The following is a 143529-nucleotide window of genomic DNA, read 5'->3' on the forward strand; positions in this document are numbered from 1 at the left end:
TTTGAACCCACCAGAGATCATGACCAGATCTGAAGTCAGATGACAGAATGTCCTCAGGGGCATGTATCCTTTTCACTCAGGTTTATTTGCAAATACATGTGATGTTAAAAGCACATTCATGTACCTGAGAACATATTTTGTGATTTTCAGGTTTACAAAAATGGTTATCTTCTTGGGCATTTCGTTCTGCAAATTTTTTTTTTCTTGGCTGGGTCAACAGCCTTCATAGGTATTGCCAAATTGCTCTCCACAGATTTTCACTTATTTCAGGGACATATGAATCCCACCTTTTGCCAATACTTACCTTGCTTACTTAGAGCAGTGAACACCTCTTCTTGTCCTTTGCTTTTAAAGAATAAATCTGAGAGACAAAGAGGGCAGCCTTCACCTGCCAGTTGATGTGGCCAAGTCAGGCCAGGGCCCCAGCTGTTTCCTGGGGCAGGTGGGACAGCCCTAAAATCTGTCTGGCCCTTGGCTGGGCCCCCCAGATGGCAGCTCCCCTTACCTCTGCTTTACCTGTGCAGTGACCAGGCCTGGGTCCGGGCCTTAGGGGATTCTTCCCTCCTCTTGTAGCCTTAGAAGAGGCAGAGGGTCCCTAGTACTCCAGGTCCTAATAGACAGGTATCTGCCCCCATCTGCAATCCATCTAGATCCATCTCCTAGTACAAAGCCTGTGTTCCTAAAGCCCAACGTGCTTCATGTAGAGGTAGAACAGACTGGGGCAAGGGAAGGGCTTGGTCAAGAACACATAGCTAGGCATAGGTTAAGTTGAGGACATATCCAAGGGGCTCCTGACCTGGGAGAGGTGTTCAAACTTAGAGAGTCTGGACAAGCTCCTGTTTGCTGCTGCAAACACCCGGAGGATGGATTGGTGGTGGGAACCAGAGATAGTAATGGGTGGCCTCAGACTCCTAGATCCTCACTCGGCCTGTATACCCTCCCTCCCCCTTCGCAGCCAGAGTGAGAAGCAAGTGGTGGGAAGGGTGGGAGGTCATTCCTTGGGGAAAGGAACTTTGCCTTAGGCTGTATAGGGGGGTCCCCAGTGAAAAATTGACAAAGTCCAGGGGCATCTGTGTAGCTTAGTTAAGTGTCTGAATCTTGGTCTCAGCTCAGGTCATGGTCTCACGGTTTTGTGGGTTCAAGCCCCACATTGGGCACTGTGCTGACGGCATGGAGCCTGCCTGGGATTCTTTCTCCTCTCTCTCTGGCCCTCCCCCACTTGTGCGCACGTGCTCGCGCTCTCTCTCTAGCTCTCTCTCTCTCTCAATATAAGTAAACATGAAAAAAAAATGTTTAAAAAAAATTGACAGTGGCGCCGGGTGGCTCCGTCGGTTGAGCGTCCGACTTCGGCTCAGGTCATGATCTTGCAGTTTGTGAGTTCAAGCCCCGCGTCAGGCTCTGTGCTGACAGCTCGGAGCCTGGAGCCTGCTTCAGATTCTGTGTCTCCATCCCTCTGCCCCTTCCCCACTCACGCTCTGTCTCTCTGTCTCTTGAAAATAAATAAACGTTAAAAAATGTTTTTAAAAAATTGACAAAGTCCTTTGGCTCCTCAGAGACTTCATTTGCCCATCTGTGAATCAGGAGAGTGGGTACTCACAGTTGAACTCCTAGGAGCCCAGAGCAACAGATGCTGGTTGTTGGGAGACCAGAACCTACCCCTGGACTGGAGCCCCTCATGTAGAGAAAGATGAGGATCTCCCTTTGCATCCAGGACTCCAGGGAGGAGAGGCATGCTGCAGACTTCCCAGGCAACACCTGGTGGGCTGCAGAAGCTAGAGGAAGGACTATTTGGAGGAGCTTGGGGCATCGGTGAAAGGGGTTGGATGATTAAGCTGAACAACACGAAAAGTTTTCAAGGGCGGTCAGGCTGGGGCAGGGCCCCAAAGCCACACTCCTGGCCCCTAATGGAGGCAGCCAGAAGACAGGCACTGGGAGAGGTAAGAGGAGGTGGGGAAGAAAAAGGGCCTCTGGGAGCATGTGTCTGCACGGTGCATTGCACGAGGCTCCGGAATCCTAATGCCAATCTTGTATGGACAGGGCGTAACCCCTGGTGCAGACTTTCGGTGGGGGCAGGCCGGGTCTCTGGCTTTCACCACTTTATAGCTTCCTTTGGCTTAGTTTCCATCAGGGCACCACCATTCATTACTTCTTGTCTTGTGAAGCAGCCAGAAGGGGCTCTCACAGAAGATCAAGTTGGGTGATCTCAAAAGGCGGGGAATCGTGGGCCCCCTGAGCTCACACGTGATTTTGTTTGGCCCATCTCGCATCTATTTGTTCTCAATTGTGGTAACATACACGTAACATAAAATTTGCCATCTTAACCATTTCGGTAGCACTACGTGTATTCACGTTGTTGCGCAACCGATCTCCGCAACATTTGCATCTTGCAAAACTAAACTTTTGTGACCGGTAAACAACTCCCTTTTCTGTCCACCGTCCGGTCCCTGGCAACCACCACTCAATTTCCTGTCTCTGTGGTTTTGGCCATATTTCATGTAAGTGGACTCATACAGAACTTATCTTTCTTGTTGACTGGGTTACTATATTTTGCATAATGTCCTCAAGCTTCATCCACGCCGTAGCCTGTGTCAGAATCTCCTCCCTCGCGAAGGTGGGATAACACTCCGTTGGATGGATACGCCACATTCTACTTATCCATTCGCCAGGCGGTGGGCGCTTGTGTGAATTCCGCCTCTTGGCTGTGGTGGACAAAATGCTGTGAACGTGGCTGTACACATCTCTTTGAGCTGATACTTTCAATTCTTTCAGGCTTATACCCAGAAGTAAAATTGCTGGATGATATGACGATGGGACATGTAATTTTTTTGAGGGACCTCCATACTGTTGTCCTCAGCAGCTACACCCATCTCACAATCCCACTGACCGTGTCCAAGGGCTCCAATTTCTGCACATTCTCGCCCACGCTTTTTTTTTTTTTTTTTTAAGTAGTCGTCTTGATGGTTGGGCGTTTCGAGTATTTCTTTTGGTTAAACCCACATTTCACAAGCGGGAGGTTTCACACCCAAAAAGTGCATAGTTTCTACATAAAAAATTCTCAGCAGGTGCTTCTGATGACTTAGCCCCATGTGGGACCATTGGCAGGTTGAGGCACCCTCCCAAGCCCCCTGGATGGCCCAAGCCGCATCTTCAGACACATTGTCAGGAGGTGCTTCTAATACGGTCTGAGAAAACGGGAAGCAGTCAGCAGAACTGGTCGTCACTGCCTGTCTTCAGGTGGGGTCTGTGTCTTCCACTTGGCCAGACCGCCCTGCCTGGCCTGGTGCCCATGCACATCTGTGTTAGAGACCCCTGGTCTCGTCCCTCCTCATCCGCCTTCCATGCATGCCCAGTTTGTAATGGGGAACTGGATTGGCTTTGTATTGTGTCCAACTGGGCTAGGCCGAACTACATTTCCCACAATTCCCTTCTCTGTGTGTTTCCTGTAGGGTGGGCCGCAAGGTGGATTCTGGCCAGATTTGGAAGGAAGCCATCGTTGTGGTTGCCGATCTGCTGATTTACCTCCTTGGTGTGAGGCAGCACCAATGACGACTTTCCTTGGATTCTCCTTCGGTCTTGCTGACTCAGGGGTGTGCATGGTTAACTCTGACAAAGCGTCTTAGCTTCCACAGGGTACCGTCATCGCCAAGGTCAGAGGCACCGGGAACCAACACAAGTTGGTCTGTCCTGGCGTTCCAGCTTGTGAGGATTCAGCCTGCTCGTGAGCTTCCCCTCCTGCCTGGGCACCTCCGGCTCCAGCCTCTGTCACGGTGATCCAGCCTCCTGGAAACTGTTTCATCGGCCCCGCAAGTGTGCAAGCCAGTTCCCTGTAACCGATCCGGTGTATGGGTGTGTCAGTGCTACTAGCCCTCCGGTTCTGCTTCCCCACCGAACTCTGACTGAGCGGGGACCCTGAAGCCCTGCTGACTCCTGCCTCATGCCTGTCAGTGTACCTGCTGCTTTCACCGTTCCCCAGACTCAGGAGCTTTTGTCACACTGGGAGCCTGTGTCATTGCTGCTCCCGCCTGGACTGTCGATCCCCCATTGTTGCCGGTTTGTATGTCCTGTGCATCCTCCTCAAGAACAGGAAGCAGATCCCTGCCTCCTCAGCCAGTGTGTCCTCAATGAGTGACCATGGACTAGGCCATACGAAAGACCCCAGGGCCTCTTTGTTGCCTCAGGACTAATGGAGCTGCTAGTACAACTAATGGGCCCTCTGGCTGTATCACCCAAAGTCTGATGCCTGGGACAGAGGGATAGCAGCACCCCCCCGCCATCCCCGACCTTGTGCTGAGTGCTCAAGCCCCTCACCCCCATCAGGTTCTGTGCTCAGTACTAAGCCTTGCCCTGGCAGAGGGACAGATTCAGCTAGGTTGTTCAGTCAGTGGAGACCCCATCCTGTGGTCACTAAGGCCTGCACTGCCTGCAAAGGGGCCTTTCCAGTGTCTTCAAGGCTGTCCTGGGCCCAGGGAGAAGTTGCATCTAGGGACCCAGAAGGCAGACCTGAGTACCACCCCCTCCGCCTGAGGATATCAAAGGGAGGCAGGTCCCAGCCCCATGAGAGGAAGAAGACAGGGAAATCCTGGAGACCCCGGCCATAGGCAGTGTGTTTGGACCCCCTGGTTAACAGATAGGTGAGTAAAAGAAATCTTTCTTGGTTCCATTTAGACACGAGGAAACTGAGGAATGGGGAGAACAGTCTTGCCCAGAACAAAAGACATGGTGGACAAGATCCAGAAAGCTGGCCTCAGCCTCCAGGGACCTGGTCCCACCCAACCCCCATCCCTATCAAAGGGTGCAGAGAGGAGACCAGGCTGGGGCCATTGCTAAGCCCGTATTTTGCAGATAAGCAAATACACCTGGTCCCTTGCTTCCTCACTGCACCAGGGTCACTTGCCCCAGGAAGCTCTCCTCCAGAGCCTCCCAGTGTCATGAGCCTCCAACGTTCACCTGGAATTGGGAATCTTTGAAGTGAGGTCTAAAAGACACAGTAGGTAAATGCTGGGTCCCGGGCTCCTCAGTCCCGTGCAGGAGCTGAGTGTGGTGTCAGGGCAGGAAATACAGCCTTCCCAGTCTCAGCTCCAAACCCACACGACGAGCTTTTAAACACTCCCCTTGCTGGGGCTGTCACAGGGCTGAGAGGAGACCTGTGCAGCTTGCCTTAGTGCTGGCCACATACAGAGTGTTCACATGGGGCTGCTTACGGCCATCCATTCTTCAACTTGGGGTGCAGGTCAGAGATGTGGGCCCCACCCCAAGGTGCAGCTCAGCTTGAAGGGGCTGAGTGAGCACCCCGAGAAGAGAGGAGGGGGAGGGCCTGTGGGTAGACGGTGGGACACTGGGAAAGTCCTTTCAGAAGAACAATTTAAAGGGATGACAAGGTGTCCAGGATGTGAGCATGGGAGGGTAAAGTGGGTCAAAGGAGTGAGAGACCAGATTGCAAGTGACAAAAAAAAACAATTCAAATGCGCTTACGTAGAAAGCAATGTATCAGTTCACGTGGCAGTCAGATCTAACTAGCTTCAGGCATGGCTGGATCCAGAGGCTCCGTTAATGTCCTCAGATTATCTATCTCCATCTTGTGGTTCCAACTTTCTCAGTTGGGGTTCCTTTGTCACATGGGCTCTCCCTCCCTGTATACTGACAAAAATGGCTACTGGTAACTCTGGCCTCCTGTCCCTACCTGGGGGAGGGAGCACCTCTTTTTCAGTAGCTCCGGGAAGAGTGCCAGGATTGACACTCATTCAACTCACTGCCTTCAAGAACCTATTTCTGACCCATTGGCTGTGGCAAAGTGAACAATGGAATGCTCTTCATTGGCCAGGTCCTCAGCCACATGACCCTCATGGAGAAATCCAGAGCCATGTGGCCTGAAAGTAGGGGGGTTTGGGTCACCAGAAAAATATTACAATGTCCTTTAATAGAGTGGGAGGCCTGCCCCGTGGAGGGCTGGTCCATGGGCTATAAGGCAGGCCTTAGGATGGAGAGGACAGCCAGGGGCCCAAGTGTTCATGGAATGGAGACAGGAGACAGGACAGAGGTGGGGCAGCAGCATCAAAGCAGGAGGCCACTGGGGGAGCCAGATGGTATGAACAAGAGGGTGGGTTTGGGTGGGAAACACGGAAAGGAGGGTTCGAATAAAATGGACCTGAAGGGCATTTTGGGGCCCTGGAGCTCCCGTGATGTCTGCAAAGGATAGACGGTTGGGGGTGGGGGGGGCTTTGGTTAGGAAGGACTCAGAAGGGATGGAGCTCAGTGTGAATTGTTGCATGGGAAGGTACAGTGTCCCCCTGCCCGTGGCCCCTGTAGCAGCCCTTCTGAACCGTCTCAGAACCTGTTACCTGGGAGCTGATCGAAAAGCTAAGTCCCAGGCCCCTGGCCTCAGACTGATACTTGGACAACTGGGGTGAGGCCAGGTGGGATCTGGGCTTGGGTTTCTGGTTTAGGGAATGGGTGTGGAATCAGAGATCACATTCAGCTGGTCAGGAGAACCATCCCCCACCCCCCCCCCACCCCCCCCAGAATCCTGGGTAGGCCGGGGCCTGTCCTGGCCTCTAGCTGCTGGCAGCCTCTCAGGTGGCCCTGCAGGCAGTATGGGACAGGAGCTGGGCTGGCTCAATGATCCTGTAGCAAGGCACTGGCCGTGCCACCCCCCAGTCAAAGATGCAAAATGGATGAAGCCATTACTGAAAGGCAAGTGGCCAGGGCATGGGCTGGCAGGGTGAATGGTCAGCCCTGGCCCACCATACCCACAGTCTCCAACCCAGGCCTCCTTCCTGCCTCCTGGACACCCCCAGTTCCCCAGAATCAGAACAGTCACAGCCAGGCTAGTAGGTGGAGGGGCACCTTGTCCTCAAACCTTCTGCCTAGAGAGCAATGATGTGCCAAGGGACGTGTCTGGGACTTGTCCCTGAGGCAGGAGGCAGCAGGGAGGAGCCCCCACTGACTTTAAGACACTGAAAGAGCAAGTGGAGTGGCCACTCGCCCTGTGTGGAAGGATCTGCAGGGTGACAGATGGCTGAAGTGTTTGCTCTGTGACCCCCACTCTGTGTGCAGGGGGAGGGTAGTGGCTGCCAGGCCCTGCTCTGGGATACCAGCAGGCCAGGGGCGCTTCTCCAGTGATGCTCCCTCCCCTCTCCTAGTCTCTAACACTAACACAGAGATCATCTCCATCTTTCACCTACCCCCAGCCCAGGCTTACCCAGTTTGGTACATGTACACACGCACTGTTCTAGAACATTCCCTAGCTTCCAGAGCCCTCCTTTTGCAGGGTTGTCCTCATAGGAACATCTGTCAAAGGCTCAAACGGCCTTAAGTACAACTATTCCATATGCTGGACACCAGAGTGTCCCAGGGCTCAGGTTCACACTTTCCAACTTGTCCAGGAATCCTCCGGGGTCCCGCGTGTGCACTCCAGATGAACAAACAAGCTGAGGATCCGTGCCTTGCTCAAGCCACACCTCGGGTTGTGCTCAGTGTGCCAGAGCCCGAGGCCTCCACATCCCTCTCACATCAACACAAAGTCTCAGTGAATTCGGAATAACTAACCTCTGCCAAGGCTCATCCTGGAGGGACCTCGTACGTGCTGAGGGGCACTGACCAGTAAGCCCAAAAAGCCATGGCTGTCCCCTCCCCCTCTCCCCACCCCCTGTCGGGGACCGGAGCAGCCTATCTCCAGCATGTTTCCACCTCCGCACACTAGAGATCGGTCCCTTGAGGCTCCTTCCGGCATCAGCCAGGCGCCCCCTCCCCGCAGTTTCCACCCCTCACGGGGAACTCCAGGCCTACCTAGCTAACATCCGGGGTACCCAAGACCCTTGGGACCCACCATCCAACCCAAGCTGCTCGCCGACCGCACCCATCCCTACTCCACTCGGAAGAAAACGAGAGCGGTTCAAAGGTTTAAACAATTTATTGTGCCCCAAAAACGGGAGGAAAGGAAGGCCGCGCGGCCCCGCGCCCCAAGCGATTGTTTGTCGCGCACCCAAAGGCGGAGAGTGGGGAGTGGGGAAGGGCGGCGCGGCGGCGGCGGCGTCTCAGCGCACCAGGGCCCGGCCAACCGGCGGCCCCCGCCCTGGCAGGCAGGCGCGGCCTCGGCCATTGGCGCCTAGGGGCCGGTTACCATGGAGACAGCCGTTGCCAAGGGCGAGAGCCAATAGGGGCGTCGCCTGGCCGTTTCAAAAATCTAAAGCAAAAACAACAACAAAAAACCGCTACGGCGGCGGGGGAGGGGGGGGCAGGAAAGGGGATGGAGGGAGCCCCGGGCCCTCCGTGCGGCTCAGAGCAGGGGCGGCGGTGGCCTGGCCGGGCAACCGTACAAAAACCTACATACACTTGGGGTAGAAAAACCGAACACCGGAAAGACCCGGCAGGCCGGCGAGCTCACTTGCGGCCCTTGGGCACCTTGGGGACGCTGGGCTTGGCCGCCTTCTTCACCTTCTTGCCCCCGGCAGCCGCCGCCTTCTTAGCCTTGCTGCCTTTGTCCTTCTTGGAGGCGGCGCCCTTCTTGTGCGAACGCTTCTCGGGCTTCTGGCCCTTGGCCGGCTTCTTGTCCGCGCGCCGGGGGCCGGCCGCGCCCGGGGCCGCCTTCTTGGCCTTGTGCGCGGCGGGCGCCGGGGCGGTGGCGGCCGCTGTGGCTCCGCGCCGCTCGCCGCCGCCCTCCAGCTTCTTGCGGTTGAGCTTGAAGGAGCCGTTGGCGCCGGTGCCCTTCACCTGCAGGAGCGTGTCGTTCTGCACCAGCGCCTTGATGGAGTACTTGAGGTAGGTGCGCCCGTTCTGCTGGTCGAACCACGCCACCTTCTTGGCCTCCGTGTAGATCTTGGCCAGCGACGAGCCGTTGCGCTCGCCCAGCCTGCGGATGGTCTCCACCACCAGCTGGCTGTACTTGCCCGGCTGGTTCTTCTTCTTGTTGTTCTTCTTCTTCTTGGACGGGGACAGCGCTGCCGAGCCGCCAGCCTTGGCCGCCTTCTTGGCCGCCCCCTCGGCGGTCGTCAGCGGCAGGGCCTCCTCGAGCTCCACAGACATGGTGGCGAGCGGGTTGGTGGCGGGCGGGGCGCGGAAGCCCGGGGGCCGCGCCGGGAAGAGGAAGGCGAGAGGCCGAGGGGGCGCCGGGGGACTGGGGGCGCGCGGCGGCTCCAGGCGGGAGCGGCCGCGGCCGGGCCTGGGGCCGGGCGGCAGGGCTGGGGTGGGGGCCGGGCCGGCCGGATCCGGGGTCCTGGGCCGGGGCCGGGGCCGGAGCCGGAGCCGGAGCGGAGGGGCCGGAGCGGAGGGGCCGGAGCGGAGGGCGCCGGAGCCGGGACCCTGCAGGAGCGAGGAAATCGGCCGAGGGAAGCGCCGCTGCTGCCGCTACCACCGTTGCCGCCGGAGCTCGCTGGGCGTGCGCGCTGCGCTCTGGTGAGGAGGGCGCTCCGCTCCGCCTTTATAGCTCCGTGGCGGACCACGTTGAGAACAACAACAGCCTGGTCTGGAGCCAGCGCCAACTTGTGCTTCTTGGAGCCCCTTCCTCGGCCTCTGGCTTCCCGGGCAGCGCCTCCCGGGCGCCACCGAGCCCACCGCCGAGCGCCCCGGACAGGGCCCGAGCCTGCGGCGCAGCGGAGAAGCGGCCTGCGCCCAGGAAGGGCTCGACAAAGGGGAACGGAGGGGTGCACCCTAGGCTGCGGGAGCGCGAGTGGAGGGGGGCACCCGGTTTGGAGACGAATAGCTCGGGCCCCGGGGGAGGCCGCGCGGCGCGGAGCTTTGCGGCCGGCAGCCAAGAGTGCGCCACGGCCACCTAAGCCCCGAGCGCGTCCAGGGGGCCCCAGGCCTGCCCGCAGGACAAGCTTTAATTTGTCCGAACTAACACAGGGCACGCCCTCACGTGGTCGGCTGGGGCAATGTGAAGTGTGCTAGGACATCTTCGAGGGGGGTCTCCACCCGAGTCCGAGGGGATGGCGGCTGGAGGCGCCCTCCAGCTGTGCGCCCGGGGTCTTGTTAGGCCTAAGGGGCCCGGGCACCGCCCGAGAGGACGTGGGGGACGACCGCAAGTGTCTCTCTGAGGACATTTCTTAGCCCCCCACCCCCACTGGCGCTGATGCTCTAAGTGCCCCATTTTGTGGTGCGCGAGTAGCCGCCACGGTCCCCCCCCCCCCCCCCAAAGCCAAATGTCGGCTCCACGGTGAAGCAGGTTGAGCGAAATGTCGGGGTGCGACCCCCGAAGGAGTTCTCGGACAGGATGGGGGAGGGGAGTTGCTCCGGCCACACCCCTCCCATTCTCGTCGGGAGAGTGCGATTGAGAGCGGGTCCTGGAGACCGCTCGCCCGGCTCCTTTCTCCTGGTACCAGGCGAAGTCCTCCGCAGAGGATCGTGCAAGTCTGGCGGCCCTGAGCTGGGCGGGGTCCAGTGTCGCGGGTGCGGAGGAGGCGCCGGACGGTCTTTCTTGAAGCCAAAGAAGCCTCTGCTTGGGGAAGCTGAGACCATGGGGAGACACCCAGAGAGGAGAGCTGATCCCTTTGGGGTAAGTGATTTTAGGCCTGAGCATGGAGGGGTGGGTGGGACGGGACGTAGAAAATTGGGGTTTCAGGGTGGAGAGAGCTGGAGGCCTTCAAGTCCGGAAAAGCAGAGTGGGGGTGTTCTGGGCCTTCTACCCCAAGAGTCCCCTCTTGTCGGCGCGCACCCCCAAGCACAGACCCCATTTGCCCTCTGACAAGCTAGTGAATAAGGTCCAGGAGAGGAAGAAATTGAAGCTAGGAAAAGGTGAGACGGGGAGTGGTTTTGAGGGGGGCGGGGGGGGGTGTCAGTCGCTGGGAGCCAGGAAGGGCTTCACTCCCAGGGCGGTGAGTACGGCCCATAGGGGAGGGGAGATAATCACAGGTCCCGTCCTGGCAAAGAAGGCCAAGCCCCTCTTCCAGGAATGAGGACCCCCCTGAGTGGACTGTCTGTCAAGGGCCAGGAAAACCTTGGGGCCTGAGACCTCAGCCAAAGTGAGAAAAGACCGCCAGGAATTTCCTGACTGAGAGGGGTTTCTGAAAGTGCCACAGAGCTGAGCCCTGGGGGCGGCCCTGGGGAGCAGAAAGGTCTTGCTGGGGTGGTCTTGCAAAGGTCTTGCAGAAACTGCACGTGACTTGAGCACAAAAACCACAGGTTCCGGAAATGCAAAGTGTGTGCAGGCTGGGCTGCTTGGAGGATGCAGTGCAGTGACCGAGAAGCAGGAAGACGGAGCTGCTGCAGCCCCCTGAGGAGTGTCTGTCTGTCCAGGAACAGGAGCCATCCAAGAATGAGCAGAGGGCACGCCGGGGGAGGTGGGCATGGCGGCCCTACCCGGTGGCCCAGGGTACATGATGGGGCAGGAACAGGGACACCGGAAAGAGAGCCGGCCCAAGGAAATCAGGTGGAGGGGGTAGCCAGGTGCCTGGCCTAGAGAGGCTAGAGCTTGGGGCTCTAAAGGTCAGAGCAAGAGCAGAGGGTGATGCCCCTGGGGGAACCCTGGCATGGGCCGCAGGGACATCCTCAGACTGAAATTTGCCCAGCCATTCCGGGAGAGAAGGTCGCTGGAAATGTGAATCTGGAGCAGGCTGGGTCAGGGGTGTCTTCCCTGGGGTCATCGCGCAGGGAAAAGGAGGACGTGGAAATGGTAGAAAAGGGAGGGGTGCTCCACTGGAGACAGAGGAAGAACGGTCAGAGAGGGAGGAGGAAACCAGGCGTGGCAGGTGTCACGGAAGCTAAGGAAGAGAGAGTTTCAAGAAACAAGGGCTGGTCGGTCACCGTGCAGCCCCTTCAGAAAGTGGATCAGAATGGACCGGCGAGCTTCCGGCCCTCGAGACCCCCTGGCTGGAATCTGCCCGGTTTGCCCCGTGGGTTTTAAAACAACAGGATTAAAAAAATCAGGTGATTTCGGGTAAAAATGTGTCCAGACTTCAGCTTTCCCTTCAAAAAATCTGAGGACTCACCCTGGGTGGGGGCAGAAAGAACAGGGCCTGAGTTAACAGTTTTTCTGCTAGATGGGCTAGACCCCCAACACCTGGTCAGTTTAGGGAGTGTGGCCAGTGTGGGGCAGAGGGAAGGTTCTCCAGCCCTGGGGGAGGCCTGGCCAGGGTTGGAGGGGAGAAGGAACCAGCGGAGGGAGTGAATACGTACAGGCAGGGCAGTGTGGCCCAGGCGGTGGGGAGGGTGCAGAAGACGCGGCTCAGAGTCCACACCGGCCCTAGTGGGCTCCTTGGCCTGCTGGTGGAGCAGGTGCTTGTGGGGGGAGGGGAGCGCTGCCTGTGGACCTGTAGACCAGGGCTCTGGGAGACTAATAATTCTAGGGCTTTGGGAACTGCCAGAGACGCAAGAGGTTTCATCCCACTGGCCTCGTTGTACAGATGAGGAAACTGAGGCCTGGGGCTACCTGGATGTCCAGTTAGCCAGGATTCTAGGCCTGGGGTGCTGCCAGCCTTCAGGGATGCTTCTCAAACCCCATACCTCCCAAACAGCTCCCCACCCCCATCACCCCTCTATGGAAACGTAGGTGGGGAAGGCCTCAAGCAAACCAATGAAACATGACAAAATTTGGAAAAAGAAACATATGGAAGTGGCCAGGGCGTCTCTCTCTCTCTCTCTCTCTCTCTCTCTCTCTCTCTCTCTCTCTCCCTAGTTGAGCTCATCCAATCCTGGAGCTCCAAACACCATCCATACCCTGCTGACCCCCGTTTCTATCAGCCCTCATTTCTGTCTCTCTCCTGACCAAAGGACTCTGGCATCCAGCCGCCTGTTGTGGCCTCCACTGGGATGTCCAGACACATCTCATCTGCGTCCTGGCTAAAACAGAACTTGGTTTTTTTCTCTTGCAAACCTGCTCCTCTCCCCAAGGTTCCCAGGCAGTCCTAGCCCCAAAGCATAGACTCGCCCTGTTTTTTTTTTTTCCCTCTACCCTCTCATTCACCCCATAGTTTCCTGTCACAGCTACCCCCAAACAGGTTCCTCCCCAAGCCCACCCCCACACTCTCCACAGTCCTCTCCATTCAGCAGCAGGCAGAGCAGCTGATGTGAAGTCTGATCCCCTGCTTCCCACCTCTGTTGAGAAGGCCTCCAGTGGCTTTTCATCAGACTTAAGAGGAGTCTGCACTCAGCCACACTGGCCTTTTTTTTTTTTTTTTTTTTTTTTTTAATGTTTATTTTTTTGAGAGAGACAGTGTGAGCCAGGGAGGGGCAGAGAGAGAGGGAGGGAGACACAGAATCTGAAGCAGGCTCCAGTCTCTGAGCTGTCAGCACAAAGCCTGACGTGGGGCTCGAACTCACAAACTGGGAGATCATGACCTGAGCTGAAGTCGGATGCTTAACCCACTGAGCCACCCAGGCGCCCCTACGCTGGCCTTTGTGTTCCTCACACAGACCCAGGGGACTCCCACCTCAGGGCCTTTGCACTTGCTGTACCGCTGACTGCCTTTATTTCGATTGCAATCCATGAATACCTACCTCTTCAGGGCAGCCTCCATGCCAGCCTGGCTGAAGTACCTGTATCACATCATCCTCTGATCATGTGCTTACCATCATCATCTGACCCTATTCTGTCTATTTGCTTGTGTAAAACTGTAAGAACAGAGTGGGGCCTGCCTTGCTCCCTGCCAGATCCCAGCCCTGGCCACACCCTGCCTGCTGGGTACCCCTGTTCATTGCTGTCTGTACTGCAGCAACAGGGAGATGGACCCGGAGCCATGAGCTCCTGGTTTGACCTCGACCCTGGCCACTCCCCCAGACCTCTTGTGCCACCCACCGCCCCCCACCCCCCACTGCTCTGCCTCGGTTCCCCAGTTTGTGAAAAAGGGATGTGTGCAGTTTGAACGACCCTCCTCCAGCTTTGGCAGTCTGAGTCTGGACAGCCAAACCGAGATGTCCTCAAGAGAAGGGAGGACTGGGAAGAACACAGCCTGCCTGGAGGATGGGACATAAAACAGAGATCTTGGTGTCAGCAGAGGAGTCTGCTGGGCCTGATGGCAAGTCTGGGTCTAGGATGCAAAACCCCGGGCTCTGGGCAGGTTCCCTCCTGTGCTTCTGTCAGCCTCAGTGTCATCTGTAAAAGGGGTACACACACTAGAGCTCGAATGGAGGCACCTTCCCCTGGGAGGGTTTCAGAAGACCTGCGTGGGAGTCACCAGCCTCAGGGATGGGGTTCAGAGACCCTGCCCCCTGAGGGTCCTTCACCCGGAAAGGCCTCATTGGCTTGAGCCGGCTGCAGAGAGTTGAAGGCCAAAGAATCGGTCTCCCCAAAAGGGGTTTTAAACTGAGAGGTTGGCTCCAGCCTAGGCCTGGGCTGGGAGGGAGGGTGGCTGGGCCCAGTTTGGGATTTTAAATGTAAATAGAGAGGCATTAAGTACTTTTCAGCATTTAAGTGGAGACAAAGGGAAATTCACCAGGCGAGACGGTGGGGAAGGTTGCCTTTAAGATGCAAATGTATATTGTGAAACCCTGAATGGGGACGTTGTTCGGGGCCCTGGCCCCTAGCCCCTTGTGGCCGGGCAGTGGGCTCCGAGGGGTCCGTGGGTCAGACGAACCCGGGCAGAGCGGCCAGAGATCAAAGGAGGGGCCAAGTCGCTGCTGAGGCTGAAAGGGTGCGAAACGTGGGGACCGAGAGAGCTCGGAGTTCCCGGAGGCCCCGCTTGCAGGGAGCCTGCTGGCCCCCCAGGCCCGAGCGGGGCGTAAAGGAAGAGCCGGGTGGAATGGGATAGGCCAGGGGGCAGGCTCTGAAGTGCAGGTGGCCCATGCTTAGGGCACCGGCAAAGCGTGAGCCCCGCGAAGGGTTCTAATACAGTACGCATTGTTTTAAGAATGGAGGTAAGTAGTTCTCGTGGAAGAAACCAGACCTTCGTGGAACTTCACACAGCTTCCTGCCGTTTTCATTGGGAATGGCATTAAGGGAGAAGGGATGGCAGGACCGCGTGCACACGTCTGCATTTGGCCTTTAGGGGAGCCTTCACCCCAGGCACCTGCGGACCATGGGTATCGAGTAAGAATCCCCAACCACTAGAGATAAGGCCGCGAGGGTGAAAGAATTGAGGGTGATGGGAGATTTGAACCTGTCTCCAGGAGCCAGCCGCCCCCCTCCGTCCGTCCTCCAAAAGTCCGTCCTCCAAAAGTCGGAAGGCTGCGGGACCCAGCAGCGGGCACAGGAGGAAAGGGGGGTGGGGGCCCAGCCTGCCCCGGCGCTGCCAGCAATCTCGCTGCCCTTCCCCAGGCCGCCTTGCCCCTCCCCCCAATTCTTTAAAAGCTCGTTAGTTTTTTCTCAATAAAGTTGTTCGTGGTATAAAACCCAACGGTGTAGAAGGAAGGATGCGGAGGGAAAACCAAGTCCCCGCCCCTCGCCCCCACCGCCTGGCCTCGGCCCAGCTCTTGGCAGGCGCCCGCGGCTGAACGGGGGCCCTCGTGTCACCGCTCCCTGTCGCACACGCAGTTGTGCTTCCCGCTCTGTTGAACAGGACGTTTCCACTGACACATCCAGGTGTAACTTGGCCTTCAGAACAGGGCCTGGGTGTTTTCCACCAGCCCTGTGGGTGGATGTGTGGCGCAAGCCGGGACTAGCCTTCCTTGCTATCCTGGAAAGATCTAGAGGATTCGTCCTGTAAATGGGGTTCCTCTGTCCAAGAGATTTGCTAACTCTTGGTGACCTGAGACCAGGTTGCCCTCAAGAGCATGTCCCCCCCCCCCCCCCCCCCCACCATTTCCTACTGCTGTGCTGTGCTGTGTCCCCACCTGGGGCCTTTTTCCACGCATGAGTGCCACCCCACAGGGAGAGCGCTGGGCCCTCAGGATTCGTTTTTCTTCCTTTTCAGGTTTTGTAACCCCCAGCTGGTGTGCACGTGCCCTCCCTTGGGCTCCCACCTCAGGTGCTGCCATCACTCCTCAGGGCCTCTGTCCCCCCACCCCGCCACCCCCACTGCCCTCTCTTCTGGGCTGTGGCGGAGACTGGCTGTGGTCTGCCTCCTGCCTGCTTTTCTAAGTTCATATCCCATTCTTCATTCCTGTTAGTGGCCTCAGCCGTCCGCCTGGCTGCTCTGGGCTCACCCTACACTTGACTGCACCTCCCCCTGCCCCCAAGCAGCATCCCCAGCCCCGGGGATCCTGAGGCTTGGAACTGGGGTCTCTGTCCAGCCCTCCCGTCCGTGTGTGTGTCACAGGGCCTGCATGTGGGCCGCTCAGAGAGCCTGGACCAGGGGTGAGGATTTGAAGGAGGGAGTGAGCAGTGGAAACTAGAAAATGGCTTCTCCAGGCTCCGCCCTTGAGTAACTGTCCCCTCCCAGGCTCACCCTTGGGTGGGGACCAAGGAGAGCAGCTGAGAGGAGCTGGGTGGTTAACGTTAGGGAGGAAAGGCCCCGTGAGGAGAGGGTAGCTCCCAGCCCAAAGCCTTCTGGGGATTCCCTTTCCTTGGGGGGCAGGGGTCTTCTGGGTACATTCCCGGTCCGTCCCCCCCCCCCCCGCTTCTTCCCCCCACCCAAGGGTCAGTTTACAGGCTCCGAGAGGGAGCTCTGGCCTGGCTCGGGCTCCGGGACCTGCGGCCTCGCCTCTGCCCCTGCAGGGCTTGGTTTCCTTAGAGGGGAGTGTGGAGTTGGGGGGGAGGGAGCTGGGGGACATCTCTTCCCCAGAACTTCGGTTTGAGGCCCAAGGAGCTAGGACAGGATCGAGAAACCATTCTGGAGAGGGATCCAGAAGACGAGGACAAAAGCCGACAGGCAGAAACCACCTGCCTGTGTCTCCTTGGGCCACCAGCCCCAGTGGCCTGCTTTGGCCACCCCTACAGCGCAATCCCTGTTGGCTGAGGTGCAGGCAAGGGAAACTTGGCTTTATCTCCCTTTGTCACAACCAACCTCAGTTAGTGGACACTTTCTTCCTGGGGAAGAACTGAAAGCCCTAAACAGGTGCGGGGGCGGCGGGGAGAGCAGCCTGCAGCCCCATGCTCAGCAGCTGGGAGCCTGGGCACCACGCTTTCCTGGAATATCGTTTCCAGGGGGTGGTGGGTGCATGTCCCTCCACTGTCCAGATGAGGAAACTGAGGCTTCAGAAAGGTTGGGCAATGCCCCAATGACATCTGGCCAGAAAAAGATGGCAAGGCATTTGCTGTTTACCCCATTGCAAGTAGCCCCCGCTCCCCTACCCCCAGACACTTGATGTACTTTGTTTTATAGCACTTATCACTTTCTGAGATTATCCTGTCTCCTGCCTGTTCCCACTAGAGCAGGAGCCCTGTCTAACTCACTGCTGCATAGGGCCTGGCACATAGTAGGCCCTCAGTAAATATTTGTTGAATGAATGAGATGGGATTCAAACCGGGTCTGGCTTCCTGTCCCAGCACTGACCTTACATGGGTCACAACTCGAAGTATCTGTGCACTGAGCCCACTGGGCTGCCTGGCAGAGCAGGCAGGGACCCCACAGAATTGTGACACCTTTGAAGACCCTAGTGGAAAGCCTACTGCGACCTTTGCAAGGCACAGAATTTTATTTCATCGTTGCTTGTCCCATTTGGGGACCTTGAACTTTTCTACTAGTCAAGTATGTGTTAACTGCCCCTTTCTTCCCGTGATGAGGCACAGCCTCACACCAGACTGCTCCCTAATTGCCATTATCTGAGGGGGGCCTGAAGGGTGGGGACATTACGGCTGCACCGGGTAGCTGGCAGCAAAGGCGTCCCGCTTGGATGGCCACCATACATACACCTGGCCCTGCCATGGTCCCCCTCCTCGGCCAAATTCAATCCAGTTCTTCCTCTACTTACGAGGCAGCCAGAGGAGCTTTTAAAAGGCAAACCAGAGCTTGTGACTGTCCTGCTGGGACCCTCCAGTGCCCCACCCCCCACCCCGACTCCGCCAGGCCCCGCTGACCTCTTCGAATTTATCTGCCGGCGCTCCCTCCCTCCCTGCGGGCTCCTTCTCCTGGCGGGCACACCCCTGCAGACATGCCGGCTGTGGCGCCAGGCATCCTGCTAGCCTGCCCCCTCCCCACCCCCGACTGCCGCCCCCATCCACAGTGGCTCCCTCCATCCTGTCATCCTGATTCCTTTTCTCTTAAGGTTTCTCCAGCTGCGTGAGCTTTTATTTACTTGCTTCCTATCTGTCCGCCTGCCTCCAAGACCTTGGCTGTCTTGTGTAGCATCGAATGATGAGAATCTAGAAACGAATCTAACTCTTGGCCCTAAGTCAGGTTCAGAAATATATTTAAAGATGGGGGAAAAAATACCCAACCAAACCAACGTGTAATCTGGAGCCTGACATCAGTAGCTCTCAAAAAATATGCTCCCTTCCTTTTCTCCCCCCCCTCCTCAGGTAATCTTTCTTGAAAGAAGTGGGCTTTGAATAATGCTTTTGAGACCATCAAGGGATTGAATGGGAGGATTCTTAGCCCACATCTTGTCCCATCTGCCCTGTCCCCCCCCCCCGCCCCGCCCCATTTTACATGACGAAGCTGAGGTCCAGAGAAGAGGCAGGACTCACTTGGGGCATGCGGATTCTACTCCAAGTCTAATTACCAGTCCAGTACCCTTGCCCCATCTGTCCAGTTGGCTGGGCGTGGGGAGGGGAGAGCAGGGCCACAGGATGAGGGCGGGCATCAGGCTGTGAGCCACCCTTGTCTGGGTGTGAAAGACAACCATAAAGGCTGTTCATCTGGGCCCCAGGCCCCAGAACCATGCCTCACTGGAAACAGCTGAAGGGGGTGTTTGACCTCGAGAAGAATACCAAGAGGGACTGAGCTCTCTCTGACGCTAAACTGTATTCTGGACCTGCCTGCCTTGCACCCCCTGCCCCAAGACATTGAGAAAGCCTCAAAGTGGGTCTCCCTGTTGCCAGATCTTCACAGAGGCCAAGTTTTCCCCAAAGCCCCTGTGGGATCTTGCCCACCCCTGCCGAAACATGTGGACAGCTTCCCATCACACTCGGAGTAAAATCCAAACGTCTCCCCACAGCCTGGAAGGCCAGATGTGGTCCTGTCCCCTGCTGGTCTCCTGTTTTTACCCTGGCTCCCCTTCATTGCTGGCTTTTCTGTCCATGCCTTGGACATCCAAGCCGCAGGCCACCGCAGTGCCTTTGTGCTGTTTCCAGTCTTCAATTTGAAGACTTTCACGGCAATTGCCCCTTTTTGTGACAAGTTAATGTCACCTTCTCCGGGAAACCCTCCTTAAACACCCCATCTGAAGTAGGGTTACCCACGCCCCCCCTTCCTCCACACTTTCCCATGTTTTTCGTCATAGCACGTCTCACTATTGGGGAGTTTGTGCGTTTCTAATCCTCATTTCTCTGCCCCACCCTAAAGTCAGCTTATCTGTCTTGTGTATCACGGAATCCTCTGTACGTGGCACACAATAGATGCTCAATAAATATTTGTTTGAATAAATGAAGGAAAAAAAAAAGGGCCCCTCCGGGGTACAGAGATTTGGCCTGGTCTTTTCTGTCCCAAGTATTACACCAGGTGTCTGGAGAGCCTGGGGGGGGCGGGGGGGGGGGTGAAGGCCAAGACAGCATCTTTCCCGGAGCCCCCCATCTCAGGTCAGGATTGCCACGAGGTGGCCGTTCACCCCAGCCGGAGGCAGAACGGGCCCACCTGGGGCAACTTTGTGTCCAGGGAATGGGAGGGTTTCAAAGCCAGGGTTGAAAACGAACCGGGAGGATGTGGCGTAGTTCGGGTAAGCGACGGCCGAGGTCAGGGTCAACGGGGAGACCTTTGGGGGACATAAGATAAAGGGTTCCGGCGACACACCGGCAAGGTGTTGGTGCTGGCCCCCAAGCGGACGTGCCCTTCTCTACTCTAGGGGGTTTAGCAGTGGTGGGTGCCTAGCTATTGCCTCAGTCGGTGCCTCTCCAGAGAGGGGGTGCAATAGTGCCCCCTCCGCCCCTCCGTTTCACGGGGGCCCGAGCACTCGGGTAGGGGGGGCGCGGCCCTCGACGGCCTTTGCCGAAGAGGCGGCGCGGGACCCTGCGCTCCTGTCTCGCCGCCGCCTGCAGGCGCCCTTCCCTCCCTCGCCCCACCCGCCCCACCGCCGCACCGCCCCACCGCCCCCAGAGGTCCGAGCCGCCGGGCCAGGCCCGCCCCCGGAGCGGGAGCGGGCGGGAATGGCAGCGGCGAGACGGCCCCGGGCCACTGGGTTCGGCTCAGCCGTTAGGCGTTGGGCGCGCGCCCCGCCCCCGACGTCCCAGCCGTCGCGGGCCAGCCCCGCCCCTCGTCTCCACGGAGACCGGCACGCTGCACCGCGCCCGCCTCTCAAAGGCCGTCCTGCGGCGGCGCGTGCCTGCCCTGCGCGCCTTCTCTGGGCACCGCGAGCCTTGTCTCCCAGACGCTTATTGACATGCAGACTCCCAGACTCCTTCCCTGAAGAGTCAGTCAATAGGTTCAGGGAGGGGCGTGGGAATCTCCTTTAGCAAGGCGATTCTTATGATGGATCATGATGATCGGCAGGCTTGGGAAGGGAATTGACCCCAAAGCCTAGAGAGTTTAGACCCTTGGGTATATGGACCCTTGGGTATATGCTAGAATACAATGACTCCCAGCTCCTTTCCTAGTTTTGTATGGGGCCTTGAGCCAAAAGCTTCTGCTGACTTATCACCCCCCAGAAGTGTGGTTCTCAATCCTGGCTACACACTCAAATCACCTGGTAAGCTTTAAAAAATACAGTGCTTTCTTTCATACCAATTGAATTGAAAGCACTGATGGTAGGGCCCCGACATGAGGATATATTTTATTTTGAAAATGTTTGTTTACTTATTTTGAGAGAGACAGAGAGAGAGAGAGGGAGAGAGAAAGCTCACGGAGTAGGGAAGGGGCAGAGAGGGAGAGAGAACTGTGAGATCATCACCTGAGCTGGTATCAAGTCAGATGCTTAGGGGCACCCGGGAGGCTCAGTCGGTTGGCATCCAACTTCAGCTCAGGCAGTGATCTTGCGGTTCGTGAGTTCGAGCCCTGCACTGGGTTCTGTGCTGACAGCTCAGAGCCTGAAGCCTGCTTCAGATTCTGTTTCCATCTCTCTCTGCTCCTCCCCAGCTCACGCTCTCTCAAAAATAAACATTAAAAAGAGAAAAAAAAAAATGAGATGCTTAAACACCTGAGCCACCCAGGCGCCCCATGAAATATCTTAAAGTTCTAGCCCTCCACACAAGTGTAGGGGGGAGAATGACCGCCTTGGGCATCACCAAGGGGGAGAATGACTGTCTTGGGACATGTGAAATACTGCCTTGGCAGCTCAAACTCTGTGGCCCAGCCTGAGGAGATGAGCTCCAGGGGCTCCTAATGGTGAAAGGGACAAACTTCTGGGCACCCCAGTTTCTGGAATGGCAGCACTCCCAACAGTAGAGAGCAATCTGAAGCTGGGATAACAGGGAAATCTGGGGGGGCGGCGGACACCACACTTCCCCCGGACCATTTCACCGGTCATGGAGAGCAGGGGGAAGGGTGCCCCAAAGGCATTCTCTTTTCACTCCTGCTTATACCCCCTTCCACCAGCAAAGGTGGCAGGTGGTCCACAGGCTCTCAAAGCATTATGGCCAAAGAAATCATCCCTCCTTAACTCCTCCCCAACACTGCATGGAGCTCACACTCTATCTATACAAGGGAGCTGGGGTTTCTGTGAGGCTAAGCCCTATTTTCAGGGTCATAGACTTAGGTACTATGACTTTAGGTACTATGACTTTAGGTACTAAAAAAGCCTTGGACTTTTTTACATCAATAGTTTCCTTTTAAAAATAAAATGTACATAACATAAAATTGATCATTTTAACCTTTTTTAGCATAGAGATCAGTGGCATTGAGTGTATTCACAATGTTGTGCAACCATAGTTAGTATTTCCAACAGCCCAAATAGAAAGTGTATCAACCGAATATTAACTCTCCCTTGCCCCGCCCCCACTTCTATCCTACATTCAGGGTCTTGGATTTTTCGTATTCTAGGCACTTCATCTAAGTGGAATCATACATTACTTAACCTTCTATGTCAGACTTATTTTACTTTGCATAGCACCTTCAAGGTGCATCCATGTGATAGCATGACTCAGAATTTATGGCTGAATAGTATTCCGTGTGTGTGTGAACATATACTGCATTTTGTTTACCTATTGATCTGCTGATGGGCACTTGGGTTGTAACCACCCTTTGGCTATTTTTTTTTTTTTAATGTTTATTTATGTTTGAGAGACAGAGAGAGACAGAGTGGGTGCGGGGCAGAGAGACACAATCTGAAGCGGGCTCCAGGCTCCGAGGTGTCAGCACAGAGCCCGATGCGGGGCTCGAACTCACATACTGTGAGATCATGACCTGAGTGAAGTTGGACGCTTAACCAACTGAGCCACCCAGGCGCCCCAAACCCTTTGGCTATTGTGAATAATGCTTCTGTGAACACAATGTCGGAGTATCTCTCTGAGTCCCAGCTTTCATTATTTGGGGTCTGTACCTAGGAGTGGTATTGCTGGGTCATATGGTAACTCCACATTTAACTTTTTGAGGAATGACTAAACTATTTCCCACAGCGGCTGCACCATTTTACATTCCCTCTAGCAATGCACAAGGGCCCCAATGTCTGCACATTATTCTCAACACTTGTTTTCCACTTTGTATAATAGCCACACTAATGAATGTGAAGTGGTTTGGATTTGCATTCCCAAGTGACTAATGACACTGAGCATCTTTTTCTTGTGCTTATTGGCCATCTGTATATCTTCTTGGGAAAAATGTCTTTTCAAGTCCTTTGATTTTTTTGTTACTGAGTTGTAGGAGTTCTTTATATACTCTTAAACTAAAAAAAAATTTTAATGTTTATTTTTGAGAGAGAGAGAGAGAGACAGTGAGAGCAGGGAAGGGCAGAAAGGAAGACACAGAATCAAGTGCAGACTCCAGGCTCTGAGCTGACAACACAGAGCCCATGAGGGGTTCGAACTGTGAGATCATGATCTTATCTGAAGTTGGTTCCTTAACCAACCGAGCCACCCAGGCACCTACAGTACTTTTGCATTCAGTTTTGAATCAGGAAGTTAAGCGTGAGAATTTCAACTTTGTTCTTTTTCAAGATTGTTTTAATTTTCAAGGTCCCATGATTTTCCATATGAATTTAAGGACAGGTTTTTCTATTGCTGCAAAAACATCATGAGACTTTGATAAAGATTGCATTAAATTTGTATAATCTTGGGTAGTACTGTTGCCTTAATATCCAGGGGTGCCTGGATCTCGTGGTTAGTGGGTTCAAGCCCCGTATCGGGCTCTGTGCTGACAGCTCAGAGCCTGGAGCCTGCTTCAGATTCTGCGTCTCCCCTCTCTCTGTCCCTTCCCCGCTCACACTCTCTCTCTCTCAAAAATAAAATAAAAAGAAAAGAAAAATAAAGCTTATGAAAGAAAATGAGGACGACACCAAGAAATGGAAAAATATTCCATGCTCATGGATTAGAAGAACAAATATCGTAAAATGTAGATACTACCCAAAGCAATCTACGTATTCAGTGCAAATTCCTATCAAAATAATACCAGCATTCTTCACAGAGCTAAAACAAACAATCCTAAAATTTGTACGGAACCAGGCAAGACCCCAAATAGCCAAAGCAACCCTGAAAAAGAAGACCAAAGCTGGAGGCATCACAATCCTGGAATTCAGGCTGTATTACAAAGCTGTAATTATCAAGACAGTATGGGACTGGCACAAGAACAGACACTCAGACCAATGCAACAGAATAGAGAACCCAGAAATGGACCCACAAGTGTATGGCCACCTAATCTTTGACAAAGCAGGAAAGACTATCCAATGGAATCAAGACAGTCTCTTCAGCAAGTGGTGCTGGGAAAACTGGACAGCGACATGCAGAAAAATGAACCTGAACCACTTTCTTACACCACACACAAAAATAAACTCAAAATGGATGAAAGACCTAAACGTAAGACAGGAAGCCATCAAAATCCTCGAGAAGAAAGCAGGCAAAAATCTCTTTGACCTCAGCTGCAGCAACTTCTTACTCAACACATCTCTGGAGGAAAGGGAAACAAAAGCAAAAGTGAAGTATTGGGACCTCATCAAGATAAAAAACTTCTGCACAGCGAAGGAAACAATCAGCAAAACTAAAAGGCAACCAACGGAATGCAAGAAGATATTTTCAAACAACACATCAGATAAAGGGTTAGTATCCAAAATCTGAAAGAACTTATCAAACTCAACACCTAAAAAACAATCCAGTGAAGAAATAGGCAAAAGACAGGAATAGACACTTCTCCAAAGAAGACATCCAGATGGCCAACCGAAACATGATAAAATGCTCAACGTCACTCATCATCAGGGGAATACAAATCAAAACCACAATGAGACACCTCATACCTGTCAGAATGGCTAATATTAACAACTCAGGCAACAACAAATGTTGGCGAGGATGTGGAGAGGATCCCTTCTGCACTGCTGGTGGGAATGCAAACTGGTGCAGCCACTCTGGAAAACAGTATGGAGGTTTCTGAAAAAACTAAAAATAGAACTACTCTACAACCCAGCAATGGCACTACTAGGTATTTATCCAAGGGATAGAGGTGTGCTGTTTTGAAGGGGCACGTGCACCCCAATGTTTATAGCAGCTCTATCAACAATAGCCAAAGTATGGAAAGAGCCCAAATGTCCATCGATGGATGAATGGATGAAGAAGATGTGGTATATATATACAATGGAGTATTACTCGGCAATCAAAAGAATGAAATCTTGCCATTTGCAACTATGTGGACGGAACTGGAGGATAATAATATCCTAAATGAAATTAGAGAAAGACAAATATCCTACGATTTCACTCATATGTGGAATATAAGATACAAAACATTTGAACATAAGGGAAAGGAAGCAAAAGTAATATAAAAACAAGGAGGGGGACAAAACATGACTCTTAAATATAGAGAACAAACTGAGGGTTACTGGAGGGGTTATGGGTGGGGGGATGGGCTTAAATGGGTAAGGGGCATTAAGGAGGACACTTGTTGGGATGAGCACTGGGTGTTATAAATAGGGTCTGAATCACTGGAATCTACTCCCCAAACCATTATTGCTCTATATGCTAACTTGGATGTAAATTAAAAAATAAAAATTTTAAAAAGTGGTATTTTATAACTTAAAAATATTCTTTCTGGTACTGTTGTAAATGAAATTATTTTACTTTTCTTAATGTTTATTTTTGACAGAGAGCGAGACAGAGCATGAGTGGGGGAGGGGCAGAGAGAGGAGACACAGAATCCAAGGCAGGCTCCAGGCTCTGAGCTGTCAGCACAGAGCCTGAAGCGGGGGTTGAACTCGTGGACAGAGAGATTGTGACCTGAGCCGAAGTCAGATGCTCAACTGACAGAGCCACCCAGGGGCCCCAGTGAAATTATTTTCTTAATTTACTTTGAATTGTTTTCAGTGTATAGAAATGCAACTGATTTTTGTGTATTGATTTTGCATTTTGCAGTGTTACTTAGTTTAGTACCTCTAATGTTGTGTATATGTGTGTGTGTGTATCCTTTAGGGTTTTCTATGTATATGTGTCACCTGTGAACAGGGATATTTTATTTCTTCCTTTCCAATTAGGAAGTCTTTTCTTTTTCTTGCCTAATTGTTCTGCATAGAATTTCCAGCACTATGTTGAATAGAAAGTGGGCATCTTTGTCTTGTTCCTGATTTTAGGTAAATGGCTTTTGCCATAGTATGGCCTTTGTTACGTCAAAAAACTTCCTTCTAGGGGCGCCTGGGTGGCGCAGTTGGTTAAGCGTCCGACTTCAGCCAGGTCACGATCTCACGGTCCGTGAGTTCGAGCCCCGCGTCAGGCTCTGGGCTGATGGCTCAGAGCCTGGAGCCTGTTTCCGATTCTGTGTTTCCCTCTCTCTCTGTCCCTCCCCCGTTCATGCTCTGTCTCTCTCTGTCCCACAAATAAATAAAAAAACGTTGAAAAAAAAAATTAAAAAAAAAAAAAAAAAACTTCCTTCTATTGTTTTCAGCGTTTTAATAATGAAAAGATGTTGAATTTTTTCGAGATACAACATGGCATCAATTTTAGGCGTACAACGTAATGGTTTGATTATTTGTGTATATGGCAAATGATCACAGCAAATGTAGTTAACATCCATCAACACAATTACAATTTTTTTTTCTTCTGATGAAAACTTTTAAGAGTTTTACAGTTAGCAACTTTCAGACACGGAACACAGTATTAATTCTAGTCACCATACTGTACATTAACTACATCATGGGCTTCTGTACTTTGTAACGGAGGTATGTACTTCTGACCACTTTCACTGATTTCAGCCACCTCCCACTCCCTGCCTCTGGCAACTACCACTCTGCTTTCTGTATGAGTTTGGTTTTTTGCTTTTTTAGATTCCACATGTGAGATCATAGGGTACTCCATCTTTCTCAGACTTACTTCACTCAGCATGATACCTTCGAGGTCTATCCATGTTGTTACAAATGGCAAAATTTCCCTTTTTGTGGCTCTGAATATATATATACACATACACACACACACACACACACACACACACACACACACACACACACACATCCTTATCCATTCACTGATTGATGGACGCTTCTGTGGCTTCCATGTCTTGGCTACTATAAATAATGCTGCAGTGAGCACTGGGTGCAGGTATCTTTCGAGCTAGTATTTTCATTTCCTTTGGATTTAGTTTTTTGAGGAACCCCCATACTGTTTTCCAGAGTGGCTGCACCAGTTTGCATTCCCACCAGCATCGCACGAGGGTTCCTTTTCTTCCACATCCTCACCACACTTGTTTTTCATTTTAGCCATTGTCACAGGTGGGATCTCATTGTGGTTTTGACTTACATTTCCCTGATGATAAGTGATGTCGAGCACCCTTTCATATACCTGTTAGCTATCTATCTTTGGGAAAATGTCTATTCAGCTCCTCTGCCCATTTTTTAATTGGATTTTTTTTTTTTTTTTTTTTTTTTTGCTATTGAGTTATAACCCTTTCTGTATCTTGGATATATATCCAAGGGGGTTAATACCCCTTATCAGAATATGATGTGTAACTATTTTCCCCATATTCAATTCTTGTTGAATACTTTTCAGTGTTTCTTCTGCATCAATTGAGGGTCATGTTGGATTTTTTCCTTCCTTCTATAAATGTGGATTATACTGATAGATCTTCATGCTGAATCACCCTTGCATTCTAAGAATAAGTACCACTTGGCCCTGGTGTATACTCCTTTTAATTTGGTGCTCTTCAGGATAACCTGAAGTGATGTCAGAGTTGGTGGATCCGATCCCATGGCAAGGAATGAAAAGACAGCAAGTTTCCCTGTCCTTCCACAACTCCTGAACAACCCCCAAACAGTGCTTGCTAGGGGTGGAAAAATGACTAGAGCCAGAGCCAGAGTATTTTTCTGAACTGACAGCCAGGCAAGTTTCTCAAAGCAGAAGCAACATACACAGATGCAAATCCTACTACCGAATCCACCACTTTAGTTCAGTAGGCCCCCCAAGGTGGCTTTTTCCTCCCCTCAGGCTAGAAATTTATCACAGCCTTTACCCTTTCTCCTCCCTGGTCTAGACTAGGCAGTAATAATCCACCCATGAACCAGACTAAGGCCGAAGTGGCTGACAAAGTTCCAGCACTGGCTCCCTTCCTGTAATTCCAGGAAAATTACATGCGCCCCAGCAGAGGGGGGCATCTTCAGCCTTGCAGTGCGGAGGTGGGATTTCTGCCAGAGGAAGGGGGGCCAGGAAAGGTACTGTGAAGGCACAGGGCTCCTCTCCTGGAAGGAGAGAGGAACAGGGTGCACCATGCTGGTGCTCAGGTTATCTTCCAGACGGCCAGGATTTTCTGGCTGGTTCAGGAAACGAAGGCCATGGAAAGCCGGTAGAGCGGGACGGGCTAAGCCCACTTGGCAAAGAAGTCCCGCCAGCGCCTCACACCCATAACCAGGTCTCCTGAAGCACGTGTATTCCACTCAGGCTTCTCAGCCGGCACTTGCAAAAGGCATTTTTTTACAACATATGAGCAGTGCATGCAAGTTTTAACTGAGGTGGGTCCTCAATTAATGATCATTCTGAGGTATTCAGGAATGAGATCACAGTATTCCATTTTCTGCCCATTAAAAAAAATGTTTATACATTTTGAGAGAGAATGCAAGCAGGGGAAGGAGGGAGGGTGAGAAAGAGACAGAATGAATCTCAAGCAGGCCTCACACTGTCAGTGCAGAGCCCAACTCGACGCCTGATCTCAAGAATTGAGGCTTGATAGGGGCGCCTGGGTGGCACAGTCGGTTAAGCGTCCGACTTCAGCCAGGTCATGATCTCACGGTCCGTGAGTTAGAGCCCCGAGTCGGGCTCTGGGCTGATGGCTCGGAGCCTGGAGCCTGTTTCCGATTCTGTGTCTCCCTCTCTCTCTGCCCCTCCCCCGTTCATGCTCTGTCTCTCTCTGTCCCAAAAATAAATAAAAAACGTTGAAAAAAAAAAATTAAAAAAAAAAAAAAAAAAAAAAAAAAAAGAATTGAGGCTTGATCTCATGAATCAAGACCTGAGCCGAAATCAGGAGTCAGGCGCTTAACCAACTGCACCAGCCAGGTGCCCCTCTTCCAATTTAAAAAAAAAAAAAAAAAAAAAAAAAATAAAAAAAAAATATATATATATATATGTATGTATATATATATATATATATAATTATTATTATTATTATTTTAGTGTGTAGGCTTTATAGGTGCCCTCACAAATTTTTATTTTTTTTAAACTTAAGAAAAAGTTTATTTTGGAGTGTAATCGGGTGAGGAGCAGAGAGAGACGGGGACGAGAAGATCCGAAGTGGGCTCCGTGTTGATAGCAGAGAGCCCGATGCAGGGCTTGAACTCGAGAATTGTGAGATCATGACTTGAGCCGAAGTTGGACGCTTAACTGACTGAGCCACCCAGGTGCCCCAAATTCTTCTTTTTAAAATAGAATTTATTGTCAAATTGGCTTACATACAACACCCAGTGCTCATCCCAACAAGTGTCCTCCTTAATTCCCATCACCCACTTTCCCTGCCCCAAATTCTTTTAAAGTAATTTCTACAATTCAACATGGGGCTTTTATTCACACCCCCAAAGTCAAGGTTGGATGCTCCATCAACTGAGCCAGGCAGGCACCCCTTTCCTCTACTTCAAGAGCAGCTAGAAAACTGGATATTGTGTGCTATCTTCCAGTTTAAAAATATTGGTTGGATGGGGAACCCGGGTGGCTCAGTCAGTTTAGCGTCCAACTTCAGCTCAGGTCATGATCTCACAGTTCGTGGGTTCGAGCCCCACATCGGCCTCTGTGCTGACAGCTCAGAGCCTGGAGCCTGCCTTGGATTCTGTGTCTCCTTCTCTGCCCCTCCCCTGCTCATGCTCGGTCTCTCTCTCTCTCTCTCTGTCAAAAATAAATAAACATTAAAAAAATATATATATATTGGTTGGATGCATGTAGGGAAAGTAGAATCAAAAGTTAACAGGCAGGGGGCACCTGAGTGGCTCACTTGGTTAAAGCGTCCAACTTTTAATCTTGGCTCAGGTCGTGATCTCATGGCTGGTGAGACTGACCTCCCTGTGGGAGGCAATCAATGGGCAAGACTGCAAGCTTAGTGGTGGGGAGAGGGGCTGGCTAGAGCACGCATTTGATATCTTTAAATTTTTTTTTTTTTAAGGCTAAATCCTCTTCTCTCTGTGGGCCTTACACATTAGTTGTAGCTCAAAATACTTTAGGGTATTATTTTTATACCACTTCAACTCTGGCTGCACGTTAGAATCACCTGAGGAGGTATTTTGTTTTCCATTGTCTTTTTTTTTTTTTTTTTTTTTTTTTAATTTACTGGAGAGAGAGTAAGCGAGCAAGTGAGCGAGCAGGCACAAGTGGGGGAGAGGAGCAGAGGGGCATATATATATATATACATATATATATATATATATATATATACACACACACACACACACACATACATATATATACACACACACAGAGGGGGAGGGGGAGGGGGAGGGGGAGGGGGAGGGGGAGGGAGAATCTTATGCAGGCTCTACCTTCAACGTTCAACGAGGAGCCCAACAAATGGCTTGATCCCACAACCCTGGGATCATGACCTGAGCCATGAGTCAGAAGTTCAACTAATGGAACCAGACTGGTTTCCCCTCCTGGAAAAGTTTTAAAAGGGACGCCTGGCTGGCTCAGTTAGTAGAGCACACAACTCTTGATACTGGGGTTTTGGTTCAGGCCCCATGATCGGTGTAGAGATTAAAAATAAAATCTTAAAAAAGCTACTTGGGATACCCCAGCACTGTCAAGTTCAGTGAATAGGATGGGGCCCAGGCCTCCAGCTGATTCTAATACACAGCTAAGCTTGAGAGAAAGGAACCTTCTGCAAGCTGTTTTCTCTTCAACTTGTTTTTTTTCCTCTTTACATAGGGTAGTTTGTACCTTACAAGGTTTCTTTTCTTCTTTTTTTTTTTTTAACGTTTGTTTATTTTTGAGAGGGAGAGCACAAACAAAGGAGGGGCAGAGAGGAGACCAAGGATATGAAGTGGGCTCTGTGGTGACAGCCCAACGCGGGGCTTGAACTCACAAACAGCAAGTTCATGCCCTGAACCAAAGTTGGACATTCAGCCGACTGAGCCACCCATGAGCCCCTCACTTTTCAAGGTTTTAAAGAAAGGGAAAAATTTTAAGTCAGGAAAGAGGAAACCTGGCATGAAGCCAGTTTTAAGCAATGAAAGGTGACTTCAGCTCAGGTCATGATCTCATGGTTTGAGCTTGAGCCCCGAACTGGGCTTTCTGCTGTCAGTACAGAGCCCTCTTTGGATCCTCTGTCCTCCCCACCACCTCCCCGTCTCTCTCCAGCTCCCGCACTCTCGTTCTGGCCCTCAAAAATAAACATAAAAAAAAAAATAAAAGAAAAGTTGGGGCACCTGGGTGACTCAATCAGTTAAGCATGTGTCTCTTAATTTCAGCTCAGGTGTCATGATCTCATTGTTTGTGGGATTGAGACCCACGTCAGGCTGGTGCTGACAGCACAGAGCCTGCTTGGGATTCTCTCTTTCTTTCTCTCTCTCTCTCTTTCTCAAAATAGGCTTAAAAAAATGAAAGTTAAATGTTAAAAGGTAACGAGAGACGAGGGAGCTAACACATGTAGATAGCATGTTAAGGGCTGAATTGTGTCCCCTCCCAAATTCACATGTTGCAATGGTACCTCCAGTACCTCAGAATGTGAGGACACATTCTTTCAAGAGGTAATTAAGTTGAAATGAGGTCGTATGCATGGGCCCTAACCCAGTATCAGTATGACTGGTGTCCTTGTAAGGAGACATTAGGACATAGACGCACACAGAGGGAAGACGATGTGAAGAAACAGGGAGAAGACACCCACCTACAGGCCAGGCCAAGGAGAGGGCCCCCAGAAAGAACCAATTCTGCTGACACTTCAATCTCAAACTTCTATCCTCCAAACTTGCAAGAAAATAAAATTCTTTTGTTTAAGTCACCCAGACTCTGCATATTTGTAACAGTAGTCTTAGCAAACTAATACAGGACATATCCAAGAGAAGAGCCAAAGAACACAATGGGATCTGTGAGGTGAAAATAGTTTGGGAAATGGGAAAAGGACTCTAGGAGGGCACATCATAGTCAGGTTCAGAGTTGGCTTCAGGATAAAGTTCATGGTGTGGCAGGTCAGATCGTGATTTGTCATGATGAAGGTAAGAGGACAAAGATCAGGGTCAGTGTTAAGGAGAATTATCAATTATTTCAAGACAGGGTATGGATCATGGCCTGTGTCCAAAGGATGGTTACGATGTAAGGTTCAAGGTTACAAGGGTCAGTTAATACAGTGGCAGGATCAGTATGAAGGTAATGTTATTTCAAGGTCAAGTTGAGAAAGGTTAGAATGACTGTCAGTATCAAAGTGAGAATCTAGAGCAGGGTCAAGGTCAGGTTCAAAATGAAAGTAAGATATAATCATGATGATCAGGGTCAGAACCAGAGTCAGATTCAAGGAAAAATTCAAACTCACATTCACCTCAAGGCCAGGGTGTCTCACAATACAGAACGTTTTGGTGTCAGGACAAGAGTCTCAAATGGGCACCTGACTTGCTCAGTCAGAAAAGTGTCCAGACTCTTGATCTTGGACTAATGAGCTTGAACCCCATGATGGGTGTAGAGATTACCAAAAACAAACAAACAAACAAACAAACTTAAAAAAAAAAAAGAATACTAAGAATTAGGGTCATTTCAAGATCAAGTACAAATTTGGGGTAAGATATGGTCAGGGTGGTGGTCTGCATCAGAGTTAAGAGTCTGCTGAAAGGTCTGAATAAAGTGAAGGATAAGGGCCAGGGTCAAAGACATTTTAAGTTCATGGCAGCTCAAAATCAGGGATATCATCAGTGACAGAATCAAGGTCAAATATAAACTTAGGACATGAGATGGCCAGGACAATAATCAGGATGTTTCAGATTTAGGTTGAAGGCATCAGTGTCAGCATTTGGTTCTGTGTCATAAGTTAGGTCAGTTTCAAGGACAAGTTAAAACTGAGAGCAAAATATGGTAAGGATGATGGTTAGGATGAAAACAAGGGTTAGAATTAGGGCCTGGTTCAGGACCACTTTCAAATTCAAGGTCAAATTCGTAGTAATTCCAATTTCAGGGAGAGTTAAAGTCAGGATGATTATCAGTGTACAGGTTGAAGATCAAGGTCAAGTTCAAAGAGTGAGCTATAGTCAGAACATTAGTGGATCAGGGTGAGATTCCAGGTTAATTTTAAAGTTAACCCAAGGTCATGTCAAGGGGATCATAGTCAGGATCATTAGTGTAAGAAGGACAAGGTCCGGATCAAGTGGTTCTTGGTTAAAACCAGGGGCTCTGTGAGATGGAGGATGATCAGGGCTGGGACAAGGGTTAACTTCATGGTCATTTCATGATTAAATTCAAGGGTAAGTTCAGCATTGATCTTGGTTAATTAGCATGGCAGCATCAGGCTGAAGGTCAATTTTGAAGTTTAAGTTCATCCCAAAGTTGTAATGAATATTAAATGTGATGTTTAGGGTCAAGCTCAAAATGAAGGTAATTCAAGAGAAACATGATATCCAAAGGGTGAGAGACTGGATCAGGGTTAGGATCGAGGGAAGGTTCTAGCATAAAACCAAGTCCAAGATCACTTTATAGCCAGGGCGGGTCAAGGTTGGGTTCACAGAAAAGGTCCAGTTTGAGGTAAAGAACGGAGTCAACTTATAATCAGGATGAGACATGGTCAGAATCAGGGCAGTATCAGGTCAGGTTCAAAGGGTGAAACATGGTCAGAATGAGTTTCAAGGTCATTTCAAAGCCAGGAAGATCATCAAGGTCATAGTGAAGGTTAAGAGGTTCAGCATCAAGTTCATGTTCAAGATCAGACTGGGGGCAAAATCATGGGTCTTTATTTTTTATTTTTTTACATTTTATTTATTTTTGATAGAGACTGAATACAGTGGGGGAGGGGCAGAGAGAGACAGAGAGACAGAGACACAGAATCCAAAGTAGGCTCCAGGCTCTGAGCTGTCAACACAGAGCCCGACATGGGGCTCAAACTCACAAACCATGAGATCATGACCTGAGCCAAAGTTGGATGCTAAACTGACTGAGCCACCCAGGTGCCCCTGTGTATTTTTTTTGAGTTTATTTTTAAGAGAGAGAGAGAGAGAGAGAGAGAGCGCGCGTGTGTGTACAAGCAAGGGAGAGGCGGGGGGGGGGGGGGGGACAGGGAGAGGAGAGACACAGAATCCGAAGCAAGCTTGAGTCTCTGAGCTGTCAGCACAGAGCCCGACGTGGGGCTCAAACCCACGAACCTTGAGATCATGACCTGAGCTGAAGTCGTACACTTAACCAACTGAGCCACCCAGGCGCCCCCAAATCATGGGTCTTTAGAGTATGTCTGGCTGAGCATCAGGGTCTGGGTCAGGATTAGTGAAACAAATGAGGGAAAACTCAGCAATATAAATTCACGTCAAGAGCCAGGTCTGAGAGTCTGAGCCAATTAAGAGGAGTCTAATTAGTGTAAGCACACTCAGTCTGATTCATTTGATTTATGTTACTCCTAACTGCAAGTTAGTCTAAACCAAGATGGACACAAGAAGTGCTCTCCATGCGTTCATCTCTTTGGCACATTCTTACTGGGAGGTAGAGTGAATTAGCACGAATCTAATTAGTGCTATTGAGAAGCATCATTATTAGTTCAAATGAGCTCGGTCTCAGGCATTCTTCCTAAAGGCAAAACCTCATTACCTAGTTAGTATCAACTAACACGAACATAAGCAATGCAACACACATTCATCTCAAAGGCATATTTTTAATGAGAAGTGGGAGGAATTAGGTTCAATCTGAAGAGGAGTTGGGATAAGAATTCCTGTCAATGTAACAAAATCGGCCTGGGACTCCTTATAGGTTGTTGGAGCAAACTACCAGTAAACCCAGCAATCCACACTCACACTGTGACACACAGTGACTTTGGGTCCAACTAAAGCATACTACTTAAACAAATCTGTGTTAGCGCAACAAACGCATTCCCATTCTTCTCAAAAGTAACATCTCCCTATCAGAGCAAACGGAGATGAGCGTGAGCACAGCAACAGCATCCGTCTCCATTCACGTTCTTACCGGGAGGCAGAGCACATTCAAATGAACCCGAGGAGTGTTACTGAAGAGAATCCTAAGTATCAATGAAAACAAACTCCATCCCACACATCCTCCTCAAAAATAAATCCTTACCGCTTGTTGAAGCAAATCGACTTGTTTGGCTCAAAAGCACATGCTAATGGTGAATCTAAGTGGGAATACGAAAAAAGATACTGTACTAGTGCAGGGTTCAGTGTCAGCCATTCCTTCTTTCTGTAAACGGCCAGGATGGTTATCCGTCTTAGAATAATGGTTGCGATGAGAGGTCAAGGTGAATCTCCACGTCACATTTAAGGTTAGGACCAGAGAACAAGATCGCTGAACAGGAGCCTGGTCTGTAGAGGAGCGCATCACCCAGGGTCCATAACCAGAGAAGATCTAGGCCACGCGGCACCAGCCAAGGTGGAGTTGTAGCTGTGCGCTTCTGAGAATGCTATCTGTAACACACAAATGGAGCCAACAGCAGGCGCGAGGGAAGGAACCAGATGAGGAGCCTGAGACGTGGGAATGTAGAAACGTGTAGCAAAGGAGAATCCAAGAGCTTAGTCAACGGGGGCACTTCTAGAAGCAAAACCTACGCCAACCCTCTGACGTGGCATCTATTCAGTTCCAGCTGGTGACCTAGAATGCTGAACACGGGGCCCCTGCTGCCACATCTTCCTCTCCTGCGAAAGATCAGAAATCCAGAACTATGTGGTATCTAAGTATCAGCAACTATGCCAACCACAACACAGAACAAAAAGAACACAAAGGCTAAGTTATAGTCATACCCACAGGCTGTGCATGGTCCACAGGCAACCAACACTCGGTAGCTGCTCCTCTAAAGGGACAACGTCTTCTCCATTCAGAGTCCCCAGGCCCCATCACTGTGATTTAAAAAAAAACAAACCCCAAAACTAGGGGTAGGTACTGCACAGCTGGATGTGACAAGGCCTTTCTGCCTCAGAGAACCACATGAGCCCAGTTATGGAGGGCTCTTTAGCTTGATAAAGCACTGGCTATGATTAGCTAACATGGTCTCTACCGAGCCAAGGGTCTAGAAGAAGGAAAAAAGACAGGGCAAAGGCAGATGATCTTTGTTCTTGTTACATTTTATTGGCATCACGTTCATCTCTTTACAGAAGAACTTGGCCCACACCCTAGAATGTAGACCTTTGGAAAAGGGGGAAGTGCTCCGTTAAGCAAGCTACAATGCAGGGGCAGATCCTAGGGAGGGGGCAGAACTGCCAGGGTTCCATACCAAAGAAACAGGTTAATTAATAATGGGCAAGACTGGGAGTCGGTGGGGAAAAGGAGAAAAAGGTTTGCTAGCCTAAGGATACCACAACCCTGAAAGGAGCGCCTTCTAGAACAAAGGTAAAATCACTAGGACAGATCTGTTAGGATTTTCCTTTCCCTCTTATCAGTAGGATGCTGATCTATAGGGGATCGAAGTGTGGAAGTGGGGAGGGGAGGAAAAATGAGAATTTTAATTTCTGAAACAACCATTTATCCATTGCACGCACCACTGTATTATGCAAATCAACCTTTTGGAAAATTTAGACACAGAAGGGAACTAGACAGTTTTCCCCCTGGAGAGATGAAAAGCTTTTTGGCTCTTAAGTCTTTGATAAAAGGCGTACATAATTCTTGTGTCTACTGTACAGAATACTGCCTCTAGCTGGATTTCTGAATTCTGAGTTGCTAACACTCTGCAATCCAGACAGGGTTCAACCCTCCATCTTACACGCCTGCATTACAGGACTTAAACACATAATCCAAGAATTTCTTACACTAATTTATACATTTTTAATTGGTTGCATATATTAACATGTACTATAAGATTCTTTTCTAAGAAGCATTACATAATAAATGGATACTGTAAAAAGATCTGATTAGTTAAAAGTAACAAGCATTAACAGATACATACAAAACTCAGCCTTATCAGACTGGGTGTGAGCCTGTAATGAAGCATGGGGCACCAGCCTTCCCAAGTGGTAGCCTTCACAGGAGGGAGGGGTGGGGTGGGGGGGTAAAAAGACCACAAGACCGTTAAAAAAATCAGATAACTAATTAGACACAGATTAACTGTAAACAGTTCTCTCTCCCCAGTGGACAAAAAGAATAAGCTTCCGATGCCGACTCCACACCAGAACGATTTCTACAGCTTGCCTGTCCTGGCTGCCATACGAGGGCTGATGCGGTGGGTGGGCAGACCCCGATGGAGTCATCACAGGCCTGGGCTGGAGTCTGTCTGCTTGTGTCAGGTGTAGGTATAGGGGTGTGTGTGTGTGTGTGTGTGTGTGTGTGTGTGTGTGTGTGTGTGTGTGTGTGTGTGTGTGTGTGTGTGTGTAAGGGTGAGTATGTTTGTTGGGGTTTCTTTTGGCAGCTGGATTTGAGAGATGACTTTATGTTTTGTTTGGAAGAGGAGAGGGGGCTTGTGTTGGAAGGCCTAAGTGTGTTCTTTGTTTGTGAAGGACTCTGTGCTCTGCTCTCACTGCCCCTTCAGCAACTGCAGCCTTCCGCCGAGGCCTTGGCCCGGTCGTTCTTGTCCAGTTTGATGGGTTCGGGGAATTCGTTGTACAGCTCCACCTCTGTTTCCTGGGCAGGGAGAGAGAGAAAGGCCTGTTACTCAGGGTATGGGGAGTTTCTGAGCTCAGCTCTGGCCCTCTTCCACTGGGCACAGTGGGCAGGGGCCAGGGGCCAGACCTGGCAGTGAACAGAGGGCTCTGGTGGAAGGCATTCAACCCTCTAGGCCCAAACGGGGGGAAGACAGGTTTTGCAATAACTCTGGGACAAGGTGAAGAGAGAAATTCAGCAGGAAGGGCAGCAATCGACACTGAGCACTCAGGACAGAGCTGACTCATGCTCTCCATCATAATCGAAATCTGGTGGCTTGGGGACCACAGCCAGCTCACAGATGCTTTGAGTGGTCCGTATCATATCATTGCCAACACTTCAGAAGTCAGGCTTCAGCATGGGCTGGATCCTGGCAGCTCTTAGCCCTTCCACAAGGCAGGAAGGGGCTGGGGCTGGAGTGCTGGCTGCCCTCTCAGTCCCAAAACATTCCCCTAGGCCCCTATTTGACATTCATTTTTCTGGACTTACGGTCTATTTTCTTTTTCTTCCAAAGTTAAGAGGGTTTTTGTCTCTAAGTGCTGCGTGCTCAGAAACCAGCTATGGATGAATTTTATCACCAACTGTGGTTGCGAGGTCACAGCAGATGGACTGTGGTCAGTTTAGTGTGACTTTCTGCTGAATTAACAAGTACCCAGTGAGGAGCAGTTTTCTACTTCCTGGTGTAGGAAAATAATCTGTCACTTAAACACTGAGCACCTATGTGCCAGCAACTGTTCTAGGATATGGAGATGAAGCAAGCAATGTTTCTAGTCGCTAAAAGTTGTCTAGGGAATGAGGGCCTGGGTGGCTCAGTCAGTCGAGTGTCTGACTTCTGCTCAGGTCATGATCTCACAGTTCGTGGTTTTGAGCCCCCTGTCGGGCTCTGAGCTGATAGTGTGGTGCTGACTTTGGATTCTGTCTTCCTCTCTCTCTGTCCCTCCCCCACTCACGCTCTCTCTCAAAAATCAACACGGAAAAAAATTTAAAACAAAGTTTTCTAGGGAAAATTATACTATTCACAATAGCTATAAAAGTAAAAACCCCCAAGAATTCACATTAAAAAAAGTAAAAGGTCTACCGAGGGATACAGAGTGTACAATTCAGTGGTTTTTTAGTGTATTCACAAAGTTGGGCAACCATCACCACTAATTCCAGAACATTTTCTTCACCCCATAAGGAAACCCTGCACTCATTAGCAGTCATTCCCCATCCCCATCAGACACCCCTAAGCCTTGGCAACCACTCATCTGCATTTTTTTTATTTTTATTTTTTAATGTTTTATTTATTTTTGAGAGAGAGAGAGAGACAGACAGACAGAGTATGAGCTGGGCAGGGGCAGAGAGAGAGGAGACAGAATCCGACGCGGGGCTCGAACTCGTGAACCACGAGATCATGACCTGAGCCGAAGTCGGATGCCCAACTGACTGAGCCACCAAGGTGCCCCTACATTTTTTTTTTTAAAATATATTTATTTTTGAGAGAAAGCATGAGCGGGAGAGGGGCAGAGATGCGGGGATAGAGGATCTGAAGCAGGATCTGCGCTGATAGCAGTGACCCCGATGTGGGGCTCAAACCCACAAACCGTGAGATCATGACCTGAGCTGAAGTCGGATGCTAAACTGACTAAGCCACCCATGTGCCCCCATCTACTTTGTCTTAATAGATCCGCCTATTTTGGACACTTCACTTGATGGACATTTGTTTGTTTCTGCTTTTTGGCTACTATGGCTATTTTGGATGGACATGTTTTCACTCTTCCTGAGTATATACGTAGGAGTGGAGTCAAATGGTAACTCTTGGGGTGCCTGGGTGGCTCAGTCGGTTAAGTGTCTGACTCTTGATTTCGGCTCAGGTCATGATCTCATGGTTCGTTGAGTTTGAGCCCCGTACTGGGCTCCATGCTGACAGTGCAGAGCCTACCTGGGATTCTTTCTTTGCCCCTCCCCTGCTTGCCCACTCTCTCTCTTAAAAATAGACAGACTTAAAAAAAAAAAAAGATAACTCTTTATGTGTAACTTTTTTGAAGAACTGCCAGACTGTTTTCCATACTGGCTGCACTATTTTACATTCCCACCAGGAGTGTATTTAATATGAAAGGCAAAGGATCTGAAAAATGATACGGTTTTATTGAAGGATATCACACAAGACCTAAAATAATAGCTGTTATGGACTGCATCTTTGTGTCTCCCCCAAATTCCTACATTGAAATCCTAATCCCCAGTGTGCTAGTATTAGGAATAAGAAATGAAGGTTAAATGAGGCCATAAGGCTGGGGCCCTGATCGGACAGGATTAGTGTGTCCTTGAAGGAAGGGACACCAGAGAGAGGGGGCTCTTGCTTGCTCTAGGTCTTGCTGTCTGTGATCACGTAGGAAAAGCCATGCACCCGAGAACACAGCAGTCAGCAAGTGGGGGAGAGAGTCCTTAGCAGAAAGTGAATTTGCTGGCACGGTGATTACAAACCTCTGGCTTCCAGAACCAAGAGAAGATAAAAGCCTGCTGTTTTGCCACCTAGTCTATAGTATTTTGTTATGGCATCCAGAGCATACTAATAAGACAGCTGTAATGCGCAATCCCAGTCAGAATCTCAATAAAGTTTTCTACTTGGGTGCCGGGAGCGGGGGGGGAGAAAAAAGGTGGAACTATAATAAAATTCTCAGCCTAAATGGAAAATGCACCAACATGGCCAAGGGAAAAATACAAACAAGACTGGGGGGGGTGGGGGAGTGGGGGGAGACTTGCCTTATCAGAGGTCAGATACACTATAAAGGCAGTCAAATCAAGACGGTCCAATGCACAATTGTCAAATGGACTGGAGAGACCCGAAATAGATCCCAGTATACATGAACATTCACCTACATAAAGGTAATGCTTCAATCCACTGGGGAAAGTGGTTTTTTAACAATTTGCAACTAATGTTGGAAATAATTGGCTATCCCTCTTAAAGAGAAAGGTGAGACTCTATTTCCGCCTATAAGCCTAGATGAATTCCAGTTGAATCAGACAACACATAAGCTAGATATAGAAAACCTAGAAATTTAAAATGACATACCTGTCTTAAAAAATTACTCTTTTCCTATGGCCCAGGGATAAAGCATAATTGGAAAAGTCACATGCGATGCAGGTAAAGTTAATTCCTGTTCACAGAGTGCTCACGATCAGCGACAGGTGCCCAGGCCCCAGTGCCGCACAGCGGTGGCCTACAGGACAGGGAACCCCCAGACCGGCAGCACAGCAGCAGACCTACAGATGGTGCCGACTGCTCGCTGGTCAGCAGGTAAGAGAAAGGGCTGAAGCACTGCTGCCTTTGAGGAAAACGTTCTGGCAGCATCTTTTACTATTAATTATTTTTTAGAGTTTGAGAGAGAGCGAGAGAGCACGCACGTGCAAGCAGGGAAGGGGCAGAGAGAATCCCAAGCAGGCCTCCTGCTATCAGCTTAGAGCCCGATGCGGGGCTCGAACTCACAAACCGTGAGATCATGACCTGACCCGAAACCAGGAATCAGACGCTTAACCGACTGAGCCACCCAGGTGTCCCTGGCACCATCTTTTAAAAGCACACATACCTTTCAATCTAACAATCTTACTCCTGAGAGGCTAGCATGTAGGAACAAAAAAGCATTATAATAAGGCTACAGAGACAGCAATATTCAGAGAGAAAAACTGACAGTGATGCCAGTCAACAGGGAACTGGTTGAAGGCAACTCCCCATACCTGTTTAGATTCGCATGCAAGTATCAGGAACATTAGGGAAAACATAGCAGGCTATTATTGATCTAGGTGCGAAGGTGGGTTAGAGGAAGCGGAAGAGAGGGAGGCCTAGGCCTCAGGCCTGCACCCTGTTATCCACGTTTCTCAACAGGGGCTATCCTGGCATTCTGGGTCAATCAATTCTTCGTCAGGCAAGACCGTCCCCTTTCATCACGGAACCCTCAGTGCAGCCTCCAGTTGTTCCAGAATGGGAACAACCCATTCCAGTTACCTCCCTGCCCACAGGTCCAGATGCCCCATCCTGCTGAGAACTGCTGCATTCTAGAAACCTGGTTTCCAGGAGCTGGCAGAACCTGCCTTGCCCCTCACAGCCACCACGTGCTTCCTCAAATGTTCTCTGCACCCTCTGGCAGGCGCCTCACCTCTGACACTCACTCCCCACCTAAGTCTGACTATCACAGATGACGGACGATGCCTCATGATGTCCCTTAACTCACTGGCCCTAACAGAGCCACTCAATCAAAAGAGTCTTCAACTCCCACATGCCAACAACAAGAAGTAACTGTTTGTTTTCTGGAAACAGCTGAGTAAACAACATTAAGAAAGAAATTCTCATTCAAGGAATACATTTCCTCGAGTTTCTGGGTAAGCTTTCCTTCTGGTGATCAAATATAACCATTTATGAGGATGACAGGAGTGACCCCATCTCATTCAATCTTAACCATCCTGGAAGCAAGTATTCTCTTTTTGTGAGGGGATGGAAGTTCAGAGATGAAACACACACACACACACACACACACCACCACTAAATTTAATGATGCGTAGCAAACCTGGAATTTGAATTCCAATTGATGCTCTCCTCCAATGGAAGGAGCAATGTGGCCAGGGGCCTCCTAGCGGTCTGATCTCCTAACAGCATGCGGGAGAATAAGCACATACCCGTAAGGGTGGCCCTCAGCCTGTCTTCACTGCCCCTGTCCTATAGAGGTGGAATTTCTGGGAGATTTAGCAAAATGCCTCATTACCTTCCCAGATAAACACATGGGGTTTTCTGGCTACACGGACAAAAGAGCTAGGAAAGAAGATTACGGACAAGGAAGCCAGGCAGGGGCTGGGTTGATGGTCAGTCAGCAGAGGGAGCCAGATAGCTGCTGGAGACCCACCTGTTTAAGTGCATTCCGTGCAATCGTCTGGAACGCCTGCTCCACGTTGATGGCCTCCTTGGCACTGGTCTCGAAGTAGGGAATGTTGTTTTTGCTGTAGCACCAGGCCTGTGCCCGCTTTGTGGCCACCTGGAAGAGGAAGCAGGGTGTATGTGTGCTCCTAATCTAGCACGGCCTCAACCTTCTCTAGAAGGATCATGGTCCCTAGCCTATAGGTAGCACAGGTGAGGGAGCAGACCTGGGGGGTGAGGGTGTGCAGGGACACAGCTGCAGACCTGTCCAAGGTCACCCTGCTGGCTCTGCATAACACAGCTAGACCTCAAACCCAAAGCCCATTCTATAATCCATAGTTTCTGACCCTTAGCTACACTTAAAAGGAGTAAGCAGCCAGCCCAAGAAGTATTGAATCATTTCTCCTAGGACCTCAGAGGTCCCAGCCCAGGAAATGCCTGGCAGCTTGGTCTCTAAGGTTCACTGTCCCTTACCCATTACTGCTCATATTAAACCACCTGTGTCACAACCTTGTGTCACAGAATCCTGCTGCTCTCACCAGCACCCCTACCCTCTCCTACCCCAATTCCTTCCCTGAGCCTTAGCCTATTTTCAGGCATGAGGGGACTGTCACTTAGAAAAGGGAGAAAATGAGATCAATGGCCAGAAATAAACCTAGTTATAATTAAGAGTCTATGTTCCCAAGAGAAATGCTATTTGAAAGTGAACCAGAGCAATTTTACTCAAAGCCCAAAGCGCAATCTTTTGCACACATGGAGATCCAGGCAGGCCTCCGAGGTGCAGGAGAGCAGAATTACAAAATCTAATCCCTTCCTTTCAAGTGCAGAAGAAGAACTGAGGCTCAGAAGGCAAAGGCAATGGTCCAAAGTCACAGCCGGTCAGGGGCAGCGTGGGGATTTAAACCAGGTCTCCTGAGCCCTGGTCCTCAAAGGCAGCTGGCCAAAAGGTAGTTCACATTCCCACATATACCTTTCTAGAGCCATTCTGAGCGTAGCAAAGAACCCTCCAAACCACAAGGCACCGTGGAAGCCAGTGCCTCTCACAGGAGGGGAAAATAACAACGGGCCCATAGAAAGCCACCATTTTCCAAGCTCTTCCTGGGTGCCAGGCTTTCAGGTGCAGCGTCACCTGATCCCAGAGTATTCTTGTTATAGGAGTCAACGTTCAGACTCCAAGAAGTATTCCCAAATTAAAAGTGCATGAGCCAGGCTTTAAATGCAAGTCTGCTTTTAAATCCAAAAGACCAAAATGCAGACTGCAACCCAGCCTCAAGTCCAATTATTTCATGGGGACCAAAAGTGATGGACTTGCTACTTTGCTGGCATAATCTCAAAGGGAAAACCACTGCAGACTTTCACTGTCCCTGTGCTGCCACAGAGAAAGCAAAACTGGTATGCCATTACTCGGTTAGGAAGCAAGGCTTTATTCCAAGGGCTGGATGGGTAACTAGTGATCTCTCCCCTCTCCCCCAGTATGGGACTGGGACACACACACACACACACACACACACACACACACACACACACACACAGAGATACTGGGTATTGGTCCTTAAGGCACGTGGCTTTTTACTAATCAAAACTAAAAACAGTAGCCATCTGAAACTTAGCTGCTACTTTTAAAAGAAGGCCCAGCAGCCACGACCTAAATGAGGGTAGATTCGTAAGCCTCCACATTTTCGACTGTCACTACCTTTGGCACTTACTTGTCTGTTTTCGAGGTCAATCTTGTTTCCCAACACCACGAAGGGGAAGTTTTCAGGATCCCGGGGACTGGCCTGGATGAGAAACTCATCTCTCCAGCTATCAAGGGTTTTGAATGTGTTGGGGGCAGTGACGTCAAATACCAGAACGCAGCAGTCTGCGCCTCTGTAGAAGGCCACACCAAGGGACTGGAACCGTTCCTGTCCTGCTGTGTCCCAGATCTGCGAGAGAGAAAACATTATTCCTTGGGGAACACGGCTGTAGGAGTGGGGGACACCAGAGGAAACGAGCTGGATCATGGAGACACTCAGAGACAAGTGACTTCAGAACCAGAGTATCCAGAAGAGCCCTGACAGACAGCATGTGTGAGTGCATGTGTCTGTGAGGGGTGACGCTGAGTCCGAACTCTGTTAGAAAATGTCTTTACCTTGATCCAGGTGGTAGTCACACGAACAGATATTTATGTGAAATTCATGATGTAACCTTAAGGTTTATGTACTCTGGGGACTTTTTGGGGGTGACAGAATACAGGGAGGTGATTACTCACTGAATTGTATATTTAAATTTACACATTTTACTGTCTATCAAGCTTACCTTAAAAAAATCAGCATGTTTTATTTATACTATAACTCACTTAAAAACAAAAAAAGCAAACAAAAACCCCTGACAGAGAGAGATGAAGGGAAAGACAGACAACAAGAACATACTCTAGAATATAGGTGAAAGCCGGCTTTCAGTCTGAACACCATGTACTACTGACCAGCTCAAAGAACTTCACGCCGTTCATTGCCTTGCTAGGTTTGAGAGCGAAGATGGATTCCCTCACTGCCCTAGATTCCTAACAAGGCCACCCTGATCAGCCTGGAGAGATGACAGGTGTTATGAGAAATGGTCCCACATCCCCCAGCCAGTCACCAGGTTTAAGAAAGTGGCTGGGTCAGAAGCAGCATACTATTACCTCCAGCTGACACGGGTCTCCCTCCCACTACTGGATTCACTGTCGGCAGGGAACGCGCTCAGCTTCAGAACACAAGAACTTGGACCATCCTTACAACCCAGATACATACCAACTTTACGTCCACATCACCGGCCAACCACCCCAAAGGCCCAGGGTTTGAACCCAAATGGGGTGTGGATTGGACTACTATGGTTTTATCTTCAGAACCAGATTCTGCAGAAAGATGGTTGAGCTCCTCTGTGAAGCCCTTCTCAGGCAGCCAGTCCTGCCTCACTCCAGGTGATCTGGAACACCTGGGCAACACGTCAAGTGTCCCTAGGCCATACAAAGATTGAGCTCCCAGTTCAGGTAAGAAGAGCACCATACAAGACGAGGGTAGGATGCCTGGTTAGGATGACTTAGGTGCGAGGCTGAAGGGCAGCAGAAACAAACCTAAAGCCTATTAGTCTAACTGCCTCTCATCAGAGTTGGAGGACTAAATGCTGCCCCACCCCCAAGACAACAAGCTAAGTACACACATGTAGACATGATGTGATCTCTAGCGTCACTGGATCCCCAGCAGAGGGGCTGTTGGTGAGGTCTGATTTTGTGCTTTTCGGGTTTCCCAACATCCTACACTGAATGTGCGTCTCTGAGTGAAAAAATGAACCCTTTCTCGTAAGAGAGAGACTGGGACGAAGGGGGACTCGAGAGCTTGGTCACACAATAAGGAAAGTAGAAACAGACAACTATTCCTATAAAGAGAAAATAAGAAAACAAGATTTAAAACCAGAATTTAAATCTAGGCTTGTACCAAAAAAAAAAAAAAAAAAAAAAAAAAAAAAAAAAAAATTCCGTTAGAGAAGTAAGTAACATTGTTCTTATGTAAACATCTGGGTAAGTAAAGCCAAAAGAGCCCTCCAAACACTTGGCACACACCGCCCCACGAGACCATTACTCTAGGTGTCCGTGCTGTGGGGTTTTATGTAGCTGAAATCCTCCCCCACACGTCACTCCTCTCTGCCCTGTGAAACACTGCAGCACTTTCTCTGACAGCGACTCACACCTTTATGGATGCCCAACAAACTCAGCAAACAACTTCATCCTTGTTAAAAAAAGCAAAACAAGGGGCGCCTGGGTGGCGCAGTCGGTTAAGCGTCCGACTTCAGCCAGGTCACGATCTCGCGGTCCGTGAGTTCGAGCCCCGCGTCAGGCTCTGGGCTGATGGCTCGGAGCCTGGAGCCTGTTTCCGATTCTGTGTCTCCCTCTCTCTCTGCCCCTCCCCCGTTCATGCTCTGTCTCTCTCTGTCCCAAAAATAAATAAAAAAAAAAAAACGTTGAAAAAAAAAAAAAAATTTAAAAAAAGCAAAACAAAAAAAAACACCCCGGCTGCCAATTTTCTGTACTTGTAACTCAGTAATGAATGCTAACATACAGAGCCTCTTCTGTATTTCAGGTGCTTGTTTAGGACAGAATCCCAACAGGAGAATTACATAAGAACTCTACCACTTTTGGGTGGAACCAAATGGGTATTTGGAACTCACACACACAGAGAAGGCAAAGTAAGGGGTTGTTAAAGAGAAAAGCTGAAAAGCTGGGCAGTTATTCTTAGCAACTTTCAAAAATTAATTTATCTTCAAACCTAGAAAAATATAGTCCTATAACTGTGGTCTTTAAAACTTTTTAGTATTTTAACTGAAATATTTTGTTTTCTACATTCAAAACACACCCATATAACTACCTGCTACTCGAATGTGACAAATATTAACACTGACACCTTCATGTCAGTTTTTTTACTATTTTTTTATTGTCTAGTTTTATTTAAATTTTAGTCATTTAAAAAATTATTTATTTTTTCAAAGTTTATTTATTGATTTTGAGGGGGGGGGAGAGAGAGAGAGAGAGACAGAGAGAGAGAGAGAAAGAGAGAGAGAGAGAGAGCAGAGGAGGGGGGGAGAGAGGGAGGGAGGGAGAGAGAGAGAGAAGGAGAGAGAGAGAGAGGGAGAGAGAGAGGGAGAGAGAGAGAGGGGGAGAGAGAGAGAGAGAGAGAGAGAGAGAGAGAGAATCCAAAGCAGGCTTTGCACCACCATCAGTGCAGAGCCCAACATGGGGCTCAAACTCATGAACCTCGAAATCATGACCTGAGCTGAAATCAAGAGTCAGATGTTTAAACTGAGCCACCCAGCCCCCTACCCCATCCCCTTTTTTAAAAGGAAACAGAGTTAACCCTTCCTCACAGCATTCCCTTTCCTCCCTCCCCAGAAGTAAATGGTATTATCCTATACATCTTTTTTTGCAATTTGCTTTTTTTTCCCCTTTTCCAAAAGTTAATGGTTATATAGCATTCCACTTTCTTAATATACATCCTTTATTCCCTGGTCATCTGAGCTGTTTGCAGTTTTTCAAAAAAGCTGCAATGAGCATTTTTCCTAGGCTTTTCTTCTTGTGCCCAGAGGTAAATTTCTCTAGGCTACCTGCCTAGACAGAGAATTGTGCATGTTCAACAATGGAAAGCAAAATGGTAGTCTCTATTAAGAAGAGCTAATATCCCACCAACAGCTTGAGAATATTCTGCTTCCCTATATTCCTGCCCAAACTTGATTTTGTCAGCCTTTTTTTTCCATGTCTGCACATTCAAAAAAAAATTTATTTGGAGAGAAAGCCACATGTACATGCATGCAAGCAGGGAAGAACAGAGAGGGAGAGTGACAGAATCTCAAGCAGGCTCTGCAAACCCACAAACTGAGAGATCATGACCTGAGCTGAAACCAAGGGTCGGACGCTTAACTGAACGAGCCACCCAGGTGTCCCTTCACGTGTACATATTTATAGTAACACACTTTATTAACTTAAAATTTTTAAAAATGTTTATTTTTGAGAGACAGACAGACAGACACACAATGTGGGCAAGGGACAGAGGAAAACAGAGGATCTGAAGTAGGCTCTATACTGACACCAGCGAGCCTGATGCAGGGCTCAAACTCACCAACTGTGAGATCATGACCTGAGCTGAAGTCAGACACTCAACTGACTCGAGTCTGGGTCACCCCATGCTTTAACTTTAAATTGCAATGTAACAAATTACTGTTAAAATACAATAAAGAATATCTGGGTAGTACATCTGAATCACTTTAAAGAACTCTATCTACATCAAGAGAGATCTGTATAAAATGAGGAATATATTAGAATTAAAAGGCTATCTAGTTTGCATTTTTCTTAAAATGTATATAAACTCTCACTTGCAACTCAGTGACTTTAATAATAAGTCATGTCTGAATATTTATTTTCTACATGATGGACTCCTTGTTTAAAATGTTATGGTAAAGGGGCTCCTGGGTGGCTCTGTCGGTTAAACATCCAACTCTTGGTTTCAGCCCAGGTCATGATCTCACAGTTTGCGAGCAAGTCCCAAAGCACTGTGTAGGACTCTGAGCTGACAGCATGGAGCCTGCTGAGGATTCTCTCTCCCTGTCCCCCTCTCGTGTTCTCTCTCACTCAAAAATGAATAAGTTAAAAAAAAAAAAGTTACAGTATGACATTCTTTTAGTCCTATGGACGGTAAATAGAATATCTGTTACTGTTTACCATTAACAATTTCAATTATTATTATTTTTTAATGTTTTTATTTATTTTTGAGACAAAGAGAGACCAAGCACGAACAGGGGAGGGGAAGAGAGAGAGGGAGACACAGAATCCGAAGCAGGCTCCAGGCTCCGAGCTGTCAGCACAGAGCCCGACGCGGGGCTCGAACTCACAGACTGCGAGATCATGACCTGAGCTGAAGTCGGACGCTTAACCAACTGAGCCACCCAGGCGCCCCATTTTTTTTAAATTATTTTTTTAATGTTTTAATTTATACCATTAACAATTTCAGATAATACTTTATATTGAAATAAGACACTTTTCTTCCCATCTCCATGATTTACTTATTTTATAACCAGAAGTTTGTTCCTTCACCTTGACCTGTTTCTCCCATTTCCCACCCTCCCTCCCCTCTGGTGGCCACCGGTTCGTTCTGTGTATTTATGAGTCTGTTTTTGTTTATTCATTGTTTTTTTCAGATTCCACAGACAAGTGAAATATGGTATTTGTCTTTGATTTATTTCACTTAGCATAGGCCCATCCATGGTGTTGCAAATGGCAAGATCTCATTCCTTTTTTATTGCGAGTAACATTCCATTGTATGTATACGCGTCTTGTCTATTCATTCATCTGTGGATGGACACTTGGGCTGCTTCCATATGAAATAAAACACTCACTGAATATTATAATTTTACTTCAAATCTAATTTTAGTTCCAGAGAAGGCAGTACTATCTTAAAGGCTTGGACAAGGTTTTCTTTTTCTGTTACTCCAGGAAGATCACTTAACAGCAAACACTTGAGGGTTTTACTTAAGTGATGCAGAGAAATGATGCCTTTGTCTGTGATAGCCCCACACAGAATTGTTTCCATTTCCAACACACTTTGTTGTAAATTTTTAAGTTTACAAAGTCTCAACAGTGATCCTCAATATCATGACACGTGCATGACCTTATCTTTCTAGCATGCTGTTAGTGCTCCGTGGGACCAAACCCGATGCTCAGGATTTAAGAGCCGGTGCATCAACTGCCTGAATCCTGTCTGTCTAGGGAGCCTGCTGAGAGGTCGTTATAGTCCTTCTGTCAACTCTCCTGGCCACGGCAGCGCACCACGGCCCCACCGCACAGTAGCCACATGGATGCTGTCCCTTCAGGGTTGACATCCACTTTATTCAACCAGGCCCAGAAGTATCTGGAGTCACAGGACCACGGGAGTTTCTTTAAGCCACACAACTGCTGGAAAGTTTTTCCCGAAGGCATCATTTGATAGCGTCGGAGAAGCGGAGGGTGTAAGGAAGAGGAGGTGTTCCCTGCACCTACAGTGGTCCAGCCTGCCCTGTCACCTTTTTAAATTTGCAGTTCCCTGCAGTTAAGCCATTGGAATTAAAGGCTTCTTCTCATAAGCCTGCTGATGTCTTTTGTCCAGTTATCCAGTGGGTTGTCTGTTGACTGGATACTATGATGCATTACTAACATCTTCTTCTGGTCTGTGGTTTGTCATTAGGGAGTCTTATTCAAATGTTTACTTTTTTTTTTTCCTTTCTTTCTTTTTAAAAATATGGAACGCTTCACGAATTTGCGTGTCATCCTTGCGCAGGGGCCATGCTAATCTTCTCTGTATCGTTCCAATTTTAGTATATGTGCTGCCGAAGCGAGCACTCAAATGTTTACTTTAATGTAGTTTACTGTCAATCCTTTAGGATTTTCTCTTTCTCTATTTTAAACACCAAAGGTTAAAAAAAATTTTTTTCTACTTTTAAAGTTTTCATTTTGTATTTTTTTCATTCAGGTCTTGAACCCTCCCTCTTGGTTACTCCTCCTCATTTAAAGGGAAAACCACTGGCCCGTCCCATTTACTGTGTAACTCCACTTTGCTAGTCTTCTGGAAGCCACCTCTCTACTCAGTGTCCAGCTGGGGGTGGCTTGTTTGTGTGCTCTCTGTTCCCTTGATCTGTCTCTGACAATATCACAGTTTAAATTGCTATGGATTCAGAGTAAGTTACCTTTAAATTTTTCATGCATACTTGATTCCATCTAATGTTTACTACTGACTGATTTCTAGCTTCTTCCTGAACCATGTAAGGAATTTAAAAAACCCACAGCAGTCACTAATCTTCCTCCACACATTAAATTACAGAGGTCCAATCTTGGTTTTCTATGATAGTTTAGAAGTTACATACTCTTACTATTATGGTCATAATTCTAACAATAAATACATGTATACAATTAAAGTTGACCTCAATTTATCTTCCTAACCTTTCCAAATGAAATCACTTTCCTTCTGTCTGAAGTACATCTTTTAGAATTTTCACCGTGGAACTCAAGGATATATGCTTTCATTCTTAGTATTTTTAGTAGAGACAGAATACTGTGGTCAAGGTTTCTTTCAGAATATATTCCACTGCCTGGTGATCTCCACAGTTACTGTTTGGAGTCAACAGCCTCATTTCTGCTCCTTTTCAAGATCATCTTTTTTCTCTGGATGCTTTCAAGTTTGTCTTTTTTTTTTTTGGAGAGAGAGAACGACCAAGTGCACGCAGGGGAGGGGGGCAGGAGAGGGAGGGAGAGAATCCTAGCAGGCTCCATGCTCAGCATGAAGCCCAACGTGGGGCTCGATTTCACAACGGTGAGATCATGATCTGAGCCAAAATCTAGAGCCACCCAGGCGCCCCTGTCTTTTTTTTTTTTTTTTTTTTTTTGTAATTTCATTATGATTCATCGAGATTTCTTTTTTATTTATCCATCTTGGGAGTTTGAGCTTCCTCAATCTGTGGATTGGTGCCACATCAGTTCTAGCAAATTCGCAGCAAATATTATCTTTGATCTTTGTTTTGAGATTGATTAAAAGGAAGTCTGACCTATCTATTGAATCCTGTTTGTACCTCTCCTACCATTCTTCATTTCAGCTCTCTTCTAGCATACTGATCTGTTGCTAAAAACATTCTCGGATTTCCACCTTTTGGTTATTGTATTTTCTTTTTATAAATTCTATTAACTTACACACTTGTTTAGTTTCTTCTCTCCAGATATCTAAGATTGTCTTATTTCTCTGAAATATAAAAACCACTCTGAAAGATCAGGGAACTTTCCATTGGTTCTTGTCTTGTTTTCTTATTCGGATCATCTTATTGCACGTTGCTAAAAGCCCGTGAAAAATATGTGAGGATTCTTCAAGATCTACCTTGATGATGCCTTTGTCCAGAGATGATGACTCTCATTTACTTCTAGTCTTTCAAGCTGCCTGCAACAGCATGAGGGCCAGCTGTGCCTTTCAACCTTTCAGGAACACGTTCTCTGGGGCACCTCGGTGGCTCAGTCGATTAAGTGTCTGACTTCAGCTGAAGTCATGATCTCATCGTTCATGAGTTTGAGCCCCGCACTGGGCTCTGTGCTGACAGCTCAGAGCCTGGAACCTGCTTCGGATTCTGTGTCTCCCTCTCTCTGCCCACCCCCCCACCCCACCCCTGCTCGCACTCTCTCAAAAATATTAAAAAAAAAAAGGAACACGTTCTCTTTCCCACTGTTTCCAGACTCCAGTGACCAGTGGTTCTTCAGATGGTGTTCACTCCAGTAGTGCAGCAGTATAGGGTGCAAGCTTAGTAGGGTATGTGGGCTCTATTATAATGGCCCCAAACCCAGGAGGACCTGGGGTCTGACTTCTGAATCAGCCCACATCGCCGTCAAAACCACAGCTTGGTCCTATAGCTCTGTTTCTCCTAGGTACAGGATGCAGCTTTTAGTCTGACTGGTACACATGTGGAATCCTCAGGTGCTACTTTACTCTAGTACCCTGAAGCTATTCTGTTCCCTTCTGCCTTCTATTGTCTCTGAGAACTCCTCTAACTGTTGTTAAGTAATCAGTCTCTTCTCTTCAGAGACAGATTTTGCTTGTTGGTGTTCTGCAGTTTTGAGTTTCCCAGGTAATTTGCTCACTTCTTACAGCTTACTGTTTTCTTCAGGTGTCTTTAACCTGCAGTTTAACTGTTCGTTTGTCTTATTTCAATGACCATCTTTTCACTTCTTGAAGTTCTACGTTTTCCATATCCTCATTTTTTATAGTGTCCTTTTTCTCTATGGTTTCTATTCCCTTTCTAAAAATCTCTAGTCGTTGGGAACATCTTTTGTGGTACGTTATTTCCTCATGTGGCTATGAGCTCACCTTCCGTTCTGAGGTTGCAAGTCTTCCTATAAAATGGTCTCGACTCTGCTTGTGTCAAGAGTGGCAGGGGTTTATAGGTTTATGTCAAATTCTTTAACATTTCTGTACCATGTAGAGTATAAGCTCAGAACCCACACATGAGCATAGTGGGACTGAGCGTCTCCAACAAGAAGGCAAAGAGGCAAAAGCCCCAAGCTTTTACTTCATGCAGAGCTCTGCCACTTCACTGGATTAAGGCATTTGTTCCTGTTTTCACATCTTTCCAAGGTCCCATGTGAGTGGGAGTCTCTCTCCCTCCCTCTCTCTCTCCAAGGGGATTCCTAGTTCCAGCTCTTCCACCTTTTGTAGTCACTTCTCTTGCCCATGGTGAGTGATAAAACTCTAGTCCTGATTATAAAGTTGCTTTTAAAGCATCATGACAGAAGTCCCTGGGCTTATCACTAGTTCTCAGTTCCATCTTCTTTCCTGTAATCTGGAAATTTCCTTTTCTCTCAAGCTTGGCCTTTAAAACTTTAGTCTGAGCCTGGGTGGCTCAGTTGGTTAAATATCCGACTTTTGATTTTAGCTCAGATCATGATCTCATGGTTCTTGAGTTTGAGCCCCACACTGGGCTTCGGACTGTCAGCTTGGGAATCTGCTTGGGATTCTCTCCCTCACCCTCTCTGCCCCTCCCCTGCTCACATGCACATGTGAGCGCATGCGCTCTGTCAAATAAAACTTAGAACTTAAAAAAAACTTTAGTTGTATTTTAAACATCTCTATGTGTATGTGTGAGGGAGGTGGGGAGGGGAAATCCATATTAACTGCATCCTGGAGGTGTAAGTCAAGGAAGTGTCAAGAGTCTTTATCCTCTGGGAGCACGTCACAGCTTGAGGTCAATGTGCATAAAAACCATCTGTAACGCCTGGATCATTCAAACATTTCAGCAAACTTGGCGTTTGCTAGGACTACAGTGGGATAAGAACTATATTTGTCTCAAGAGGCCTGAGTCTGCCAAGGGCATCATTTAATATAGGAAGAAATAACTGCTGTGGAGGTAGGAATTTGAAAAGACAACACCTGGGCTAAAGGTTGGAGACCTCGGGATGGGCAGAGATGGGACAAAGGGGCTGGGCTGGAAGCAGACATGTGCAAGGACAGGGTTGTAAGAGCAGCACATGGTTTGGAAGAGCTGGCAAAAGACAAAAAAGCGAAGAACAGTTTGTAGCCAGAACGCAAAGGCTTTCCAAAGGCCATATGAAAGAACCCGTATTTTATCCTAACTGTTGCAAGAGAAGCCCTTGAAAGATTAAGGTGATACATGCAAAAGCCAGGCTGGCTTAAAAGAAACTCAACTTTGGCGGCTACAGGCAGGACAGATGAAAAGAAGCCAGAAAAACAGGGAACTACATTAATAGCTACTGTAAGAACCTAGGAGAGACCCAAAGATGTTCTGGCCTAAAAAACTATGCAAGGATATTAAAAAAGGCATGAGTTAGACATTTTGGAGACACAATAAGACAGAGGACTGTGTGTTTTCAAATTCAGCAAAAACAAAAACAAAACCCCAAAACAGGAAGTCCAATGAAATTTGAACTTTTCTGGAAAGACAATGAAAAATTTCTAGTATGTCTCATGCAATATATGGTCATACTTGATGTCCTGTATTTTCTCGGCAATATCACCTGTGGAAAATTATCCATGAATATAGTAGTAGGAACTGAAGAACAGAGAGGGGAAATGCCTAGGCATGAAAAAAAGGGTTCAGAATGAATGAACTAACAAGATTTGATTGGCAAAGTTGTGACATGTGCTTACCTGCATTGTAACTAGTCTGTCATCCACCATCACCTCCTTTGTCAGAAAGTCTGCTCCTATTGTAGCTTTGTACTGATTACTGAATTTCTTGTTCACATACTGGTTCATGAGTGATGTCTTACCAACTCTGAAATTGGAGAAAAACCACAAGTATAGGTCAACTAGGAAGGGACTGAAAACTGATTCCGGTATTTGCAGCTCTGAAGAGACTTGCCTATCTTGAAAGAAAACAAAGAACTGTAATCACAACAGAGGGCAGTGCCAGCAAACTGCCCAGCATTATTCATTTGAGGTTGTATTTTCTCCTGGGATAAAAATAGAGGGTACAAATGTAGTCCAGATGTTGAAAAGCTGCTTGTAAGTTTTGGTACAAGCACCTCAGATGGTAGAGCCTAATATTATTTTTTCCTTCCAGAAAGATGTCAGCAAATACTCTCCTTCTAAAAGAAGCTACAGTAATAAGATCGTCCCAATATTCCAAAAATATCCCTTATGTCTTTGGTGTCTCTCCATTTAGAGGCTGCTATTCAGTCCAAGAAAGTAATGGCAGGAGGAAGTCACTGGCTGAGAGCAGACATATACACCAGTCAGCCACCTGCTGCTTCAAAGTCTAAAATCTGAAGGAGAAAGCACCAGTATTCCACCAAATCAGAATCTACCTCAAAGTAAGCTCTTCCAGAGATGTCCCGTCCCCCCCCCCCCCCCCAGTATGAGAACTCAGCAAAGAGACAATGGATTTCTTGGTGATGAGATTAGTTAGGGCAGGCTGAAGATGATGCAAAAGCCTTCTTCAAAGCCAACTAGATCACCTTCCTTTCTCACTAAGGAACATTCTTATCGGTATATGCAGAGCACCTGGAAGTACAGTTACAGCTTAAGGAAGTGAGTGTTCTCCAATCCAGGCCACCTGCATCTGAATTTTCAGGGGAGAGGACAGGAGATCCAGAATCGAGTAAAGGCCTGGTGATTCTTTCTGGGCAAGTTTGGGCTTAAAACCGTATCCCTCAATCCTGACAGCACACTAGAGTCACTAAGAGTATGGGAGGGAGACAGACAAACAGACAGACAGATGTGTGTATTTAAGGTACTGCCAACTCGGCCCTACCCACTGGTCTGAAAAAACACCAACTTTTAAAAGGCTCCTCAGGCAATTGAAAAAGCCAGCCAGAGTAGAAAAATCACTGCCTTTTTAAAGGGCAGGGGACTTTGGGATATGGAGGCACACCTGTGTTTATTATTATTATTATTTTTAAAAAGACCCAGCTTTCAGTTGGTCTAAGGTTTCACAGGTCACCTCAGAAGTCTCCTTTTCTGAGCTACTGCTAGGCCCCACAGCTGCTAGGCATGGCATCAGTGGCAACAAATCTACTTAAACAGCACTCCTTGGTCTAACCAGCTTGGAAAAAAGGGACTCCATGAAACTGCTCTTGAGTTTAAATAGCACCCCCTCCCCCCAAATCATGCCTGAGATCATGGAACGAAGGGTTATATAACAAGAGATCGTTCACATTTCTGCTGTGCCCAAAACAGCTGGAGACCTGGGGCCCTCATGCCACCACTACCAGAGAAGGAAGTGGCAGGTGTCAGCGTGGAGGGCACGGGCTTCAAAGGAGGCTTCATCCAAACCAATGTGTCAGTTCAAATGGTGAGAGCCACTTACCCAGAATCTCCCAGGATGATAACCTTCAGCAACACTTTCTTCCTAGAGGTCATCCTTCAAACTAAAAGGAGAAAGGAAAACACACTGTGAGTGTGACAGAATTACCAAGGCAAACCACCTCCCCTGGCACAAACCTCTCAAGAGACGCAGGAGAACTGTGTCCCGAGCCTTCCTGTTGGCCATCTTGCCCCTTGAAATGGCCTAAAAGAATGGATTCTCCCTCCTGGATCAGTCTGGATCAATGCTCCCAACTTACTCAACAGCTCGGTCCTGTTTCATTCAAGTCACTGTTCAAACAGCACCTCATCAGAGAGGTGATCAGTTTATCGAAAGTAGCACCCCCTCTCCCTATCTGCTCTCTATCCCTTTACATGGCCTTAGTTTTCTTCAGAGAACCTACCATTACTTCACATTCGCATCTATTACATCTGTCTGTCTTCTCCCTTTTCCAATAATCTCTGCCAAGACAGATGTATTCCCTGCTGCATCTCCAGTGCCAAGTAGAGAATTATTATCAAATATTGGGTTAGCGTGAGAATAATACCTGACCTGTAGCTCCTGGGATCACTGTTTTCTAGAACATCTTTTAGGCAGCCTTCCCTACCACTGACCATATGTCAGACGCCTAATCTGTGTTCATCTCTATTCCAGAACTTGCCCCTGTTTACTTATCAAGACAGGGTTCCTGTCTTAATTATCCCTCGGTGTCCCAAACCTGACTCAGTGACTTCCAGGAGAGTAGGAGTCCTAAATTCTGGACCCCAATGGCAGCGACTAATCTAAGACTGCTGGAGGAACACTCCTCAGGCGCGGCTGGAATCCCCAGCAGGAGGCCTGTGTTCTCCTCCAGAATCAGGAATTCAAGACTGAATGTGAGTGCCTCAAGATTGACATCTACATCTTCGGAGAACCACTACCAAGCTCTGGCCCATTATCCTCACCAGACAGTGAAACAGCTAGGGCAGCAGACTACAAGTAACAAGGCCAGGGTCAACTCTACCTCCTGCCTCCAGTGGAACTGGGGGAAATAAGTGTTTACATATAAAAAAGTAAATAAGTGTGTTCAATAAAGCCTGTTATTCTTCTACAGTTTGGGAGAACAGGCAGTCAGGACTGGGTCCTAGAAAAGCTACTTTTTAGTTTCATTTTTAACCACCTAGCTTCTAGAAGGCTGAAGCAGATAGTACTGGCTACAGTGTGACTTAAGCATGCAAAAACTGTTCCCAGACTACTTAGATTTTTACTCTGGCTTTGCTACTTATTAGCTATGTGACCTCAGGCAAATTATCGAACCATTCTGTTGGAATGGGGATACAGGGATCAGAGCCATCATGTCCTAAGGATACTATGAGGCCTGAGTGACTAAAATGCTCAGGACGGTCACTAGAATATAGTAAGTAGTTAACAAATGTTGGCTGCTACCGATTCAATGAGTGTCAAATACAGAGATGTGTAACAGAAGACTCCAGAAGGCACTGAGAGAACCAGGAAATCACAGAGCCTAGACAAGGTAAGGAAGCCACACTCCCCCATTTCCAGGTGCTTGGCTGTCAACTGCTCTTTCAACAGGTGGCACTGCAACAAAGACCACAAACTAAAAGGAAATTTTACAACTGACTACTGCCCCATAGGGCAGGGTTAGATAATGAATCCTATGCCCCTGAGGGTGGCGTTTTCCATGGCTTCTCAAAGAGTGCAGCAGTGGGAGCGAGACCAGAAGACAGTTTTACCAGGCATGTAAACCAGGCCCCATGACACACCCAAGGGTCATGCTGTCTCTCACTGCCCAAAGCCTCACTCCCCTGGCAGGTCTACTTAAGACACCATCTCTGCCCACCAGTATCTGTCTATAAAACTCCCATTAGTGCCAATTAGGGGGCAGTACAAGACGAGCTGAGTTTGTGCAAAACCTGTTTCCTTTAGTCTTCCATCATACCTAGTTTCCCGTGCCCCCCCCCCCACCGTGAGAGGTATACCCCCAAATCACCTGTTACCTGTGGAGCCCCATCACCCCCTCCTTCCTCCCCAGAGACTGCCTTGACCAAGGTTTAAGAATATCAACCCGGGGGACAAAGCAGAAGAGACTCATAAATATGGAGAACAAACTGAGGGCTATGGGAGGGGTTATGGGGGGGGGGGGGATGGGCTAAATGGGTAAGGGGCACTAAGGAATCTACTCCTGAAATCACTGTTGCACTATATGCTAACTAATTTGGATGTAAATTTAAAACCATAAAAAATAAAACAAGTTAAAAAAAAAATCAACCCAGGTCTGGTCTACATTTTGGGGTAGAGATCAGATTATGACAGTTGGACAAGTTTCAAATTTGAAGGGCAAATTAAGGAAAGGGATGAAAAAAGAGGAGAAACTTTACAAAGAAAGCCTTGAAGAATATTTAGGAAGGATTATGAGAATGTGAAAAGGGATTTCCATAACTTGGTTTAGTGAATTTCACTGATGTACCAAGAATTACTTAATGGCTTTTAAATATTATAAACAAAGGGCAACTGGGTGGCTTAGTCGGTTAAATGTCCGACTTTAGGCTTGGGTTATGGTCTCACGGTTCGTGAGTTCGAGCCCTGCATTGGATCCTCAGTACCCTTCTCTATCTGCCTACCTCCCCACCCCGGCTCAAGCTCTCTGGCACTCTTGCACTCTCTCCAAAATGAATAAACATTAAAAAAATAATAAAGAGGGCTTAAAAGTAAATATTATAAATACTAATTTAACAAATGATGATTTTAAATTTATTTAAAAAAACACCAAGAAATGCGCTTCACCTTGCTGTTCCCACATGACAGATTTCATGTTTGTTTCCTTTGTGTTTCTGCTCACACAGGCTGCAGGCAAGCCGACCTGTGTAGCTACCTTGTTAGGCTGACTCTCTTGAGCAGCAGAGCCCTGAGGGTTTTCTTCAGTCACGGTGATCCCAGAAGACACCTGAACACACAGTACTAAAGTCTCCTAAGTGCCCACTAGAGCAGGTGCACATCCCCAGCACACAATCTGTATTTTGTTTCTCCTATATTATTCTTTATCCTTGTTGCTAGTACTTGCTTCTGTTATAGTCTTCACATCTAATATTCCTTTGAGTGAATTAAGTGTTTAAACAGCCATTCCTGCCTTTTACATATTATACCAAAAATCTGGGGATAGTAATGCTATAAAGAACATCTTTGAACTTCAGTTTGTGGGATCATTTCTTTGGGACACAGCAATCTTCTTAGACTCACAAGACTATCACAGGCCATACTTGGCACTTGTCTACTGAGGACTGGGACAGGAACACAGCTTGCTAGCTGTTCGTGCAACAATCCACATAGCAGCTCTCAGGTACAGGGAGACAGCGTGGGTTCAACCTGACTTAAAACCTTCACTGCTGAGGGGAGCCAATCATCTCTTTGAATAGCTTCTTTAGCTCCATGTGAGGGACACATCCAGCACAAGAGCCACTGTGCTCTGTGAAGCCCAAGCATGGGGGCCCATCAGTATGACGCACAGCCTCTCCCTGTCCGGATGCAATTACCAACCAGGAGACATTTAACCATAAGCCACAGTGCCCAGCAACAGAAGCAACAATCTGCCTTTATCAGGTTCCCAGGAAACAAAATTAACCAAAGGTCAAATTCTCACACAGGAAAAAAAGGTTTTCCTAAATTTAATTTATAGATAATGTTTAGGAATGGGGTTACTGAGTCAAAAGTATAAACATCTTCATGACTTTCACTAACTCACTTTCCTGAAGGATTTTCCACATTTATACACTGCAACTGTTGCAATGGTTAACAGCAGTAGGACTTAATATTTTTTTATTACTTTTTAATTAAATTTTTAAAGTTTACTTACTTTGAGAGAGAGAGCAAACGGGGTAGGGTCAGAGAGAGAAGGAGGAGAGAGAGAATCCCAAGCAGGCTCTGTACTGTCAGCACAGAGCCCGATGCAGGGCTCAAACTCATGAACTGTGAGATCATGACCTGAACTGAAATAAAAAGCTGGACACTTAACTGACTGAGCCACCGAGGTGCCCCAACAGCAGCACAGGACTTAAATAAGAAAATGACAATCTCGGGGCACCTGGGTGGCTCAGTCAGTTAAGTGTCTGACTCTCAGTTTTGGCTCAGGTCAGGATCTCAGGGTTTGAGGGTTCAAGCCCTGCATCCAGCTCTGCACTGACAGTACAGAGCTTGCTTGGGATTCTCTCTCTCTTGCTCTCTCAAAATTAAAAAAAAAAAACTTAAAATGACAATCTTATTGAAACAAAGGGAATCTGAATAAATGAAGAGATATTCCCAACAGAAATCCTTAATACAGAGACAAAAATTCTCCCCTGCTGAAACAATACTAAGGGTTGTTTTGGAACTTGATAACCTAACTTTATTCATAAAAATAAGTGCACAGGAATCCCTCCCATTCCTCTCCCCAAAAGAATATTGATAGAGGACTTGTGTTAACAGTCTTGGAAAGTATGTTATACAGTATTAAAAATATGGGTCTGGAATAGGACTAAACAGAAAAAGAGCCCAGAAATGAACAACTCAGACAAATATAGCATTATAAAATTCAGTAGCAAAAGGATGAAAAAATTCACTAAGTGAAGGCAGCCAGAAAAATTCTGATGAGAATTAAGATCCCTATACTTCATGTTCCAAAACAGATTCCCAAAGGAGTAAAAATTTAAATGTAAAAATGAAGTTGAAAGGAATACACACAATATTAGCAGGTTTTTCCTGGGTGACAGAATTACAAATAGCTTTGTTTTCTTTATGCTATATTATTGTGACCTGTGGAGGGGGGAAAAATTTAAAAAAAGATTTTAAATTTATTTTAATGTTTATTATTTTTGAGAGGGAAAGAGACAGAGTGCAAGTGGGGGAGGTTCAGAGAAAGAGAGGGAGACGTAGAAACTGAAGCAGGCTCCAGGCTCTGAGCTGTCAGCACAGAGCCCCACGCAGGGCTTGAACCCATGAGCTGTGAGATCATGATGTGAGCCAAAGTCAGACTCTTAACTGGCTGAACCACCCAGGCACCCCTAAACATACATTTATTTATTTATTTATTTATTTATTTATTTATTTATTTAGAGAATGCACACATGCAAGTGGAGGACGGGGCAGAGAGAGAGGGAGAGAGGGAGGGAGGGAGGAAGAGGGAGAGAGGGAGAGAGGGAGAGAGGGAGAGGGGGAGAGGGGGGGAGAGAGAAAGAGAGAGAGAGAGAGAGAGAGAGAGAGAGACAGAATTCCAAGCAGCTCTGTGCTGACGTGGGGCTCATACTCACAGACTGTGAGATCATGACCTGAGCCAGGATCAAGAGTCGATGCTCAACTGACTGAGCCACCCAGGCACCCCAATAGGCACTTTTTTTTCTGAGCAAACACTAACAGTATTCCATATGCTGAATCAATTCTTTCCCTCAAGGATAATTTTTCTTGTATAATAAATCAATAGCTAGAATTTTCCTCTATTAGCCTGAAGTTATCACTTTCTTCATCTCTGAAGCGGAGAAGCCAACTGCCCAACAACAAAGAAAGCCCAAGTAAGTAGAAAAGGTCAGGAAAATACTGTTCAAGGGGCTGGGTTGGGCGCCTGGGTGGCTCTGGCATCAAGCATCTGACTTCGGCTCAGGCTACGATCTCAAAGTTCGTGGGTTCAAGTCCCATATAGAGTGACCTTGTGCCCTGCTTTGGGTGAGCTCAAGCCCCACTTCAGGTGGGCCCCACTTCTCTCTCTGCGCCCCTCCTGGGATTCTCTCTCTCTCTGCCCCTTGCTCACTTGCTCCCTTTCGCTTTCTCAAAAAAAAAAAAAAAAAAAAAAAAAAGCCAGTGGGGGGGTGGGGGTGTCTGGGCTGGGCAGGGTCAGCGAGGGCCTGTCAGGGTCAGTCAGAAAAGGCCTGACCGAGAATGGTCAGGTGGAGGGCAGAGAAAACAAAGAACTGATATGAAAAAAACTGGACCAAAAGGAAAGGGGCAGAAGTTGGGGGTCAGCAGGCCACTGCAAAGTCTGGCCAGTGCAATTTTGCGTGGTGATCACAAACTCACAATGACTGCAGTCAAGTGGAGGTGAGGCTCTAAGGAAGTACAGTATTAAGAAGTTGAAAGCAGGGCACTTGGGTGGCTCAGTCGATTAAGCCTCCAACTTCGGGTCAGGTCATGATCTCACTGTCCTGTCCATGAGTTCGAGCCCCACGTCGGGTTCTGTGCTGTCAGCTCAGAGCCTGAAGCCTGCTTCGGATTCTCTTCTCCCTCTCTCTCTGCCCCTCCCCTCCTCATTCTCTCTTCTCTCTCTCTCAAAAATATCGAAAAGATTAAAAAAAAAAAGTTGAAAGCAAAGCATCTGCAAAGCCATTAAGACAACAGTGTAAAATGCAGGGAATGAAAGTGAACGAGGTGTTGTATCATGTCCAAGGACACACAGCAATTGAGTGACAGAGCTAGAATTATCAGGCATGTCAGTGCAGGCCCCAACAATCAACCATCATGCCACTCTGTGATACCAGCTCTCACAGCAAAGAGGATCTGTTTCACCAGGGTGGGGAATCAGTCCTCAGTTAGGCATTGTGAAAAGTTCCCTCTAGCAACTGAGGCACACACACAGGGTTTGGAAACCACTGACTTGAGGTCATAACTGCCGTTGTGATTTGCATGTGTGTCTGATGCAATGACAGCACTAAATATGTGAACAAATGCTAAAGGTGCAACAAGGATGGGACAGAGAAATCAGCTGATAGTTTTATTTGCTTGGTGCTGCCAAGTTGCCTACCTGTAACACGTAGGTCCTAATCATACAGTTGACTTTTCTGCTACCCTGTCTCTCCCCGTCCCCCAAATAAAGTACTGAATTGCAGAAAATTCAGAAAGGTACACAAAAGAATGAAGCAAAGACAAAAAAGGCACCCACAATTTCATCTAGAAACAATCACTATTAGCATCAGAGTATAGGTCTTTCTAGTGTTCCTTCAGATGGTTGAGATTATGCTGTATGTAACTTTGCATCCTGGTTTTTTTGTATATTAAATATCCCCCCATGTTATTAACATTAAGGTTGCATGATTTATTTCAGCATACGGATAATCCCGCTCATTCCCTTGTTATTAAGCATGCAGTTATTTTTAATTATGAGATGAACCTATGTGTATGATCTGTCAGCATAACCTGAGCAGACACACAAATGTGTTATCACTAAGCAAAATAGTATGAAAAATTTCAAGGCCCTTGAAACATACTGACGAATTATTTTCCAGAACAGCTTTATTAACACCCACACCAGCAGTGAACTAGTATTTCCATTTCACCATACCCCAGCTATCATTAGCACGAATCATTGTTAATCATATACCTAGAAAAGAGGGTCAACTGGTTCCACCTGCATTTCTTTAGATTAGCAGAGGTCAAACATTTCAACCAGGTATCTCTCAGCTGTCTTTGACGGTCTCTGCCTGTTTTACCTACCATAATGTGATTTATTGCATACATGGTTTAAATATAGTACTGAACGGGAAGCATCATGGGGACGCAGATTCCAGAAGTTGTAGGCTTCTGAGCGGATTCAAAAGTACCATTCTAAACTTTAACCAGCATGGAACAGCTCCATCCCATTTTCTTCCAAGACTCCGTGCTCTGTACCTGACCATTAAAGACCCAGCAGCATACCCTGTCCTCAAAACCAACAAATAGAAGGGTCAGAATGAAATAAGCAAGCAACATGTGCTGGTAAAATTTTGGAGAAGGTTACAGGGGAGACACCAGGAAGGCATTTGCAGTCATATACTATTATTGTGCTGGTTATCAACCTGAACAGTAATGTCTACTGTAGGTATGCTCTTTTTAACTTTCCAAAGTCAAGAATCAGATTAGGACCTAAACAGTTGAAGAGCACAGAATAAAAGACCCCTTCCTGAATGCACTCTGTAACCAGGCACTACATTATAGACTTCACTAAGGTCATGCAGTTAATACAGCAAGCCTATAAGGTCTTATTCTCATTTAACACATGAGGAAACAGAAGCTCATAGGTGTTCACTGGATTTGTAAAAATATTCAGATGTGAGACTGGAGCCCACGACCAATTACAAAGACCTTGTTCATCTCAGCCACTACACTGGGTTGCCCACCAAGATCAAAAAGGCATTTCATGCTTCCAAATAACCCAGAGGGTGAGATGGAGTGTATAGCCAAAACAAGACCAGCACGAGCTAGTAACATGTTGAGAAATTGGGCGCATAGTACTGCTCATGCTATTTTTGTACATATTTGAGATTTTCCATAAAAAATTGTAAATACAATTCATACTTTTAACAAATTAGGAATGTCTGGAGGAAAAAATCAAGAATGTGTAAATTTATTTTCATTAATAAAAGTACTGTGGCAAGTTTTTATGGCAAATGTGTCCCAGATTCAGGCTTGATAAATCATCATCTGTGATGATCAGCTTTTGGTCTGAGGGCAAGCCGACTGTTAGTTTTGTCACCATAGAAATCTTAGGTTGGAAACACGGCACATACCTTCTAAAAAGGAAGCCTATATCGTTCAGAGCCTGGAGCCTGCTTGGGATTCCGTGTCTCCCTCTCTCTCTGCCCCTCCCCAACTCACACGCTGTCTCTCTCTCTCTCTCTCTCACTCACTCAAAAAAAGGAAGACTATATAAAAAAATTGTTATGACTTTGATAAGAAGTAACTTAAAAAAATTTGTTTTAATGTTTATTTTTGAGAGACAGAGCATGAGTGGGGGAGGGGCAGAGAGAGGAAGACACAGAATCCAAAGCAGGCTCTGGGCTCTGAGCTGTCAGCACAGAGCCAGATGTGGGGCCGGAACCCACCAAGCACGGGATCATGACCTGAGCTGAAGTCAGAAGCTCAACTGACTGAGCCACCCAGGCGCCCAGTAACTTTTTTTTTTGAGGAGGCTCCACACCCAACATGACCCTGAGATCAAGCGTCACATGTTCTACCAACCAAGCCAGCCAGGTGCCCCCAAAGTAACTTGTTTTAAGATCAGTTTGAGAAAGAAAGGGAGAGGGATAATAGGAGTTTGGATTCCTACAACAGAGCAGCTTAAGAGCGAAAGTGAACGGGTGCCTGGGTGGCTCAGTCAGTTGAGTTAAGAGTTTGACTCCAGTGCAGGTCATAATCTCACAGTTTGTGGGTTTGAGCTCCGCATTGGGCTCTGCCCTAACTGTGCAGAGCCTGTCTGGGATTCTCTCTCTCTGCCCCTACCCCTCTTGTGTGCTCTCTCTCAAAAATACATAAATAAGCTTTTAAAAAAAAAAAAAGTGAAAAGTTGGAAAAAGAGCAGATTTTTAAAAAATAATCTCTATCCCCAACATGGGGCTCAAACTATGATCCCGAGATCAAGAGCTGCAAGCTCTACCGACTGAGGCAGCCAGGCCCCCAAAGAATAGAATTTTTCAACAGATAATATCACCTAGCCAATTCCAATTGCTGAAAGACACTGCATAAGGGTTCTACAGTAGCGGGAGACAGCCATGCAATGTCATAAAGGTAAATAAAAACAATTCTCACCAGCACTCCAAGCCAGAAGGTGGAAGAAAGGAAGTTATGCTGGTTTGCAGAAGGTAGGTTTGTTAGATGGGCATAGGAAATACAGTGAAGGAAGTGAAGGAAGACTAGCTACACAGAGGCCTAAGAATCAAACATTACCAAGTGCTTCTCCTGAAAACTCACTGTGTGCTGGTCTCTAGACTAAGCATCTTATCTGGGTAAACATGAAGAGTAAGATAACTGAGTGTTCCTTACAGGACAGTTTAAGGGTGTTCAGTGTCCTTTGGGGAGGAGAGTTGAAGTGTGGCTACTCTAACAATCCAAGGGTTAGCAAATCAGAGAAATCCTCTACTAAAAGAAAGAGGAAAAAGGAGAGGGACATAACAGATTGCCTGAGTTAAACATAAAAATGGTTTCAAAATTCTAGGCCCAGAGGAAAGGCAAGAGAAATAACATCACCAAATGAGGTTGTGAGAGCTACTGAATTAAAATTGAAGCCACAATTTCAAACAGTAGCAAAAATGTCCCTCCAATAAGCAAACAAGAAAGATGGAAACTGGAGTTGTTTGGAAACCCCACGATCAGATGGTACAAGAACCGGGTGCAGGTACAGGAAAGCGAAGGAGAGAAAAAAGTAGGTCACAGTCATACACTTCCAGGAGGGGATGTAAGGCATGAGAGAGGAAAAGGCCCATTCTGGGCAAGGGGTAGGACTGGCAGGGTGCCAGTCTGTCAAGGAGGAGGGAAGGGGATGAGTGGAGGGCTTTGACAAAAGCCCTTTCTGTGGAATCATGAAGTCACTTTGGGGGAGCTCAGGATAGTGCTGGTGTTCCAGAAACTGAGACAACAGGATTAGGCTGGAAAGCAGAATTTAGCAACCAGGTCAGAAGAATCACTATCTCTGGATGCACAACAGGCATTTAGGCAAGCAAGCCACTCTTAGGTTTAACTAACCTTTGTCTTGTTTTTATTGAATAAAGTCACTTGCCTGGCCTAGAGCACCTTCCCTGCCATTCAACTGGCCAATCTCTTAATGCCCTTCTTTCAACACAACTGTATTTCACAATAACTGTAAAACCTTAAATCTAGGTTCTCTGTGCCCAGGGCACCAGAGTTTGTAGGTAGTTTTTCCCTTTTGGGTCAAATGCTGCCTTCATCAAGAAGCCTCCTTTAGCCTTCCCAAGGCCCAAGACAGACTCAAGTCTTCCTTCTGCCAGTTTCCATTATATCCACCCAATAAACGAAGAGATATTATGGGTAGGACTAAGCGATGACCAATCTAGAGTGGAATCTGCCCCAAGAGGGAGCCTACGCCTGGGACATAAATGTCTGGGCAGTGGGCAGAGGCTGTGGAATTTCTTGCCCTGCTGAAGTAGTTTGTACCCTGGAAAGTTCAAGAGCCACTGCTTTAACAGAGTCAAGGATCTGATGAGGAACGTGTATTTTGAAATTCATATTTCAACTACTTTCATGTTACAGCTTACAGGGATTTCCAAGTCTAGGAAAAATATGAGCTCAGTTGAGTTTTATCATGTTCCCCTTTCCTCCTATGAGAGGGCCTGGAGTAACCCTGCAGTCAAATCTTTTTTTTTTTTTTTTTTTTAAGTAAACTCTACCCCCAACGTGGGGCTCGCATTCACCACCCCAAGATCAAGAGTCAGGTGCTGCTCTCCCAACTGAGCCAGACAGGTGCCCCTATATATATATATATATATATATATTTTATATATATATATAAAATATATATATATGTATATACATATATATATATATTTTTTAAGATACACTGTATTCAGTTGTATCTCAAATTTCACTGCTGAGGGAATACTTGTTTGTGTTAGGATTTTAGGACTTCAGTCTAGATGCCTGTGCTAAAATGGGAATGGCAGCATTCACCGGGCACACAAGGGCAGTACAAAGAATAATAGATGGCTGGCCTTGCCTTCTAGAGGTTTGCTGTCTGGTAGGCAAGAAGACATCATCATTACACAGGGCATATACAGACAGTACTTTAAGAGTGCTGTATGGCAAGGGAGAGAACTGTATCAGCAGGAATACTGGAACATTTCAAAAGCAAGACTGAACAGCTGTACCCACAATGCCTAAGGAGTGTTCAATGTGTCAAAACTAATTGGTCAGGATGTTTTACTTGTTTTCCATTCCTTACTAGCCTCAGAGAAGTTCCCAGGAAGCTCAGTGGGAGATGTTAAAAGGCTGAAATGAGAAGATCAAGACTGTGAGGGGTCAGGTCTGAGGAGCAGCTAGACATCAGAGGGATCAAAAAGAACCGTCTGGGGGCCAAGACAGCTGGGATGCGCACAGGGCCCAAGGGGACAAATCCACCATGGCTGGAGCTGGCACACAAAAGCTAAAGCCTCTCTCGCCATGGGCACTCTAGACGACCAAACCTTACACTATTTCTCTAGAACAGGCATCATTTCCACCCCAACAGGCCTTGTGTCTCAAGTGCACTTCGCGCTCCTTCCCCAGGGTCCCACCCCCATCATGTACCCAGGAGCCTGCTCATCTGAGAAGGGGCAATGTCGAGGCGGTCTTGACGGCCTGTCTTCCTGGACACCACTCCGCAAGTCCCAGGGCATCTGGGTCCCATGTCCCTTTTTATCATACGGAATCGTGACTTACCTGAGTGTCTGTCTGTCACCTAACTGGGGGCGGAGGAAGAGGAAAGCTCTCCTTGAAGGCAGTCTCTCCTCCGTCCCTGGATCCCCAACTCCCAACAGTGTGCATGGCCCACGAGGGCTTGGCAAACAATGACTGCTTGGACAGTGCACATGTCCTATGCAGTAGTTACTACATGCCCCACACAGTAGTTACTAACCACAGGTGGCTACTTAAATGAAATTAAGTGAAGTCAAATAAGTTCCTCAGCCACACTAGCCATACTCTAAGTGCTTAATAGCCAGCTGTGGCTAGCACCTACCATACTGGACAGTGCGGATATAGAGCATTTCCATTATCACAGGAAGTTTTATAGTACAGTGCTGGTCTAAACAATTCTGGAGCATTTCACCAGGATTAATACGAGCCCTCAAACATCTCAAATCTCAATTTACGGCCATTCCTTGTTTCATTATTGATAACCTTCCACCTTTCATTCTTGACAACACAATAAAAATGCTGGTTCTTCAATAGCAAACTTTCTGTCTGAATTTTTCATAAGCTTACTACAGCAGGATAATGCCGCATCACATCTGATACATGCAACATGGATTCATGAATCTCAGAATAATGACGTTGAGTGAAAAGGCAGACACCTCTCCCCCAAAAGTACCTCCACAGAATGCACATCTACGTAAAGCATACACACAATTCCATTGAAATGAAATACCAGAAAATGCAAACTAGAAAGCAAGCCAGTGGTTGTCTGGGGATGGGTAAAGGAAGGGGAAGTAGGCAGGAGGGAGGATTTACAAAGGAGCCTTAGGAGACTTTTCGGGGTAATGCATTCATTCATTGTCTTGATTGTGGTGATAGTTTCACAGATGTCAAACTGTGTTGTGTCAAACTCAACGTGTATAGCGTAAACAGGTATGGCATTTTCTATACGGCAATTATACCTCAATTAAGGTGTTCTAAAAGAAGAGACGGTAATAGGGGCATCTGGGTGGCTCAGTTGGTTAAGCATCCAACTCTTGACTTTGGTTCTGGTCATGATCTCAAGGTTCATAAGTCTGTGCACTGACAGGGTGGAGCCTGCTTGGGATTCTCTCTCTCCCTCTCCCTCGTTCATAAACTTAAGAAAAGAGAGAGAAAGTAATCAGAGGCTATCTGCAGATATTTGAGGGGATGACATGGAAGAAGTGGTGACCTTGCAATGCTTCAGTTCCCACCTCATCGAGGACATCAAATCCGGATTCCAGTTTAGGCTTTTCTTAATTATCTGCTGCGCACACACTTGTCACGTGTTCTGTCAGCATCTAAAGTCACATTACATACAGAAATCCACCCACCCAAATCTGTCCTTCTCAAGAGGAACATTCTCTCCTGTGCTCAGACTCAACACTATTTCCTATGTTCCTTTACTCTAAGCATTACATCTGATCTAGTCCCACCCATAACTAATCCTCCCCAAACCTCTCCTTTCCATTGGAACAACCTCACTTTGAATCCTCGCTACTTACTGCACTTTATTTCCTTAGCCCCAGAGTTCCCCTGCTCTATTTAGTCTGCTTTGCTACATAATGTTATACATAATGTACATACACAATGTTAGCTACCAAAGGCAGAGCTCCTTGGGCTAACTCTTACAGCCTTCCCAGGATAGGCCCCGCTCCCTTTTGGTCTATTTGCCTACCACATCCAAATTCCCCTTCCACTGTACCCTGCCTCTCCACACCCTCCCAGCTCCGGATCCTACAAGGAGTATCCCTCTTGTACTATGAGCCAAACCCAGCAACTCCTGATTAGCCTAGAGGTAAACAACTGACGGAAGCTGTCGATCCACACGGTAGGTGCTGAACCACTCACATTCTCAATGGAATCTCAATGCCAGCATGCAGCTTGGTTAAGCAGTGCCACATACTAGGCACAAAGGATGCAGAACACGCAAGTCAGACCCAGGTGTCAGTAGAGAGAACAGAAGAACACACTTCATATCCACTAGGATGACTATAACCAAAAGGACAGACAGTAACAAGTGCTGATGAGCATGTGGAGAAACCGGAAGTCCCACACAGTCCAAGCTGGTGGGAAGGTAAAACTGTGCAGCTGCTCTGCAAAAGGCTGGCAGTCCCCCAGAAAGTTAAACATAGGGGCGCCGGCGGGGGGGCCTCAGTCGGTTGACCATCTGACTTTGGCTCAGGTCATGATCTCATGGTGTGAGGGTTCGAGCCCCTCATCGGGCTCTCTGTTGGCACAGAGCCCACTTCAGATCCTCTGTACCCCTCTCTCACTGCCCCTCTGCGCATGCTCTCTCAAAAATAAAAAAAGAAACTTAAAAAAAAAAAAAGAAAGTTAAACAGTCACCTTATGACCCAGCAATTCCAGTCCTAGATATGAACCTAAGAGAAATGAAATGAAACATGTCCACACAAAAACTTGCACACAAATATTCATAGCATCGTTATTCACGATAGCCAAAAAAGAGGAAACCACCCAAATGGTACCAACTGATGTAAAGAGCACAAACTCCCAGTAAGAAAAATAATTTGGGCCCTTAGAAAAACTAAAAAAGTCAACAAGGGAGGAGAGATGAGCAACCACAAGATGTTCCACAGAGATGACAACCTTCCCACTCGTGCTAAGCTGGGCTGAAAAAGACTTCCCTAAGATTCTCCCCAGTATCCTTGTGGTAATTCCTCCCAGCCAGTCCATGTGAGTGATGAGCAGGACAGAGACAGCCTTGACTGCATACGCTATTCCCATGCCTTGAAAGAAACAGCTCTTAGCCACAACTTTCTCATTTTGCCAAATTCAATCCCTTTCCAGTGCCTGAGACGTTTCTACTTCTGACTCTGCCAGTTGACACTGCTTTTAACTGGAAAGGCCTTCTTGCTCCTTCTCACCATCCTTGGGTAACACAAATAACGCCTCCAAAACTGAACAAATTTCTGTCTTCAGTTGGCCTCTCTACTCACACATGCAGAAAATTACCACTAACATTGATGTGCTCTACCAATAGACACGCTTGGAGCCTGGGTCCTGCTTCAGATTCTGTGTCTCTGGCTCTCTCTGCCCCTCCCCTGTTCATGCTCCGTGTCTCTCTCTCTCTCTCTCTCTCAAAAATAAACTTTAAAAAAATCCTTCTTTTTAAATTTTTTTTAATCTTTTTTTATTTTTTTGAGAGACAGAGCACAAGTGGGGGAGGGGCAGAGAGGGAGAAGGAGACAGAATCTGAAGCAGGCTCCAGGCTCTGAGCTGTCAGCACACAGCCCCATGCGGGGCTCGAACCCACAAACCGTGAGATCATGACCTGAGCTAAAGTTGGAAGCTTAATCAACTGAGCCACCCAGGCGTCCCCAAAAAATCTTTTTTAAGTAAAGAAAACAATTAAGTTTCGAAATGACGAACAGTAACTACCAGTTGCTGAATAAAACGCAGGCTACACCAAAAAACACTGGTAACCACTGTTAAACACTGGTAAACACTGTCACGGGCAACAGGAGGTAGGTCATTCATCACGGCAGCAAGACTGGACAAAATGTACCATGTGATTCCTTTCTGGCTTCATGATTTTATAATCAGCTACCAAGAGCATCATAAAGTGTAAATTCTGATGAACAAAATTATTTCAAGAAACCATTATTTCATATAATTCCTCATCCTGAAGATATGTAATTAGAGGAAAGCAATGTACCCTGCCTTTTTAATAGGAATTGTACCAGCTGACAAGTAGGAAAAAATTTTGAACAGATGAATGCCAGAAGGAATGATTGAAATAGAAAAAAAAAAAAAAATAAAATTATTCTGCAACCCTGAATGAAAAGGAAAGATTCAGGTCAAGATCATCGATGATGCTAATACCATAGATGAAAGGTGGGTGGGGAATTAAAGATCCACAAGGCACTGAAACAGCATTTCACAGATCACTTCCTAATCACAGAGGCTGGGAAGGAAGAGCAGTACAGAACTGTGACTACCCTAATACAGCGATTAAACTTATTCCCACCAACAGTGGGATAATCAGACATTATGAAATGTTCTTGTCAAAAACACATAACCTAAATTTACCCAAGCTTTTAGTTGTAATTTCCAGGACACAAGAAATACCAGGGCTAGAGGAACACATTGACTATCAAAGGATGCAACCTGCCAAACCCAGAATGTGGAACATTCTGTTAAGACAATTGGCTTGATCTTTTCAAAGTTAATGACATAAAAGCAGGGAGGGGAAGGGATCACAGTCTAGATGAAAAGACTTGAGCATTTAGGGGTGAAATGTCATGATAATATCTACTTTATTTTGTATTAGGTCAACCAACAGAACAGATAGAGCAAACAGACTTGACCCTGCAATAACACAGGTCTCAACTGTGTGGGTCCACTTATATGTGTACTTTTTACAGGACAGTACTGTAACTATATTTTCTCTTACTATTTTCTTAACGTTTTTTCTCTAGCTTACTTTATTGTAAGAATACTGTATATAATACATGTAACATACAAGTGTTTATGGGTGTGGCTTCTGGTCAACAGTAGTCTATTAATAGTTAAGTTTCTGGGGAGTCAGAAGTTATACTTGAATTTGACTACATGGGGACTTGGTACCCTTAACCCCTGCACTGCTCAAGGATCAACTGCTGAAATTAGGTAGGAGTGTGTGTGTTCGTATATTTTATGATTCTATTTACTTGCATTTTTTCATAACAGAACACTTAACTTATTAGATGTTTATTTATTTATTTAGAGAGCATGTGAGTGAGCAGGGGAGGGGCAGAGAGAGAGGGAGAGAGAGAATCCCAAGCAGGCTTCTCGCTGTCAGAGCAGAGGCCAACGCAGGGCTCGAACCCACAAACCGTGAGATCACGACCTGAGCTGAAACCAAGAGTCCGACGCTTAAGCGACTGAGCCACCCAGGTGCCCCCGGAACAGAACATGTGAAAAAGAGATGGCTACTCCACATTAGAGGAAGAGTGGCTTCCTGAAGCAGTACTGTTAGAGCATGACCTCTGACCAGATCACATTCTGATACTTAACCCCCAGGATTCCCCAACTTCATCGTGGGCTGTTAGACCTGCCAAGGAACTTCAACATGCAGAAGTGCCTCAAATAAAACCTTCCAAAGTACTGCAGGTGTGCTTAGACAGTTGAGCACTTAGTTCAGATTTAAGTAATCCTTTGCATCTAGTCATACAATTCCCTCCCATTTTTTTTGTTTGTTTTAGAGGGTTGTGTCTGTGATAAGACTTCAGAAAGTTAAGAAGTGTGGGAGGGGTTTGTAATAAAGAATAATAAATAACATGGTCTGCTTAGTTTACTGTGTTGAGACAGAAGAGCTTGAAAGGGCACAAATTCTAGTAAACATTCTTTTTTTTTTTTTTTTTCCTCCCCTATAGGGAATGAGAATACAAGCAAAAGCAGAAGAGGGGCAGAGAGAGAGGGAGAAAGAAGCTCAAGCAGGCTCCATGCCCAGCACAGAGCCCGACCAAGTGGTGAGATGCTCGATCTCACATCATGACCTGGGCCAAAATCAAGAGTGAGGTGCTTAACCAACTGAGCTACCTAGGTACCCTGGTAAACATTCCTTCTGATTCCTGAGGGACGGTGGGCAGAAATCCTTAAAGTTTCCATTGTTTTCCCTTCCCTTACTCCCTTAGCCTTTTTCATCTTTAACCTCCACACAACAAAAGCTATCTGCAGCCTAGAACAAACTGACCCATCATTTTTAGTTCAATATTGCCAAGACTATCCTCACCCCAACAGGTCTTCAAATTTACTAGCATAAAGTTATAGAAAGCATTCTTTATTTTATTATGATTTACTGTGGCAAAATATGCAGAACATAAAATTTACCATTTTAACCTTACTAGCTTTATAAACAAATTTTCACATCTACAATTCAATTTCCTTCCTCACATGTAAGAGAGAGACTTCCTGCCCACCTCTAACTGGTTGTAGGGTTGTAGGGAGGATTCCACGTGTGAATAGGTAAAGCAGCCTTGTAAACAATAAAACACTTTACATGCATACAACTTCTCTGAAGTCAATATGGGACTGACAGTAGAGAATATGATTCTTGCCTTGTCTCTCCTACAAACAGGATGAGATTTTAAAAGATTTCAGTTAACACTATTCCCATATGTTTTTTGAATCCATTAACCTAGAGACTGTTTTCCTATAGCTCTCACTCACCCCAAAGCTACCCATCCTTTCATTTCTACATCTCACTTCTGTTATGGTTGCTGGATGAACTTCTTCACTTTTACCCAAAGGCTTAACTATCAAAAAAGCCTGTTGGTTAAGTGACTAAACTTTCTGCCAGAATACAGCTGGCTGTTCAAAAACCAGACACTAGTTCCCTGAATTCTAAGAACTATCTGAGAAACAGAACTATGTAAAGGATCATATAAGGATACTCTGGGACCTATCTCTAGGAAAGAGTGACTCTATTAATGCCAAGTTCATTAGTCAGGGTTCTCCAGAAATACAGAACCACCAGAACCACCAGAACCACCAGATGGAGAAAAAGAACTTACTGGCTCTGCTGGCACCATAAAAAGTCCAAATTTTGCCAATTACCTTCAAGTGAGATTTTAAATATAATGTTAAGGGGCACCTGGGTAGCTCAGTCAGTTAAGCGTCTGACTCTTGATTTGGGCTCAGGTCATGGTGTCACAGTTCATGAGTTCAAGCCCTGCATCAGGTTCTGCACTGATGGCGTTTGGGATTCTGTCTCCCTCTCTCTCTTCCTCTCCCCTGCTTGCTCTCTCCCAAAATAAACTTAAAAAAAATATATATGTTGTTAAAAATAAACTTCAAAAATAATACACTTCATATACATGAGATTTACATATACAACAATGTATACGATCATATAAATATATACGTGAGCATATAAACACATACACAAAATTTCTACATATGCCATTTATTACAAGGAAGTAGCTCACATGATTAAGGAGGCCAAGATCTGCAGTGTGAGGGTCTGACAACCAGGAGAAAACCTTCAGAGAGAGTGAATTCTCTCTTGCTCAGCCTTTTGTTCTAGGCAGGACTCTACCGATTGGATGAGGGCAAGGTGCTTTGCTCAGTCTACAGATTCAAATGTTCATCTCATCCAGAAAGATCCTCACAGATAGAGCCAGAGTAACGCTTTACCCAAATAAGCGGGCATCCGGGCCCCAGTCAGGCTGACACAAAATAAGCCACCAGGCCAAGGGGTAGGCACAGAAAGCTAACAGAGTCAGGTGAAATGAGGAACTGTGATGCTCAGGCACAGGCCCAGCTCTTTGGGCTGAGAAGGAAATGCTAACGAACAGCAATGTCACAAGTTTCACAACACTGCTTCTATTTCAAGGGTTACATTACTGAAGAGTAGGTTTAACAGGACTAACACCGGGCTCACACAATTTCGGCAAAACGAAGATCCACCCGCCAAACACGATCGCCAACAGACAGCTTGCTTCGGACAACATTTAGAGAGATCACTGCTGAATACTAACTCAAGGTGAAGGACACAGCTACCCTGATAAAAAAGGAAAAGGGACGAACATTTCACATTCCATAATTATGTGCTTTTCTACCACACCACACTGCATGGCTGAGCACACCACGAGGTGGTAAATCAGTTTATGTAACTTTATTCTTCCTTGGTTGGGATAGTTGCTTTAGAACAGAGCTTCTCCGTTTCCCCATTGCTGCTTACTAGCCTCAATGTAACTATGAAATCATATTTCAAGGGCAGAGATCTGTCCGCTAAGATGCAGTTTGGCTTTATTTGAGAGGAAGAGTGTGTATGAAGAGAAGCTACTGATCTTAATTTCCTCATTTGTAAGAACATCGCACTATGGTGCAACATCACCACCGTCTATTTCCAGAACTTTTCATCACAGCAAACAGATACTCCATACAGATTAAGCAAGAACTCCCCAGGTGCCGCTCCCCTAGCCCTTAGCAATGTCCACTTTCTGTCCATGAATCTTCCTTTTCTAAAGAGCTCACGTGAGTGGGATCATACGATATTCATCCTTTCGTGTTTGGTTGACCTCACTTGCACGTTTTCAAGGTTCATCCGCGTTGCAGCGTGCACGCTTCAGTCCTTCAGGCGGTGAATAACACACCACTGCGTGTAAATACCAAATTTGGTTTATATCCTTTTATCTGCTGATGATGTGGGTTATTCCTACTTTTGGACTGTTGTGAGCAATTCTCCAGCGAACGACTGTGTGAATATCTGTCTGAGATCCTGTTTTCACATCCACCTGAGAGTGGCTTTGCCAGGACATACAGTGAGTCTGGGTTCTGACTCTAGCTTTCCACAGGGCCAGCACTATTTCACCTTCTCAGCAGCAACAGCAAGACGTCCAATTTCTCCACATCCTCACCTCATGTATTCTTCATGTTGCTGTTGTGTTTTAAATAATAGTCATCACTGAGGTGCCTGGGTGGCTTGGCTGGTTTTGGCTCAGATCATGATCTCACAGTGTGTGGGATTGAGCCCCGCATCAGGCTCAGTGCCGACAGCATGGAGCCTGCCTTGGATTCTCTCTCTCCCCAACTCTCTCTGCCCCTCCCCAACTCACACTCTCTCTCAAAATAAATAAATAAACGTAAAAAAAATAATGAATAGGGATGCCTGGGTGGCTCAGTCGGTTGGGCGTCCGACTTCGGCTCAGGTCATGATCTCACAGTTCGTGGGTTGGAGCCCCGCATCGGGCTCTGTGCTAACAGGTCAGAGCCTGGAGCCTGCTTCAGATTCTGTGTCTCCCTCTCTCTCTGACCCTCCCTCGTTCATGCTCTGTCTCTCTCTGTCTCAAAAATAAATAAACATTAAAAAAAAAATAAAAAAAAATGAATAGCCATCACAGTCACTGTGAAGTGGTATCTCACTGTTGGCTTAATTTATATTTCCCTAATGACTGGTGATGTGCATTTTGCGTATCTTTGAAGAAATGTTTATGCAGGTCCTGTGCCCCTTTTGAATTGTGTTGTTTGTTGCTGAGTTGTAGGGAGTTGTGTGTGTGTGTGTGTGTGTGTGCGTGTTTAAGTAAGCTCCATGCCCAACATGGGGCTTGAATTCATGACTGTGAGATCAAGAGTCGCAGCTCTTACAGACTGAGCCAGCAAGATGTAGGAGTTCTTCAAATATTCTGAATATTAATGTCTCATCAGATGTATGATTTACAGGTATTTTCTCTCATTCTGAGGGTTGTCTTTTTACTCTCTTGATAGTGTCTTTTGAAGCACAGAAGATTTTTTGATCAAATCCAATTTACTTGTTTTTCCTGTTGTTGCCTGTGCTTTTGGTGTCACATTTACAAAATCACTATCAAACCCATGCACAAAACTTTCCCTTATGTTTTCTTCTAAGAATTTTATAGTTTTAATCTTTAGATTTAAGTCTTTGATTAGCTTAAAACATTTTTTAATGTTTATTCATTTTTTGAGAGAGCACAGCGCACGTGCATGAGTAGGAGAGGGGCAGAGAGAGGGGGAGACACAGAATCCGAAGCAGGCTCCAGGCTCTGAGCTGTCAGCACAGAACCCAACACGGGGCTCGAACTCACGAACCACGAGATCATGCCCTGAGCTGAAGTCGGACACCTAACTGACTGAACCAGCCAGGCACCCCAGTCTTTGATTAGTTTTAATTTTTGTTCATAGTCATAGCTAAGGGTCACTTTGGCAGGTACGTGTTTTCCAGTACCATTACCGTTTGGTGAAGACACTGTCCTTTTACCACTAGGCGGATTTAGCACCCTTGTGGAAGTTCAACTGACCATGTATGTGAAGGTCAGTTTCTGGGCTCTATATTCTACACATGTATCCAGATGCCAATATCACAATGTTTTGATTACTGTGACTTTGTAGTAAGCTTTGAAATCACAAAGTGGGACACCTCCTACTTCGTTTTGAGCTTTCAAGATTGTTTTGACTATTCAGGGTCCCATGATTCTCTATATAAATTTTAGAATGCATTTTTCTATTTCTGCAAAAAGTCACTGAGATTTTAATAAAGACTGCACTGAATCTGTAGATGGTTTTGAGTAATACTGTCATCCTAATAGACTTTTCTAATCCAAAAACATGAGCTATCTTTCTATTTATATCTTCTTTCAATTTTTCAGCAGTTTTATAGTTTTCAGGCCTTTCACGTACCAAGTTAATTTTTAAACATTTTTTATTTTAAATTCCAGTAAACATACAGTTTTATACTAGTTTCAGGTGTACAATATAGTGACTCAACACTTCCACACATCACCCAATGTTCATCACTACAAGTGCATTCCTTAATCCCCATCACCCATCACCCATTTCACCCATCCCCCGCTCTCCTCCCCTCTGGTAGCCATCAGTTTCTTCTCTATAGTTAAGAGTCCGCTTCTTAGTTTGTCTCTCCTTTGCTCAATTATTTCTTAGATGCCACATGTGAGTGAAATCATAGGGTACTTGTCTTTCCTAGCAAGCTAATTTTATTCTTTTTGATGCTATTTTCCGTGGAACTATTTTCTTGGTTTCCTTTTTGGACAGTTTGTTGTTAGTATATAGAAATGCAGCTGGTTTCTTTGTGTGTGCATTTGCTATCCTGTAACTTTGCTAGATTAGTTTATTAGCTCTAATGGGTTTTTATTTATTTTTAGTATGAAATCTTCAGATATTCTACATGTATAAGAGCATATCATCCACAACAGAGATAATTTTACTCTTTCCTTTCCCATTCCTATGCCTTTTTTTCCTTCTTGCCAGTTTGGTCAGGCTAGAACTTCCAGGACTATTATGAATAGAAGTGGCAGCAGTGGGCATCCTTGCCTTGCTCCTGATCTCAGAGGAAATGCTATCAGCCTTTCACCATTATCATGGTCACTGAGTGCTTTTCATATATGGCTTTTATTATGTTGGAAGTAATTGCCTTTTATTCCTAGTGTTCTGAGTCATGAAAAGCTGAATTTTGTCAAAGCTTTTTTTTTTTTTTTTTTTTTTTTTTTTTTTTTTTTACATCAAATGAGATGATGTTTTGTTTTTGTTGCTGCTGTTCCTTTTACTCCGTTAATGTGGTGTACAAGTACCGTATACGGTATACACTGATCACTTTTTCAATGTGAAATCATCCTAGCATCCCAGGAACAAATCCCACTTGTTCATGACAAATAATCCTTTTAATATGCTGGGAAATTTTATTTGCTGGTATCCGTTCAGGAGTTTTTCAATCACTGTAGTTTTCCTTTTTCTGTAGTGTTTGCCTGGCTTCGGTATCAGAGCAATGCTGCCCTCATTGAAGGAGTTAGTAAGTGTTTCCCCTCTGATTTCTGGGAAGAATCTGAGGATCAGTATTAGTTCTTTAAATGCATTCACCAGAGAAGACATCAGGTCCAGGGCTTCTCTTTGTTGGGAGGTTCTAGACAACTGATTTCATTTCGTTACTTGACAACAAGTGTAATTTTTTATGGAGTCAGTTTTGGTAGTTTACATTCCTAGAAATTATTAATTTCATCCAGATATTGAATCTGTTGGTGTATAGGTGTTTATACAACTCTCTTATAATCCATTTTTTTCTGTAGAATTGGTAGTAACATCCCCACAAAGTTCATTTCTGACTTTAAGTGACATGAACTTTTTCCCCCCTTAGTCAATCTAGCTAAAAGTTTGTCTGCTCTAATCTTTACAATTTCCTTTCCTTCTACTGGCTTTGGCTTTGGTTGGTTCTTTTTTTTTCCAGTTCCTTAGGAAATAAAGTTAGGTTGTTGATTGGAGAGGTTTCTCCTTTTTCACAGCCATAAATTTCCCCCTTAGCTCTGCTTTGCTGTGTCCCAAAGTTCTGGTGTACTGACTTTTCATTTAATTAACCTGAGTATTTAAAAATTTCCCTTGTGATTTCATCTTTGGCCCATTAGTTAAGAGTGTGTTGTTTAATACCCATAAATCTATGAATTTTCCAGTTTTCCTCCTGTGACTGATTTCCTTTTTTTTTTTTTAAAGTAGGCTTTGCACCCAGCATGGAACCCAATGTGGAGCATGAACTCACAACTCTGAGATCCAGACCCGAATTGAGATCAAAAGTCAGATGCTTAACTGACTGAACTACCCAGGTGCCATATCCTGTGACTGATTTCTAACTTTATCTCAATATTGTGGTCAGAAAAGACATTTTATATGATATCTACCTTGCAAAATCTACTGAGACTTAAACTGTAGTCTAACAGCAGGTGTGTCTTGGAGAAGGTCCCATAGGCACTTGAGAAGAACTTGTGCTGTTGTTGGGTGGGGTCCTGTCTCTTAGATCTGGTTGGGTTATTGTTATTCAAGTTGTCTATTTCCTCACTTACTTTCTCTCTGGTTCTACCCACTCTCCAATATCATTGTAAAATCGTCTATTTCTCCCTTCAGTCCCGTCAGTTTTGGATTCATATAATTTGATGGCCTGTCATCAGGCATGTAAATGTTTATCATTAGTTTATCTTCTTCCTGTACTGAACATTTTATTAACATATGTCCTTCTTTGTCTCATAACTTTTTTCATTTAAAATCTATCTTGGGGCGCCTGGGTGGCTCAGTCGGTTAAGCGGCCGACTTCGGCTCAGGTCATGATCTCGCAGTCCGTGAGTTCGAGCCCCGCGTCGGGCTCTGTGCTGACAGCTCAGAGCCTGGAGCCTGTTTCCACTTCTGTGTCTCCCTCTCTCTGACCCTCCCCCACTCATGCTCCGTCTCTCTCTGTCTCAAAAATAAATAAACGTTAAAGAAAAATTAAAATAAAATAAAATAAAATAAAATCTATCTTGACTCATACCAGTACAGCCATCTCAGCTCTCTTTCAGTTACATAAATTTGCATGGATTATCTTTTTCCATTCTTCCACATTCAAATTTTTTATGTCTCTGGATCTAAATTGAGTCTCTTGTACACAGCAAATAGTTGGATCACGTTTTTTTCTATTCAATCTGCCCATCTGCTTTACACGGAGAGTTTAATGGATTTTCATTTAAAGTAATTACTGGGGCGGCTGGGTGGCTCAGTCAGTTGAGCGACTGACTTCAGCTCAGGTCATGATCTCATGGTGAGTTCGAGCCCCGCTTTGGACTCTGTGCTGACAGCTCAGAGCCTGGAACCTGCTTCAGATTCTGTGTCTCCCTCTCTCTCTGCCCCTGCCCTGCTCACACTCTGTGTCTCTCTCTCTCAAAAATAAATATTTTAAAAAATACTTAAAAAAATAAATTACTGACAAGGAAGGATTTATTTCTGTGACTTTGGTGTTTGTGTTCTATGCATCTTAGAGCTTTTTTGTCATTCTGCATGACTGTCTTCTATGTTTAGTTGATTTTTCGTAGTGAAATATTTAATTACCTTTCCATTTCCTTTTGTGTGTATTCTATAGCTATTTTCTTTGTCATTACCCCTAGATTACATTTAACATCCTAAAGTTATAACACTTTTATGTGCACTTATACCAGCTTTAGTAACACAAAACCTCAGCTCCTTTACAGCTCTGACCCAACCCCCTTTCAGTTACAGATGTCACATCTTTATGTACTATGCATCCAAAAACATAATAATTTTAAAAACTGTATTAGTCTCTTGGAGTGCCTGTGCAGTTTAGTTGGTTAAGCGTCCAATTCTTTTTTTTTTTTTTAATGTTTTTTTTTTTTAATGTTTATTTATTTTTGAGACAGAGAGAGACAGAGCATGAAAGGGGGAGGGGCAGAGAGAGAGGGAGACACAGAATCGGAAGCAGGCTCCAGGCTCTGAGCCATCAGCCCAGAGCCCGACTCGGGGCTCGAACTCACGAACCGTGAGATCGTGACCTGAGCTGAAGTCGGACGCTCAACCGACTGAGCCACCCAGGCGCCCCAAGCTTCCAATTCTTGATTTCACATCAGGTCATAATCTCATGGTTCATGAGATCAAGTTCCACATTGGGCTCTATGGTGACAGTGCAGAGCCTGCTTGGTCTTCTCTCCCCACCCCCACCCCCGCATCTCTCTGCCCCTCCCCCTGCCCGCGCACTCACTCTCTCTCATAATAAATAAATATTAAAATATATATATACATACACACACACACAGGGGCACCTGGGTGACTCGGTCAGTTGAGCATCAAACTTTGGCTTGGAGCATGATCTCACGGCTCTTGAGTTCAAGCCCCATGTCAGCTCTGTGTTGACAGCTCAGACACAGCCTGTCAGATTCTGTGTCTCCCTCTCTCTGCCCCTCTCAAAAATAAACACTAAAAATTTTTTTTAAATATATACATATATAGTCTCTTAAATTACAAAGAAAACAAAAGGCAGAGCTATAAACCCAAGCTACAATAGTGCTAGCTTTTATAATTTTCCAGGTATTTACTTTTACCAGAAATCCTTATTCATTTATAAGGTTTTGAGTTACTGTCTAGTGTCCTTTCTTTTCAAAGGTGAAGGACTCCCTTCATGTAGGCCAGGTATAGGGGTAATGGTCTGTCTACTTTGCTTTATCTGGGAATCTCTTAATCTCTTCCTCATTTTTGAAGGACAGTTTTACCAGATACAGGATGCTTGGTTGACAGCTTCTTCTCTTCAACACTTTGAACACATCAACCCATGCCTTCTGGCCTCCAAGGTTTCTCATTAGAAATCTACTCATAATCACATTGGTGAAAATAAGATGAAAGAAAGCTATCTTCCTCTCAACGCTACAGATGTTAATAACGTACCTTATTGCGTCTTATGCCACAAAACCCTTTCCTACAGTATTGTGATGCAAACATAGTTGTAGCCTCATTTTAACACCAATCAGAGCTTAAGCAAAAGGAAACAAAGATTTCAGGTATAAACACTGAGGTCTTCAAAGCCAAAAATTATTACAGATTTCCAAACTAGAAAGGAAAAGCCCACTGAAGCACCCCAGATTTTAATTTTCTTTTTTTTTTTTTAAATGTTTATTTATTTTTGAGACAGACAGAGCATGAGCGGGAGAGGGGCAGAGAGAGAGAGGGAGACACAGAATCCAAAGCAGCTCCAGGCTCTGAGCTGTCAGCACAGAGCCTGACGCGGGGCTCGAACTCACAGACCGTGAGATCATGACCTGAGCCGAAGTCGGACACTCAACCGACTGAGCCACCCAGGCACCCCTAATTTTCAATAAAATAAATATTAGTCTCTAATAACCCACCTAAAACAAGAAGTTCTTTGGAGTCCCTTTTAAAAAAAAAGAACGAAAAGTCTTGAGACAAAAAAGTGAGAAAACCACCGTAGATTATCTCTAGCCACTATCAGTCCATGTCTCGCTCTGCACCATTGGTGATGGAATCACAAACACCCCAATCAGCCCCTGGCTGCACCTAGGTTTTTTGGTCCTTATAGCCCAGAAAGCTGATTTCTGGTGACCTGACAGCTTGTCTTCTCCTTTTGAAAAATTTTCCATCTTATTTATTGTCTCCATTCTTTTGTTTTTCCCATTTTTTCCTATTTTCCTTTTTCTTATTTTTCTTTGTTCTATTTTCTTAAATTTTTTTTTCATTCTTTTTGTCTTTTCTCATTTTTCTCCTTTTTCTTTTATTAGCATAGTCAGTAAGCATAACTACTGTTTTGTATCATTAGTGTTGTTAGTACAACTGGGTTAGGAGATCATCATGCAGCAGGGCCTCACGGCCATCTCTGCTAACATACTACCCATATCGACAATTATGAGCTCCTCAAGACCACTGGCCAGGGTAACTTTGCCAAAGTGAGGTTGGCCCAGCACATCTTGACCGGGACAGAGGCGGTGAAGGTCATTAAGAAGAGTGAGCAGAGCTCCTCCAGCCTGCAGGGACTTTGCTGTGAAGCACGCAGCATGGAGGCCTTGAATCATACCAATACTGTAAAGTTATTTGAGGTGAGTGACACTGAGGAAGCACTATTCCTTTTTTAGAGTACATTAGTGGAGGAGACATGTTCGGTTATTTATTGGACCATGGCCACATGACAGAAAGGGGCCAGAGGCAAATTCCAGCAGCTAGTATCCACTGTGCAGTACCGCCATCAGAATGGTACAATCCATAGGGACCTGAAGCCAGAGAACCTGCTTTGTGGCATGCAGCTAAATATAAAAATTTCAGACTTTGGCTTTAGCAATCAGTTCATCATTGGCCATAAGTGGAATACCTACTCTAACAGGCCCCCTCATGCTACCCCAGAACTCTTCCTGTGCCAAAAAGTACAACGATCCACCATGGTGGATGTGTGGAGCATAGGAGTCATTCTGGCACCATGGTTACCAGTGTCCCAGCCTTTTGTGGGAGAGGACTTCTGGCAGCTATGGAAGCAGATCCTGAGGGGGCAATACCACATTGCAATATTCTTATCTGTTTAATGTGAAAACCTCTTGAGAAAACTGATGGCCCTCAACCCCAGTGACAGTAGAACGTTAGAAGATATTATGGGGGGGGGGGGGGGCGCCTAGGTGGCGTCTGACTCTTGATTTTAACTCAGGTCATGATCTCATGGTTCATGGGATTGAGCAAGACTCCTCGCTGACAGCATGGGGCCTGCTTAGGACTTTCTCTCTAGCTCTCTCTGTCCCTCTTCTCCCCTGCCCCTGCCCACCCTCTCTCTCTCTCTACCTCTCCCTCTCAAAAATAAATAAACTTAAAAAGAAAAAAAAAAAGATAAAATGGCCCATGGATAAATATGGGCCAGGAGGAGAAACTCAGATCTTACACAGAGCTGCCTCATGACAACAAGAACCGCTGGTGTGACCAAGGTGATGATGAACATGAGCTATGGGTGGGACCAGATCCAGGACCCATCAACAGGCTGGATGTATGACAGTGTGATGGCCACCAAAGTGATCCAAGCTCAAGAAATCCAAGGTGGAGGGCCACCCCATCACAGTAAGGCCCTCCCCTTCTGCTGACTCCAACAGCTGCATTCTTTCTCCAACCCAGAAGGTTCAGCAGGTGTCTAACGATGAAGTGAAGAATACCTACAGCAAGCCTGCTATCCCCACCTGGTTCTCCAAGGCAGAGAATCAGTGGCCCGAGGAGGACCAGGAGTCAGGATAAAAGGCCACAGGGCCTTCTCATCCCCTACGCAGGCTGGAGCTGAGGACCACCATCCCCAGCTCAGCCCCCTAGCATTGGTGGGCCTCCTCCTCCACCACCAGTAGCATGGCGCCAGAGGGAACCAACTGTCCTCAAGGTGTGTCATTGAAAGAAAATCTGCTCCAAACCAGACAGCCTGATAGTATGACCCAAGCCTCTGCCTCTGGGGAAGGGAGGCGGGGGCGGGGGGGGGGGGGGGGGCAGGTCCTTCAAGTTTATTCTAAGACACTTCTGTTCAGGCTGCCCAGCAAGAATCAGAACAGCAAACAAAACAGAATGAAGCCAATTGAATTTCTCATGGTGGATGGCCAAGGCAGAAATCAAATCAAAGACCGTGGGGAGGTTGAGCTGTGCTCCCTGCATTTTAAATGTAGAGAAAGAAGATGCTGAGCTCCAGGGAGCCTGGCAACACAGTACAGATCAACCAGAGACTGGACACAAAGAGCCGTGGGCAGGAGCAATGTAAGAAGTACATGCTGTGCGTGCAAGACGCTTGGGCAAGAGGAGTTGGTAAGTATTGATAAGGAAGTCTTTACCTCTGTCATATACTATTTGTTTTCTAAATGTCTATTTCTGGTTGTTGTTCATTTCTTCCTTTACTGATATTTTTGTATTTAGTTGAATTTTTAATGTAATTTTTACATACCATTTCAATTCCCTCTTCTTTCCTCTTGTGTATATTTATTATTTTCTTAGTAGTTACGTCAGGGATTACAATTAACATCTTAAACTTATAATAACCTAGTTTAAACAATATCAATTCATTTCAATAGTATACACTCTGTTCTAATCTCTGTCCTTTCTCTATATTACCAAAGATTACATCTATATACACTGTGTGGCTGTTATGACAAATTTATAACTTTCATGTTATAAATGTAAGAAAAAAGAGAACAAAAAGAGCAAGAATACTGGCTTTTAAATTTGCCCGCATAGTTATCCTTACCAGTGTTATTTCTCCTTATGGCTTTGAGTTAGCATCCAGTGTCTTTTCACTTCATCCTGAAGAACTCCCTCTAGCATCTCCTGTGGGGCAGGCGTACCAGTAAGGAATACCCTCAACTTTTGTTCATCATTTGGAAATATCTTAATTTCTCCTTCATTCTTAAAGGATAGCTCTGCCAGACACAGAATTCTTAGTTGATAAGATTATTTTTTTTCTTCTTTCAGGACTTCAAAATATGCCATTTTTACTGTCTTTTGGCATCCATGATTTTTCATAAAAAATCAGCTGTTGGGAGCTCCTGGGTGGCTCAGTGGCTTAGACATCCAACTCTTGATCTCAGCTCCAGTCACGATCTCACACTTCATGAGATGCAACCCTTTGTTGGGCTCAACACTGATAGCACAGAGCCTGCTTGGGATTCTTACCCTCCCTCTCTCTCTGCCCCTCCCCTGCCTCTCTCAAAATAAATAGGGAACATTAAAAAAAAAAATCTTGAAATAAAAAAAAAAATCAGCTGCTAAAATCTTATTTAGAATCTCTTATATATGACAAGTTGATTCTCTTGCTTTCAAGTCCTTGTTGCTTTGAAAGTTCAAGTTACTACTCTACTATAAATGTGCCTTGGTGTAAATCTCCTTTGAGTTTACCCTACTTGGAGTTCATTAACCTTCTTAGATGCGTAGATTCATTAGATTTTGGAAGGTTTGGACCATTATATTTTCAAAAATGTTTTACCCCTCGTATATATTCCCCCTCTGGGGCTCCTGGGAAGTATATTTGGCATGCTTGATGGTGTCCCACAGGTCACTCAGGCTGTGTTACTTTTTGTAATTCTTTTTCCTGTTCCTCAGACTGAATAATTTTGATGGTTTTATCTTCGGCTTGCTGATCTTTTCTTCTGTCTGCTCAAATCTGCTCCTAAACCCTTCTAATAAATTTCATTTCAGTTACTGTACCTTTCTGCTCCAGAATTTTTTTCTTTTTATATATTTTTTCTTGATGTTCTCATTTTGTTCAGACATTGTATTCTCCATTTCCTTTAGTTCTTTGTCCATGGTTTCCGTTACCTCTTTGAGTATATTTAACACAGTTAATTTAACGTCTTTGACTTACAATTCCAATGTCTGAGCTTCCTCCGAGATAGTTTCTGTCCAATTCCTTTGTTTCCTGTGGATGGGACGCACTTTTCTGTTTCTTTATGTTTCAGATTTTTGTTGTTGTTGAGAAATGAACATTCTGAGTACTATAATGTGGTATCCTGGAAATCTCACTCTCTTGTTCATCAGGGATTGCTCATTGTTGCTTGCTGAAAGCTGGAACCGTCCATTTGTAAGCACACCACTCACTTATGAAAGATCAGTAGCCTATCCCTGCGTGAAGCACATCTCCATCCAATCAGGTTCCAGAGTTTCAAAACAGTTGATTCTAACCACTCTCTCTAGGTCAATGGCTTTGACTGGTAGAGGAACTGACCTCCAAAGCTTCCCACTCTGTCATTTTGTGTGATATCACTGTGGTCTATAGCCTCAATTTTTTTTAAGTTTATTTTGAGAGAGAGTGAGCAAGCAGGGGAGGGGCAGGGCAGGGGGGAGAGAGAGGATCTCAAGCAGGCTCTATCTGCACTGTCAGCACAGAGCCCAGTGCGGGGCTCAAACTCACGACCTGTGAGATCATGACCTGAGCCAAAACCAAGAGCCAGATGCTTAACTGACTGAGCCACCCAGGTGTTCCTATAGTCTTAATTTAAATATCAGTGAACGAGTCCAATTTTTAGTCCTTGACCAAACTCAATCAAGTCCTTGAATCACTGCTAATTCTCTCAGCAGAAAATGCCAGGTACATGCCTATTTTTTGAACAGAAGTATGATTTGTTTTCTAGTTTTGGTAAGGGATCAGAATGAGTCACTCCTTCCCTAAATGTTAGTTCTTCCTTAAATCTTTTGTGACCACAGAAGACCATCACAGGAACAGATTTGACATGCGGCAGAAGACGAACATAATCTAATAGCACAGACTCAAAATATCAAACTAGTGGCTCCTGGGTTTAAGTACTGTTCAAAATATTAGAAGTGAAATGTCGTATTAAGAGGTAGTTGACTGGGAACATGGCACAGAATTCCCTTCAGGAGTCATTATTTGGGAATGCAAGCTGGTGCAGCCACTCTGGAAAACAGTATGGAGGTTCCTCAAAAAACTAAAAATAGGAACTACCCTACGACCCAGCAATTGCACGACTAGGCATTTATCCACGGGATACAGGTGTGCTGTTTCGAAGGAACACATGCACCCCCATGTTTATAGCAGCACTATCAACAATAGCCAAAGTATGGAAGGAGCCCAAATGTCCATCAACAGATGAATGGATAAAGAAGATGTGGTGTATATACATACAATGGAGTATCACTCGGCAATCAAAAAGAATGAAATCTTGTCATTTACTACTACGTGGATGGAACTGAAGGGTATTATGCTAAGTGAAATTAGTCAGAGAAAGACAAAAAATACGACTTCACTCATATGAGGACTTTAACAGGTAAAACAGATGAACATAAGGGAAGGGAAACAAAAATAATATAAAAACAGGGAGGGGAAAAAAACAGAAGAGACTCTTAAATATGGAGAACAAACAGAGGGTTACTGGGGGGGGGGGAGGTTATGGGAGGGTAGAGGGGCTAAATGGGTAAGGGGCACTAAGGAATCTACTCCTGAAATCATTGTTGCACTATATGCTAACTAATTTGGATGTAAATATTAAAAAATAAAAAACAAACTGTTGAGTGTGGGGGCACCTGGCTGCCACAGTTGGTAGAGCATCCAGCTCTTGATTTCAGGGTTGTGAGTGCAAGCCCCACACTGGGTGTAGAGATACTTAAAAATAAAATCGTAAAAAAATTAACAACAACAAAAAAAAAAGAGTCATTATTCAACCGTCCAGTGCTCTGAAGAAGAGTTAACACTTCTCTGTGCTCAGCACACATTAGGAACTTGAATATTCCTTTGCCTTAATAGAAGCATCTTTCTGGATGCATACATAAGAAAGGATACAAAGAATGCTCCATACAGGTAAAGTACTTAGCTCTCACTCCAAAAACCTTCTCTCTTTAAAACATGCCTTTTTTTGGGGCGCCTGGGTGGCTCAGCTGGTTAAGTGGCCGACTTCGGCTCAGGTCATGATCTCGCGGTCCGTGAGTTCAAGCCCCGCGTTGGGCTCTGTGCTGACAGCCCAGAGCCTGGAGCCTGTTTCAGATTCTGTGTCTCCCTCTCTCTGACCCTCCCCCATTCATGCTCTGTCTCTCTGTCTCAAAAATAAAAAATAAATGCTAAAAAAAAAAAAATAAAAAAAAAAAAAAACATGCCTTTTTTGAAGTAAGAAATTTCTATCAGTAGGATAAGCTGAGAGTTACAATGGTTGGAAAATTAATGTCCTAACAGTCAGCAATTCCCATCAAACAAATTCTTCCTCCAAAAACAGCCAAACTACATCAACAGTTAACCAGTTAGAGGCTGTAACTATAAATGAGTTCCCCATGAATAGGACATAATCACTGGTTAGGAGCAAAAGGGGAAGTTGAGAACTTCCTTTCAGTATCACCAGAAATGGATACAAGTCAGGGCACCATACCATACCAGCACTGCCTAGGCATCTTTGGTTAATCCTGTCTTTTCAGGAGCAGTTAGCTCTGTTTCCTCTTTCACCAACTCGGCTATGCTTGCCCAAGCAGACCCCTATCTGCGTAAAGCCTGTCAAATAGGCATTCTTGCTTTTAGAGCCACAGTCACCATCTTAGACCAGGCTTATACACATCATACCCATTCTATACAACTTGTAAATCCTTTCAACCAGAGTAATGTCCCTCATATTTTCTTATCTTTTCCTTTCAAATACGTAAATATGGATAGATTATCATGATGAGATGTGGTTAATGTGAAAAAGAGAGGTACCAAAAATCTGTTGCCTTTACAGAACATCATAGAGCTTCCTGCCTACGCTCTTGAACGGTAACATACCTGAAAAACACAAAGCCTGCCGCACCTGGAACTACCTGAGCAGCAGTGCATACCACCTGGATTTCTTACTGTATTGCCCCAGTCTTTCCTCATTTTTAAGGCCTACCGTCCTCTCAAATCTATCACCTCAAATCAATCACTGCCAAAAATCTAGACACCTACTTCCAGGTTTGGCCACATGAACATATTTGGAAGGTCATAAGTCCACTTCTCCCCTTTCCTTGATGCATCTCTCTCAGCCAAGAAAATACAAGTGGGGGAAAGAAATCTGCCCCTGCTTCAAAATGCATATTCAAAACACATAAATACACAGGGACAGACTTACATGTATTATGAGTGAACATTCTAAAATGTAGTTAGATTTTTTCCGTGAGAGAGAGCACAAGCAAGCACATGTGCCCAAGCAGGGGAGCAGCAGAGGGAGAGAATCTTAAGCAGGCTCCATGCTGAGCGTGGAGCCTGACGTGGGGCTCAATCCCACAACCATGAGATCACGACCCCGGCCTAAATCAAGAGTTGGACACTTAACCAACTGAGCCACCCAGGTGCCCCAGGTTTTCTTTAAGTATGGTACAGAACAAGATAATGTTTCCATTTGTGTTTATTAGGCTGAATCCTATGAAAGTGTCATGTTTGGTCAAAACCAATCAACTTTATAGGGTTCACTATTGTCTCTAAGGTAGGAGGGATTGAGGTATGAAAATATTTGTTTTCAAGGTTTCCTTCTGTACAATTAGATTTATGAAGTGTATCATTACCTCCTCCTCACATCCAAAAACTCAACACCTGTCCAAAAGCCTCCTATCAAATCTTGTTCATACTACATCACCCCCTTTTGTGGGTGGCTCCTCATGTGTCATGCAGTCAAAAAGAAAAATTCCTCCAGGACAGGAACTATCTTACTCCTTTGGCATTTCCCTAGCGTAGCACTCGGCACGAAGCACCATTTGGATACTTGCATGCCTGAATAACTACACGTCCACTTCCCCTGTATCACCAGGGGTAGAACTTGTTCCCTACCAGAGCAGTAAGAAGGAGAAAAACCAACTCCCTTCTCAGATTCTGACATGCACTGTTTGATTTTGGCCTGTGAACAACCACAGGTGAAGTTATTCGTTAAATGTGTGTGTATACCACGTGTCTAGGGAGGGGGTACATTCCAAGGCTGGCCAACATGAGCTCCTTCCTCCTCACTCCCCTCTAACCTCCCACCCCCTTCTCAAACTCACAAGTGGAATCTTGCTACTGCCTCATGGCTCCAGTGGGCTAACAGAAATCTGGCCACAAGGTTCCAACCTTCACAGAGACAGCACTCCTTTCTCTCCCCCAAGTAGATCGTGGGTGCTCTATAACTCCAGACGACTTTATGGGCTCAGAGAACCACAAGCCATAGAAGGCTGCCATTTGCCAGAGTGGTGGCCAGTCATATGTACACAGAATTTCATGTTGACGGCATGCAAAATGATTAGCTATAACTTTAGAAGATAATAAGCAAAGGGAAAAAAGGAAGAACTGGCAAACCCAGTGTACTTTTTTCCTGTAGAAAGGCAATCATTTTTTACCAATTCAGACTAACATTCCTTTAACAACCCTGAAAATAAAGACTGGCCCAATGGTGTGATCTTCATCTGTGAAAATTAATTAACTCCCTCCTTATATATTAGAATTAATTAATAAAAGGAAAAAAACATTTTTAACTCTTGTCAAGTTTGGGACATTCCTATGGAATCTGCTATTACAACCCTCTACCAGGAGTGACAAACAAATCTATTTTGTCTAAGTTAGACAAGAAAAGTTAGTAAAAAATCCATCTAGAACACAGATTATAAGTAACTGTGTATGTTCGAATACTGCAAGAAATGACCACAGAAGACAAAACATGAGGGGGCTTGGTCAGTTAAGCTTCTGACTTGGGCTCAGGTCGTGATCTCAGTTTTTGAGTTCGAGCCCAGCCCTGTGCTGACGGCTCAAGAGCCTGGTGTCTGCTTCGAATTCTGTCTCCCTCTCTCTCCCCCACCTCCCCCTACTAGCACTCTGTCTCAGTCTCTCAAAAATAAATAAACCTTAAAAAAAAAATGAAATACATAAAAGCTTTATGAACATAACTTAAAACCTAATACTTGCTTTCCAGTGTCCTTTTTCAATCCTTTACATTCGGCATCTGGATACTAAGATTAAAAGATGTGGGGCACCTGGGTGGCTCAGTTGGTTGAGCGACCGACTTTGGCTCAGGTCATGATCTCACAGTCCGTGAGTTCGAGCCCCGCGTCGGGCTCTGTGCTGACAGCTCAGAGCCTGGAGCCTGCTTCAGATTCTGTGTCTCCCTCTCTCTCTGACCCTCCCCTGTTCATGCTCTGTCTCTCTCTCTCTGTCAAAAATAAACACGCTAAAAAAAAAAATTAAAAAAAAAAAAAAGACTAAAAGATGTGTACCACTGCCCCACCAAATCCAAGGCTCACTGGGGGTCAGAAACCAGCAGGTTTTCTACTATTCGTACAGCTATTGCCTTGCACAAGGGTTTGGACGTGGTGGCTGCTCAATGAAACCTACTGGCTACATGAGCCATTATACAGTATTTGTCCCAGATACATAGGGGAGAGAATTTCACTGCTTCCCTCTGTCAGGGCACCTTAGTAAAAGCTTCTTCTAAACTTGATGGATGAAACTGTCCTACAAATTGACTAAGGGACCACGGGTAGAAAGAGTACCAATTTAATCAGAAGCAAACGTGTTTTGAGCCTAACTTCAACAGAGTTCTATGCAAGATGGAAAACTGCAAACTTATCAAAATGTATTATGAAGCAGAAGCAAATAAGACAGCAGTACTGTCCCAGAGACAAAGAATGGAAAAGTTAAAAAAAGACACATGTAGGTGGGTAATTAGTATGTGATAAAAAGATTTCTAGTCAGTGAGAAAAGGATGACAATATAATGAAATACTGAGACAACGATACATTTAGGAAGATTCTGACATCATATTGCATCATATAAGAATTCCGGGGGCGCCTGGGTGGCTCAGTTGGTTAAGCGTCCGACTTTGGCTCAGGTCATGATCTCACGGTTTGTGAGTTCGAGCCCGCCGTCGGGCTCTGTGCTGACAGCTCAGAGCCTGAAGCCTGCTTGGGTTCTGTGTCTCCCTCTCTCTCTGCCCCTCCCCTGCTCATGCTCTGTCTCTCTGTCTCAGAAATAAATAAAACCTTAAAAAAAAAAAAATGAATTCCAATGCGCTAAATACTAGGGGAAAACATTGTTTTACTGCCCTCAGGATAGGTTGGGCCAACATATAATAATGTAAACTCCCCCGCCCCCCACACACAAATCAACAGTTGACTACAGGAAAGTTTCTTTACTACAAAAACACACCATCAACCAAACCAAGCCATGAGAAACAAGGCTGGAATGTTTGCAACATGAAAAAGTGTCAATATTCTTGCTATAGATAAAAAGTTTAGGTTAAAACAAAAACCTGTCTCACTTGGGCTTTATACAAAACAGTCAAATCACAGAAGAAAAATAAATGGTTACTATTTTTTAAAAGTTTAATCTATCATCAATGAAATGGAAATGAGGTATCATTTAAATTTTTCCCACTAAACTGGCAACCATTAAGAAAACTGATGACTGACATAGGCAACTATATAAATAGAATTCTCAAGCTACAAATGTTAAGTACGCAAACTTCTTGGAGGCTGTATGGTAATATATACCAAATTTTAAGTATGAATAACAATTATAAGGAAATGATCAAATAAGTGGACAAAGATAAATATAGTCACCAAGTTATCCAGGAGGGTGACAGAAACCTATTCACTTGCTTCTGTAATTTAGAAACAAGTTCACTTCAGGAAAATTCTAACCACCTCTATACAGTGAGGTTATTCTTGCTCCTCATAAAGAAGTGAATGAGCAGGGCTCCATGTAGGTGACAGCTTTGAAATTGCTGAAAGGGTACTCAAAGTCATCTTGCCAGTTGGGATATTGCAAAAGCCACTGCAGTATGACCAAGAGCCAAAGAAAGCCAAAATATGAAAGGATCTTGAGGACAGCCAATCCGCTACTCTCATTTTTCAAAAATGGAAACAGAAGCTTAGGAACTCACTTGAGAGTCATCCTGTGGCCCTGCTTAAGGAAGTCTCTGTACCCTACAGCCTCTGGCCTACTGATTTCAAACATGAATTTCTTTTTTTTTTTTTTTTCAGCCAGAGAACACAATAGAGAGAGAGTGTGTGTGTGTGTGTGTGTGTGTATAAAAAGCCACTTGGAGAATATATTTTTAGTTCTTTCTTTCAAATGCTTAGCTTTGGGGGGGGGGGGGGACGGACATAAATTAGTCTAGGATCTACCCTGAAGCCCCTCTCCTAGAGTAGGTAAGATGCATATATGTGTGTGTCAGACACACACATGAAATACAAGTCACAGGGATTCAAGGAAAGCTAAGAATAGTACAGGCTAAAAATGAAGCTGGTGGTACCTGAGCCAGGCAGGATCCCAACAGATGTAACAGAAATGAAGGGACCTGGCAGGAACCAAGCTGAAAGCAGCAGGGAACAAAGTGTCCTAAGGAAAAGTAAGTAAAACAACTCTCAATAAAGGGTCTGTATCAGAGAAAGCACAAAACCAGGAAGACCAGCTGCAGGCAGTTTGTGGAGGGAAATAACCAAGGGCACTGAAAAAACAAAGGGTTCTGCGGGCAGGGAAAGAATAGGACTTAGGAGTACTTTTAAGACTATGACTATCTGGTAGCACTTTAGGAGAAGGACTGGAGGAGAAGGGGAGTGAGAAATCAGTAAAAAGACATTTAGGGTATCTATAGGATTCCAACACTGAAAATATGGCAGGCAAGGGAATGCTCACACTTGGCTGTTTCTTTCACACCTACTTCATGCAAAGCGCATTTCAAGACACTTGAGTTGAGATGATCACATTGTTTATTTTTTTAATAAATTTTTTAAAAAATTAATTTTTTAGAGAGAAAGAAAGAGAGAACACGTGCGCAGGGGAGGGGCAGAGAGAATCCCAAGCAGGCTCCCCGCTGTGACCTGAGCAGAAGTCCGATGCTTAACTGACTGAGCCACCCAGGCGCCCCTATTATACACCATTTAAAAGAAGTAGATTTCTTAGGATAGAAAGGTGATTTGTGAGTGAGGCAATTTGTTATCCTTTTGGCATTTAAATTACCAGTTGACTGGGGCAAGAATCTATGAGGCAGTCTTTCCCCAACACCTATTACCTGTTACAGCAAGCCACGATACAACTAGTACTGTTTCCTAAATATTTCCAACTCTGTGCTTTCCAAGCCCACGGCAGAATCCCACTTCTTGGTCTCTGGTGTGGTGTGACTCATTCTGGCCAGTGAGTTGTAAGCAGAAGTGACGTGTCCCTCTGGGCTGGAACATTTAACTTCAGGAGCAAGACCTTCCAATAGTCCTTTTTCACTTTGCCAAGATGCCCAGCAATATTCCATATTGTCGCTGCTCCTTCAGGTGGAGTAGGAATTAGGCAGAGCCCCTGGAAAACTCATGATGCACATGCTGCACAAGCAGAAAATAAACCTGTGTTGCTTTCGACCATTTTGAGGTTATTTATTGCTGCAGAATAACCTAGCCTATTCAGTCTCATTCCGCTGGAAAATTCACTACCTGGAAATTTACATATCAAAAGAGAACAAAGCATCCTTCTTTTTACAAACCCTTAAACAAAACTAAATAAAATTTACATAAGCTCTTCTTCTATATGTTATTTTTCTCACAACTATTAGGGTTAAAGAAACATTTGGCTACTTGGAATATGAAGTGCCAGTTCTAATCCCACTACCTGGGGACTCCATGGTACTGAGCGCATCCTTTCAGGCCATTTCCGTGTCTGCAAAGAGATGGTAATAACTCACATGCTGCTTAGATTGAACTTTGAAGTGAAGCTTAAACAAGGTAACAGTTGAGCTCTGTAAGAGAATAATTATACATACACACTTTGTTCCATGTATCACTCATGAAAAGGGGGAAAAACTAAGGCAAGTTTTACAAAGAAGCAAGTTTCTTGAACAGTATGGTACTGGCACAAGAACAGACACTCAGATCAACGGAACAGAATAGAGAACCCAGAAATGGACCCAGAAATGTATGGCCAACTAATCTTTGACAAAGCAGGAAAGACTATCCACTGGAAGCAAGGCAGTCTCTTCAGCAAGTGGTGCTGGGAAAACTGCACAGCAACATGCGGAAAAATGAATTTGGACCACTTTCTTACATAACACACAAAAATAAACTCAAAATGGATGAAAGACTTCAATATAAGACAGGAAGCCATCAAAATCCTCAAGGAGAAAGCAGGCAAAAACCTCTTTGATCTTGGCCTCAGCAACTTCTTACTCAACTGGTCCTCAGAGGCAAGGGAAACAAAAGCAAACGTGAACTACTGGGACCTCATCAAAATAAAAAGCTTTTGCACAGCGAAGGAAACAATCAGCAAAACTAAAAGGCAACCTACAGAATGGGGGAAGATATTTGCAAACGACATATCAGATAAAGGGTCAGTATCCAAAATCTAAAAGAACTTATCCAACTCAACACTCCAAAAACAAATAATCCAGTGAAGAAATGGGTAAAAGACAGGAATAGACACTTCCCAAAGAAGACATCCAGATGGCCAACCGACACATGAAAAAATGCTCAACATCACTCATCATCAGGGAAGTACAAATCAAAACCACAATGAGAGGGGCACCTGGGTGGCTCAGTCGGTTGGGCGGTCGACTTCGGCTCAGGTCATGATCTCGCTGTCTGTGAGTTTGAGCCACGCGTCGGCTCTGTGCTGACCGCGCAGAGCCTGGAGCCTGTTTCGGATTCTGTGTTTCCCTCTCTCTCTGACCCTCCCCCGTTCATGCTCTGTCTCTCTCTGTCTCAAAAATAAATAAACGTTAAAAACAAAACAAAACAAAAAAACCCACAATGAGAGACCACCTCACCCCTGTCAGAATGGCTAACATTAACAACTCAGGCAACAACAGATGTTGGCAAGGATGTGGAGAAAGAGGATCCCTTTTGCACTGCTGGTGGGAATGCAAACTGGTGCAGCCATTCCAGGAAACAGTATAGAGGTTCCTCAAAAAATTAAAAATAGAACTACCCTACAACCCAGCAATTGCACTATTAGGTATTTATCTAAGGGATACAGGTGTGCTCTTCCAAAGGGGCACATGCACCCCAATGTTTATAGCAGCACTATCAACAATAGCCAAAGTATGGAAAGAGCCCAAATGTCCATCCACGGATGAATGGATAAAGAAAATGAGTATTACTTGGCAATCAAAAAGAATGAAATCTTACCATTTGCAACTACATGGATGGAACTAGAGAATATTATGCTAAGCAAAATTAGAGAAAGACAAATATATGACTTCACTCATATGAGGACTTTAAGAGACAAAACAGATGAACATAAGGGAAAGAAAGAAAAAATAATATAAAAAAGGGAGGGGGACAAAACACAAGAGACTCTTAAATATGGAGAACGAACAGAGGGTTACTGGAGGGGTTGTGGGAAGGGGCATGGGCTAAACGGGTAAGGGCCATTAAGGAATCTACTCCCGAAATAATTGTGGCACTATATGCTAACTAACTTGGATGTAAATTAAAAAAATAAATTGGGGAGCCTAGGTGGCTCAGTAGGTTGAGCGTCTGACTTCAGCTCAGGTCATGATCTCATGGCTCACGTCAGGCTCTGTGCTGACAGCTCAGAGTCTGGAGCCTGCTTCAGATTCTGTGTCTCCCTTTCTCTCAAAAATGAATAAACATTAAAAATTGTTTTAATAAATAAAATTAAAATTAAAAAAGCAAGTTTCTTGAAAAGCAATTCTTGTTAAGAGGACTTGGCAACCCAGCCCAATAGATTCTCCACTATGTTGCGCTCACTGCTCTCGAGCTTTCTAAAGGCAGGTACCAAACCAAGAGCAGAGGCTTTAGTCAGAGACCCGGATGGTAGTGCCTTTTTTTTTTTTTTTTTTCTTTTTTGGTAAAACAGACTGGAAAGCAGCTAGCTAGTAAAATAGACAGTTACACAGAACCATTTCAATAACTCAAAGCTTTTATAGCAACCCTTGCTTATCTCAGACATTTACCAGTAAAATAGATTGCTCATAAATTGCTAAAAGGAGCCCATAGTGGGCTGGCTGGCTAAAGAGGAAAACCAAACTAACTGCTCCTTCTCCATTCCATCCCTCCAAACCAACTCCTTTTAATCTGTGTTAAATGCACTTCTAAGGAAGCACCTCTTTGAAGGTTTAAACACATTTGTATTTGACTCCTAGCCCCACTAATCTCTCAATGTATGTTTCTTTAGGTAAATTATAATATCAAAGTCATTCCTTACCCATACCTGGGGTACCACCTGCCTTACTCAATAGGGTTGTGACGTTCAAGTGAGAGGATTATGCCCTATCCTAGCATTATCTATTCAAATATCACTTTGTTAAACATAAATCCTTCAAGAAGGCACTAGAGTGCCTCCCCTCCCGCACTCCATCTGGCCCCCGTACATATACTCATTCCCAAATTGGAGATAATGCAGTCATTCCATCTGCCTTAGCATTTCCTTACCTCCATTCATTTGCTTATGCCAGTCTCTCCAATTACAATGGGTTTCCCAAGTCTCCCTTCTATACCACAACTCTACCCAGCACCCACCTAACCCAGCCATTTGAACACCTCTAGCATTTTCTTTAAGCTATTTTTATGACTCTCATTTGCCTTGTTTTACAATTATTCCTAAACCTCCAGTGATCTTCATTTTATACTCCCCACAGCTGTCAGCAGTGTTTCTTACAGCAGACAATAAAAATCTGTCAAATGAACACAAAACACAGTTCAGCATTCAGGAAAGCTCTACATATTAATCACTGGCCCAGAAGCATAACTTACATGCTACAAATAGTAATTTACTGTGCAAAGTTAGAACTGGAAAAAATTTTTTAAGTTTACTGAATATTTCAAGATCCATCCTAGAATAATTTATCTCTGCCCTCAAGGAGTTTAGAGTAGGGGTGGGGGGAAGCAAAGTCATGTAATATCATTCCAACCAAACTAAGGTCTACAGTGGATGTACAAAGCTCAAGATCACTTAGCCAGAAAGCTGTTGGTCAAACACCAATATGTAAATGGTCAGTCAGAACATGTAAACAGACCTATTTCTAGCATGTGTATGATGGAATCCAGTATTTTAAGGACTCAAGTGTCAAAGCAAAGAATTTGAATGAAAGCACAGATGATCCTTTGGGGCCCATTCCACCAGCAGGAATGGATCCAGATCATAAATGCAAAACACTGCTGGTGGGAGTGTAAGCTGGTACAACAATTGGATAATTGACAGTATCTATACCAAAGTGTAACATACTGTTATGGGCTGAACTGTATCCGCCCCAAATTCGTATGTGGAAGTCCTAACCCCCAATACCTCAAAATATGACTATCTTCAGAGACAGGAACTTTAAAGATGTGATTAAGATTAAATGAGATCATGAGAGTGAGCTCTAATCAATATGACTGATGTCCTTATGAGAAGAGACTAGGACACAGGCACGTGAGAACACAGGACAGCCATCTACAAGCTAAGAGAAGTCTCCAAACAAACAAATCAACCCCGCCAACACAACACAGCATCTTGAGCTTCTAGCTTCGAGAATTATGGCGAAAATTTTTTCTTTTTGTTAAGCCACTCAGTCTGTGGTATTTATTACAGCAGCCTTAGCAAAAGAATACATATACATTTTAAGCCTAAAATTAAGCCTTTCCACTCCTCGGTATTAACCTAATAGAAATACGAACACATATTAGTCAGAAAAAACATTCTGACCACACAAGAACATTCATACAACATTATTTGTAACAGCCAAAAGTTATAAGCTACCCAAATGCACGTCAATAAATTAATAAATACATCTGGTATACCACACAATGGAACACTTCTGAGCAATAAAAATGGAGTTGAGAACTGCACTCAATACAAAATCTCACAAACAATAATGGATCAAAGAAACCAGACACAGAAGAGTACATAGCGTATAACTCCATTTATATAAAGTCCAATTCGGGCAAAAATCACACCACAGTGCTAAAAATCAGCAGACTCATTACCCAGGGACGAGGGGATGATAATGACTTGAAGGAGGCACAAGGGGGCTTCTAAGTTTACAAAAATCCTCCAAGTTGGGGCACCTGAGTCTCTCAGTCGGTTAAGCATCCAACTTCAGCTAAAGTCATGATTTTGTGGTTCGTGAGCTTGATCCCCACATCGGGCTCTTTCCTAAGCGCTCAGAGCCTGGAGCCTGCTTCAGATTCTGTGTCTCCCTCTCTCTCTCTCTCTGTCCCTCCCCCGCTTGTGTTCTCTCTCAAAAATAAACATTAAAAAAAAGCCCAAAAAGTAAATTATTTATATAAATGTCTCCAAGTTCACTTACTTGTGTACTTTTCTATAAGTATGTTCTGCTTCAACTTCAAAGTTTAGCAGCATATAAAAATGACAAATTACTTAAAAATCAGGGCAACATTTTACTTATCCAGCGTCACCATGCCAAATAACTTTATTCTGGAACTGAATCCATCAGGTTCTTCACCTGTTGCCATTAAACATCTGAAAACCACAGCTAGCCTCATGGTCCCCAGCTTCCCATCACAGTGTTTATTAGAAGTCCCATAGGTCAAAGGATTCAAGTGTCCAGTCCCAGTCATAGTTAAATTCTCACACCATATTTTAGTCTATTTCATAAAAGAAAGGTATTAAAGGATGCATTCATAGGAAGAAAACAACCAGTTAACTCTGCGGTCTTCCTCTGGATAGTGAATGGTGGTTTTTTCCTTTTTACTTCTGTATTTCCCTAGTGTGTGTGTGTGTGTGTGTGTGTGTGTGTGTGTGTGTGTTTCCTTTAAAAGAACGGATTCATTTAATAACCAGCAAAAGAGAAACACCATTTTATTAAATTTTTTAAATGCTTTATTTGTTTGTTCTTGAGAGAGAGCGTGTGCGCAAATGAGGGAGAGAGGCAGAAGGACAGAGAGAGGCAGATAATCCAAAGCAGGCTCCAGGCTCCAAGCTATCAGTACAGAGCTTGACGCAAGGCTCGAACTCAGCAACTGTGAGATCATGACCTGAGCAGAAGTCACTTAACTGACTGAGCCACCCAGGTGTCCCGAGTAACGTCATTTTAAACAAAAGGTTGTTGGGGGGGTGTCTGGCTGGCTCAGTTGGAAGATCATACAACTCTTGAGATTGGAGTTGTGAGTTTGAGCCCCATGTTGGGTGTAGAGATTACTTAAAAAAAAAAAAAAAAAAAAAAAAAGTTAAAATAAACAGTAGTGGAAGAAAAACCTTTTTTTTAATGTTTAGTATTATTTATTTATTTTGAGACAGAGCACATGCAGGAGCAGGCAAGGGAGGGGCAGAGAGAGAGAGAGAGAGAGAGAGAGAGAGGGAGAGAGAAACAAAGAGAATCACAAGCAGGCTCTGCGCTATCAGCACAAAACCTGATGCAGGGCTTGATCTTGACCTGAGAGGAAGTCCAGAGTTGGACTGCCCCACACAAGAGCTCCAGACAAATACATTTTTAAAAGGAGTCAAATGCTGGGGCGCCTGGGTGGCTCAGTCGGTTAAGCGGCCGACTTCGGCTCAGGTCATGATCTCGCGGTCCGTGAGTTCAAGCCCCTCGTCAGGCTCTGTACTGACAGCTCGGAGCCTGGAGCCTGTTTCAGATTCTGTGTCTCCCTCTCTCTGACCCTCCCCTGTTCATGCTCTGTCTCTCCCTGTCTCAAAAATAAATAAAACGTTAAAAAAAAAAAAAAAAAAGGAGTCAAATGCTGAGGGCTTTAAGGCAATCATGTGTAATCAAAAAGGGAGGGTGCTGTATCAGAAAGAGCACTGAGCTATGTGTTTCAGCAGACCTAGATTAGCATTGTCTAGGAGCTGGGCCACCTGAGCACCAGCAGTAGCTCTCTCAGACACAAAAACAGAAAAGGCTATCCTCTCAGCGTACAGAGATGTTCTAAGCACCAAATGAAACCTTATGTAAAAGGTAGGCAACACACAAACACTAAAAAGCATCTATTTAAAGACAAGTATCACGTAGTAACGTTTCTACAAAACGTTAGTACTCTTTAACAACCATCAGCTGGCACAGGTCACAGGATTTCAGAGGGGCTCTTACCCTGTGGGCTGCCCAGATGACCCAGAGTTATCTCTGGGGGTCCCCAGATCTCTAAGTGCACAGTGCACAGAGCACTGTTGGTAGACTGACTACCATATGTAAGAGGCACTACTTTTCATAAAGTCTGTGCTGTTACGACTGGGTTTTTTCGGCTCTGTCACGTATTCTCAAATTAACTCGAACTAAGAGTTTAGCCATCTGAAATAGACTTTTAATTAAAATTGCATACAAACATTGGAAACCAACGATGTTAACTATTTACCTCCCAACGCAATTTTTAAAGGATTCCGGAACTGGGCTGGGTGACTCCAGGAAAGCCAGTAGCAAGCATAAGCTGTCGTTACTTGAAGAGTCAGGGAGAACAGAGACGCTCCTTCACTGGGTCTGGCAGCAGTCACACAAGCAAGCTCATTTGAGAGCCAAGTGAGGTTACAGGATTCCTAAACTGCCCAGGTCCCCAGACCTCCCTAAACATGCTTCAGATTTACTCTGCCCCTAAAGCAAACAGTCGGAGGCAACCAGGAAATGGACAACAAAATCAGTCAGACTGATCTCCACGGCAGCGATGACATCACCAGACAGCCCGGGAGAGGCTAGAGGTCCCCCGCATTAAGTACTGCATCTTCAGGCAAATGAACGAGGCCAACACTGTATGTCACCACTGGAACCAACTCCCAAGCTTTCTTCCTCCCCCACAGAGATATTCTGCAAGTAGCTATTCTTAAATTTGTTTTTGAAATCACAGCCTGAGTACTAAAATTGAAACTAGTCAGAGGCACTGCTACAAGGCCTGTTCTGATTTCACCCACGACACATCACTTTTACCTTTGATTCACAAATCACACTGACCACAATTACCATGAAAAAGTTTTAAAACATAAATACAAGCTATTTTTCTGTGTTTATGAAAAGTCAGAAAATAGAGGGAAGATGTGAAAGCAAATACTGAAGAGATCAACACATTGAAAATGTTTCTGCAGCAAACTGCAGAGGCACAACCTACAGAGCTATTAGATAGCATTAACAGATAAATGTTTGATAACACATAGGAATGGATGACTGAGAATACAATGGCAACCTTACATGGGAGATAAGAGTCAGCAGAAAGCCAGTAGCCGCAAGGGGTGGGGGTGGGGGGGAGTGCTAATTTCTAGAGCTTCAGTCTCCTTCAGAGGATGACATCAGTGCCAAGGGAACCACTGTTTAAGCCTTACTCAAGAGGATTCCACCTCCTTACTTCCCTGGAAAACCTTGCTTATAACTCCTAGTCCAATATCTTGTCAAATCCTCAGCCATATTTGTTGAATTATATAGATACAGAATTAGGACACTTTATCACAGGCATAATAATGAGAACTATTTATGTCAAATCTCAGAAAGGAACAGTGTATAAGACTATCACATGTGTGTGGTCTGAATTTGCTACACCTTTGCACAGAAAGGCTAATACCAAATATAAGGGCAGAGATGTTATTTGTGTAATTCTCTTTGGAGGTTTATTAAAAGCTAATCAAATAACCAAAACCATTTTTGCTTCACTCGGTGGTGGGGTCAGGAATCGGATGCAAAGCCATACTGTACTATAAAGCAGTGTTTTTTGATGATGGGGTTGGGGGCTTAGGCCTGGTTGGCCCCCCAAAACATAACAAAACAAGCAAATGCCCCAAGTGATTGCTGAGAATCACCTGGAGAGATATACTAACAAAACTATTTTTAGAATGCCTTCTCCTACATTCCACCCTTCTGTTTGTTTACTCATGCAGTTCTACCACAAAGGCAAAACTCACATCTCCTTTGAAAGGGAAGACAGAACAGTTGCAAAAGAAGGGACAGCACAGGGTTTTGTTTAGTATAATACGGACACTGTAACTGGTAAGCACTATATTAAACTTTCTTCATCAGCTAAAGAAAAAAAATCCAGCATGCCAAATGTGCCTTTGCTCAAAGAGCACTGCAACAGCTAACGTTTGCAGTGTCAAATGGCAGTGACATGAACTCCCTCCAGTGAACAACAACAACAAAATGCCACTAGAGCAAAAGGAGAAACAAGCTTAGTGTTGAAGGTTACTCTTCAAAAAGCATGATCAATTTGAAACTGTAATATTATCTTCTGTACTTTCAAGAGCAAACCATACAAATGCCACTGCAATTAACAAAGCCTTCGAGTTGGCGGGAACACCAGACTGCCTACTATGAACTCACTTGGGAAAAGGTGAGAAACCACTCTTTCCAAAAGCCTCAGGTTCTACCACCAAGCCATTCCACAACAGAACGCCTGACCACAATCACACACCATTTTTAAATTCCTTTAGGACAGGAACCACACCTACCTCTCTGAGTCAATAACCAGTAATGCCTCATACATGCTAGATACTCAAAACATCCGAATGAATGAAAAAGTGCTCATCACTACTCCCTTCCAAACACAGACATTATTTAAGACTTACCACTTAAGTACTACGCACTTACCACTCGCTTAAATACATCAGTTCAGGTATAAAAGTTAAAAAAAAAAAAAAAAAAAAAAAAGAAATTAGAATACAACAGGGTGGTGAGGACTAAGCTTCAGCTTGGACAGTATCTTCAGAAGCACTCACAACTCACCTTCCAGTTCTTAGACTCAAATCTGAGCAAACTCTCCCAAGTCTGAAGACAAACACACTAATAGGAGACTCTATTAATCCGTGGATGAGAAGTCATGCGGCTAATCAGCTGCTTAAGTCACAAGGAAGAGACAAGAGCCTGTTCTTTTGGAATCCAAAGAGAAGATACAGTATTTTCAACAGGAAAGAACCAACTGGCTAGATACCCACACACTAAGGTTTTAAGAAAGGCTGTCCACACGGCAGGATTGCCAGACTTAACTTGTTTGACCAAAGATTTAAGTAACAAAATTCTTCAGACCTCAATCAAGCACTCTGCTGGAACCGTAGAGCTTCTCCTTTACAAGCACTACAAACAAGCTGTGTTAAAAGTCACAACTGCATAGAGAACAGCTTACGGTTTATGAGGTAGCACTAAGGCAGCTACCAGAATAGGCTTTCAAACGCATCACTAAAAACAAAGGAGGCAGAGAGAGGCAAATACACCAGACAGCGAAAGATGGATCACAAACTTCAGCAGCATGGGAAGGCAGTACAACCCAGGGACTGATCAGAGTGCTCCGGAGTCTGACCGCCCGGGGTCGAATCTCCCTCCAGAAGTTATTTACGGTGACCTTGGACAAACAAGTTAACCTCCCCGTTCTTCGACAATAATGGTTACTTCAGAGGGCCGTTCCGAGGATTAAACATAATGATCTGTGCAAAGTTCTTGCCCACCTGCCCAAAATACAACACACGCTCAAATGCTTGCTATTATTCTTCTTCTCGATTTTCCACTTTTAAGAACCACTATGCACCAAGGTTCAATTTAATGCGGTAGAAGATCCCCCGACGCGGTGGAATCCCAACACAGCCCGACAGCCAAACACCATCTTCCCCCCCCCCCCCCCCCCCACCGGTAAGTTTGAAAACTTCTCTCAGGATTTACAACATACTTAGGACAAAAAGCTCCCTGTCTCCCAGAGCCAGAGGCGTCTCACATGTATACAAGTGCTTGGGGAGAGCCCAGTGCACGTGATCTGACTCACTGCCTTGACTCAGTTGCTGTCAGGGAACCTCTCTCATTAGCAGGGTCGGGCTGTTCAACTGAACAGACAGATAGGAACGTGGCTCAGCCTTGGGCGCCTGTTAACAAGGCCCGCGCGGTCGGCGGGTCCCGGGCCAGCGTCCCCCGGACAAGTCAGCGGGCGGGGTCGGCTCCGACACACTCCGGCTAGCTACTCCAAGAGCCCCAGCCCAACAGCGCGTCCCGCCGCGGCGCAGGGCCCCCAGTGTCCAGAGGCCCCCCCCCCCCCCCCCCCCGAATCAGGAGACCCTCCCGGGTCTCGGGTCTTGACGCCACCAATAAACAAGGCGTCCGGGATAGCCGGCCCGGGGTCCGCAACCCGGCCAGAGGTCACACCCGGCGACCTCTGACCTCCCCCCGGCCGGGCGCGGTCCGGGCCTGCGCTTGGGCCCTGGGCGACGCGGAGTTTCCCCGCGAGGCCTGCGCTGGGTCCAGAGCCTACCCAAGACACGGACGACGCGAGGCCCAGGCGACCGAGGAGCTGAAGAGGGGGATGGGACCAGGCCACCGGCCGGGCTGGGCCCGCTGCTTACCGCGGCCGCTCCGCTGGGGGCTCCGGGCCGGGCGCGTAGCTAGGGCTCCCACCGAGGAGGAGATGCAAGGGAGGACAGAGGCAGAGAAGTCCAAGTTCCGGTTCCAGAGGACTCCTCGGCACTCCCCAAGCTTTCAACGCCGCCGCTGCCGCCGCCTCAGGCTTTATGGCCAAGACTCCGGCTCCGCTCCCACTTCCGCCACCGCCGCCGCCCCGAGCGGAAGTACCTGTCACGAGACGCCCGACGCCAGGAGTGCGGGGGAGGAGCCCCGCCTCAATCTTCCGTCTCGTTCCGGCCGCCTCTGGGCTGAACCTTGATCATGTGGCACAAACATGTCTGCCCCTTAGTGGTTGTCGCCATCTTTGAGGCTCGTACAATGAGCAGGACGGCGCCATGTTGAACCCGCAAACGGATGTCTCAGCCATTCCGTTACCCTGGAATAATGAATGCCAGGGAAGAGAGGACGTGAATAAACTGGCTCTTCCATTAGTGTCCTTCTGCAGAAGGCCCTGATCACAACTAAAGAGTCCTACTGTGTGCCCTGAGTTCTTCAGGATTCACAAAGCATGCCCTAGGAACAGGCTTTCTTAGGGAGAAATCTGAGTGTTAAGACGCAAGAGTGTGGTTATTTGACAAACTTACAATGGGTTGAGGAAGGGCACCCGTATATATTGAGTATCTCCCGTGACCCTGTACTATAAACCTTTGGATCATCTCCATTTTAACCACTTTAGGGAAAGATTATGTTCACCATTTTGCAAATAGGCAACAGAGACCCACTACAGGTCACTCGGCATCGCTCCATGCAGTAATTGGTAGAGTGGGATGTGAATCAAGGGATGTCTGATGTCAATGTGCATAATCGAGTAGACGGCAAACAACTACACCAATTGTGTTACAGAGTGATAAAGACATGGAGGTAAATTAGACACTACCAGAACATTTTTTTTTCTGGCAGAAGAAAGGGTCCAAGAAAACGGAAAAACAGTGTAATCCAACTAACATGAAGTCGCTTCTTAGTGAGTCACAGCCATGCCAGGTGGAGCTGTCACACGAAGTAAACTTTATTTGCAGCAAATAAGGAGATTGCTGAGGAATAACTTCCGAAGCCATGACTTCCTGAGCGAGGGTGAATAGGTTCCTTTCACTTAGGGTTAGGATGAATATTTAGATAGGGAAGCCTTGTCATCCTATGTAGAGGGGGGCAAAAGGAGGCACAGGCACCTTAAGGAAACATGCCTATACATACATCGTATGTTATGTATATGAGGCGTATGCTCCTCCTTGGGCAGAGATTTTACTATTATAATGAGGTAATTGTAACTGTCAGTCACTCCACGGATCTCTCCATGGTCCATCTGCACAGACAAGAGTGGGGGTTAAGTTCAAACTGGTCTGGGTGGTCTAGGCAGTTGTTATTGCTTGAGAGGTATTTGTGTTTCCATCTGGGATGTTATGTCCCTCAGGTCTTTTGCCTGAGTTAAGAGATAAGCTGGAAAGAAGAGCTTAAGGAAAAAGGTGAGAGAAAGGTCAGTGAGTACAATAGACAAGTAGGCAGTAAAGGTCAGGCTTTGGGGCCCAGCTGGTGACAACAGCTCAAGACTCTCTGAGCTTAGGAGGGTGGGACACCCTACCAAGTACCTGCCCCATCTGAGCACATTAAGATCAACTCAGAACTCAGATCAACATCTTCGACAACATGCTCTCCTCATAGTCCTTTCCTGTCTTGGTTCATGAAAGCTTCATTCTTTCAGTTGCTCGGTCCAAAAAATATTGGAATCATTCTTGTCTCCTGTAGCGGACTGAATAGTCACCGGCCAAAAGGTAAGCCTATACCGTGGAACCTGTGGATGTGACCTGATTTGGAAAAAGGGTATTTGCAGATGTAATTAAAGATCTTGAGATGAAAGCATCCTGGATTATCCAGGTGGGTCCTACATCCAATGACAAGTGTCCTTAGAGGATACACACGGAGTACAAACACACAGAGAAAAGAAGTCCATATGAAGATGGGGTCAGAGATTGGAGTGAGTAGCCACAAGCCAACGAATGCTGACAGCCACCAGAAGCTGAAAGAGACAAAAAAGGTGGAGGGTAGGGTGGGGGGTGGAGGCTTTGATTTTGAATTTTCTATTTGAGATGTATTTGAGAGAATATATTTCTGTTGTTTTAAGCCACCAAGCTGGTGGTGATTTGTTTACAGCAGTCCTGGAAAATGAATTAAACTCCCCTCTCTCTTGTACCCCTCGTTCACAGACTTCAAAAGATATTCAGAGCATGACCACTTACTATCTCTGCCATTACCACCTGTTCTGAACCTCCATCACTTCTCCCCTGGATTGCAGTAAAAAATCGTGGTTTCCTGCTCCCACCTCATTCCTTGTCAATTCTTAACACAGCAGCCAGAGTAATTCTATAAAAATGTCAAACCATGTCATTCTCCTGGTCAAACTCTTCCCATAAATCAGACTAAAACTAAAAGCTTCACAAGCAAAAGGTCCTACCCCATCTGATCCCCAAATACCTCTCTGACCTCAGATAGGTCTGCTCAAACTACATTAGTTTAAGAAAAGAGAAGGCACACATCTAACTCAGGTCTTTGCAGTTGTATTTCGTTCTGTCTGAAAGACTCTTCCCTCAGATACCTGTACGGCCACTCTCACTTTTCTCAGGTCTTGACTTCAATGTCATCTCCTCAGTGAGAATGGCCTTTCCTATTTAAAATGGAAGTTCTCCTTCCTACCGACACAAAATACCACTTGCTATTTCCCTGCTCGCTTTGTTTGTTTGTTTGTTTATATTGCTTACTTGCTTATTGCCCATCTCTCCACTAGAATGGCATCTCCATAAGAGCAGGCATTTTTGTCTGTTTCATTCATAGCTATGTCCCTGATCCCTAAAATAGTGCTAGGGCACAGTCGGTGCTCAAGGAGTACCTTTCGCAGAGTATTCACGGGAATAGAAGTTGGAAATAGTCTCAAAGGCCAAGAATTATGGAAACTGCGCCCCATCCTGCAGCCTTACAAAATGCTAGGATTGAAGATAAGCAATTAACAGAACACAGGGAAAGGCAGAGCACAAAAGGAGAAACCTGTGAGCCCCTGCCTTCTAAGAAGCTGACTGAGGAGGCTATTCGGGTGTAAACATGGGCTATTTCTTATGGAATAGAAGGAATGACTCAGAAGAAACTCACCAGAGGGTAGAGTCAAGAGCTGCAGAGAATCGGTCCCAGGAAGCAGTATTGGACCAGAATCTAAGAGCTGGCAACGCATACCTAACTGGATTTCAGAATTGCTATGACCCAGGGTAGCCACGTCACTCCCGTTTTCCCCCTTTGTTGGAACAGAAGTGTCTGCTTGAGATCTGGTGAGCTCAAGCCTGGTCAACTCTACTTGCTGGGTATCTGGAAAGCAGAAAACCCGTCTGTAGCTTGCACGTCTTCAGAGCAAGAGGAATAGTACTCAAGAAGCTGTTCTTGAGGAATCATCTGTACCTGATCTGTACCTGGACCTGATTTATATGATAAGATGCATTATGAGCCAATGATATTTTGGGATGAGACTTCAAGGGTCCTTGGGAGGAAGTAAATATCTTTTGCACATGGAAGTAATAGAAATAATTTGTGTCTAGAAGGTGGTCTCTTGTAGATTAAAGGCAGTGGTAAATTCTTTGCTCCTACTTCGAGATGTGGAGTCTACTTCCCTTCCTTTTGAATTTGGGTGGGGAAGGGGGCACCTGGGTGTCTCAGTCAGTTAAGGATCCAACTCCTTTTTTTTTTTTTACATTTATTTATTTTGAGACAGAGAGAGACAGAGCGTGAGCAGGGGAGGGGCAGAGAGAGAGGGAGACACAGAATCAGAAGCAGGCTCCAGGCTCCCAGCTGTCAGCACAGAGCCCGATGCGGAGCTCGAACTCACAGACTGAGAGATCATGACCTGAGCCGAAGTCGGATGCTCAACCAACTGACCCACCCAGGCACCCCATGGGGTTTGCTATTTATTTATTTATTTATTTATAATTTTTTTTTTAAACATTTATTTATTTTTGAGACAGGGAGAGACGGCATGAATGGGGGAGGGTCAGAGAGAGAGGGAGACACAGAATCTGAAACAGGCTCCAGGCTCTGAGCTGTCAGCACAGAGCCTGACGCGGGGCTCGAACTCACGGACCGCGAGATCATGACCTGAGCCGAAGTCGGATGCTTAACCGACTGAGCCACTCAGGCGCCCCTCCATGGGGTTTGCTATTTTAACGTGGCAAGTTTCAGGGGCGCCTGGGTGGCTCAGCCGGTTGAGCATCTGACTCTCAATTTCAGCTCAGGTCATGATCCCAAGGTTGTGGGATTGAGCCCCATGATGGGCTCTGCTCTGAGCCTGCTTGAGATTCCCTCTCTCTCTCTCTTTCTCTCGCTCGCTCTCTCTCTCCCTCTGACCCTTTCCCCTGCTTGCGTGCTCTCTCTCTATATATAAAATAAATAGAAATGAAACAAATTAAAAAAAAAAAAAGAAACATAGCCAAGTTTTGCTCAAGGGTTCCTTCCTTGGCAGTTCCTACTAACCCAGGAGTCACTTGCTGGCTGTCCCTTCATGCCTGCTCTAATCTTCCCTTTTTGGTACTTCCCCAGTCTAAGCCCCTGTGCCTTTGAGAAACTCACTTGAGCAATGTGGGCCTCAATTTCCTCATCCAAAAATGGTAGTGGGGCGCCTGAGTGGGTCAGTTGGCTAAGTGCTAACTTCGGCTCAGGTCATGATCTCACGGTCCACGAGTTTGAGCTCCGCGTTGGGCTCTGTGCTGACAGCTCAGAGCCTGGAGCCTGCTTCTGATTCTGTGTCTCCCTCTCTCTCTGCCCCTCCTCCACTCAATATCTCTCTCTCTCTCTCTCTCTCTCTCTCTCTCAAAAATAAAATAAACATTAAAAAAAGATAAATACATGGAATTGATAACACCAACTCTGAGTTATTGTGGGAATCAGATGTGAAAGTGATTTATCAAGTACTCTACCACATGTAGGAGAATGAATGAAGTTATATATCAGTTGCTGGGTGAGATAAATCTGGGGTGGTGGCTTCAGGCATCTTCCTGCTAAATGTAGTGAAGGAAACAAAGATCCATTCATTTGTTCATCCAAAACAAATCAGTTCTCAGCTTGCAGGACAACCCTAGGAACAGAGAGATGTACCAGCCACGGTCCCTGTGCTCCAAAAGGTCCCAGTGTTGTGTGTGTGTATGTGGTCAGAGGTGTACCTACAAAAAGACAACCTCACATTACACAAGGTCTTCTTCCTCTTCCCATAACACTAGCCACAGACTGCTTTCCAGAGCTTTCCTGCTCACAAGGCTGCACTGTAGCCCTCTGCCCACAGTAACCCTGTTAGGAATGGGCACTCGATCAGCTCCAGGGAAATCAAGGCTAATAACTCTCAAGTCCAAGGGTTCCTGGGTGTTGCAGTTGGTTAAGTGGCTGACTTCGGCTCAGGTCACTATCTCACAGTTTGTGAGTTCGAGCCCCACGTAGGGCTCTGTGTTGAGAGCCTGGAACCTGCTTCAGGTTCTGTGTCTCCCTGTCTCTCTGGTCCTCCCCCGTTTTCTCTCTGTCTCTCTCTCTCAAAACGGAATGAACGTTAAAAAAATTTTTTAAAAACCGCTCAAGTCCAGTTCTTTTTTGGGGTGGAGGAAGGCAGATTTTTGGAAGAGAGAAGACGTTTTCCCTGTGGATAAAGAGTAAGACATGTCTAGAATTGCTGGGGGATTTCTTGTCACCTTGAGGCAGATGCCTGGGAGTCTTTACTTACTAAATAACAGAAGAAAACAGGAGTGCCTGACTGGCTCAGGTGGTAGAGCATGCAACTCTCAATCTCAGGGTCATGTGTTCAAGCCCCACGCTGGGTTTTACGTAAAAAATAAAAACAGAGGAAAACAAAGAGATGGTGAGGGACATGTCTGAGGGTTAAAATCTGGGCACTTGTATCCAGTGATGCCTGAATCCACCTGCCTCCTCCCTCCCCCATTTCCCCAACCCCATCTCCACTCCACCCTCCAGCCTTCACCACTTGTTTAAGGGAAAGTCACAGCCATTCCCAGGGGCCAGCCTCAAGCAGGAGCTACAGCGGCTTCAGGTCCCAAGTCCCGCCCAAGTGGACTTACACAGGCTTTGGTGACTCTTCTACGGACTGCTCAGAAGAGGCAGGAAATACAGCCCAGAAATGAAGGGGGGTGAACATCCCCCTGGATAAACTCTGATCAACGGGACTCAGGATTTGGGGACTGAGAGGTAAAGTCTTGCTTTTATCTTTCCCCAGTGTATGGTTCCAAATGCCTGTCTAGAGATATCTCATGGGACTAAAGTTGTCAGAATTAGCAAATAAAAAGGCTTGGCTTAGGGCCGCCTGGGTGGCTCAGTCGGTTAAGCGTCCAAGTTCAGCTCAGGTCAGGATCTCATGGTTCATGGGTTCAAGCCCCATGTCGGGCTCTGTGCTGACAGTTCCGAGTCTGGAGCCTGCTTCGGATTCTGGGTCTCCCTCTTTCTCTCTGCCCCTCCCCCGCTCATGCTCTGTCTCTCTCTCTCTCTCTCTCTGTCTCTCAAAAGTAAATAAATGTTAAAAATTTTTTTTAATTTGGCCTAAAACATTATTCGTATTCATCTGCAATTCAAATTTACCTGGGCGTCCTATATTGATCTGGCAGCCTGTATGAGACCCAGCAACCAGCTGTGCCTGCTGAGGCTGTGACCAGTATGATAACACATTACCTTCTGTTTGTTTTCCCTTCTCCCCTGTCCTTTCCTCACTTTGCTTTTTCTTTCACTCTTGCTGCCCAGGTATTGAACTTAACGATAAAGCAGCAGCATGTCAGGCTTGCTCTCAGGTGCTATGTGCTAGGAGCCAAGCCTTGCACATAAGGCAGTTCAAGTTAGATTTCTGTCACTTACATCCAAGAGTCCTGATGAAAACTCGGCCTGTTTCCTCTTCTGTGGAATGAGGATAGGAGTTTCCACTCCATTGATAGCCTAGGATGGATGCGAAGGTCCAAAGACCTTATGAAGGGCAAAGTGGCAACCCCACAGCCAGTAGTAGGTCACTGCAGTCACCCCAGAAGACAGGAGGTTGAGTCCCAGAGCTGGCCCCTGCCACACTGAGTTAATGAGGCTAGGAGAAAGGGCTGCTAACCATTCAGTGGCCGTGGGATCCTTCTGTGTTCTCTCATATGGGTGATGTCTGCCCTGGGGACCACTGCCAAGGTGGACCACTGTATTTGTTTCAGACTTTGCACTTCAGATTAATAAGCACCACACGGACCAGGGAGTCCTGCTGCCACCCAGGCATTCTTTCTACAGTGTGGATCGAAGCCCCCCCTAGCCTCTGAAGCCATCATCCCGACAATGCTATGGGTGCTTTGTCCTGCCTTTAGCAACACATGCCCATTATTCCTGTGTGTGCCTCTGGTCCCCTTTGCCAGGGATGCCCCTATACCATGGTCTTCAAGGCCCTACATCATTTGGCCTTTGTCTATCTTTCATGCGTTTATTCATGCAACAAACCTAGTTTGAGCACTTACTGTGGGGCAGGCATTATTCTAAGCCCCGGAGAGAGAGCAGTGAACAAATCAGACAAAACCCTTGCCCTCGTGGAACTTACACGAGGCAGACACAGAAAATAAACCATATAAATAAGTGAAATATGTAGCATACTAGATGGCGATGTGTGATGGAGAAAAATACAGTGGGGAAGTGGGGTTGGCGAAGGACCCCGCCCTCAGCTAGTCTCCCTTTCTCCCTTGATCAGTCCACTCCTGCCACACTGGTCTTCTTCCTGTTCTCAAATACATCAGAGTTGTTACCACCATTGCCTTCTTAGGTCCTCTGTCTCAACTCTTTCCCCTCTCCTCCATTCTGAAGATCTTTACACAGCTGGATCCTTCCTACCATTTGAGTCTTAACTCAAATGACACTATAGGTGACCCCCCTGGATCACCCTGTCTAATGCACTTCTCAGTAGTTCTTTATCCTATGGCCTTGCTGCATGGTATCATTTTCTCCATATCATCTCTAGTTGCAAGAGGAGGTGGGAAATGAAGGACAGGGTTAGGCAGCTGCCTTCTGGCAACAGCTGTTTGCCATGGAAGTGGGAGAAGAAACTTTGGTGGACAGCTTTCTGCCTCTGACACAAATACAGCATGATACATGCTACATACAGGAAACAAAGGGGTGAGGGTGGCCCAGGAGAGGCACCTGATGTAGCCTGAGAGACAAAGGAGTCATGGGCGGGCTTCCCAGAGAAGGTAGTGATGAGGTGACTCATGAAGGGTAAGAAAGAATCTGCTGGGCAAAGGAAGAAGGAGGTTACTGCCAACAGAGGAATGACTATGTGCAAAGGTTTGGAGAAAAGAGAGAGCATGTCATAACTTATTTTGTTTAACTTTTTAAATGTTTGTTTATTTTTGAGAGAGAGACAGAGTTGAACAGGGGAGGGGCAGAGAGAGAGGGAGACACAGAATCCAAAGCAAGTTCCGGGCTCCGAGCTGTCAGCACAAAGCCCAACCCAGGGCTCAAACTCATGAGCCGTGAGATCATGACCTGAGCCGAACTCAGACGCTTAACTGACTGAGCCACCCAGGTGCCCCCTGTCATAACTTATTCCAGAAATTGATGATGGTTCAGTGTTCCTAGGAAACAGCGTTAGAGGAAAGAAAGCAAGAGCTGCAAGGAAAACTAAGAAGAAAGAGTAGGTCATAATAGGATGTGAACACCTTTGACCTAGATGTTGCCAGGGGCCTTTTCCTGTTTTCCTGGTATTGACAATTGAAGTAGATGCAAGGTTGAGGACAGTGTTGAGGACCTCGCATTTAAGGATGATTAAGATTGTCTACTAAGACCGGGGCAAGAACAGACACTGCCCTGGGAGTATACAGAGAAGTGGCAGGACTGGCCCTACCACAGTCACCCTCCTCCTCCGCCCCTCCATGAGCAAAAGTATGGGAAGAGGTGAGACAGGGAATCCATGTAGGGTCAGGGTCCACTGGGGACTCCTGGTTTTTTTTTCCCTTCCCCACCATCGCCAAGGTGAGGGGATTCTATGAGACTTACTCTTAAAGCTGGGGTGGGGGGCTACGAGCAAGATTGATGTGCATCTGGTTTCCCAGTGGAACCTCCACTTAGGCAGCAGGTGTGTTGATCCTGCCCTCTGCTTCCCTGGACAGAGAAAGGACAGGGACATGAGGACAAGAGGAGGCTGCAGGGGAGCTGCCAACAAACCCTCTGGGGTGAGGCTAATGGGCAGGAGTTTCCCAACATCAAGGGTTTGGGCCAGAAGGGCATCGGGCTTGAGCCACTGTATCAGCTACCTATTGCTGCAAAACAAAATACCCTAAAACTTAGAGCCATGAACCAATAGTCATTTATCATGTCATGATTTCCATGGACCAGGAGTTCAGATGGAGCACAGTACACATGACCTATCTCTATTCCATGATGTCTGGGACCTCAGCTAGAAGCTACCATCATCTGAAGGACTTACCTGGGGCTGGAGAATCTACTTCCAAGGTGGCTCACGCACATGGCCGGCAAACTGGTGCTGACAAATTGGTTTCTTTCCATATGGGCCACTCCAAGGGACTGTTTGTCCTTATGACACGGAAGCTGACTCCCCCCTGAGAAAACAACCCAAAGGACCAAGATAGAAACTGTAATGTCTGATACTACCAAGCCTCAGAAGTCATACACTGTCACCTGTACAGAATTCTACTCACCATACAGTACAACTCTGATTCTGTGTAAGAGGAAACTATAGCAGGAAATGAACACCAGGAGGTAAAGATCATTGGGCCCAAAGTGGAGGCTGGAGACCACATCCCTGTTTTGCCTTCTCACCCAGAAGGGCTGGTGAGGGAAGGGGGGATCCTTAAGCGGATTGGGGGCTTATCCTCAACAGAGCTGAGTCAGATCTCCCTCATTATGATTTTGATCTATGGGAAGACCCCACAGGGTTCTGTGCATAACTCACACATGCCCTGTTAGAAATGCAGGCCCCATGGAAGAGGTCAAGGATCAGTGAGCATAGTCAGAGAAGCAGCCACAGCCCTGTATCATCTCCTAAAAAGACCATCTTCTCCCCACTGCTCTGGAGTATCACCTTTCTCATAAATCAGATGACTGAATATTTATGGGTCTATGTCTAGACTCTGTCCCGTTCCACTGAGCTGTTTGCCTATCTTCATGCCAATACTACATTGTATTAATTATTATACTTATGTGAGTAAGTATCCGGTATCTGGTAGCGTAAGTCCACCACCCTTATTCTTCCTCTTCTGAATTGTCTTGGCTCTTGCTGGCCCCTTGGATCTCCATATACATTTTAGAATCAACTTGTCAATTTCCACAAAAAAAATTCTGCCATTAATGTTGACTGGAATTGCATGGCATTCGTAGATCCATTTGAGGAGAATTTTGCCGAGTTACAAAATTATGACTCAAATACTTGCTTCTGTACATGTTACACTTCAAAAAATATTTCATGTCAGGGGCACCTGGGTGGCTTAGTCGGTTAAGCGTCCGACTCTTGGTCTCGGCTCAGGTCATGATCTCGCGGTTCTTGAGCTGGAGCCCCAACCGGGGCTCTGTGCTGACGGCACGGAGCCTGCTTGGGATTCTCTCCCTCCCTCTCTCTCTCTCTCTGCCCCTCCCCATATTGTTCTGTCTCCGTCTCTCTCAAAATAAATAAACTTAAAAAAAAAAAAGAGTCGGATGCTTAACTGACTTAGCCACGCAGGCACCCCAATACTGCTTTTTACAGAAAGGGAGTTGATTTAAATTGTCTTTTAATTTATTTTTTTAAAGGAAAACTTTGTATCACCATTATAAGGGGATAATGAGTCTCTCTTAACATATAAAGATAACTGCCAAAATAAGCATACTTAAGAATTATTGAATTATAGATAGATATTGTCTGGTGAAGATTTTAAGAATGAATCTTGCTCTTTCTTTGTTCAAAGGGGGTACTTGCAAGTGTCAGAGAAGTGTACAAGGTACATTGCTGTCATATTTATAATTTCTACTTTGGGTAATCAGAAAGATCAGAAAATACTGAAAAAGGAATAATTTTATCATCTGTTGCCAACTGTAGATTCACACGCAGTTGTGAGAAATAATACGGGGATGGTTTGTATACTTTTCTGTTTCCCCCAGTGGTGACATTTTGCAGAGTTATATAGTGCCTCACTGTGAGAATACTGACATCAATCTTTCTTTTTTTTAACACTTATTATGAGAGACAGAGAGACACAGAGCATGAGCAGGGGACGGGCAGAGAAAGAGGGAGACACAGAATCCGAAGCAGGCTCCAGGCTCTGAGCTGTCAGCACAGAGCCCGACGCGGGGCTCAAACTCACAAACCACGAGATGATGACCTGAGCTGAGGTCGGATGCTTAACCGACTGAGCCACCCAGGCGCCCCTACTGATATCAATCTTACTCAACATTCCTCACTTTTACTTGTACTCATTTTTGTGTATGTGTGTGTGTGTGTGTACTAAATTCTATGTAATTTGATCTCCTGTCTAGATTTGTGTATCCACCACCGTAGATTCTGTGTGTTTTTTAATGGTATGTCTTGCCCCAACTTGTCCTCATTTAGGAACCTGGGCTGATGGAGCAGGCCTCCCCTTACTGGCGTAGCACATGCTGTGTCATGGGGGTGTGGCTGTGGAAATTATGCCCTGGCCCCCACTCACGTGTGAAACCTGTTGCCTCCATTTCTGTTTTCTGAGACAAAGCCTGTCATGCCCTAACTAGCTTCAATTAGGCAGGGAAGCAAGATCTTACTAAGTTCCTGAAAGGAGGAGAATTTGAATACTAACGACCACTATCACACTGTTTACCCATTGTGTGCATTGGTGAACACCCTGAAAGGGCCAGGTCTCTAATCCATTCTTGGGGGAAAGCAAGGCGAATAGAACACAAACAATTATGTACAGCTTTCAAAGAACCTCTTAGTAACATTGACACTGTGAGAGAGTAGATCAATTTCCCTTCTCGGGGGTCTTTAGAGACTATGTCAAGTGTGGGATAGTTATTCTGGTCATCTCTCTCTGCTTCCTTATTAACCAGGCACCAGGGTCTACCCATATGGCCTCCTAATCCTCTCTTGGGTTCATCCTTCTTTCTACTCCAACCTCTGAGCTCTACACCCCATACAGACCTACCATTCCACTCTCCTCCCAGGGCCTAGCCTCCACTCTGCCTTTCTCCAAGGTCTGCCAAGGTGATCTTTCTTCATTCTCAACGTTCTAGCCAAGTGGAACTCAATAATTAAACACCATGATAACAATGAATTTGAAATTCAAAGGGAGATTCTGAAGAATTAACTGTTGTTGGTGGTGGTTTTTTGTTTGTTTGTTTGTTTGTTTTAGTAAGCTCTAACCCCAGCATGGGGCTGGAACTCACAACTCCTGAGATCAAGAGTTGCATGATCTCCTGACTGAGCCAGCAGAATTTACTGTTTTGAGCTTTCCTTTACAGACCTTATCCAAATACAGAAGGAATTTTTATGTAATAATAGTGATATATTACACATACGATTTTTATATTGCTTATTTTACCTAATATTGTATCAAATCCATTTTATATGTTACCAAATAGTCCCTAAGCACACTAAAAGTAGCTGTCACTGGGGCTCCTGGGTGGCTCAAGTCGGTTAAGTGTCTGACTTTGGCTCAGGTCATGATCTCACGGTTCATGAGTTTCAGCCCCGCATCGGGCTTTGGACTGACAGTGCGGAGTCTGCTTCGGATTCTGTCTCCCTCTTTCTGCCTTTCCCCCTATTCTCTCAAAAATAAATAAATGATAAAAAAAAAATAAAAGTATCTATCATTTTCCTATTCTCCCTCATTATGTAAACAATATATTCATTATTGAACAGTTTAGAAAGATCAGGAATCCGTGAATAGGAAAATAGGGCATCAACAATCACACTACCTAGAGATAACCAGCAAAATAATATGTGGTATACATCATTACTGGTTTTTTGTGCATGTTTGACGTAACAACATAACATACCGTATTCGTTAACTTTAGAAAATATCAAAACTACCCCAAAACTCAGCAGCTAAAAATCAACACTTTATTATCTCACAGTCTCTGTGGGTCAAGAATTCAGGAGCAACTTAGTTGGGTGCATCTGGCTCAGATTCTCTCAAAAGGCTACCATCAAGGGGGTGGTTGAAACTATCCTCATCTCAAGGCTTGACTGGGGCTGGGAGGATCCACTTTGTTAATTTTTTTTTAATGTTCATTTTTACTTTTGACAGAGAGAGAGAGAGAGACAGAGCACGAGCAGGGGAGGGGCAGAGAGAGAGACACACACAGAATCAGAAGCAGGCTCCAGGCTCTGAGCTGTCAGCACAGAGCCCGACGCAGGGCTTGAACTCATGGACTGAGAGATCAGGACCTGAGCCGAAGTCAGATGCTCAACTGACTGAGCCACCCAGGCGCCCCTTAGAAGGATCCACTTTGAAGCTGACTTGCTGGCTGTTGGCAGGCCTTCGGTCTGCCCTGTGGTCTGCGGACATTAGTTCCTCACCACACGGGATCTCCATAGAGCTGCTCATGATATGGCAGCTGGCTTCTCCGGAACGAGGAGAGAAGGGAGAAGCAGAGAGATGGAGAGCCTCCAGTATGGAAGGCACAATCTTTTTACAAAGCAGTATCAAAAGCAACGTTCCACCACTTCAGCTGTGTTGTTACGAGCCAGTCCCTAAATCTGGCCTATACCAAAAGGCCAGATGAGAATCCCTGGGGGCCATGTAAGGGGCTGCCTACTGACTGCTTATACAAAAGCTTATACAAAACATTATTCTGTAACCTACTGGTGTTTTGTTTACTTGAGATATAATTCATATACCACAAAATTGACCTTTCACCAATTTTAGAGGGTACAATTCAGTGATTTCTGACGTAGTCACAAGGTTGTGGAAACACTACCACTTATTCCAGAACATTTTCTTTTAAACAATTAAAAAATTTTTTTAAATGTTTATTGATGAGAGAAAGAGAAAGAGAAAGAGAGAGAGAGAGAGAGAGAGAGAGAGCATGAATGGGAGAAGGGCAGAGAAAAAGGGAGACACAGAATCCAAAACAGGCTCCAGGCTCTGAGCTGTCAGCACAGAGCCCAAAGTGGGGCTTGAACTCAACAAGCCGCGAGATCATGACCTGAGCCAAAGTTGGACGCTCAACCGACTGAGCCACCCAGGCGCCCCTCAGGAATGCATCTTTAAAGAGTTCTAGCTCCATTCTTCTTCCTCTGGTAGCTGCCACACCAGACCAGGCCTGCAGGTTGTTATTTTTGAAGGTTACTGTGGACCTGGACAACAAGGGATGGGTCTAGGGCAAGTGAAGATGTCATAAAACACTGTTTGTACTGACACTCATATTTACTCTTGATTAAGTGTTCTTCAGGTTGTTTCAAGCCTTTGGCTAATTTCCACAGGCCTCAAAAAGTTGATTTTGATCATTTTTCAGTTTTCTGGTTGATTTTAGGGAGGAAACATTTTTTTGAGTCCTTACATTGCCATTTTCACTGATCTCACTCACACCTACTTTTTTTTTTAAACTTGAAAATGAACTCTGAACTTTTTCAAATGACTAATTATTCTGAAGTATGATGTTCTCATGACTGAATTGCATTCCACTCTATGAATAAATTATTGTTGCTTGAAGAACCGCCTCCCAACTGTTCGACAATGGTGGAAATCTCCAGGGATATGCTGGAGCCAGGGGGCACTGACTCACAAGACCCACTTGTATACCTCTCTTCCCAAATCTCTGGTCAATGAAAGTCCATTGGTAGCTTGAAATGGGCCATGGCAGAAATGCTTACATCACAGAAACTGGCAAAAGTACAAAATGTTTCTCTCTACCCCCAACTGGTAGCTGGCTGCTAAATATTTAACTGCACATCAGTGGGTGCAGGTACATAGCAGAAAGCCGTATTAGGACCACATTTCATTCGTTTGTGTATCCTCAAGACTCAGCAGAAGGCCTATCACACTGTAAGTGTTCATGGCTTTTGGTTCTTTTTGTGTACATGCTTTTTCAACATAGATTCCCAATTTGAGGACTATTTTATCATCTTTCTTGATTCAGCGTAACTTCAAAGCTCGTTATATGTTGACACGTAATTGTCATTATTTTAATGGCTGCAATTTTCCTTTGAATGAATGAATCATTGTTTCTTTAATCCCTTCCATGTCGATTTATTATTAGGTTATTTCCAATGTTTTGCAGTGATGGACATCTCTATGTAATGACCATTTTGTATCCTGTTAGAACTCCTTTAAATCTGGAACATGTTATCTTGTTAAGAAAAACCACCCGAGATAGAGTAAAAATCACATAGGACTTCCTAGATCATGAATTCTTTTATACAGCGAGTGTCTCTTCTAGTCTAAACTTAAAACCTTTATGCTGTACAGAAATTTTGCTACCTTGCTTCAGTCTTTTTCTTTTTTATATGGCAGGAGCTAAAAGGAATTGGCCCTGACCTTGCTTAGCTGTGTAAACAAAGGCAGGTGAGACCTAGCCGTGACTCAGGCCACTTGAGTCTCTGCAAGGACATACTGAATGTGTTAAAATACCTACCATTACAGAAATTTGGAGCCTCTTTCATTTCCGTACAAACAAAGCCATGGATGTTAAATCAGAGCCTGCGGAGGCAGGGGTGGGGAGAGGTGGTGGTGCATAAGCAAAGAGGAAGGAGTGATCTCTCTGCATCTGTCACCCCACCATTCATGTGGTACACACATGAACATTTTTTTTTATTATTATTTGTTTGTTTCAAGTTTTTATTTAAATTCTCACATGAACACTTTAATTTTTTAAAGTTTATTTATTTATTTTGAGGGAGAGAGAGAGAGAGAGAGAGAGAGAGAACATGAGTGGAGTAAGGGCAGAGAGAGAGGGAGAGATAGGATCCCAAGCAGCTTGGAGTCTGACACGGGGCTCGAACCCACGAACAATGAGATCATGACCTGAGCCAAAATTAAAAGTCGGATGCTTAACTGACTAAGCAACCTAGGCGCCCCTCTTCGGGACATATTTAAATGGCAAACCAAGTAGGGGGAATTATTAGGTAAGTAATAATAGAGCACGGCAAACCACGCAGGTGGCATAGCAATTCCTAGGATTTGGAAAACCCACTGCAGGATCGTAGTTAGTCCTCCTGACAACTGTAACAGTTGCTTATTTTTTTCCCCCACTTGAGAATGGACACTGAGGGTCAGAAAATAGAAATGACCTGTCAGGGTGACGTGGTGGCAGTGGTCAGTGACAAAGTTGAGATTCGCTCCTGGCCACCCCACTCCCACCCCCACTTCGTCACATACAGACTGTGAGAGCCACCAGCAGGGCTAACTTTGGAGAAGTGAAAACTCTTCCAGGCCACTTCCTCCTGGTGGCTGTGGTCATCCATCAGCTCCCAGTTCCCCTCTGATGGGGCTGATCTGTTGCAGAGAATGCACTGCGCTGGTGGTGCAGAGCCTGCTTGGAATTCTTTCTCTCTCCACCCCTTCCCCACTTGCGTGCTCCCTCTCTCTCTCTCTCTCTCTCTCTCTCCCTCCCTCCCTCCCTCCAGGAGATCTGCTGCACCCTCCAGTGTGCAGACTGGAAGGCTCAAGACCAGAGAGGAGGGAGGGGCCTGTCTGGGTCTCTGTTCCTTCTCCTTGCCCTCGTCTGTGGGCTACGGTCTATATTCCAGGAAAATAAAAGAGAAAGTTCAGTGGAGATGGCATAAGGGGTTGGGATGCTGCTTGAGCACAGGCTGAGAGCTCCTTGTCCAAAGCCAATGACTCATGTGGCCCCAGGACTCGCTCAGGGCAGCGTATGGACGAGGGAGTGAGACCCAAGCCAGCCTTTCCAGGGATCCATTGGCCATCGGAGTGCTTCTTGGGCTAGAGGTTTCAACGCTGTCGTATGCTACAGACCAGGGCCAACCAGTAGGGAAGGAGAAGGTCTTTTCGGGCATCCCTGCAGCCCACTGCTCTTGCTACAATACAAACAACTTCTGTTTTATGTCCTAGATTGAGAACCATTGCCCTAACATCTTCTAGGCCTCAGCTTTGGGCATGTATGTACGTATGTATGTATTTGTTTAGAGGGAGAAAGAGAGAGACAGAGAGAGAGAGAGAGAGAGAGAGAGAGCGAGCCCACGCAAGTGGGGAAGGGGTGGGGAGAGAGAGAATTCCAAGCAGGTTCTGCGCTACCAGCGCAGAGTCTGATGAGGAGCTCGAACCCACAAACCGTGAGAGCGTTTAGTTCTATGAACCGTAGACTTGGAATCTAAGTTCCAAGTCTGTCAGATACGGCTATTCTGCCATCTACCCTTCCCTCTGCCTCTTTCTCCCACCTGCCTACTCCTGTGATCTCTGATTTTAATTTTACACTATCAAACCAGAGAGTGCTTATGTTTTGTTCTGTAACCAAAATTCTCTTCCTTGCTGCGTCTATAGGTTGACTTTTAAAGTTGAAAAGTCAATATTGCTCACAGGGTTAGAACTATATAAACATTATTACCAGGCAGTACACTATGGTTATATTTCCTTTCTTGGACAGCCTTTGATTTTTCTTGTACTGAACTTATCGAACTACTTTTAAGTGCGCCTGGCTGGCTCAGTCAGTTAAGCGTCTGACTTTGGCTCCAGCCATGATCTCACAGGTTTGAAGTTCAAGCCCCACATCAGGCTCTCTGCTGTCAACACACAGAGCTCGCTTCGGATCCTCTGTCCCTTTCTCTCTCTGCCCCCCCGCCCCGTGCTCTCTTTCTCTCTGAAAAATAAATGAGACATTAAATAAAAATTAAAAACTAAAGTTGAAAAGTCAATATTGTTCATAGGATTAAAACTATATAAATAAGCACTATTACCTCCACAACCAAGCAGCATACTATGGTTACATTTCCTTTCTTGGGCAACCTTTGATTTTTCTTGTCTTCAACCATTTTTAGGGGTGCCTGGCTGGCGGAGTCCAGGGAGCAGGCCACTCTTGATCTCGGGGTCATGAGTTCAAGCCCCAGTTTGGACATAGGGCGTACTTACAAAATAAAGTAAAATAAAATAAAATCTTTAAAAAAAGGAAATAAAAGTCAACTACTTCTACTTAACGGCCTCTTAAAGGTCTTCCGTTTTTTTCCAATGACCATATAGTAATTCAAGTCTGTAGATTTAAATTTTTTAATTAAAACTTCTATCGTAGTGGGGTACATGCAACATGAAGTTGGCCATCTTGACCTTTTCTGAGTGTTTAATTCAGTGGCATTAAGTACATTCGCACTGTTTGGCAACTATCACCATCCACGGAGCTTTTTCACCATTCCATATTAAAACTCCGTAGCCATTAAAAAATAACTCCCCATTCTCCCCTCCCCAGCCCTTGGTAACTACCATTCTACTCTGACTCTATGAATTTGACTATTCCAGGAACCTCATACGAATGGAATCGTATGAGAGGGAGCAAAATACCTGACCCCAAAATATGTCAGTCACTTTGGCACAAGGATTATTTTGAGCTGAAGGCAATCAAGACCAGCAGATTCAAGAAAAACTTTTTTTTTTTTACTTCTTCCTTAACTACCTAAAGGAATTTAGAATTGGGTCCCGGCCCAGAAAGAGAGCTGTTACCAAAAGTGGCTGTTTATCTGAAAGATCTATCTGTACAGCAGGGCAAACACCTAATTACCAAACATCCACTCTTCCTGCTGTCCTGTGAACAACCCTCTGTCCCTTTGAAGCACCAGGCCCCCATCCCATTCCCTAGCTTCGGAGGGCATATAAGCCTCAACTGACTGTCTCATCTTTGGAATCTCATTGTCTTTGTGGGGTCCCCACATGTATGCAATTAAATTTGTCTTTCTTTTTTTTTTTTAATATTTATTTTATTTTTGAGAGAGAGTGCGCACACACAAGTGGGGCGGGGCAGAGAGAGACACACACACAGAATCGGAAGCAGGCTCCAGGCTCTGAGCTGTCAGCACAGAGCCTGACGCAGGGCTTGAACTCATGGACTGGGAGATCATGACCTGAGCCAAAGTCCGACACTTAAGTGACTGAGCCACCCAGGCGCTCTTAAATTTGTTTTTCTCCTGTTAATCTGTCTTATATCAATTTACCAAGAAAGATTTTTCCTCCCCAGCAGTCAGCACCTCCCCAGCAGGATGCACCACCGGCTGGAAACTGCTTGCTTTGAGGCTGCTGCAACATAGAGGGCCTGGGACCTCTGACAAGCACTAGCAGGCAGTAAGAATTCTTACCACTTCAGTCTCCCAGATCTCTGCCTACAGAGACTTGTGGAAGAGACAGTGGTGACTCTTTTCTTTCCCACTTTTCTCCTTTTCTAAATTTATTTTTTTTTTAATTTTTTTTAATGTTTATTTATTTTTGAGACAGAGAGAGACAGAGCATGAACGGGAGAGGGTCAGAGAGAGGGGGAGACACAGAATCCGAAGCAGGCTCCAGGCTCCGAGCTGTCAGCACAGAGCCCGACGCGGGGCTCGAACTCATGGACTATGAGATCATGACCTGAGCTGAAGTCGGACACTTAACTGACTGAGCCACCCAGGCGTCCCTCTCCTTTTCTAAATTTAGATAAGCAGGAGAAAATCTGTGTGCAGCTAGGTCCTTCGATTTAGGGACTCCGGTGAAGATTTGATAGGCATACTCTTGATTTTTTTGTTAATCCTTTTCCTCCCAGAGATGGTCACTGTTTTCCTTTGTCTCTGTTGTGTCATTTGTCGGGAGGAAGAAAGCCACAGGGAAGAATGCAGGCGTGGGCCTGTAAGCCTGCTGTCTGACCTGGCCTCCCAGAATGGTGAGCCCATGGCTCTCAACAGACCCGTGTTCACTTAGACAAACGTTGCTGTGGGTAATTGTTCACATGAGATAAAGACTGTTGCTAAGGGACATTTTGGAAGCCAAAGCCACAAAACTGGTGGGCACGGGTCTAGCACTTAAACGCTGTTAGAATGATCGTCACGTAACTCAAAGACTCATGTGTTACGATACACTGGTTACAGAACAGGTTTGGCTGACCGTAGGTCACCTGCCAGCCTTAAGAAAATTTCTGTGTAATGAGGCACACTGTAAACCACCACACAATCCCCAACCCTGAGGCACATCCGTCTTACATATTAATTTGGGTCTGAGAGACCCAAGGCTTAGCTAAAGCTGTTAACGTGCATATAAGAAAAACTGGATGAGGTTTCCCTTTTCTCCTGTTCTATGTCGTGAGAACTTGGCTTTATCAACAGCGAGAATACTCTGGAGGATGCATGTACTGGTTTGCATCGGGTGGATAGCCATAGCCTGTGGATCTCGTAAGCAGAATTCTCTTTGTCCAACTGTGCCAGTTTTCAGGGGAATTTGACATAAGGGGTCCTGGTCCATAAGGAGCCTTTGTTTTCTCAATCTCTGTTGTCACTAGTTTTGCAGGATAGAATTGTGAGCGTACCCCCATCTGCGGCTGGATCATTTTCAGGCTAACTTTGGGAGTGAATATTTTTGGACCTTGTTAGGGCTGCAGTTTTTATACTCTCCTTTGGAAATACCTCTTGAGTTCATGGTTAAGTCATAAAAAGACTTATTGGGGGGCACTTGGGTGGCTCAGTCGGTTAAGCGTCTGCTCAGGTCATGATCTCATGGCTTGTGAGTTTGAGCCCCGTGTCAGGCTCTGTGCTGACAGCTCAGAGCCTGGAGAGTGCTTCAGATTCTGTTTCTCTCTCTCTCTCTCTCTCTCTCTCTGCCCCTCCCCCGCTCACGCTCTGTCTCTCAAAAATAAATAAACATTAAAAAAATTAAAAAGAAAAAGACTTATTGGTTGGAGTTATTCGTCGATGGAGCCTTTGAACTGGCTATATTTAAAAGAAAAAAAAAGTGTTTTAGAGAGCTGTTATCCTAAACAAGTATCTTATTGGTACCCATACAAAGACCAAATTAAAAAGAGGACACAACAAGTTATAATGGCTAGCCTTAGGGACTCCCTTAACAAGATGAAGGAACACGAATTAGACTTAAAACAAAAATTAAATCCAATGTGAATTCCTTTCATTTTTTAAAATGTTTCTTTAGTTTTGAGAGACAGAGCATGAACACAGAGAGGTGGAAATACAGAATCCAAAAGCAGGTTCCAGTCTCTGAGCTGTCAGCACAGAGCCTTGTGTGGGTCTTGAACTCCCAAACTGTAAGATCATGACCTGAGCCAAGGTCAGATACTTAACTGACTGAGCCACCCAGGTGCCCCGAATTCTCCTTCTTAAAATCTAGCCGTGTCTGTGTATTTCGACTTCCTTTTCCCTACAAGATTTACAGAGAGCTCTCTGGCCTGATCTTCAGGCCCGTGGTATATAGGTTGCTCATTTAAGTGCTAAAAGTCAGGAAGTAAAGTTAGTAGAAGCCCCTTGGACAGGGAATAGGGCTTGGTTTGCTGAGCTCTACAATCAGGCTCTGCCAGCATCAGGCTTTCCTATCAATGTCCTTTGCAGATAAATTCTAGATCCCCATCCAAAGAAATCACATCCCCTACATGCCGGGAAATAAAATTTCGCCTTGTCCCTTCCTTTGCAAACCCGGACCTGTTGGTTTTCAACCCTTTCACTCCCAGAAATAGCTATTGCCTTCTTTCTTGCCTAGTTTTGTATACTAAGAACTTGGCTTGGCTTTCTGCCTGCCTGGAGCATACAGGTTGTCAGTCCTTTCTTTTGGCTACCTTTGGGAGTGATTCCGGATCTTGGGAAGGTAATATCCTTTGCACCCTCTTGGGGACCCCTCTCACATCCAAGGAAGGAATTTGTTTAATACTGCCAGAAATATTACTGTTTGTCCTGGCTGAAAACTGACAAGACACAGGCGTTCCTTGGAGCTATTGCAGGGTTGGTTCCAGACCACCACAATAAAGCAAATAGCATAATCCAGTCAGTCAAATGAATTTTTTGCTTCCCAACGTATGTAAAAGTTATGTTTACACTACACTTCAGTCTATTAAATGTGCATTATGTCTAAAAAAACCAATGTATGGGGGGTGCCTGGCTCGGCTGGTAGAGCATGTAACTCTTGATCTCAGGGTCGTGAGCTCAAAACCTGTGTTGGGCATGAAGCCTACTTAAAATAAATAAAAATTAAGAAAAAAAAACAATGTACATACCTAATGTAAAAAATACTTTACTGGTAAAAGTGTTAACCATCACCTAAGCTTTCAGGGAGCCATCACCTTATTGTTGGTGTAGAATCTTGACTCGATGTGGATGGCTGCTGTCTGACCAGGGTAGCTAGGTTGCCCAGGGCTGGGTGGCTGTGGCAAATTCTTTTTTTTTTAAATTTTTTCGTTTATTTTTTTTTGAGACAGAGAGAGACAGAGCATGAACGGGGGAGGGTCACAGAGAGAGGGAGACACAGAATCTGAAACAGGCTCCAGGCTCTGAGCATTCAGCACAGAGCCCGACGCGGCCCTCGAACCCACGGACCGCGAGATCATGACCTGAGCCGAAGTCGGACGCTTAACCGACCGAGCCACCCAGGCGCCCCTGTGGCAAATTCTTAAAATAAGACAACAATGGAGTCTGCTGCGTTGATTGACTCTCCTTTCATGAACCATTTCTCTCTAGCATGTGATGCTGTTTGATAGCATTTTACCCACAGCAGAACTTCTTTCAAAATTGGAGTCCAAACTCTCAAACCCTGCTGCTGCTTTATCAATTAAGTCATTGTCATATTCCGAATCCTTTGTTGTCATTTCAAGAGTCGTCACAGCATCTCCACTAGGAATAGATTCATTTCAAGCAACCACTTTCTTTGTCATCTATAAGAAGCAACTCCTCATCTGTTAAAGTTTGATCATGAGATGGCAGTCATTCAGTCATATCTTCAGGCTCCACTTCTAATTCTGGTTCTCTTACTGTTTGTACCACATCTGTGGTGACTTCCTCCATTAAAGCCTTGAACCCCCTCAAAGTCCTCCATGAGGGTTGGACTCAACTTCTTCCAAACTTCTGTTCATATTGATATTTTGACCGCTTCCCATGAATCACGAATACTCTTAATGGCATCTAGAATGGTGAATCCTTTCCAGAAAGTTTTCAATGGAATTTGCCCAGATCCATCAGAGGAATCAGTATCTATGGCAACTATAGCTCTACACAATGTATTTCTTAAATAATAAGACTTAAAAGTTGAAATCACTCCTTGATCCCCATGCTGTAGAATGGATGTTGTGTTAGCAGACATGAAAACATGAATCTTGAACATCTCCTTCATAGCTCTGGGGTGACCAGATACATCATTAGTGAACAGTAATATTTAGAAAGTAATCTTTTTTTCTGAGCAGTAGGTCTCAACAGTGGGCTTAAAATATTCAGCAATCCACGTTGTACACGGATGTGCTGTCATTCAGGCCTTGTTGTTGCACGTAGAGAGCATTGGCAGGGTAGATAAAGCGTAATTGTCAAGGGCCCCGGGATTTTCTGCATGGTAAGTGAGCACTGGCTTCCACTTAAAGTCACCAGCTGCATTAGCCCCTAACAAGAGAGGCAAGCCTGTCCTTTGAAGCTTTGAAGCCAGGCATTGACTTTGCTTCTCTCGTTATGAAAATCCTAGACGGCATCTTCTCCCAACAGAAGGCTGTTTCATCTACACTGGAAATCTGGTTAGTGAACCCACCTTCATTCGTATCTCAGCCTGACCTTCTGGAAAACTCGCTGGGGGTTCTACATCAGCACTTGCTGCTTCACCTTGTCCTCGTATGTTGGGGAGACAGCTTCTTTCCTTAAACCTCACGAACCAATCTCCGCTAGCTTCAGACGTTTCTTCTGCGGCTTCCTCACCTCTCTCAGCCTTCACAGAATTGAAGAGAGTCAGGGCCTTGCTCTGGATTAGGCTTTGGCTTAAGAGAATGTTGCGGCTGGTTTGATCTCTTATCCAGACCACGAAAACCTTCTCCATATCTGCGTTCAGGCTGCGTGACTTTCTTACCGTTTTTGTGTTCACTGGCGGAGCACTTTGAATTTCCTTCCAGAACTTTTCCTTCGCATTCGCATCACAGCCACGTTCCTTGGCTATTTGTTGCACAAGGCCTGGCTTGGGGCCTTTCTCGGTTTTTGACACGCTTGCCTCACTAAGCGGAATCACTTCTACCTTTTCACGTGAAGTGAGAGACGTGGGAGTCCTCATTTCACTCGAACGCGTAGAGGCCACTGTAAGCCTCTTCACTGGCCTGATTTCAATATTATCATGTCTCGGGGAACAGGGAGGCCCGAGGAGAGGAAGGGGGGAAGGGGAGGGGCTAGTCGCTGGAGCCGTCAGAACACGCACATCTTTCGATTAAATTCCCCATCTTTTATGGACGCGGTTCATGCACCTCAAATCAGTTACAGCAGCAACATTCAACAATCTCTGATCACGGATCGCCAGAACAAATAGATTAACAACAAAAAAATTTGAAATACTGCGAGAATTACCGAGATGTGACACAGGGACGTGAAGCGAGCAAATGCTGCAGAAGAAAGGGCGCCGAGCGACTTGCTTAAAGCAGGGTCACCACGAACCTTCGATTGGTAAAAAAAAAAAAAAAAAATGCAGTATCTGCAAAGCGCAATAAGGTAAGGTGTGCTTGTACTCAAAACATATTTGAGGAACGAGCAAATGAACGAGTCTGCTTACATGATGACGGATAAAGTCGCTGGGCTTTTTACTCAAGTGATCGGTCCTCTTCCTTCACCACCAAGCCTGCCAACTTCCCCCTCCCCTCTCCTTTCTCCTTGGCCTCCCTGAGAATACCCTCCTTTGTGGCTCCTGCAGGAGCAGGAACTTGGGCGTGGAAGGTCCTGAGAGCCCCCTGTGGGACCTGCCCATGATGCTCCAGAGAAGTCCCAGCTCCCGGCTGTGCTGCGGCCTCACCCTGGCTGGCCTCTCTGAGCCGGCCACTCACCCCTTTGTCCATATCCAGCCATTCCTCAACTCCTGGCCCATTGTCAGCCTCCCTTTGGATCCAGGGACACTGAGTGTCTCTGGCATAGAAACAAAGACACAGGCACGTCTGAGAGATCTGCAGGGATTTTCCTGAGAAAGCCTTACCCTCCAGGGGAGGGGGGGGTGCTCAGCTGTTCGGAGCTCCTGCCAGGTCTCTTTGGTCTGGAGCTCCCCCATGGAAGATGAACAGGCATAAGGCAGCTTGTGTAGGGCTAGGGTGGGCAGGGCCTGGAGGAACCGGACAGCCCGGTCTGGAGCAGGGCAGCTTGGTGGAGGGCAGCCTAGCACCCCCAGGCTCTACAGGCAGTCCTGAAACCCAGAGAGCAGAGATGACACCAGGAGGGAGCCAACTGCAACGCCTTCTGGGGCCAAGCTGATCCGCGCTGTGCAGGGTTGAAGCTGACTGCAAAAAGGAGTGAGCTCCCCGTCTCCGTGACTAAGAAATCAAGGGTCTGTCAGGGGCAGAAGAAGGCCTTGGGAGCCTCTGCCAGCCCTGAGGACTCTGGATCCCAGGGATGTCCCCATGAAGTTCTCAGGGAAGTCCTGGTGTTGCCCCAAGCCCAATGTCATGGGGTGTAATACTACGATGTCCCAGCAGAGGGCAGCATGTGGCTGCCACACAGTCCTGGAAAGAGTTGCTGGCAAAACCCCAAACCTCTGGGACTCAAGGAGGTCCAGAGAGGCCCAACAGACCTGGCTCCCTCCCAGGCCTGCCCATGAGACCACTCGCCACCTCCACACCCACGCCAGTCCCGAGCATCTTGTTTCTAGATTGGATCCTTTTGGCAACATCTCCGTGCGTGGGATTGTTTTAGCCCCACCCAGGTCCAAAGTCACCCCTCAGTGGCCTCACCCATGCACTAAGTCAGACTTGAAGGTCCCACTCAGATACTGTCACTTCTCAGTGACCCACCCAGGTCCTAAGTCACAAGGTGTCCCTCGGCAGTCTGCTCTGAGAGCCCGGGGAGGTGGGCCGGGCTGTGCCTGGTCAGCTGCCATATCCTACCTTGAGGACACTAATTTCGCATTTATCAATTTCCACTGTCCGTTTTTCTTATGTATTTTAATCCAAGGCATTTTGAGTCCTGCCTCCCACAGCCCTGTGAGGAGCTTATAGGCCTGGCCCTGCCCTGCCTGTGCTCAGGAAGATCCTCACCCCGGCTCTGACACCAGGTTCAGGGTGAGCACAGCCCGCACACGGTCTCCCAGGAGGCCACGAGCCTCTAAAAGCAGCTTCCAGAGGAGGAGCGATGTCTCAGGGAGGGGACTGCACCGTGTGACCCTGGGGACTGCCTCACCCTGACCCTCAGGCTCCTCGTCTCTCAGGTTTGCCATAAGGAGGTGGTGGCAGAGAAGCAGCCACGTCCACTGATGGGGGGTTGAGCGTGAGTGGTCACAGCAGCCTCTCTCTTCTCCTCAGGCCCATAGAACAGAAGTAGAAACCGAGGACAGTGAAGCTCGGGGTCTGTCTCTCGCCACGCGGCTGAGCAGAGGGGCCCAGGAGCCAAACCCAGGCCAACTGATTCCAGCAACCACATGTTCGCGAGGGCCTTCTCTCAGTCAGTCCTACACCTGCTAAGCTGTGTGACCTGGGGTAGAGTGCATGCCCTCTCTGGGCTTCTACTGGAAATTCAGGGAGGGTGGGAGTTCAGTTCGATCATTGCCTCCCCGGAAAGCAGAGGGGCACATTCAGATTATTCACGAACAAAGGCTTCACTGATGTCAAATCAGACCCTAAGCGAGGTAGGTGTTCTGTACTTGGCGCACGGTAGGGGTTCAGAGGGGCCACCGCTGCTGTTTCACCATGGTAGTGACCATGGTCATCAGTGAGCTGGCACCAGTCAGATCTTGCTCTCTGAGCACCCTCCCTCTTCCTCACCTTGCTCTAGGCTTACTGCACAGGCGAATGAGCCAGAGACTGCCACCATCCCTGTCCCTGGGGTCCCCTGGGCTGCGTGTGACCCGGTCCAGATGGTCACTGCCTTCCCCAGAGGTGAGCCCAGCTGGGCAGGGTCTCGCCCTTCCTGAAGCCTCCTCATGGTTCCCCTAACCAAAGCATCAAATGTCCACCCCAGGCTTCTTGAACCAGAACCCCGGGGCAGGTCCAGCCCTCGGGGTGTTAACAGCCTTCCCGCCGACATCCTTGCAGCCCCATTAGGGAGACACTACCTCTTGAGAGGCAGGAACACAGGCTTTGGCGCCCATGGAGCAAAGGATATTGTAATGCATGCCCTGCACTTCCCAGAGGCCAAGCTCCCTTCCTGCTCCATCACCCCTCCCTCCCCAGCCATCTGGGGCTTTTTCTGCCACTCCAAGTCTCCAGGTAGGCCCCAATGGGGATGCTGAAGACACAATCACCAGTCTTTTAGGAACGCGTGTTTGTGAATGAAGCCTGGACGTCTTCTTGCAGAGAATGCTGAGTGAGGCTTTTGGGGCTGGCAATTTGCAGAGCAGTCCAGATGTGGCAGGACAATGGGGGTCTGATTGGCAGGGGAGCGGGAAGGGCCAGCAGCTGCAGAGCAAGGAAAGGTAGGGTGTAGGAGGGGGGCGGCGCACAGGAAAATCTGCAGGGAGGTAGGAGTCCTGCAAAGGCATGGGGCGGGCCAGATCTCATTCTACAGCCCCAAATAAAAGCGCTGACCCAGCTGTACCGGAGAAAGGCCTGGGCAGGAGGCAGAGGGACTGGCGTGAGAGAGGAAGGAGGCAGCAGGCTTCTCCTGAGAACTCTGTAATTCATTCATTTATCTGTGTACTCATTAAGTCACTCATGCATGCATGAACGCCTTTGGAAGGCATCATCATGAAATGGCAACAGCTCTCAAGGGCCATTCAGACTCTGTGGTTTAAATTCTGGCTCCTGCACATATCTGGGTCCTTCTGCCCCAGTACCCACATCTGCGCCATGATCTTGGTATGACGCTAAAAAAAGGATCATACAGGTAAAAATGCTCAGCACCACCCTTGACTCTTAGTAGGTGCTTACTAAGCATGGGCTCAGCTTTCCCGTCTCCTCTTTTCCCTCTCGGTCATTCTGACAACTTTTGAGTAGCTAGTATGTATCAAGAACGGACCTGGCCAGTGGGAGACAGACAAAGGCAAGACCCCTAGACCAGGCTCTGGCTCTTGAGAAGTTCACAGTCATGGAGGCAAAGGATGGCGAGGGACAGGCCTCTAAGTGACATCAGGGAAGGGGTAAATGGCCATCCCTTTAGTTATTCATCAAATTAAAGGTATTATGTCACCGCCTGAGGCGGCACAAAGCAAGGCCTTTCCCACAAGGGATTCACAATCTAGCAAGAATCCAGTATGTTTGGAACACAGAAGTCAAGCAACTGACAGTACTGGGAAGGCAGCACAGAGGAGGTGCCGTATGAGCTAGGTTTTGAAGGATGCGTAAGAGTTCCCTAGGGGAAGGAGACAAGAAAGCACACTCCCAGACAAGAAACAGGACAAGCAAAAGCATAGCAGGCTTCTGGTACTTGGAAAGACTGTCCTAGCAGAGGGCAAACCTGCTTGGCTCTAGACTCAAAATACATCCTCATGCCCTCCGGAGACACGGAAGAAACACCAGCTGTGGTCTGTGACCGGTTCTGGGCCTTCAGAGATAGTTCTCATTTACTGAGCATCTATTCTCTGCCTAAAGTCTCCCAGGCCTTCGTATACGTGGCCTCCTTCCATGCTTGCAAACCTTTGAGAGTGGTCTGGTTTTCTTCTGGCTCAGGAGGAAGCTGAGGCTCCAAGACAGAAAGCGACTTGCCCGCTAATACCACTGGTCGGGAGAAGAGCTGGGATTTGAATCCAGATCTGCCTAGCTCCAAAGCAATGGTCTTCCCCTGCCCTGCATTTGGACCTAGATCCGCTGTCCTCGGTCACTAAGTCCTCCACATGGGATCTTCGTTCTGTCTGCTGGCATGTTATGCAAGCTCCGCCCCCCCTCCCCCCCTCCCACCCCCCTCCTGGGCTGGGGGCTCGAGCCTCTGGCCATGCTCCTGGGCTGGCATGAACCCTTCTGGATTTCACACCATCGCCCTTCACCTTTGAGGATCTGGCCTCAGCCCCTCCCTCTGTGAAATGGGGCCTGACCCCTCAGCTCTGCCATTCCTGACACCCCTCTCTCCACCCTTTGCCTCCGCATCTGCAAAACCCTGATAAACCATCTCTGGGCCTTTAAGGGCTTTTTATTTCTCCAGCCACGCTTTTCTCTACATTTTAATAAGCTGCCTGCAAAATTGGTGATTGATGAGTAAGAATGAGAGGATGTGGGGCTGAACATTTTTTTCCTCGGAATCGCTTCTGGCTGCGCACTCGACTTTAAATTGATTAATAACGTGCGGGTCCAACATTAATTATCAGCCATTTGTCACCGGGGAAGGCTGAGGCCTGAGCCCTGCTTGCAGACCTTGTCCTCATGGCCAGCTCCATGGCACTGTGGGAGATGCCCAGCTGCCCTTTGTGGGCACCGAAGGCCCCGGACACTTAAGGCCCTTGCTGAGCTCGGCCCCTGGAACCCTGAGCACTGTGGCGGCATCTAGAGGCCGAAACTGAGCATCCCAGGGTGATAGTGCTCCTGATGCATGCCTGCCCCCAGGTGGCTCATGGCCTCACCGGACCCTAGGCTGGCTCTGAATAAGGTTAAAAGGATCCCAGAAGACCCTGGAATTTCTTCATTCAACCAACACAGAGCAGCTATTACATGCAGCCATTTTTGGGGGCACTGAGCAGTGAGCGAGACAAGGTCCCTGACTTTTGGGGAGGCTGGTAACAGAATCATAGGGAAGTGCAGCAATGTCGGGGAGTGGGGGGAAGCTAAGATCTCTGAAGGAAAGCAAAGCTGGTAAGGTTGGAAGGGCCAGGAAGAGGGCGACAATTACCCATTTAAATACGGGTTGGGGAAGCCCTTGCTGAGGAGGGGAGTGAAGGAAGGAGCCGCAGAAGTATCTGAGGAAGAACATTCACGGCAAAGGGAGCAGCAGTGCAAAGGCCCTGAGGTAGGGGGAAATGGATGATTAGAAATAACACTTTGCTCCATGAACGAAGTCGGTCACAAAAGACCACAGAGCGCATGGTCCCGTTTATAGGAATATTCAGGACAGGCGAGTCCACAGAGACAGGAAATGGGTAAGTGGTTGCCAGGGGCTTGGAAGACGGGGGTAATAACGGGGAATGACTATTAATGGGTATAGGTTTATGGGTGATGCAAACATCACAAAATTAGACAGTGGTGATGGTTGCACAACTCTGAATATACTAAAACCGTCGCCTTGCATGCTTTAAGAGGGTGAGCTTTCTATATGTAAATTACCTACCGAGGAAACTGTTGCACAATGACTATGTCACATGTCAGGTAGCCAACAGTGCCCTGAAGGAGAAGGAACTGGGGTAAGATGGGGAGGGGGGTTAGGAGGCGACACTTGAGCAGAGACCTGAGTGGAGTTTCAGGTCCAGGAATGGGTGCAGCTGGACTAGGCTGCCTGTGTCTGCCACCTGGGGAAGTTGATGCCAGAGGTGGGCACGTGGGCGTGTCAGACTCCGGCCTGGGGGTGCTGACAAGTACTCGGTGGGGTGGGAGGGGATGCCGCTTCAGGTGTGCTGGATGGCATTTCATGAGAATCTGACGTTTTAAAACCACTAAGACTTGCATCCTCTCAGAGCCAGTGGGACAAATGCTTTTCAGGCTCAGGTCCCTCGGGTGGTCACGGAGGTCACTACCGTCCTCTGTTCAGAAAGAGCGGAGGCGGCACCAGGCGGGGCTTACAGGTAGTGGCCATTCTGTGCCTGAGTGCTGGCCCAGGCATCCGTAGCCCTTAGAGGCCCCGCTTAAGTCACATCACTGGCAGAGCTCGATCTTTTGGGAAGCCACAGTCAGTATTTACAGGAATGAAGCAGGCCAAGGTAAATGGGACTTCTCCCGGATCACCCTGGGGCTCCAGCTCTGGGAGGGCTTCTTGGCCCTAAGTTTTAGGAAAATAGCCATCAGTGTTCCCCAAAAGGTCTCCCTTGGGGCAGCTTTAGATACCAGGAAAGCCCCCTCAACCTCAAAGTGCTCCCTGTTCGTGCCCAATTCACCTTGTCTCCCTATAAAAGCAGAACCAGCAATGAAGGAGGTGGTTCTGGGCAGAGGGCTCAGCACGTGCAAAGGCCCTGAGTGAGGTAGGAGTGTGCCTGGTGTGTTCCAGGATCAGCGAGGAGGCCGCTGTGCTGGTGCAGAGGGAGTGATGGGGACAGTTGAGGAGGGGTGGTCAGAGGACTGGCTGGTGCAGGCTTTGGATGGCCTTGGCCTTTACTCTAAGGTGGGAGCCTTGGGAGGGCCCCTCTGGCTTTGTGCTGAGAACAGATAGCAGGGTGGCAAGGGCAGGAACAGGGAGGGCAGGGAGGAGGCTGGTACAAGGGGCCATGGGAGAAGACTTCCCCATGACCTTGAGTGAAGCTCCACCCACTCCTCCTTAGCACAGAGTGGTGGGGGAGATCCAATGAGGCAGATGAAGACCATAGTCCTCCTTCCAAAATGAGGTTTGGCTGGCTCTTTCCTCTTCTGTCTTTATACCAGGCTCTTCCTACATCTAGGCCTTTGCACACAGTTCCCTCTGCCCAGGACACTCTTCCCTCTCTCCTCATCTGCCTGGTGAAACTTCATCCTCAAGTCCTAACCCCTTGGGTGTTGGGGTGGTTTCCTCTGCTGGGGTTGGCAGCCCAGGGTGAGGCATTTCCCCTCAACACACACAGAGGGCTTGGACTTTCAGTGCAGACTGGCTTCCAGGACATCCCCTTGAGGCCCGCCCTCCGAGCTGAGACAGAGCCAGGGGCTGAGGACACCACAGGGTTACCTATCCTCAGGTCAGTGGTTTGGGACTGGTGGAGGGGGTGGCGGGCAGACCCAGCACAATGCCACCAAGTGAGGGTAAATCCAGCAAAGCCCAGGATTCCGGGACAAGTCAGGTTGTGTCTCTGGCTGAATTTTTGCAAAGCCTCACACTCTGTTCATTGATTAATTGTACAAATGTTTACCGAACCCTGGCCTAGGCCCTGGGGATTGGGCGGTAAGTAGGAAAGACAGTTCCTGCTACCATGGGGGTAGGGATAGACGGGAAGCTTGTGCACAGGTGCACACTCAATACTTGGAGAGGGCACTACGCGCCGTGAAGGTGTCTGGGGATGGTCCGGGAGTGTTTCCCAAGGAGGTGACCTGTGAGCTGAGACCTGGATAGTGACAAGGCACCAGTCATGCAAAGACCTGGGATGCTAGTGGTTCAGACAGGGAGCGGCCAGTGCAAAGTCCCTGAGGCCAGAGAACACCCTGTGTACTTGAAGAGCTGCAAGGGGAACGGAGTGTCTGAAGGGGAGTGCCCCTTCAGGGGAGGTAGAGGGGGAGGCGGGGCAGGTGTGATGGGGAATCTAGATTTTGGGCAAAGTGCAAAGCATCGGGTGTTCCAAACCAGCAACATGATGTGGTTTGTGCTTATAAAAGCTCCCCCTGCTGAGACAGTAGAAAGGAAACGGAGACCCAGGAGGCCCTTGGGTGGATGGGCAGTGTGATGCCTGAAGGGCCACTGGTGCTAAAAAGCCTGGAATTGGGGGGGAGGCGGTGGAGATATAGGCTGGAGATATAAATTTAGAGGCCATCTTTCAGTTTCATTGTTTCAGAGATAAACCCTTATAAAGTCCAGCGATCAATAAGCAGACTAACACTGGCCATCTTCCCCACCCAAATCCTGAGAGAGCATTTCACGAGTAAGTGCTTTCAAATTGACTCTGGTCTAGGGAGGGAAGGAGGGGGTGCGGTGAGACAGGAGCCCAGGCACCAGCCGGCGCTTGATAAAGTCTGCCCACGCCTCAATGGCATCCACTCACCAGGGGCAGTGTGAACAGTCACCTGCCTACATTCTACAGCAGCGCAGCCCGAGATGGGCCGGGGCTGGTGAGCCAGGCCCTGGGCCCAGCCCTGCTGTGATAGTGCGGGGACACCAAAGGAATACAGCCACGCCCGCTCCATGAGCTGTGGCAAAGCACTGCACTGGAGGCTCGGTTTCCTAGCTGTGTGGCCTTCAGCCCTGGCCAAGCGTCTCTGAGCTTTACTTTGTTTATCTGTGTAACGGGCATAAAATTACGTGTATGCCGCAGGGACTCCGTGAAAGGAAACGAGCAGATCCACATCACTGGTTCTCCGCAATGGTGCCGCAGTCCCCTGGGGGTGTGGGGATCTGAAATTTGGGGGGTATTTGTGGATTGCCACGGTGATGTCTATTCACATCCCAGGCTACTGTTGCCAACTGCAGGCCACCGGGTCCTCCCCCCTCAAGGCCTTTGCACAGGCAGTTCTCCCTGAAACTGTATCTGCTCATTGTGTGTCGCACCCACTAGAGTGTGAGCTCCAGGAGGGCTGAGACGTGGGCCAGGGTGTTTACTCCCGTGTACCCAGCACTGAGGACGGGATTTCTCACAACCCACTTAACCTGACAATAATACCAGGGGTCAGGAGTTTCCAGATGAGGAAACTGAGGCAGGATAGGACCTCCTCTGATGAGGACCCCAAGCAGAAACGCAGCGGGCTCCCCAGCTCTGAGCCAGAATCAGTACCCCAGGGCCCCACCGGGAGGCTGTGGGCACCTCCTTGGCCCTTCCCCGACCCATGTTCCCAGTGCACCTGGGGCCGATCAGCTCGGGGAAGGGGCCACATCATTCCTGCCACCTGCCTGTGCCGGAGCTTTTTGCACGCTCAGAAACCATCGGCTTCCCATTAGGCAGATCAATAGCTTCCACTGGTTTCCAATTTGTGTTTCCAGAAATTCATCTCCCAGCCACCTTTTTAATTAACCCCCCTCCACCACACCTGGGGCACAGATACATCACCCGCCCTGGGCCGCCTCTGCAGACCACAGACCACGAGGCTCCGCGAGCCACAGGGGAGCTGCAGGTGTGTTTAAAGCTGCTTCCCGGTCACCGCAGGAGCTGACCCTGCTGGCTGGATGCCATCCACTCTGTCCCCTGCTCCTCGCTGAACCCCCGTGGAAGGGCTGGGTCCTCCCTCACAGAAAGAAAGCAGGTGATGAGAGGCCAAGGCAGTGTCCTGAGGTCCCCCAGCTGGCAAGAGCTAGGACAAGTGCACCTTTGAGGCAGGCAATTGGCAAAGCGCTCACCAGATGCCGCAGGACAATGGGGTCTGGCTGGCAGGTGAGCAGGAGGGGCCAGCAGCTGTAGGTTCAGGGCAGGGAAAGGTGGAGGGAGTGTGATCCCCAGGAGCCTCTGCTTTCCCACACCTGGGGTCTCCTGGGTATTCTGCACTGCTCACCTGTCTACCCCTCCGGGGCCTACTGCTGCATCCCTGGTGCCTGGCACATAGTAGGTGCTCAGTAATGGCCGCTAAATGAGCAGTAAATACTTGCCGCACTTTGCCCTGGGCAGTGTTCCCAGAGCTTCTCTAAATGACCTTATTTCAATTTCACAGCTGTCCTCGAGGCGGGCATCACTAGTGTATGCATTTTATAGGTGGGAAGACTGAGGCCCCGAGAGGTTAAGTGACTTCCCCAAGGTCACACGGCGAGTCAGTGGTAGAGCTGCGATCTGAACCTGACTCTGGAACTGCACTCCACGCTCCCTTACCTATTCCCGGTGGCCTCAGCTCTGAAGGGCAGGAACTGGGTCCTGTGCCCCATGGAACCTCCACCATATATACCATCATGTAAACGTGTTTGTTGAGTGAATAAATGAGTGAATTACGCACTCCTTGTCCTTTAAAACACAGTACAGTCAACCAGTCTGCTGGCACAAATCTGGAGTGTTTCTGGTCGGGGATGAAGGGGAGAGAGAAGTGAATCTCCTGGGGCACCCAGAGGTGACAAGCCTCTCAGTAGTTACAACTCGGGGGCCATTACTAGGGACCCTCTGATCTCACCCCACCTCCTTCCTCACCAGTCTGTTATATTGGGGTTCTCTGTCATGTATACAGAGGGCACAGAGCCACGATTTGGTTTTATGTGGTGTCTTAAGACTTTCCAGTGAGATAAGTGGATTACTGTTGACCCAACATCTGGGCAAAAAGAGCCTGCTATGCGTGGTCATCCAAGTCAGCTTCCGGAGGTGGCCAAAGTGAGACATGAAAGGAAGGGGGCCATGATGGACCTGCACCTGTGGCCAGTGAGAGCAGGTGAGTCCGGAGCCAGGGCAGAAGGGAGGAGGGGGACAGCAGGGGGGAGGGTGGGGTAGGGAGAGCTGGGACATCCACCGGCTGAGGTCTGGTCCCCAGTGGGTGCGCAGGAAAGAGAGGGTGATATCCAGAGTGTTTGCACCCAGCTCATCCCTTCCCCACCAGGTGGGCAGTCCCTGGAAGGGGACCCGGGGCTCCCATTGCCCACACGCCATTGTGACCCACCCCCGGGGCTCCGGCCGCCCACACCCCATTGTGACCCACCCCCGGGTCTCCCGCCGCCCACACCCCATTGTGACCCACCCCCGGGGCTCCCGCCGCCCACACCCCATTGTGACCCACCCCCGGGGCCCCCGCCACCCACACCCCATTGTGACCCACCCCCGGGGCTCCCGCCGCCCACACCCCATTGTGACCCACCCCCGGGGCTCCCGCCGCCCACACCCCATTGTGACCCACTCCCGGGGCTCCCGCCGCCCACACCCCATTGTGACCCACCTCCGGGGCTCCCGCTGCCCACACCCCATTGTGACCCACCCGCTGGGGCCCCCTGCCCACACCCCATTGTGACCCACCCCCCGGGCTCCCTGTGCCCACACGCCATTGTGACCCACCCCTGGGGCCTCCGATGACCACACCCCATTGTGACCCACCCCGGGGCTCCCGCTGACCACACCCCATTGTGACTCACCCCCCCGGGCTCCTGCTGCCCACACCCCATTGTGACCCACCCGCTGGGGCCCCCTGCCCACACGCCATTGTGACCCACCCCCGGGGCCTCCGCTGACCACATCCCATTGTGACCCACCCCCCTGCGCCCCGCTGACCACACGCCATTGTGACCCACCCCTGGGGCTCCCGCTGCCCACACCCCATTGTGACCCACCCCCCGGACTCCCACTGCCCACACCCCATTGTGACCCACCCCGGGGCCCCCGCTGCCCACACGCCATTATGACAAATAATGACAAATCTACTTCATCTCAACCCCCGCAACATATATGCTGGCAATCATCCTCCACGCTTATGGCCTGCCCAGATCCATCTAAAGGGTCTCATGGCTGAGGTTTCATTAAACGGCAAGAAATGGCGTTTTCCTGGCAACAGCTAGCCCCTCAAGGTCCTGGAACCTTGAGTCCTAGAGTAAGTCTCCAAGGAATTCTGGCTCTCTCCCTAACCCCCTCCCAACCTGAGGGTACATAATGAGCTACCCGTCACGACGCCAGTGCAGCTCTCCCTGCCCATGGGACCTGTCCCTGTGCTTTAATAAAATCACCAAAGACTTCTTCACGAATTCTTCCTTGGCCATCGGCTCCAGACCCACGAACCCCCCATCACTCCAAAACTTCACCACCTCCACCTTGTGCTTCCTACAACTCCACATCCAGCAGGTCACTCTCCCACCGACACTCCTCCAGCCTGTGAAGCTGTTCTGGATCTGGTCCCACCCGTCGCCCTGGCCAATCTCCTGTGCCATGTCCCCGGGCTTCCTGGAGCTCAGCATCGTTCCCTGCACTTAAAAAGCAGGGACGGGGCTCCTGGGTGGGCCTCAGTGGCTCAAGCGTCCCACTCTTGGTCTTGCTCAGGTCGCCATCTCACAGTTTTGTGAGCTGGAGCCCTGCGTCGGGCTCCGAGCTGATAGCACAGAGTAGACTTGGGGTTCTCTCTCTGTCCCTCCCCCACTCGCACTGTCCCTTCTCTTTCAAAACAAACATTTTTCCTTTAAAGTTAAAAAACAAAATAAAATAAAGGCACGGACACGTGGCTCTCATGGCTCTCATTTATTTGTTTTTTTTGGGGTTGTATTTTATTATTTTTTTTAAATACATTTTTTAATTTATTGAGATGTTTGAGAACCTGATTTTTTTGGCTCTAGGGACATCCTCCCTGGCTGCCTGTATTCACTGCTGGTGTCGGAGTTTGTGGCTGGCGAGTTGCATCTGGGCCCGCTAATCGTGGTCCCTATGCTGGTCCCTTCG

At 46.7% G+C, this 143529-nt stretch overlaps 3 protein-coding genes, 1 long non-coding RNA gene, 1 other non-coding gene and 1 pseudogene across 6 annotated transcripts in view; 1 reads left to right on the forward strand and 5 right to left on the reverse strand.

The window, feature by feature from the left end:
- Window positions 1-7890: 7890 nt before the first annotated feature.
- On the reverse strand, window positions 7891-9126 carry LOC122213427 (histone H1.10). Its single transcript, XM_042927551.1, has one exon. The coding sequence runs from the start codon at window positions 9019-9021 to the stop codon at window positions 8380-8382; it is 642 nt and encodes a 213-aa protein (XP_042783485.1). The 5' UTR covers window positions 9022-9126; the 3' UTR covers window positions 7891-8379.
- Window positions 9127-10252: 1126 nt separating this feature from the next.
- LOC122204715 lies at window positions 10253-11876 on the forward strand. The gene is made up of 2 exons (XR_006195757.1): window positions 10253-10489; window positions 11116-11876. It is a non-coding gene; the product is annotated as an uncharacterized LOC122204715 (long non-coding RNA).
- A 23777-nt stretch (window positions 11877-35653) lies between these two features.
- RAB7A (RAB7A, member RAS oncogene family) lies at window positions 35654-106648 on the reverse strand. Its single transcript, XM_042912202.1, has 6 exons — window positions 106417-106648; window positions 55905-55965; window positions 54245-54371; window positions 43775-43993; window positions 42058-42186; window positions 35654-37165 (listed from the first exon to the last, which is right to left on the reverse strand). The coding sequence occupies exons 2-6, from the start codon at window positions 55955-55957 to the stop codon at window positions 37070-37072; spliced, it is 624 nt and encodes a 207-aa protein (XP_042768136.1). The 5' UTR covers window positions 55958-55965; window positions 106417-106648; the 3' UTR covers window positions 35654-37069.
- LOC122204663 lies at window positions 48925-49878 on the reverse strand (annotated as a pseudogene).
- On the reverse strand, window positions 49841-49947 carry LOC122214739. The gene has a single exon (XR_006200095.1). It is a non-coding gene; the product is annotated as a U6 spliceosomal RNA (small nuclear RNA).
- Window positions 106649-143345: 36697 nt separating the features above from the next.
- Window positions 143346-143529, reverse strand: part of LOC122204649 (serine/threonine-protein kinase SIK2-like) — a 60969-nt gene continuing 60785 nt past the window's right edge. For both annotated transcript variants that reach the window (XM_042912191.1, XM_042912192.1), the window contains exon 2: window positions 143346-143529. This exon is cut by the window's right edge. In XM_042912191.1, the coding sequence (XP_042768125.1) occupies window positions 143388-143529 (142 nt within the window). In that variant the 3' untranslated portion in view covers window positions 143346-143387.

The sequence above is a fragment of the Panthera leo genome, chromosome A2 (assembly GCF_018350215.1).
Source record: "Panthera leo isolate Ple1 chromosome A2, P.leo_Ple1_pat1.1, whole genome shotgun sequence".
Classification (NCBI taxonomy): Eukaryota; Metazoa; Chordata; class Mammalia; order Carnivora; family Felidae; genus Panthera; species Panthera leo.

Excerpts from the sequence above, each read along its gene's own strand:
- LOC122213427 (XM_042927551.1), bottom strand. The coding sequence starts at position 9,021 with ATGTCTGTGGAGCTCGAGGAGGCCCTGCCGCTGACGACCGCCGAGGGG.
- RAB7A (XM_042912202.1), bottom strand. The coding sequence starts at position 55,957 with ATGACCTCTAGGAAGAAAGTGTTGCTGAAGGTTATCATCCTGGGAGAT. Across the intron at positions 54,372-55,904 it reads ATCATCCTGGGAGATTCTGG|AGTTGGTAAGACATCACTCA; the intron begins GTAAGTGGCTCT and ends CTCCAATTTCAG. Across the intron at positions 43,994-54,244 it reads ACAGACTAGTTACAATGCAG|ATCTGGGACACAGCAGGACA; the intron begins GTAAGCACATGT and ends TCTCTCTCGCAG.